At 36.4% G+C, this 142,928-nt stretch overlaps 12 protein-coding genes and 2 long non-coding RNA genes across 31 annotated transcripts in view; 8 read left to right on the top strand and 6 right to left on the bottom strand.

The window, feature by feature from the left end:
- The window catches only part of LOC110782699 (50S ribosomal protein L13, chloroplastic-like), a 5,381-nt gene extending 2,020 nt beyond the window's left edge, over positions 1–3,361 (bottom strand). Inside the window, exons 1-2 of the mRNA NM_001426350.1 lie at positions 2,893–3,361; positions 654–839 (exon numbers count right to left, since the gene is read on the bottom strand). Coding sequence (NP_001413279.1) covers positions 654–839; positions 2,893–3,171 — 465 coding nt within the window. The 5' untranslated portion in view covers positions 3,172–3,361. The remainder of the gene's footprint in view (positions 1–653; positions 840–2,892) is intronic.
- Positions 3,362–6,953: 3,592 nt separating this feature from the next.
- LOC110782695 (protein VTE6, chloroplastic) lies at positions 6,954–32,573 on the top strand. 2 transcript variants are annotated; one of them, XM_021986909.2, is made up of 7 exons: positions 6,954–7,531; positions 21,140–21,393; positions 25,386–25,509; positions 31,212–31,316; positions 31,660–31,751; positions 32,077–32,139; positions 32,247–32,573. In XM_021986909.2, coding segments are annotated over exons 1-6 (1,038 nt in total). In that variant the 5' UTR covers positions 6,954–7,069; the 3' UTR covers positions 32,078–32,139; positions 32,247–32,573. The 2 variants fall into 2 exon arrangements, with proteins under 2 accessions (XP_021842601.2, XP_021842602.2); XM_021986910.2 differs by having other exon boundaries at positions 32,034–32,139.
- A 277-nt stretch (positions 32,574–32,850) lies between these two features.
- LOC110782697 (B-box zinc finger protein 22) lies at positions 32,851–38,752 on the bottom strand. The gene is made up of 3 exons (XM_021986911.2): positions 38,357–38,752; positions 35,394–35,906; positions 32,851–33,395 (listed from the first exon to the last, which is right to left on the bottom strand). Exons 1-3 carry the CDS (start codon positions 38,537–38,539, stop codon positions 33,159–33,161), a joined length of 933 nt encoding a protein of 310 aa, XP_021842603.2. The 5' UTR covers positions 38,540–38,752; the 3' UTR covers positions 32,851–33,158.
- A 6,249-nt stretch (positions 38,753–45,001) lies between these two features.
- LOC110782694 (uncharacterized) lies at positions 45,002–48,253 on the top strand. Its single transcript, XR_008932671.1, has 2 exons — positions 45,002–45,484; positions 46,063–48,253. It is a non-coding gene; the product is annotated as an uncharacterized lncRNA (long non-coding RNA).
- Positions 48,254–52,300: 4,047 nt separating this feature from the next.
- Positions 52,301–59,259, top strand: LOC130472431 (uncharacterized). The gene is made up of 13 exons (XM_056843358.1): positions 52,301–52,340; positions 52,953–53,038; positions 53,314–54,070; positions 54,163–54,345; positions 54,449–54,529; positions 54,614–54,709; positions 55,336–55,563; positions 56,137–56,349; positions 56,440–56,780; positions 56,861–57,053; positions 57,742–57,981; positions 58,059–58,268; positions 58,739–59,259. Exons 2-13 carry the CDS (start codon positions 52,965–52,967, stop codon positions 58,853–58,855), a joined length of 2,733 nt encoding a protein of 910 aa, XP_056699336.1. The 5' UTR covers positions 52,301–52,340; positions 52,953–52,964; the 3' UTR covers positions 58,856–59,259.
- A 767-nt stretch (positions 59,260–60,026) lies between these two features.
- On the bottom strand, positions 60,027–69,662 carry LOC110782693 (protein FAR1-RELATED SEQUENCE 5). Of its 7 annotated transcripts, XR_008932670.1 has the most exons (7): positions 69,114–69,662; positions 67,042–67,115; positions 66,697–66,812; positions 63,298–64,744; positions 61,368–62,318; positions 60,378–60,494; positions 60,027–60,269 (listed from the first exon to the last, which is right to left on the bottom strand). XR_008932670.1 is itself a non-coding variant. In XM_056843359.1 (4 exons), the coding sequence occupies exons 2-3, from the start codon at positions 64,647–64,649 to the stop codon at positions 61,373–61,375; spliced, it is 2,298 nt and encodes a 765-aa protein (XP_056699337.1). In that variant the 5' UTR covers positions 64,650–64,744; positions 66,697–69,107; the 3' UTR covers positions 60,027–60,269; positions 61,368–61,372. The 7 variants fall into 7 exon arrangements, 3 of the variants coding, with proteins under 3 accessions (XP_056699337.1, XP_056699338.1, XP_056699339.1); XR_008932668.1 differs by having other exon boundaries at positions 66,697–67,471; positions 69,114–69,453; XR_008932667.1 differs by lacking the exon at positions 67,042–67,115 and having other exon boundaries at positions 69,114–69,451.
- A 134-nt stretch (positions 69,663–69,796) lies between these two features.
- LOC110782692 (T-complex protein 1 subunit eta) lies at positions 69,797–79,139 on the top strand. Its single transcript, XM_056843362.1, has 13 exons — positions 69,797–70,204; positions 71,556–71,681; positions 71,794–71,997; positions 73,869–74,038; positions 74,116–74,251; positions 76,600–76,716; positions 76,796–76,915; positions 76,997–77,095; positions 77,179–77,268; positions 77,854–77,941; positions 78,052–78,140; positions 78,220–78,294; positions 78,637–79,139. Exons 1-13 carry the CDS (start codon positions 69,929–69,931, stop codon positions 78,721–78,723), a joined length of 1,677 nt encoding a protein of 558 aa, XP_056699340.1. The 5' UTR covers positions 69,797–69,928; the 3' UTR covers positions 78,724–79,139.
- Positions 79,140–81,861: 2,722 nt separating this feature from the next.
- LOC110782691 (NADH kinase) lies at positions 81,862–94,450 on the top strand. Its single transcript, XM_021986905.2, has 5 exons — positions 81,862–82,192; positions 83,927–84,172; positions 84,345–84,425; positions 93,697–93,848; positions 93,913–94,450. The coding sequence occupies exons 1-5, from the start codon at positions 82,100–82,102 to the stop codon at positions 94,322–94,324; spliced, it is 984 nt and encodes a 327-aa protein (XP_021842597.2). The 5' UTR covers positions 81,862–82,099; the 3' UTR covers positions 94,325–94,450.
- Positions 94,451–94,901: 451 nt separating this feature from the next.
- On the bottom strand, positions 94,902–99,627 carry LOC110782610 (E3 ubiquitin-protein ligase CCNB1IP1 homolog). 8 transcript variants are annotated; one of them, XM_021986772.2, is made up of 10 exons: positions 99,400–99,627; positions 98,922–98,962; positions 97,515–97,637; positions 97,216–97,288; positions 96,864–96,909; positions 96,659–96,689; positions 96,189–96,444; positions 95,912–96,075; positions 95,371–95,644; positions 94,902–95,274 (listed from the first exon to the last, which is right to left on the bottom strand). In XM_021986772.2, the coding sequence occupies exons 3-10, from the start codon at positions 97,582–97,584 to the stop codon at positions 95,268–95,270; spliced, it is 921 nt and encodes a 306-aa protein (XP_021842464.1). In that variant the 5' UTR covers positions 97,585–97,637; positions 98,922–98,962; positions 99,400–99,627; the 3' UTR covers positions 94,902–95,267. The 8 variants fall into 8 exon arrangements, with proteins under 8 accessions (XP_021842464.1, XP_021842468.1, XP_021842465.1 ...); XM_021986776.2 differs by having other exon boundaries at positions 95,371–95,614; positions 99,400–99,604; XM_021986773.2 differs by having other exon boundaries at positions 97,515–97,590; positions 99,400–99,602.
- A 4,641-nt stretch (positions 99,628–104,268) lies between these two features.
- LOC110782690 (zinc finger BED domain-containing protein RICESLEEPER 1) lies at positions 104,269–112,388 on the top strand. Its single transcript, XM_021986903.2, has 4 exons — positions 104,269–104,543; positions 109,862–111,854; positions 111,933–112,005; positions 112,157–112,388. Exons 2-3 carry the CDS (start codon positions 109,892–109,894, stop codon positions 111,980–111,982), a joined length of 2,013 nt encoding a protein of 670 aa, XP_021842595.2. The 5' UTR covers positions 104,269–104,543; positions 109,862–109,891; the 3' UTR covers positions 111,983–112,005; positions 112,157–112,388.
- Positions 112,389–121,068: 8,680 nt separating this feature from the next.
- LOC110782689 (serine acetyltransferase 5) lies at positions 121,069–123,892 on the top strand. 4 transcript variants are annotated; one of them, XM_021986901.2, is made up of 3 exons: positions 121,069–121,273; positions 121,851–121,999; positions 122,851–123,892. In XM_021986901.2, exons 2-3 carry the CDS (start codon positions 121,865–121,867, stop codon positions 123,757–123,759), a joined length of 1,044 nt encoding a protein of 347 aa, XP_021842593.1. In that variant the 5' UTR covers positions 121,069–121,273; positions 121,851–121,864; the 3' UTR covers positions 123,760–123,892. The 4 variants fall into 4 exon arrangements, with proteins under 4 accessions (XP_021842593.1, XP_056699332.1, XP_021842594.1 ...); XM_021986900.2 differs by having other exon boundaries at positions 121,072–121,273; positions 122,848–123,892; XM_056843354.1 differs by lacking the exon at positions 121,851–121,999.
- Positions 123,893–126,389: 2,497 nt separating this feature from the next.
- LOC110782687 (uncharacterized) lies at positions 126,390–136,067 on the top strand. Its single transcript, XR_008932666.1, has 4 exons — positions 126,390–126,544; positions 127,338–127,583; positions 133,622–133,701; positions 133,802–136,067. It is a non-coding gene; the product is annotated as an uncharacterized lncRNA (long non-coding RNA).
- On the bottom strand, positions 128,516–132,874 carry LOC110782686 (uncharacterized). Its single transcript, XM_021986899.2, has one exon. The coding sequence runs from the start codon at positions 131,648–131,650 to the stop codon at positions 128,735–128,737; it is 2,916 nt and encodes a 971-aa protein (XP_021842591.2). The 5' UTR covers positions 131,651–132,874; the 3' UTR covers positions 128,516–128,734.
- Positions 136,068–140,834: 4,767 nt separating the features above from the next.
- On the bottom strand, positions 140,835–142,259 carry LOC110782574 (uncharacterized). The gene has a single exon (XM_021986740.1). It carries the CDS (start codon positions 142,257–142,259, stop codon positions 140,835–140,837), a length of 1,425 nt encoding a protein of 474 aa, XP_021842432.1.
- Positions 142,260–142,928: the final 669 nt, after the last annotated feature.

The following is a 142,928-nucleotide window of genomic DNA, read 5'->3' as shown; positions in this document are numbered from 1 at the left end:
AAAAAATCATAGTAACAATTTTGAAGCTACCACGAGTAGCACGATCCAAGATCCACTAAATTACCCCCACACGACCACACTTTTCTATTTCTCCCTATATTCTGATAATGAAAAGGTAACCCTTCTCCAAGAACTAAGCAAAAGTGAAAGGATAAGTTATTGACCATAGATGAAAATACCGCCAACTTTCAAGGATTGGAGAAAGTTTACCATCATAAACAAATTTCAATATCTATGAACTCTAATCTTTAGTTCCTATCTCTAATGAAAACAAGCTATTTGTTGTAATCACAAGCTTACTGCTCCCACGGGTAATACACAAGCACTGTTAGGTGCGTTGAATCCGCTTGGCTGCCTCTAAATCCGTCTTTTTTGGTTCATTTTAGACTCCAGTGCTGGTATTGAATAAGGCCGGGCCAAAGTTAGGAATTTTAGGCACCAAGGTAATAGTTGTACAACTAATTTGAGGCAGCATAAAAATAGTCAAAAAGACAAAAACTGTAACATTTGACGAGGTTATGCCCTATCTCCTATTCCAAGGGTTGCAATTTGCACGGGTATGAGAACTGGTTAAGATACTTAACATAGCCATGTAAAGGAGAATGCAGGGGAAAAGGTTTAAAAGCCTAAACTTATGATTAAAAATAACATACCACGATTACAAAGGCTCCCATGTCAACACTTGGAGTATAGGAGGCCAAGTTCTTCCCGCGAATATGTATTGCTATAGTTGAAGCCATCCTCCCAAGAATCAGATCCGTGGCATCAACAACATACCACTTCTTGTCAGTAGGAACATGGTCAGCAGATTTAGGATACCATGTTGTGTTCCAAATATCCTGGGAGCGGAAAGAAAAACTTAAGCCCGAGGCAAACACATTGATTCACAACAACAAAAACAAAAAAGAAAAAAATTTCAAACGAATTGTAACCAACACAAAAATAGCAAAGGCATGCTTGGTTTTTAAGACAAGGAAAAATCTAGACATTTATCCAGGCTAGGTTATTGCAGATTGACCATCCCAAAATAGATAACAGAGAATTTATTTTTGTAGGCAGTATGAAATTTTAGTAAAACTGTGGTTAAATGATGTATTAAGCATAGCTCTTTGAATCAGATAACTGAATTAAATCATTAATCAAGACTAAAATTTCCGAAAAGAAACACTGAATAGTGAGAATCCTCCTGATTAAATATGTAGTAGTAGGTATCTGTAGCAGGAGTCACTTTCTAGCTCAAAATCATTTTTTACCTTGTAAATAGTGATTAAGTTCTAAATGAGGTGAATATAAGAAAGTATCAAAGATTGGTGCACGAATATGGCGTAGAAAGCTCATTGGTTAACTATCTAGAACACGAAAGTGGTTTAGACAGAGGCAAAAAGAAAGAGAAGAGGCAAAACAAGGGGTATGCACATTTATCCTCTGCTAAAAAGGCTTCCTTGCAAATTCAATCCTTAAACAGAGAAGAATCGTTAGAGACGAGCTAAAAGAAGAGAACAGGAATGAGGTCCATCGCGGTATTTCCCATTAGTAACAAAATGGTGATGATTGGAAGCCACATCAAGCACTTGTATCATTAGCACAATCATTCAAAAGCTAAACAAGATGAAAATACAACTAACCAACTTCATTAACAATGCGAGCAAAAATCAGGAACCAAAATTTGGGTCCAGCATTCTCTAACCAAACTTCTGACCTCAACGGTCTAGCTCAAAATCAATTCTATAATACAACATTTCTTTTTTAAGCGATTTTCTTATATGACAGTTAAGAGACAGTTCTTGCCTAGTTTGGCAGGCAGCGATTCCAATTCAAGGCCTGATTGTTCACAACTTTCTTCTTTAGTCCCGTATATCACCGGAAGATAATGGCAATCGGGACTTTTAGGAATAGGTTCTATAAACAAACCTACTTTGTGATCCTGTCAGGCTTGCTGTAATTTCGTGTTGTTACTTTGATTCAACTCATTTTTGTCATGCATTATTTTCGAACAATCTAAGTTATCCAAACATAAATAATCACCCTTCAATCCGAAGTTCCAGACAAATCCAATAACTTCTTCCCTTTTGTAGAAACTACCAACAATCCTCTAGAATAAGAATTTGTTCAACGGCTTCACCTCTTTCCCGTACTAAACAAACACTGCTGCAAATACTAATGGAACATCCCACCAAATGCCACCTAAACGGAGGCATTAAATTATGAAGCAATAGAAATCATATATAATAATGATAATAATAAATAAAAAAGAACAGTCTAAAGCTTCCTAACCAATCGAATGCCATAATTATACGACTAATTCTCTCCAATGACAACATCCAATGAAGCTACATACAAATTCATCAATCAAAATAGTGCTATTGTAATTAAACCAAGTCAAACCACTCAACCTTTTTCAAAATAATACAACAAAACAAAATGCCAACACTAAACATAAACCCAAGAGGCCAAAAACCCTGTGCCAAATAACAACATTGTAGGCTTGTAGCACAAATTCAGGCCCTAACATCTCCAAAAAAAGCCTGAATTACAATCTGATTTCAATTTCAACCAATAACTATCATCATTGTTCCAAAACCCACATCTAAATCCCCTAATGACTCCCACAACACCAGAAACAAACATAAGTTGGTTTTCTAAACCACAAACACATAAGTATCATTAACCAAACATAATAACACAAATCGACCCGTTACTTTGTCATGAAACCCGAGACCAATACCATTTTACGGAATACATTTATCCCTTCGGATTGCATACATCAAAACTGATAATTCAAACATTAAAAAACAACCACCCTAAAATTAACCCCAGCAGAAAGGGAATTTTGTTCAATTTTATAATTTTCAAATGCTTAATTTCTAAGATAAGAGAGAAAGAGAGTTTTACAGGGCCAGTAGCTTCTTCAAGAGTAAACATCCAGCGCTGGTCTAAGGGAACATGAGGAATGGCAAACTCTTTCTTCACGGCCTCTTTGAGTTGACGCCATTCCTCGGTACATTTGGTAGATGCTGATGTTGATTTTCTGGCGCTCACTGCTACTGCTGCCGCCACTGTTGGGCGAGGAAAGCTCAAAACAGGAGTTTGTTTTACATTGGTGCCGAAGAAGGATTTCTGGGTCTGCGCTGAAGGAAACGTTAGGGAAGAAGCGCAGGCCATTGTCGCCATTGTTGTATGTTGTAGCTCTGTAGAGAGAGAGAAAGAGAGATAGAAGAGGGAAGAATGTTGGTAGCCAAGAATTGGATAAGATGACACTGAAGAGTGCACACTCTCAAAAGGCTAGAGAAACCCGGGATTTTGAAGATAGCAAAATGCAAGAAAACCCCAATTCAATTTGAGGGATAGCTGGCAATTCGGCCTATCCGGGTCAATGGATCGTGTTCGGGATTGATTTCGAATCGAGGTCGTGTTCGGAATTGATTTTGGTCCGAGTGAGGGTGTACCCATAAAATTTGAGTGAAAACTACAAGTTTGACATAATCTCAACAAAAGTTTTAAAGTTCAATAATAGTCGTCATGATATTTTTGTTGATAAGGTCAGGTTTAGATAACTCTCAGTAGTTTGAAGTCAGATTAACGGATTTGGTCAGAGATTGTAAGAAGTATGCCACACATGACGTCGTATCAATCAATCTTGTGTGGACCACGACTAAAATATTGTGGGTTTATTTTTTATTTTCTGTTTTGAAGTTACTAGTTTTAAATTATTAAGTGGAGTTGTCTAGTGACGTGTTTACTCCTTCCTCTGTTTTCTAATAGATGCATAGCTTTGACTTTTACACTAAGCGCGCGGTCTCCAAGATAGGTAAACTAATTTGGGAAACATACTTGGAGTTGATTATATTATTAAAAGTGTTGAAAAACTGCATTAATAAACAAGCAAATGGGACATGAATAGATGCAAACACTTAATGACCATATATAATACAATAGAAGTACATGCTAATCGAATATATCCTGTTTCAAAAAAGGAGCAATGGCGAAGAGTGTTGGCTAAGGACATGATTCATGAAGCATGGATGTCTTCATGTTCCTTGCAAAAGCTCTGAGATCATACGTTGACCTGGGCAATGTTAAACAACATTGTAACATTACATGTTACCTAGAGTGATTATTAACATATCTTGATGACAGTCACTCGAGAGTTGTTGCCTCCAGAAGAGTAGCAATGGTGGCATCCAGAACAACAACAGCAGTGATGTCCTCTTGGAAAATCATCATTGGCCTCCTCTAGAACGACTTGTTCTATGTTTAGTGGAGGTTAAGTCAAATTTATTGGTTCTATATATGAGATACATATCTCTCTATTATTGAATATGATATTCAATATCTAAATGGTTAGATTTGAAGGTACTTGTCAATATTAGGACCATGGCGAAACTTAGAACATATTGGGTTAAAGATCTATTGGATAGGATCTAAAGCATTGTTTGGATTCTGTAATAGTAATTACTAAATCAAACAAAAATGAGAGACTCAAAAGAGACTCCTAACCCATATGAGTAAATCTAAGTAATGGATGTTTTAACTAAGTGTAAAGTTAGGATGTTATTACTGAAGTTAAACATGAAGGACTTGAAGAGGAACCTTCACCTTATAAATTCATTTCGTACTTGGCCTTATAAATTCACATGAAGGACATGAAGGATCAAGAGTTCTCCTTGGCCTTATGTCTCAGATGCTCGGGTTTCATTCATTTCGTACTTTTGTTAACCCCAAAGACAAACCATAAATTTTAAAAACTCTGTATAAACCCTAAATCGAATCCTTAAACCTAAACCTAATTTGAAGAAAACAGTAATGAAACTAATAGGAATTGACATAAAATAATTTATGGAGACGAGACAATAAAATAGAACTCGCTATTGTTGTTGCGAGGAAGCCCAGAGAGAAGAGAGAGAAAGCTGCGAGGTAGGAGGAGAAGTGAGGACTGGAAGGAAGTAGCGAGCCGAAAGCAATAGGGAGGAGAGAGAAAACATTTAGTTGTAGAGAAAAGGGACACATGGCAACCTCAAATAAAAGGGCCAAATGGTAAATACACTTTTTATTAGGAAAATGGAAAAAAAAGATGAAGGAAAACGGGGGTAAAATGGTCATCTAACTATCGTGGGAATAGTAAATACAACTCCTTGCTTTTATAAGTGTTAGGATACGAGTTTTCCAAAACATGCGTTAAAAAATTACTATGTACAAAGTAATTTTTCTATATTTTTTTTTCTACTATACCATATTTTCTAGGGCTGTGCAAAAAATCCGGAAAACCGAACCCGAACCCGAAAATCGAAAAAACCGAACCGAAAAAGCGGGTAACCGAACCGAAATAATAGGGTTAGGGTCGGATTTTTTTATTTAAAAAAACCCCGAACCGAACATGCGGGTAACCGACCCGAAAAGCGGGTACCCGAACCACCCGAAATTATAAAACTTAATTAAAAAAATAAAATAAAAACACTTTTATCCATTTATTCAAATCAATTTTTGTTTACAGTATTGAAAATTTTTGATTTTCCCCCTCAATTTCCCCCCTCAATTTTCATATACTACATTACTACTCCAGCCCAATAGGCCCAACCGACTCCAATACTCCAATTACAAAGTAAAATTAGGGTTTTACACTTTCAGTTATCACTTTTCACATTCAACATTTCAACTTCCTCAAACACAAAGAGAGAGAAAGAGAAACCCTAGGCGAGTAACTCTGTATCTGTATAACTGAGTAAGCGCCGTTCTCCACGGCTCCACCTTCAGGCTTCAGCGATTTCATCCATCTTGGTAAGTTATTTGATTGTTTGAATTTTGTTTCATTTTCACTTATATCTCAATTGTTTCTGAGTTTTATAAATTTTAAGATAGAAATATTGTAGACTATAAACCATTAAACCGAGATGAATCACGAGCTTTCCTTCAATTTTAGTTGTAACAAAAAATTCAAACGCACAATACTAACAAATCACCCAATGATCTCATCAAATCAGGTTTGAATTGAATTCTCTCCTAATCCATTTGACCTTTTCAATTTTCATTCATTTGATTTGTTAAGAGACAAAAGTTAGGAAGGTTGTGTGGTAGAAATTTCGGTTTAGGTCTCTGTTTAAGTATAGCTTCAACTTTCAAGTGTTTTTATCTCTTTATGTCATTATGCAATTTAATTAATAAAGTAATTATTCTGTTTGTTTCAGATTTGGTAGAGACATCTCTCAATGAAATTGAAATCTTGAACAAGTATGATGTTTATGGCCGGAGATCGTTGCCCTTTTGCTGCTAAAGTTATCAGTTTGTTGTTGTTGTAGTTGTTTTAGTTGATGTTGAATTTAATGCTTTAGTTAATGTATTAATGTTGGATACTATTTTCTAAATTTCTACTCTTCATCTTCTTAGATCAGTTGGTACTTGGTACGCTGCTCATCTGATATTCTGATGTAGTGATGTAATCAGAGATTTTAAAACATATTTACGTACCCAGGTGGTTTTTTTCCTTCAACTAAATACGATTACAGTATTAAATATGTACAAATTAATGTGAACTATTACCCGACCGAACCGACCGGAAAAAACCCGATATCCGAAAAAGCGGGTACCGGTAGTTGCGGGTACGGTTTGGGGTCGACATTCTTACAACCCGAAACTAACGATTACCCGAAATAAATTACTAACGGGTAACCGAACCCGCATTTGCACACCCCTAATATTTTCTTCTTTCACCGCTTACTTAAAATTTGTTTTTCTTATACAGAAGTACTCCGTATAAACCACCAATTACCGTAAAAGTAACTAATGGTTGACCATGTGCACAATTAGAAGGAAAGTCTTCGGGAAATCGAACACAATACTCCAAACAAAAACAAAAAAAAACACAAAAAAAGGAATAAGTGTAAAATATGTCGAAATCTATCCAAGCATAACCGTTCCGATTTCCGATTCTTGAATTTATCAAAAGTCCAGGTCTCCGGTCCAAAACCAACAAAACATTCCCGGACCGGACTGATTTTTATGCAAGGTCTTTGGTTGAAGAATAGCATAACCATTCTTGTAGTTGAAGAGAAGTCAACAGCAACTCCCTGCAATCATGGCTTTAACACTAGCATTGCTCACACCATCCTCATTCTCATTCTCAACCTCCATTTCAAATTCTCTAACCCAACAACAACAACACAATCCCAAAAAACTTGCCTTCTTCTCCGCCTTCGATCCAAACCCGAATCAAAATTTCAACAAAAACAGTCAAATTCACCATAATTTATCACATTTTTACAACAAACCCACAAAAATGCCCCAATTTCTCACTGCAAAATCATCTCCAACTGACCTAGTTGCTCCACTCTCAGGCGCAATTAACCTCGTCCAATCAAATCCCGCTACTTGGCAATCTGCTATCTTCTCCAATGTCGTGATCTTCGTTCTGGGTTCTCCGATTTTGGTGTCGGGACTTTCTCTCTCCGGCATTGTTGCTGCCTTCTTGTTGGGTACTCTTACTTGGCGCTCTTTCGGCTCTCCTGGTTTCCTTCTTGTTGCCACGTATTTTGTTATCGTAAGTTTTGATTTCTCTTCTGTTTTTGTATTTTTTTTCGAATTAATTGCTCAATTTGTGGATTCTGGAATAATGGGCAGGTTTTTGAATTTTGGATTGTGATTTAAATTTTAGATTTTGGATTTTGCTGCAAATTTTGTGATTGGATAATGATATTGCTATGTGCCATAGTTGCTTTTTTTTTTTTTTTTTTTTTTTTACTGTGATCCGGTTGATGGCTGGTGATTTTACTGCATAAATTTTGCTAACATCTTTGCTGTAGGTTGTCGAGGCGTGTATTGAACTCGGGTTGCTCTTGTTGATCTTCCTTAGGGTTTGATATGTTTGAGGGTATTTATTCTGATATTTTGTTATGATATTGGCATCTATTCCTGTTTCTTGTGTGGGGGAGTACATTAAGTTTTTGATTGCTTTTTTTATGATTGGTTCTTTGTTTTTATTTTTCACCTGAGTGGCTGAATGTGCTACAATTTACACCATTACTCATTTGTGATTAAACAGCGTCTAAATCAAAATTGTGGTGAAAACATTCAAATTTGGCCAACATATCAAGCTAGTTGATTTAAAAGGTGAAAAATTTTCAAATTTGGTAAACATATCAAGATAGATAATTTTAAAGGACAACTTTTGTTCTTCTGCATGTTAGCTTGTAGATCATGAGAATTCAATGATCCTTCAGGCGAAGAAGGTTGACATGTTTTCAACATATTAGGAAAGTGATTGTCTCTTAAATGGAGAAATTTCTTACTCGACCAATAGGGTTCTTTAACTTCTTTTGAACCAGAAGTCTGCATGGAGGATTTATGATCTTTGTACATACCTATATCTGTATTGGATTCTAGTATTTGAAGCTATCAATTCATGAACCCATCACTTGATACTTGAAGTAATTTGAATTCTAAGATTTCTAGAATCGTACTGAACATGTTCTGAGAGAATTACAGAGACCAGGGTAGGTTGTTCGTATAATTCTCTTCATGGCTCAAACAACATGACCCATGAATTTTAAGAAGCCAAGTAGCATCAGTTAATATTAAATCCTCAAGTGAACAAACGGATGAGAGAAGATGTTGAGAATGAATTCAGTGTATTTCCCTGTCAAGAGACTCAAGACTTCATAGTAGGTTTTCCCTGTCAAAACGTTATTGTATTTTACTTTCCAATAAGCTTTCTGGCAGTGTTTCTTGTGGCTGCTTTACATCAGGAGTCAGGACCACAGCCTTCTTTTTACATCTGACAGGCATATTGGGTCTGATATATATGTCTTTTAATCCTTATCAGCTAGCATGAGACAACTATGCAATCTTTCTCATTTTGTGAGACTTTGTGATCTCCCTTCTATGCAATTTTAAAGTGACCTGTTCTGGAGACTGGATTACTAAGCATAGAGTCATAGACAAACCCAAGTGAGTTACTTATCTAAACTTATTGCCAATGAATGGATTAGTTTGTTTGGTCTGTATGAAGTGATGTTTAATCAAAGTTTGCGTTACTATACTTGGTGTAGACAATTTCTACGAGATCTTTCATGTTCTTGTTCTCTACCCTTCAGTGCAAGGCAATGATGGGCATATCAACATTCAATGGGGGTGATGTCCAACTTTTCTGCTTATGGTAGATTAGAGATACAAACGTGTCAATGTCATTGTGCTGCCCCTCCATCTCACCAAAAAGCTAATGAAGATGAACCACTGCACAATACCTTTAAACTCACTGCAGGGCATGAAAATTGAGATATTAATATGCTCATCCTGACCTTCACTGAAGGGCAGACAATAAGAAGTTGAAAGATATTGTAGAAATGTTTTCGCCAACTCGCAAAATGTAGGATCTTACACTGATTGGTGGACATTAACTTCAGTTTCATTCTATCTAATTGCTCCCAATGTTCCTCCTCCCTTCCAAATTAGCATTATTCTCTTCATTTTTCGGTTGACATGATACAGATAAAATATCAAGCATCATATAGAGTGTGTAATATTTCAATAGTTGCGTAACTTGCGTTCATTCTAGTCCACAGTTCCACCAACTTCGACTCTTGATATCCAAACTTGATTGTTTATTAAAAAAAAGGTAAAAGGTCCCTAGAGACTGCCATTTTTCTATAATTTTTCTATAATAACCCGAGGGAAATAATGTTTTTCCTCAAATGTGGGGTGTGTCCCACATCCTTTAAGGTTATTATTGTTCTATCATGCATCTTGACTCGGATAATACCTAATCCGACAGTCTTGCAAGTATGCTCATTTCCCATCAAAATGGTGTCACCGTCCAAACTTTGATATTTCCACCGACCCAATTTAATCGTCGCAATTTCCTTTTTCGTCCGACCCAATTCAGTTGTCATATTTCGTTTTATGGCATGAACCTAGTGGTGGAACTAGAGTGTGTCATCCTTTGTCAAGTTACACAACATAAAAAAAAATCGTTTTATCTTTTTTAATTCATCTCGTAGTAGTTAATACTTCGTATGATATAAGTTATATTTCGTGCAACAATCTAACTCAAAGAGGCTGGTGTCCTAATGGTTTTGGCAGTTATAATAAGAGCCCTTGATAATTAGCGGGTCTGCAGTTTGTAACAGCCCAAACATCCCAGAAGGCCCATGAGAAGGGAAGGCCACCTGTCATTCATTCACCGGTACAACAAAAAGCAACAAAAGAAGGAGCAACAAGTGAAGGCAGCAAGGTGCATTAACAAAGGGGCAATACGGTTACAACAGAAATGCAGGCCAGTTTTGGTTTTGTCTTTTAGTGTCTTACACTCTTACTATTGAATCTTTTTGTGAAATTGTGCTTAGCACTGGAGAGTTATAGCCTCAAGCTATTATTGAGAGTGGTTCCCTAAAGGCACCAGAATCCTTGTAACCGTTTCTATCAATCAAAATCTACCATTTCCCTTATTTTCTGCAATCTTCTTCACTTATTTTTTGTTCAATCAGATGGCCTCTTACAACTTGGTATCACGATCATGGTGACATCGGTGCAACAAAGGTGTGACCAGATAGAGCAACATTACACTGGGCTTGAGTTCACCGAGTTGGAAGGGAGACTGGCCGGTGTGAAAGGTGGCGTGACAGAGGTGTGCACATAACTCCAAGATCACAACTCTAATATTGCCCACATTGTGTTCACGGCGGTGCCTCAAGGTGTGGAGGCGGCGCAACGTTCACTTGCGGGGCTGTTATTTGCGTCCTTGGAGGTCGCAACCAAGAAGCAAGAAGAGAGGGCTTTGGCCTTGGCTGAGAAAATGGAGGGAAGGGTGGACCGTTTCAGAGAGGAGATACAAGAACTGGTGACCAAGTATCAACACCAGGAAACACCATCCCACAACTCTGGTCACGACCAACCGATCGGGGAGAATATTCAGGGCGAGAAGAATGGAGGTAAGGAGAGCTTCGGCGGTAATCATTGAAAGTACCGACGTTTGGACATGCAGGTGTTCGATGGCACGAACCCTGATGACTGGATAATGAGATGCGAGCAGTTCTTCGAATTTTACCACTTAGACGAGACGGAGAAGATGAAGGCAACCCTTGTGTCAATGGAAGGAGAGGCGTTGAGGTGGTACAAATGGAAGCATCGCCGCCGTCCCATAGAGGGGAGGACCGACTTCAAACAACGTCTTCTTCGACAATTCCGACCAACCGAAGCTGGTAATTTACATGAGCAATGGATGGTGACCTACCAGGAAGGAAAACACGGTAGAGGAGTATTGCCGGAATTTTATTGGGTTGGCCGCCCACCTTGACGACATCCCAGACACAGTGATGATGGCAAAGTTTATTAGTTGGCTGAAGGAAGAGGTTAAAGTAGAGATCTGGATTCTAGAACCCTTCACCCAGGAACAAGCCATGGATCTGGCTGTACGGGTCGACAATCGAAATCGGGGCGGGTCACTTAAAGGCAAATCTGGAGCCTCCGAACCCGGTATGTTTTCTTACTTCAATAAAAGCCCATTAATTAGATTTGTGTACACCCCACCCAAAACCACGAATTACAATAATCCCAGTTACTCCCATAACTCCAAGACTGGAACTAAGTTCACCGGCGAATCCCAAGCCTCGGTCAACATGGCGAAGTCACCATCAACCTCATACCGGAGCTCCGGTGAGAAGAGGAGGCTGACTGAAAAGAGGTGCAAGAAAAGAGAGAAAAGGGGTTGTGTTTTCGGTGTGATGAACCAGGGGAGTGGGTCACCGTTGTAAAAGGAAGGAGATGAGTGTTCTACTAGTAATTGAAGAAGAGACGGCGAGTGAGGAAGGAGGTGAGGACGACAAACCGGCGACCGAAGAGCCGGTGGTGACGCCGGCGGAGGTGTCGTTGTGCTCGGTGGTGGGGATTTCAAACCCTAAAACTATGAAGTTGGGACGGCGTGTCGGAGAAGTGACGGTGCTGGTCATGATTGACCCAGGAGCCACCCTTAACTTTGTGTCTCGAGAGGTGGTGGAGAAGGCTCGTTTACGCATCACTAATTCAGGGGATTTTGGAGTCTCTTTGGTAATGGGGACACTGTGAGGGGGAAGGGAGTTTGCAGGAATGTTCGAGTAAGCTTGACAGGAGGGGTGGAGATAGTGGAACAGTGTTTGCCGTTAGAGTTGGGCAACGTTGATATCATCTTAGGGGTGCAATGGTTGGAGAAACATGGGGTTGTCACCACGAATTGGAAAACCCATGTTATCAGGTTTCAGATTGGGGGCATGCCAATGACATTAGTGGGAGATCCCTCACTAGATAAAACACAAATCTCACTCAAAGCTATGATAAGAATCTTGAATAAGGAGCGTAATGGAGTATTGGTGGAGTTGAATTTTTTAGAAGGGGAAGCAGAGATCACATCTCACATGCCCAGGAACCGAATGCCCAAAGTTTTTGGAGGATGTTGTGAGCAGATTTTAGGCAGTGTTTTAAGTCCCCCGAAGGCCTTCCCCCGACTCTCGGTCACGAACACTCCATCCATTTGAAGGAAGGGAGCAACCCAGTGGGCGTAAGGCCGTATCGATATCCTTGATACCAAAAGGATGAGATAGATAAGCTAATTCGGGAGATGCTCGAGGTTGGCATTATCCGACCTTCTACTAGCCCCTTCTCTAACCTGGTGCTCCTTGTGAAGAAAAAAGATGGACCGTGGCGGTTTTGTGTGGATTATAGAGCCCTCAACAAGGAAACAATTCCTAACAAACACCCAATTTCGGTGATCGATAGTTACTTGATGAACTGCATGGAGCCACAATGTTTTCAAAGTTGGACCTCAAATCAGGTACCATCAAGTTCTGGTCAGACCCGAGGATGTTCACAAAATGGCCTTTCAGACTCACGAAGGCCACTATGAGTTTCTAGTAATGCCATTCGGGTTAACCAATGCCACGACAACCTTCCAATCCTTGATGAATCAGGTATTTAGACCCTACTTGCGCAAATTTGTTCTTGTTTTTTTTTTATGACATCTTGATTTATAGTAAGAATGAGGAAGAGCATGTAGAACACATGAACTTGGTGCAGTCCAAACTGGCCGAACATAGCCTGTATGCGAATTAAAAAAAATGTGAGTTGGGAAGGCAGTAAGTGGCTTATTTAGGCCATATCATATCTCACAAAGGGGTGGCAGTGGATATGGAGAAGGTAAAAGCCATGGTGGGTTGGCCAATTCCAAAGAACCTTAGAGAGCTACGAGGCTTTCTTGGATTAACGGGCTACTATCGCGAGTTTGTGGCCCACTATGCAAGCATAGCACACCCCTTGACCGAGCAGTTAAAAAAGATAACTTTGGCTGTTCTGGTGAGGCAACTAAGGGTTTTGAGGCCCTCAAAACAGCAATGAGTACTGCACCAATGTTATCTATGCCCAACTTCAGTTTGGTGTTTGTGGTGGAAACTGACGCATCCAGATACGGGCTTGGCGCCGTACTTATGCAGGAGAGTCGCCCACTCGCTTATTTCAGCAAACTTCTTGGTGTTCGCGCGAGAGAAAAGTCCATTTATGAGAAGGAACTATGGCAATTTGTTTCGCCATATTGAGGTGGAAGCATTATCTGATGGGAAGACACTTTGTGGTTAGAACGGACCAACAAAGCCTCCGTTTCATCACTCAACGAAGGGAAATTGGTGCCGAGTATCAAAAATGGGTGAGGAAGCTGATTGGCTTCGACTTTGAAATACAATACAAACTCGGGAGCTCGAATCGGGTAGCTGATGCCCTTTCACGAAAAGGAGGGGTGCTAGAACTTGGTGCCATGATCACGACTCATGGTAATGAATGGCCTCAGATAGAAGCAGAAGTGGAGAAGGACGAGTTCCTGGCAGGAATAAAATGGTGGGAGTAAGCAACCTGCAGGTTTCTCCTTGGATCAAGGAGTACTCAAACACAAGGCGCGAGTGGTGATGTCCAAAAAGTCTACCCTCATTTCTTCGCTACTGGAAGAGTACCATGGCAGCCAGTTGGAGCCATATGGGTGAAGTAAAGACTTAATTGAGGATGGAAGCAGATGGTTTTGGCACGGGATGCGGAAACAAGTAGGCTAGTACGTAAGGAAGTGTGTAGTATGTCAACAAAACAAATTCTCCCAGCTCAGTCCGGCCGGGTTGTTGCAACCATTGCCAATTCCAGTTGCGATTTGGGAAGATATTTCCACTAATTCATCGGAGGGTTTCCCTTGTCTAAAGGGTTGGATACAATCTTTGTTGTGGTAGAGAGGTTGTCCAAATACGCTCATTTCATTGGGCTAAGGCACCCGTTCAATACTAAAACAGTGGCTGACATGTTCATCAAAGAAGTGGTCAAGCTCCATGGATTTCCCAATTCTATCGTGTCAGATCGAGATAGAGTCTTCATGAGCATATTCTGGAAGGAGTTGTTTAAACTCCAAGGAACACAATTGAAACGTGGCACAACTTACCACCCTCAAACTGACGGTCAAATGGAGAATGTCAACAAGAGGCTAGAAACTTACTTGAGATGTTTTGCTTCGTCCTAACCCAAGTCTTGGGCCAAATGGCTGTCTTGGGCTGAATATTCTTACAACACTGCCCCACACACTTCCACCCAACTATCTCCTTTTAAGGTAGTGTATGGAAGGGATCCATCCAAGCTCATTAGGGTGGGGAGTGGCCACACCCTGTGGATAGCATGGAAGAATGGATACAAGAGCGGGAATGGGTGCTAACAGAGCTTAGCTTCAATTGAACTTGGTGAAAGCCCAACAACGCATGAAGATTAATGCAGACAAGAAAGGAGGGAGGAATCCTTTGAGGTGGGAGAGGAAGTTTATTTGAATCTATAGCCATACCGATAACAGTCATTGGCAAGGAGACCTTGTGAAAAGCTTTCACCCAGATTTTATGGCCCATTTTAGATAGTGCAGAAGGTGGGAACAGTCGCCTACAAGCTGTCTCTTCCAGCCACGTGCAAAATACACCCCGTATTCCATGTGTCAACTGAAAAGGGCAATTGGTGAGCAGCCAACCTTACCCATCATTCCCACACAAATGACAGCTGACTTGGAAATGGTAGTTGAACCAGAAACCGTGTTGAATTCGAGGCAAAGGAAGGAAGGCAGTGAGGTGATGACATGATGACAGAGATTTTGGTAAAGTGGAAAGAGCTGCCAGCATTTGAGGCGACTTGGTAGGAGGTTACAGCCATACAGACCAGATTTCCTACCTTCCACCTTGAGGACAAGGTGTATCTTCAGGGGGAGGGTAATGTAACAGCCGAAACATCCCAAAAGGCCCATGAGAAGGGAAGGCCACCTGTCATTCACCAGTACAGCAGAAAGCCAGAAAGCAACAAAAGAGGAGCAACAAGTGAAGGCAGCAAGGTGCAACAACAAAGGGGCAATACGGTTACAACAGAACTGCAGGCCAATTATGGTTTTTGTCTGTTAGTGTCTTACTATTTAATCTTTTTGTGAAATTGTGCTTAGAACTGGAGAGTTATAGCCTCAAGCTATTATTGAGAGTGGTTCCCTAAAGGCACCAGAATCCTTGTAACCGTTTCTATCAATCAAAATCTGTCATTTCTCTTATTTTCTGCAATCTTCTTCACTTATTTTCTGTTCAATCAGCTGGTTTGTTACACAGTTTGACTCCTAGTAAATTCAATTTGCTTCTTTTTTTTACATTTTCATTTATCTTTCCCCATTTTTTTCATTATATTATCATTTTCACATAGCTACTTTCTTGATTCATTTCTTCTAGTTCCTTCTTTGAAAATCCAAAATATTGAATCAAATACTAATATTTTGCTACAAATATAGAACATACCTCCGCTTTTTTTTCTTTCTTTATCTTTTTTGTTATAATTAAACCATTTACAATTTCGCAATATTCACACATTCTCTTTTATCAGTTTTTTGTGATTTATAATGAATTATATAGTCACGTGAGTTCTTGTTAGATTCGTTTCGATATATATTTTCAAAATATCAACTTCTATAATTTAATTTATGTATAATTTGAGATATTATGGCAAAATTTTTGCATTGGCAAGCGTGAAACATCAAATGGTGCAATTATAAAATAACAATTTTTTTAAAACAAAATTATTGATTTTTTTTTTTCTCTTATAGGTTCGTTGTTATTTATATATTTTATCTAAGGAAATGTTCGAGCACTTAATTTTATGATTTTCCCCATAACTACATATTGTTTGGTTAATTTTGAAGAGTAATTTCTTTTTTGAAAAGCGGATTGGTTATTTGGTTGTAATATTTCTTTGAAATACTAATATTTTCTTTTCAAACGTTATTTATTGATTGATATTATGTTTGTGATGGTGGTAAAGCCGGTGACACACCATCCGTAAAATCCTTGATCTGCCACTGTATGGACCCACAAATAATTTTTTAGCTCTTTCTTTCCACTTCCAAAAGTTATGGCCCCACATTCTCTCACAATCAGGAAAAAAAGTCTTCCACTATCTCCCACCATACCTACTTTTCTATTAAATTATAATAGATAAGCTTGCATAAAACTCCTTGAAAAGTCTATGACGACGATTAAATTGGGACGGAGGGAGTAAGATGTATACCACTTTCTGTTTTGGCACATATGGTGTGATGCTCCCGAATCAAGCATCCGCTTACCACATATTTCATTGCATTGTTCAGAAACGGAGTAACAATAATCATCTTTGTCATTTGAGACGTAACTTGCCTCTTGTTTTTCTTGTTGTTTTCCTCTAGAGTTGTCGTGTTCTTCTTGTATATTACTCTCTTATTTGGGAAATTCGCTTTAAAACTAGGATGCTCGGACTCGGGTACGGGTGTCCGACTTGGGTACGGGTCCAAGGGCCGGATCCTTAAATTTCTAAAATGAAGGACTCGTGGACTCGTTTTTGAAGGGTCCAAAATATGGATATGGACTCGGGGACACGGGACATTATTTTAATTTATGTACATCTTTAATAAAATATGAAGTGGAGTACAATTACATAAATGTTTACGGCTACCAAAATTAGTTAATTGCAGTTTAAAAAAAGACTTACAGTAAAAGGAAAAAAAAAGTAAAAGTAAAATCGGAAAAAAAAGTAAAAGTAAAATCGGTCCATAAATACAGAGTAGTTAAATACATTTAACCTAGGCAGGTAGGTTGTAGCTATAGAAAACATAAATAGAAAAGTAAAAGAAAAATCAGTCAAGTAGTCAACAAATAATTAAATACATTTAATACAATTGTTGATAGGCTGAATGGAGAACAACTGTCAAAAACCGGTCAACACATCCTTTTAATGAAGAATAAAATTAGGTTTGACCCAAAAAAGTTGAAAAAAGGCCCAACAAATTAGATCTACGACTTATCTTCTTCCCTTTTCGAGCTCTTCCAAGACCCATCAATGGAGTCTCTTCCAATCTGCAGCAAAGGACGACGACGTCACCAGATAAAGTGATAACGGAGGTGTCATGCTGAAGGAGTCGTAGTGTGGGAGTAGTCGTACAGTTTAAGGGTTGGATCTTTAAGGGCGAGTCCGTTTTCTGTTGCAAGCGTCCGGTCCGGATTCCGCACCGGCACCCGCGTCGTGTCGTGTCGACATCGGTACGGCGGGTGCCGGTGGCGAGTCCGAGCATCCTAGCTTTAAAATGTCCAAGCTCACCACATTTGAAACATGACATTTCTGCAAGAGGTTTAGATTTCGATCTAGATTTTGCCCCCTTTCCTCTTCTTCTAGTTGTAAACAATAAAATACAGTTCGTGAGCTTGTTCCTTGTATTTTCTTCCATTGCTAGATAACAACCCACTTATAGCAACCTTTCGAAGATCATCCACTAAAAGTGATGTTCTAGTCTCATCCATGGTTAGAGTATCACCCACAAGCATCAATGTTTGAACCAGATTTTCGTAGGACTTAGGCAATTAAAGTAGTAGCATGAGTGTTTGGTCTTCCTCATCTACCGTCACATATATATCCTTTAAGTCTAATATAATCTTTTTGAACTTATTGATATATTCTCGGATTGAGGTTTCCTCTTCCATCTTGCATGTATACAACTTGGATTTCAAGTAGATCATATTTTTTAGTCTTTGTCATAAAGTTGGTCTCTAACTTTTCCCACATGCCAGCAGCCCTTAACTTCTTCATTAACCAAGAATGCAACATCTCTCTGAAGGCATAAGATTAAGCTCGCCCGTGCTTCAAGATCTAGTTCTTCCCAATCCACATCCATATCAACGAGCTCTTTTCCCACCAGCGCTTTATGCAAATTTTGTGAAATTAGCAAATTTTTCATATGCATCCTCCAATAGAAAAATCATTTATCCTATTGAATTTTTCATTTTCATATTTCACAACTTTCACCGTTCCACTAATAAAAGCCATTATACGAATTTTTAAATCAAAAAAATTTACCACTATGGATTGTGACGTTGGCTTTGATACCAACTAATCTTATATGCACGCGATGCTTGCGAAATTATCGTAGCGGAAATTTGGCTTTTACAAGATAATATGAAATGGATATCTCACAATTGTGCGTAAATAATATATAATAATGAAATTGAAAATATGATTTTTATACAACTTTTTTGTGATACATTTCTAATTTTTTACAATGCTTATACTTTCTTCATTCTAATATTATGGCACCATTTACCTTTTAATGAAGTTTCACAAATATTCCACCAATTCCATCTTGAACATAAAATAGTTTCTTACTACCCAATACACCTTTACATCTTAACACTTGTTGATTTATTTAATTCTTGTAGTCACATGAACAAGTTTGTATTTTTGCCTTTCTATCTGTTCCTTTTACCATTTCCAAAATTCTTGTGCAAGAACTATATGGTGCAATAATATTGTAACGGGGGAAGTATAACAATTTTAATTTCATAAACACCTTAAATAGATTACTTAAGTTTGAATGATTGTTAAAACAAAATCAATAGTAATATAGAGAATAAAGGAGACTCTTCCATTTCTCAACACTCCTCCTTCTAGAGCTTCCTTTGAATGCCAAGTTTTCCCCTTAATCGGTCGAAGCTTGCTTTCGGAAGTGCTTTGTAAATATGTCGTTCTTTAGAAGTACAATGAACAATGTTGATCTTTCCTTCGCTTTCAGCTTCTTGGAGAAAGTGATTTTGTTTTGATATGTTTTGTTTTTCGGTGTAGAAGTGGATTCTTAGCAATAGCAATGGAAGATTACTATCACACAATATCTTTGTGGATTATTTTTGAACTTCTCCCATTTTTGCTAAACTTCTTCTCAACTGTGATTTTTGTCTGATTTGCGGCTGCATTATATACAACGATATATTCAATTGCACAAGATTGAGCCACATTATCTTGCTTTTGGCTAAGCCAAGAAAATACGCCATTTCCAAGTGAAAACACGTATCCCAGTGTACTTTCATCGATAGGTCCAACACAATCACGATCCAAATATCCAATTAGCTCTTTATTTTTAATAGGCGTGTACCATATTCCATAATATGAGGTTTCTTTTCGATAACGAAGAACTCTCTTAATTGCTTGTAGATGTGTTTGGTTCGGTCCTGCATAAACTTTGCTAACATGCTTATAGCGTATATCATATCTGGTCTTGTAGTAGTTACATCAACATCTTCTGAATATTTTATTTGCTCAACTTTTCATTTTGAGCTAAAACCTCTCACAAATTCCCCTCTTAATTTGCACCGTTCAAACATAGTTTTAGAATTTTTCGAACTTTTATGTCGTTATTTCTTTGGTAAGCGTATGTGCTAGATTCTTTGTTGACTAAGTCACATATGTCAGTGAGAACAATATGTTGAAAATTTGCTATGGCGAAGAATCCAGTATTTCATGCTAGAAGTAACTGTGATTCATCACTTCATACGCGACTTAGTCAACGAAGAATCCAACAGATACGCTTACCGAAGCAATAACCAAATAAAATTCGAAAGTTCAAGACTATGTTGAACAATGCAAATTAAGAGGGGAATTTATGAGAGGTTTTAGCACAAAATGAAAAGTTGAGCGAAGAAGTATTCAGAAGATGTTGATGTTAAACATAAATAATGCTGAAGCATGCTTATTATATCTAACAGCTGTAAGACCAAATATGATGTACACTATAAGCATGTTAGGATTATGGCATATGGTACACACCTATTATAAAATCGGAGATAATTGGATATGATATTCGTACAGTGATTTTGTTGGATCTATCGATGAAAAGTACATCGGGATACATGTTTTCACTTGGAAATGACGTATTTTCTTGGCTTAGGCAAAAGCAAGATATTGTGGCTCAAATCTACCGCAGAAGCTGAATAAATCGCAGTATGTGTGGCCGCAAATCAGGCAGTGTGGCTGAGATGAATTTTAGTTAAATGGGAGAAGTTCAAAAACAACCCACAAATATACAGTAAATCTGCTATTGCTAAAAATCCAGTTTTACACCGAAAATAAAAATATCACTTTGCCCAAGAACCTGAAAGCGAATGAAAGATCAACCTTGTTCATTGTACTTTTGAAGAATGACATATTAACAAAACCACTTTCGAAAGCAAGCTTCCCCCAGCAAAACTTAGCGTTTAAAGGAAGCTCTTCAAGGAGGATTGTTGAAAAAATGAAAAAGCCTCCTTCATTATCTCTAAATAAACATGTTATTGTTAGTTATTATTATTGATTTTGTTTTAATAATCATTCAAATTTAAGTAAATTGTTTACGGTGTTTATGTAATTTAATTTTGTATACTTCCTTGTAAAATATAAGAAATACATCACAACAAAATATATTAAAATCATATTTTCAATTTCTTTATTATATTATTATTCATGCACAATTTCCTAACGGAGAGTGACTCATTCTAAATTTAACTTTGGGAGTTCTGTTTTGCATTCTTCAAGGTTTTGGAAAAATGTTGGACCTAAGATAGTCATGCACTTTTGTCTTCTTTGGAGCAAACTGACAGTTTCAACTTCCCAGTAGAGTATATTTTGGTGGTCTTTTTTTTCCCTGTTCATTTCTTTGTTGGGTGGTGTGTGTGTGTGTGTGTGTTGGGGGGGGGGGGGGGGGGGTAGAGATTGGAGAGCTGTGCCACATAAATTCATTTATGGACAGAATTTATTTTCTTTCTATATATCTGCCTCCTGCGTCGCATTTTGGGATTGATGATTCAACTTATGTCAGGGAACTGCAGCAACCAAGGTCAAGATGGCACAAAAAGAGGCCCAAGGGGTTGCGGAAAAGAGGAAAGGAAGAAGAGGGCCAGGTAGTGTCATTGGTTCTAGCGCAGCTGGGTGTGTGTGTGCACTTCTTTCGATATATGGAATAGGTGGGAAGGCACTTTCTCAGCTTTGGCAACTTGGCTTTGTTGCCAGCTTCTGCACTAAGCTGAGTGATACTGTTTCAAGTGAGATAGGGAAGGCATATGGAAGAACAACGTAAGTGTTTCATTTTGTATTCATCAATACTTTTTTTTTCACTCGGTTAGTATACACCACTTTATGTGTGCAATAGGTTTGCTTCGGTCTGCTGGAAGGCCATTTCTGTTTTATTCGCTGTTTTGTGGTAGCTTCAGATTAATATTCTAAAAAGTCCCTGAAATTTTGAAGATACCATTGTACCTTAGTGTAATTGCTCAGATTTTTGTAGGTGAAAGCTAAGACAAGAAGGATGGAAATTCTTATAAAATAAACTGGAAATTGATAGCTTATTCCTCTAACTTATCTCCTCTGTAGGTATGGATATTATGTTTCCCTTTTCCTTCCTAGCTATCTATTCTAACTACTTCTCAACTTATTTCCCAAGTTATCCATAAAGATATACTCTCACTCCCCATAGCGGCCCTGGCCCTAGATCAGTCTATTATGTTTAGTGCGTTTGTCAATAAGATAGGTCATGTGTGCCGAAATTAAGAAACAGTAACAGTTATAGCTGTAGAAAGATAATGCACATCGACATGCTTTGGGGGGAAAAAAAGCAATTGTAACAATCAGTATGCCAGGTCAGGATTGTGGGTTTGGGTAGGGCAAAGGATAAGAAGTTGTTCCAGCGAGATGCAGTAATGGCAATTTGGTTTATTTGGCTTAGAAAAGGCTCAACAACAACAACAAAGCCTTAGTCCCAAAATGATTTGGGGTCGGCTAGCATGAATCGTCGTAGGAGATCGTCATTGTCACCAATCAAACCAGAAAGGAGCAGGAAGTAAAAAGAAAAAACAAGGAAGAGAAAGTGAAATTAATGAAAGTAAGATGAGAGAAAAATGTATATATATATTATAGAAGAAATATTGTAAGAGATACTAAAAAATAAATAAAATTTAAAATAAATGAATAAGATAAATAAGTACATTTCAAAATAGCATGTGAAATTAAAAAAATTTGAAAGGATTTTAAAAATAAAATAAAAAATAGAGAGAATCAGAAACATTGAAGCTGTATAAGTCAAATGAAGTCATCAATGTATATTCTCTCCCTCCACTCTGTCCTATCCAACGCCATATTTTCCTCAATCCCAAGAAAGCTCATATCGTGCTCAATCACCTTCCTCCAAGTTTTCTTAGGTCTTCCCCTACCCCTTGCAATTCTATCACTTTGCCACCTTTCTATCCTCCTAACTGGGGCATCACTTGATCTTCTGCTTATATGTCCAAACCATCTTAAAATCAATCGGTGCAACCCCTACTTTCTTCCTAATAATCTCATTCCTCAAACGATCCTTTCTTGTATTCCCACACATCCAACGTAACATGCGCATCTCCGCCACATTCATCTTGTGCACGTGACAATGTTTCACTGCCCAGCATTCCGTGCCATATAACAAAGCCGGTCGAATTGCCGTGCGGTAAAATTTTCCCTTCAATCTTTGGGGCATGCCTGAATCACATTGGAACCCCGTGGCACCTTTCCACTTCAACCAACCTGCTTTGATTCTATGGGCCACATCGCCATCCAATCCTCCATCCTTTTGGATAATAGATCCTAAATAACGTAACATTTCAGAGCCTTGGACAATTTTGCCATCTAAGGTAATCGCCCCTGTCTCTCTATCTTGGACTCCACTAAACTTACACTCCCATATATTCCGTCTTGTTTCTACTCAGCCTAAAACCCCGAGATTCCAAAGTTTGTCTCCATAACTCCAACTTATTTTCCACTCCTTTTGTTTCATCAATCAACACAATATTATCTGTAAACATCATGCACCAGGGTATACCATCTTGGATTAACCTCGTCAATTCGTCCATGACTATAGCAAAAAGAAACGGACTAAGTGCGGAACCTTGATGCACTCCAATTGTAATGGGGAATTCTTTGGTCTTACCAACACTAGTTCTCATACTCGTGCTAACTCCCTCATACATGTCCTTGATGATATCAATATACTTCCTCGGAATTCCTTTCCTACTTAATGCCCACCAAAGAATTTCTCTTGGTACCTTATCATACGCCTTCTCCAAATCAATGAAAACCATATGTAAATCCTTCTTCTTATCCCGATAATTCTCCATAAGTTGCCTTATAAGATGAATGGCCTCCATAGTCGATCTCCCAGGTATAAATCCAAACTGGTTCTCCGAAATTTTCAGCTCAATAATCCGCTCCCAAAGTTTCATAGTATGACTCATTAGTTTGATTCCTCGATAGTTGGCACAATCCTGGACATCACCCTTATTCTTGTACAAGGGGATGATAGTACTTTTCCTCCACTCTAATGGCATCCTATTACTTCCCCAAATCTTGTTGAAAAGAGTTGTTAACCATACAACCCCTCTCTCTCCCAAGCATCTCCAGTTTTCGATACGTATACCATCGGGCCCCACTGCCCTCTTGCGTCCCATCTTTTTCAGTGCCATTTGGCTTAGAAAAGGCTCAGATTTTTTAAAAATGTTACTACCCTTATGTGATTTGTTTTGGGATAAAGTGACCTTGTTAGCTTCTTTATGGAGGTGGATGGGGGTTTCCTGAATTAATCTCCAGGGAGAGGAATTGGGATAATCTGTAATTTTGATAGAGTTTCTTTATGAGGACGCTTTTCCTCTTTCTGGATTACCCTTTTTAAGTTTAATAAAATGCTTTTTCGTATGAAACGAAAGTATGCCTGGTCAGGCTAGCATGGTTTCTTGTTAAAGATAGTTAAATATTTCAAGTCAGGATTCAGGCATATGAAGTGTAGAACATGTCCCAAAGAATTGAGCATCCCTGGATCATACAGCAAGATTGCCATCAACACCACCACTCAAAATATTACCTTTCTTCAGAAAACAGGACATCTGGTGGAAATATATACTTGAACTAAAGGTTGAAGGAGTATTAAATACTTGCGTGCCGTAGTGCAATCAACTCCTCACTGTATCACCTTTGAGCCACTAAGCTAATTTGATACCTACTACTGTATAATCGACATTATGATATGTGACATGGCCATTTGACCATCCATATACAAATATGGAAGAGATAGTAGATTAAAGTTGTTCCTTCACTATGTCGTTTGGCTGACCTATACTAATTTAAATTAGTAATTTAAGAAATCTCAAATCAAGTAGTATAATTAACTTCAGAATATAGGCAAGTCACCAGTAATTTCAGAAAAGATCTGAAATGTAATATCAAGTGCTATACCCATTAAATTTTGTTTGAATCAACAAATGGTTTGTGTTCTCTCCTGCCGTAAGGCCCATAAGTCAAAGATGGGAGAACAGGAAAAGGAATATACTTCCTCCGTTATTCTTTTAGTTGTACCATATTGACTGTGTGCACTATTCACATACTTATCTTTGACCCTTGTTATTTATATGTAAGGTAAATTATATTCATGTGGGATCTTGTTAGATTTGTCTCAACATGAATTTTCAAACTATCAACTTTTTATAATTTCCCTCAAAGATAATTAGAGATATTAGTGGTCAAAGTTTTGCATTGGCAAACATGCCAAGTCAATATGGTACAACTAAAGAAACCCAGAGGAAGTAGATGATTTATAGTTTCAGAGATTTGCCATTTACACAGGATACTGTTTGCGTCTAAGTGATCAAGTTATTAGAAATAGATAGCTATGTTTGGATGGCCAAGTATGAAAATAAATAAGGGACACATTCTTTAGTAGGTATTTCTTTCTCTGCAATCTATAGATCCTCTCTATTATTTCCCCTTGTTTTGTCCAGAAAAACAGTTATTGGGTCCTCTTTTCTTTTGTGCTCACTATTGGTGCTTAGGATATTAGATGCAAGCGCTTGTTCTTTTCAACCTTTTTTGTTTATGAATAAGTTCTGGTTAAGTTTAGTAAATACAGTAAAAATAACTTAATAGAGAATTGTAATACTGATCACCTAATAATATCCCCACCATTTGGAAATAGTATTTTACAACTTTTTATTTTTGTAATTTGATGTAATCACAATGCATGAGTTAAAAGGTTTTCAATACGTGAGCAGGTACCTGGTTACAACATTCAAAATTGTTCCAAGAGGGACCGAAGGTGCTGTAAGTGTTGAGGGAACCATTGCTGGGCTTCTAGCTTCAATTCTGCTTGCCTTTGTTGGTTATCTTATTCGCCAGGTTCTCTATTCTACTTGCAGCTGAATTCTGTACAATTGTGTTTTCTTTCTTAAAGTTTGTTGCATGGAAATTTTGCTTTTTTTTCACTGGCTTGCTGGATAATACGACAATGGGCCTACTAAGGATTGTTATCTTTATAGCGTGTTTGGTTACTGGGTAGCGAGTCGCCCGAAGTGCTAGATTAGCTAATCTAACTTGTAACGTAATTATGTAAGCACCATATAAGACCCAAGTTTTTACATCCAGTGGAGCCTTCGATGATTCTATCTCCTTCCCAGTAAATAGGACTTGACTAAAGTAAATTAAGTCCATGATAGCATCATGCTCCACAAATTCCCGTGGCGAGGGGATTGTGGAGACTTCTTTTTAATCTTTATGTCTGCTAAGAATTTGGCTTCCTAACACTTGACACTGTCACCACAAGTCCACAACACAACACAGGTGTTGCTAAGGGTTGATTAACACAGCCTACCTTCAGAAGGTGAATGGTTTTTGGAAGCTGTGTCAATTTATTTTTATGCAGTAGTTCAAACGTAAAATTTTACCAGTAATTAACCAAAACTTCACTCATATACAGTTTTCTTTACTCAATTAATTGGGACGATCATTCTCTGGGAGTTAGTGCCAGAGGCCAGAGTATTGATATTAAAGTGACTGATCAGGTTCGAAAATGTGTCGCTAGAGGTATAGGGGTTTCGCAGCGAATTGGTTAATGTGTTTAAATGTTTCTGGTATCCACAGCTTCGTTTGGAAGTGAAGCTTCTTAGGGAGAGCACTATACAGTGGAATAAACGCTTTTGGTTGTTTGGGTAGGAGGCTAAAGTTTTTGGTGGAGAAAATGGATGAGAAGGAACAAACGCTATCCTGGACCTTGGTGTATAGGAGTAATAGTTTGAAGGAAAAAGGTACTGTCTTAGTTAAAGGGAAATATTGCTACGTTTTTGGAGTCAAAAAGCAACGTGGCAGTGTACTGGTGAATGGTGATGGTGAAAAGGATTTTGCATCATGTCGTTAACAAAGGGGGAAAGTTGGACTTTTATCTAGGCACCTGTGATGAGAAAGATCCGTACGGATGATGTTTTGAAGGGAAGTTATTTCAGGTTAGCAAGTAGCTGCCGTTACTTCCTATGTGTTCTCTGGTACCCATGCTGGATGCTCGATGCTTCAACATATGGACTCTTGCACTTCATTTTGGACCAAAACACAAACTTTTTTTGAGTGGTCGAGAATGGCACTTTGATACGTACTTGTGTTTTAGTCTGAGTATCATGGTACGACCTCTTATCTGATCTCTTAATGGAATCTGAACTTTTCTTTAGTTGATGCCTTTTGGGTTCAAGCAGGCTAGGTCAAAGATGGTTTGTCAACTTAAAGAGAAGGCGAGAGAATTAGTAGAAAATAATGAAAGTTGATTCCTTTTGAAACTTGGTGGGGCACATGGAAGAAGGGATATCGGCTGATTTGTTGGGGCATAGTGTGTTAATCTGTGAAGCTTTCAAGTTATCTCCTTTTGACTCTCTTGTATAGCTGGAGCCAGTATCCAAGTACTTCTTTTGTAGGAATGCCTGTTATTTCTCATCTCTGTAGATAAGATCATATCAGTTCTTTATCTTGAGATTTTGCTGTTCTCTATGGTTAATGCCTACTTGAGGTGAATTGTTTTCTGTTTTTATGCCTAGGTCTCCTCAAGCATTGTTGCACCTGTTTTGGGTCTGTCAAATATATTTCGGGGGACACCTTTGCATTCTCTTTTTAAACATTCTCATTAGTGCTTTCAAAAACAAACAAAAAAAACATTTCTCATTAGTTATTAAGTACTTCCTCCGACTTTTAATACTCGCAACGTTTGTGTATTTTACACTATTCACATATTCTATTTTGACTATTGTTTGGTTATTTATATGTAAGATAAAACATAATCATGTAGGATCTTGTTAGATTCGTCTCAATTTGTATTTTCAAAATATTAACTTTTTATAATTTTTGCTTAAAATAATTAAAGATATGAATGATCAAAGTTTTGCATAGGCATGCGTGAAAGTTAACAACGTTGCAAGTATTAAAAATCGGAGGAAGTATCACTTATAAAAAATGATATACAACCAATTTTTTACTTCATGTACAATTTTTGACTGAATCATGAAGAGAAAGCTCTTCACTATTTGTTGGACATATGATTTGTTCATACTACTTCAATTGCGTCTTATTGGCTGTCAAGTACTTCAAGTTGGAATAGCTTGATAAATGTCAAACTTTTCATTTGGGACGACATGCAAATATCCAAATATGAGGAGTAACCGAGCAAGGCTATAAGTTTGGAGAAGTTATCCAAGCATATTTTGGGAGCCAAAATTTAGCTAGATTTGTAACACGACTGTTCCACAACCGTTCATGTTTACTTCCTTACTAATAGGGCATTATATTCTTAATATTTAGGCTCTAAACTGTTTTCCTTTTCTGAAGTTGTCAGAATACTAACCTTTTTGAATCAGGATTATAATGATGGTCATGTTATTTTAACATAATCTTTGCTCTAGTCCTTCACTTTTTTCTGTTATTGACATTGAATGGACATTTGTACTAGAATTCAAGTAGATTACTATCTTGGATCATGTCAAAAAAGCAAAGTTTAACCAAGGTGTTTGCCAAGGGACCCCATAGTGAAATGCTTCAATGCGTCAGCTTGTGAAATTGCTAGTTCTGGTGTACCTAGCATGAAAATTCAAGAAAAAAGCATGTTGCGATGATGTCTCAACTTTCAGTCACATTAACCCACCATCGTAGCTTCTGTTGTGAGTAGTCTCTCATTATATATACTGCTTTAGGGTGTGAGTAGTCTCTCATTATATATACTGCTTTAGGGAATATTTGAACGATAATAGTAGGTGGGTGATAAGGGAAAAGGGATGCACAATAGGTGGGTGATAAGGGAAAAGGTATGCATAATAGGTGGGTGATAAGGGAAAAGGTATGCACAAGGTTCATGTGCTGCATCCTCCATGAAAAAAAATTGTGGGTTTTGGTGCTCGTTTATAAATCGTAGTCATAGTTGGATCGTTAAATGGAAGGATATCTGAGGAACAATAGATAGTGTCAAGTAAGAAATCTAAATCTAGTTCATTGTGATGGCACCAAAGTTATATATAGCAAACTAACTTCTTGATTGCATTTTAAAAGTTCATGAGTTGTATGATTGGATGAACATCTAGTGAGGCTTTTCCGCTAAGTATATAAGCTCTAGTGCTAGCCTTCATTTGTGAGTATTGTGGACTCTTACATTCAGGACATTATGAACAACAGCAATAGCTTATGAGAAATTGCAACCAAATCTGACAAAACTTGTAGCAGGAACCTACTTTCCGCCTTCAAGGAAGGGTGAAAGCAACCCCTCATCTACATCTTACTACATAAAAAAATGCTTATCCTGTTCATTAATTCTACAAGACAATTTAAGAATTCTCTCTCCAACTGATGGATCAGCTGTCAACTGATCTTTACCAAACATCTTGCCATTTCTCTGCCACCAGATAATAAACAGTCTCAGCGAGCGCCACGAGATACAACCTACTCCCAACTGACGTCCTCTTAGTCATTTTAATGGCATTAGCAATTTCTACTGTAAAATCACACACTGCTCTATCATAATGAAGCAACTTCAGAATGTTACCCCAAATTTCAGCAGAGAATTTGTATTTGAAGAATAAATGTTGGACTGACTCATCGTGTTGTTGATAGAAAACACACCTTGAATCAACCTGTAACAATTAGCCATTCTGTCCTTGGTGCTCAACCTATTCTGAATAGCCAACCAAAGGACAAAAATGCTTTTTGGAAGTAGCTTTGTTACCATAAACTACCCTTCTCCAAGTTACTTTCTCAAAATCCCTGCGCAACTGCAAGTACATTCATTTAATCGAGAAACAGCCTTGATATATAAAAGCTCCCATTTACTAGCTGCATGAACATAATCTCTACAAGCCAAGATTTTCTACACCAACCATGTTGCAGAATGAGGAATATTCATAGTTAAGGTAACCCACAGCAATTTTGACAGAGCTGTTTTGTTCCAAGTGTAAATCCTTGATATTCCACCCTCCAGGTACCTTGGGTTTACACACAGTGTCCCAAGCAATAGGAGCCCTTCTTGAAGCAATAGAGTCATATGTCCATGTCCATGTCCAATCCATGTCCATAGATAGGTTCTGCAAATCCTCTCTATAGATTGTATGACTTTTTTAGGCAACAAGAAAAATCTGACTCCAGAGTTTGAAGGCTAAAAAGCACAACCTTGACCTACTGCAATCTCCCAGCATAAGAAAACTTCTTGATTACCCAAGACTTCACTCTATTAACATATTTATCAATCAATGGTTTACATTGATTAATAGTCAGCTTGCAACTCGAAAGAGGAATGCCAAGGTATCTAAAAGGTAAAGAGCCTTTAGCAATACCAAGAGAAGAAATCAACTGATTCTGAATCTCCAGACTCATACTGGAAAAATATATTTCATTTTTATCCATGTTTGCTTGCAATCCAGAAGCCTTGGAGAACTTCGAGAATGCATCAAACAGACGCTGAACAAAAAGCACATCACCTCTGGAAAATAATAATAGATCATCTGCAAACATAAGATGCGTGATCTTAAGCATTTCACATCTGGGATGGCTGTTAAAATCCGGATTATCACTCGGAGGGGCCACTTACTATTCCATTCCGATTGCAAATAAGAAAGGAGACGGGGTCTCCCTGGCTAAGTCCTTTCTTAGCATCAAAAGGAAGAGAGGGCTTTCCATTTATCAACACAGAGAAAGAAACAGAGGTAACACAAACCATGATCCACCTAATAATAAACTGAGTAGGGAACCCAAGTTCTTGCATCACCATTTCAAGAAAGCTCCATTCTATGAAGTCGTAAGCTTTCTTCAAATCAACCTTGATCATGCATCTAGGAGATAAATGCTTCCTAGAATAAGCTTTGACTAACTCAGTGGCAACAATGACATTATCTCCAATATGCCTCCCTTGAAATTCACTAACAACACTGCCTACCACCTTCTGGAGCCGAGCAGTTAAAACTTTGGAGATGATTTTGTAAAGAGTGAATAAATTCTTAATTATACCAGGTGCACAATAAATATTGTAAGGCGGATGTAAAGTACCCAAAATGCTTAAAAGTTAACCCTGTATAGTTATTTACTTTTTAGTGATAAAATTTTCTTTTTAATAAAAAGTATCCCTTCAAAATCACTCGTAATATATAAGGTAACCATGTAACCGTTTAAAAAGTTTATTCATAAAAAATTAAAAGTTACCAAAAATTGAGTAAAAGTTACCCCTAGATACAATAAATTTATTATACAGGGTGCGCGCAAGACCTATTGCACTTATTAATTGCGTAGTTTGTTATTACATTTTTTTAAATCCTTGTTTTCTTCAAAGTTCAAACTTGCATTGTACTATTTATGATGTTACTTTTTTCAGTTTACACATTCTCTAATAATTTATGTGTTTAGCTATCATTTTTGCGGTTGTGGGTGTAGTCTAGAATATGTGAAGGAATACTGAGAACTGATAGTCTTTCCCTTGAGTGAGTTATTTTTCACCTTAGTCTCTTTCAGTATGGGCATCTTTTGTAACTGTAAAATGTATTTGACTGTATTATTAAATGAGTTTATTGATGGTCTTGTTTTCTTTGGAGCAGATAAATTTAACTGAAGCTGTAATCTGTATATTAGCCTCTCAGATTGCTAATCTTGGTGAAAGTGTAATTGGTGCTTTATTTCAAGACAAGGAAGGATTTCAATGGGTAAGCATCCAACTGATACTATCTATGTTATTTGTGCTATCCCTGGGTTCTTATGTCTCAGAAACTTGTTACTCTTTTGTGGCTGTGGATTTAGTTTTTTTTACCCGAGTTTGCTTTCCTCATAGTGGGACTTTATCACTGCATTTTAGTTGGTTTTTCATGGACCTGATCATGAATTCTCTTGTAACGTTACCGGGACTGGTTTTTCCCTACTGTTTTTTTTTTTAATATACTTCGTAAAATTTTGGAGAGATCTGTGGCAGAGGGGGACGATCGCAGGTGTTGTTTCGAGTACAGTTAAGCCCTGATTATCTCATACCTGTTGGTTCTGATGTGTCTGCAGCTTAACAACGATGTTGTCAATGTCATTAATATATCCATGGGTAGCATCTTGGCCGTCCTGTTGCAACAAGTTCTGCTTCGTAGCGGGCTCTGGTAAATTTACAAAACCCTCAATAATGTTTATGTTTTCATTGCTAATTTGACAGTGGTTTTATCTGTGCCGTCATAGGATGAACTCGTATGACTCACTTGACCATTTTCATTCTGTCCCGTAATAATAGCAGTATTCTCATTTGTCTAAAGAGTTGATTATTTATTTTTGGTGAAGTCATTTTTAGATAGATAATACATTAGTGTTTTTGTCCTTGGATAAATATTCAAACTTTGATCACTGTTTATTTCTTCTTTTTTTTAAATGATTGTATGTTTCTCCAGAAAAATAGTTCCATTAACGGAATACAAAATAATGTCTAAGCAGAATGGTATGAAAGAGAAAGAGGAGTTGTAGATTGAACATTTCCAAGGAATCAAGGACATCCAGGTACAGTTTGAAAAATCCTCTTTACGCTTGAAATAATTAAGGAAGAATAAAGTTGAAAGTATTCTTAAAAATGGTAATGATGTCGTCGTTGATTGTTTTTGCCTCAGGTAATCAGGTTCCATTTCCAGTAGACATTCAAAAAATGGAGCAAACTCATGAAGCCTCAATCTCAACGGTGTTCAAATGGAAGCGAGCAAATCTCAGAAGTCGTGCTGAATATAAGAAAGAGAACTGATTTGTTAATAATAATAATATTGTCATCTATAGTGCGTTTTCCATCTAAAATAACGACCAGGTGTATATATATTCAGGTTCAGGTTCAGGTTCTTTCATTTGATAGTTTCATGTAATGCATTTTGTAGTTCTGTACAATGGTTTCCTTTTTTGTTGCTGAGGGAAATGGTATAAATACAAGCAGCGCTACATTTTGGGTCTTTGGTCAGGTTAGTTTTTCGCAAATTTCGTTAGGGTATAACAAAAATGATACCGAGTTGTAAGGAGAAGAATGAGGAAGTCATTTCGGCATGCTGTGATGTGTTTTGAAACACATCACAGGGGCATTTCTGTAAATAAATTGAATTTCAATGGTACATGTTTTAATCGTAATGGTACATGTTTTTTCATAATGGTACTCCGTTTAACGATATGGTACTTTTTTTTTTTAATGAATGGTACACAAAATGCACTGTAATCATCACAGCAATGCCGAAATTCCGCTCCTGGAGAAGAATAACACTGTTGTTATCTCACACTCCAAATACAGGTCTTTTCAGTCTTGGCCTATTTACTATGTGGTTTCACACTCCAAATACAGTATTTTTGTCATGAATTGTGATACAGATTACAGATACATCAATCATCTGGTGAAGTCCTAACCGCAGCAAGACATTCTTTAAAAATAAACAAAACCCTAATAATACATTTTGAGTACAACCACAGGAAAATACAACAACTAAACTATGCTGGTACCTAAACCACTAGAGTGTACCTGTTTAATATGAATAGTATAATTATTGTGTTTACTGGTAGTAGTTTGGCTCTTGGGGCCAACATATGTCAGGCACAAACACAGCATTATCAACCAAGTGATTGGACGTTTTCGGCCAGTACAACCCTGAAGCAGTAGGAGGTGATGGCACCTGCGGCACTGTCCAAGAAACATCTGGAACCTGGCCCAACCGATCATCACTATCCAAATCATCTTCTATGGACCTCAGGTATGAAGACTCACAATCTCCAAGCTTGCCATTATCAGCCTGTCAAAATTAGACAAACAAGTTGATGAATGATGAATGATGAATGATGAATGATGAATGATGAATGAACAAGGGAGTCGAGAGTAAAATAATACACCAACTTCATAGTACAAGTTAGTCGGGACACCAAAAAGTCCAAGAAAATTACCAAAATATATGCAGAAACGGTAAAACAAACCTAAAACAACACGAGTTACATGGACGAGACAGTCACATAAAATGTACAAAGTTAAGAAGGGATTAGCCTGGAAGAAATTTACTAGAAATGTAGTACTTGTTCCAAGTGCATGGTTGATCTAGGTCAAGAAGCTTGCTATAAAAGCCAGAGATGTGCTAAATGCAACCTACTCTTTGTGGTTTAGATCCGGAATCAAAGAAGTGATTACTTTTTGCTTACTGCAGGACTTGAAGAGGATCCTGTATAGCTTCAGTTTAACAGAGTTGAACGGAATGTTGTTGATGAAGTGAGAATAATTTAGTAGATTGAAAACAACTCAAACAAATGCACGAGATTGATGGTCTGTGCAGCTGAAAGACACTTATGTTGTGTTGCATGAAAGAAAAGAAAGTATTTTTGGAGAAACAGAACACAGAATATTTCCTCGTCCAAAGGATTGTGCATCTAATTATGGATAAAGTTTGTAGCGGCAAATCTTCGTCTAGTCTATCTCATTGTGATGACTAGTTCTTGGCTACCATAATTTATGTTGGCTGCAGGTTAGCATGTGATGAATCCTTGCCCTGAAAACGGGATGCAAGACAGAGACCACAACGCCAGATAGTGGCCTCCGCTTGGTGGTTCGTTGCTGATTTACTGACCAGTTTGCACTGTAATGCTTTTCTTATTTAAAAAATTTATTTCTATCGGTGAACAAACTACCTATTACTTGACATGTATATAAAAACAACTGCATTATATGTACTTTAATCAATTACTCCAGCTTATAATCAACCTAAACCCTTAATTTAAAAACCTTTGCTGAATTTAAACAAATCGCCCCTGATTGAACCCTCTTTTTAGAAAATTGAAAAATTAACCCCAATTTGTAGATAACCCTAATAGTTGGATTACCTAACACGAAATATTGATGAGTATTGACAATTAAGAAAGGTATAATTGTCTATTGTTGACCTAACAAATTAGAGATTCGAGCCCCCTCCACAATCAACTTGTAGATTGGATATTTAATCATAATGGACTCTGATTAGGAGAAGCGTCGGAATTTTTAGAGTATGAGAAAGTTTGAAAAAAGAAGAATCTAGATAACGGAAGGGAAAGTAGTTAAAGGCAGGGGAAACGTGGGTAATCTTGGCAGACATTTGTAACAGAAAAACTAAGAATAACTTGATATTAGGTATCTGCTATACTTGACAATAGGTAGTTGTTTCAAGGCCATGTAGCTAAAATATTGAGGGGCTTTCCAAGGGATCTAAGGATGAATCCATGGAAGAGCAGCTCTCTCAATTCCAAAGCATCTTTCTTGTGGAGGATAGCACAAGAATTCTACATTTTTACCATTTAATAGTCTTTGTTTGCGGAAAATAGAGGAGACATGGTGAAGGAGAGAGAAGGGAAATCTCCTGATTTGGGGTCCATCATTGTTTAAACCCCCTAAGCATTGTCAGAACACCCTCAAATAACAGGACCATAAGTGTACCACATTGTCTACTCGTAAGTTTGTTATTGATTCAATCACTAACACAACCTATGCCCTATAGCACCTGAATGGCAGCTAGTGCTACCACAACAGAATCAATGCTTATTACTCACTCAGAATGATGGAAACTAGACTTATGATCAAACATGACACCAAGCATCAACAAACCCGGAACAGCCAACCATATTATAATGTGATCATTCCCTCTTGCCCTTCCCGGAAGAAGACATTTTTAGCCTATTGGGTCAATGGAAAGTTGGAGACCCTGCATTACAAAGCGGAAGAGGGGACAAAACCTGAGGTTGAACATCATATTTAATATAAGTAACTAAAAGCATACCTTTGATGATACGTTGTCGTGAAAACCATAATTTAACTGGAAATCATTCAGTCCGAGATATTCATCCATGGGCCACTGATGAAGGGTTCCTGCTGCAGAACCACCAGCAACAGTCATTCTAGATTGAGTTATGTCCTCAAGAGCACCACTTTGGACAGGTTGGATTTTGGGAAATTCATTAGCCACCAGCTTTGTTATGCTTCTCTTAGATGGCATAACTGTCTCGACTCCTCTTTGAACAGGGTCAGCTCTGGCATATTCACTGGTTGTTGACGTAGGAGCACTCCTCTTTAGTGTAGCCCGGTTTTCAGCATCCGAGGCTTTCTCTACAGAATAACTAGTTCCTCCAGATGAAGAAGAACCAGGTGCTGCAGGCTCAAGTCCCACTTTCACTCCAGTTAACAGAAATCTTTGATGGGTCGAGACAAAGGAATTTACAGTGTGGATGGAAATATCACACTTCCTACAAAGTAATGCTCGATCTTCAAGGCAAAAGAAGTAGCCAACTGTCTCCTGCAAAATGTTTGAGATCATGTTATAATTTAAGCACAAAGATAACAGCATTCATAGAATTTGATCTCCAAGGCCATGTGACTAATACTGATGCAACCAGTTATTTGCAAATCACATATACTACTCAAATACCCAAAATGTAGACATCAATGTTATTTCACTGCACAGGAGAAATCATCTATTTGTATATTGATATACCCCTGTAAATACTAATCCCACTGTCAATAAGATATTTCATGCCATATATCGTTTTCTTTCTCATAATCCCCATAAACATCAATGCTAAAATTGAAGTTTACAATTCTATCAGTGTTGAATAATTTTGATTGAAGTGTAAATTATTTCGAATTGAGAATCAATATCACGTTGATACAGGAACCCAAAATGTGATCAACATTGAGGGTTTTCAATTACAACATGGTCAGTTATCTTAATACCTCATCCCTACCTTTTCATTACAACTTCACAAGTACTACAGTAGAATTTAGCCAAAACCTGAAAATTACAAATACAAGTTTGAAGAGACATGGGCGCTATATACCTGTGTTAACTGGATATCACATATTGCACTTCTCGAAGTTGCATTTAAAAAATTTGCAAAAATATTACAACAGGTCTTGCGCACAACCAATGTATAATAAATTTATTGTTACTTAACCCGTTTGGTAACTTACTTCTTATATTGTACATTAGGAGTGATTTTGAAGGAATTTTATTAAAGGGTGATGATAAAGGTCGCAAGTTGCGAAAAAATTTAGTTGTCACAATCTTACGTGTCGCAGTTTAATTGGTACATATAGGCGCCACGTAGGCTATGTGTCATCAGGATATTTTTACTATCAATTCAATATTTTTACTATGAAAATATGTAAATAGATTAATCGATATAAAAAAAGAAACAAATTAGAATATTAAAATTTTCTTACCTTTTTTGAAATATGTATAATAGATTATATAAGTTAAATATTTTAATTTCCAATTTAAATCATGACACATAAACATGCCATGTCATCATTGTGACACGGCTTAAAGGTCGCGTGTTGCGACATTTATCATTTTCGTTTATTAAAAAGCAAAATATCATCACTATAAAATAAATAACTTTTACATTATACTCCCTCCATTTCTTTTTGATGTATCCATTTGGAATCTGGTGTGGTTTTTAAGAAAAATGGAATATTGGTTTGTATGGGTATAAGTGTAATGATTGGGTGTAAGAGATTATAATAAATAAAGGAGTGAGAAAATAATAAAGAAATAAGGTAAGAGAGAGGAGTGATAATGATGGGTAATAAAGGAGGTGGGAGAGTGGGTATATGGGGAAGGGAAAAGAATTATATATTATGGGTGGGGAAAATTAGGTGGGAATATGGGTAGAATCTTTAGGTATTTTGGTAATTAGATAGAAATGTAAAGGTATTTTAGGATAAAATGTATGTCCAAAAATAGAATAGATTCTAAATGGATACAACAATATGAAACGCTTAAAATGGAAACGGATACAACAAAAAGAAACGGAGGGAGTATCTGATAACTTTAACTATTTTGGATAACTTCACCTCCGTCTTACAATATTTACCGGTGCCAAGTCGATAATTGTTATTGATAAATAGTACAAATCACATTGCATGATTGTAAATAATTAAACTTTCAAGATATACATTTAAACTCAATTTTTATCATTTAAGCTCAAATTTGATTTATTTAATCTCAAATTTTATTCATTTTTTGGTTTTTCTTATTCCCACATTTTTTATTTTTTTCCGCTTTAATTACAAAAATGATATCTTCTCTGTACTATTCACAAATTATAGTTATTAATTTTTAATTTTCCATATTTGTTGTACACCGGCATAATTAAGAGTTTGTGAAAATATTAATCCCGCCGTCCCTACACAATAAGCCACATTTCTATTCTGGAATGCCCGAAAATAATTATCCACTTTTAAATTTGTTTGGAAAAATTACAGCTTGTCCATATTACCCTTAATGACAGCCTTCAACTCTTCAAGGAAAGACCGAAAGAGCAAAAAGACTATTGTGGCATAGAATTAGTTAAAGTTGCAATTCAATCAGATGTGGCTTGTTATTTAGACACGCAAGCAGTATCTAATTCAGCCATCAATTATTACCAAACAACTCGACATTGACTACTTAATGGCAATCATCGTCGTCATTTCACCCGTAATTAACAAAACAGTGATATTATTGAGTGTTAATTCAAGTCATTTGCAGATTAAACCATGATCCATTTCCTTAATTTGAAGGACAAAATTATGGCGAAGTAGCACAACATAAACAGAAGATAATTTGCAGAAAACGTTAATAAAAACACCACAGAATTTTCCCACTCTTTTACATGAAAAAGAAAAAAACTGCAACCAAAATCAACAATCAAAGCATCAACTAAATAAGCACAAATTATCAATAAAAAAAATTCAAGAAAAAACCTGGCAAATATCGCAATTAGGCATGTGAGAGGAAGAGTTAGAGAGAGAAACACGCTGGTGCTTGCTAGCAAGCTTATTAGCAGCATGAACCTTCTCATCGCAATCATGGCACAACGCCGCCTCATCAGCGCAGCAAAGCACCACCGCCTCTGCCGTCTCACAGACGTTACACTGAATCTTCATCTCCTTCGTTGAAGAAAACAAAACCAGCTTGATGAATCCACCGTCACAGACAAAACCCTAGGAGAGAGAAAATTGTGAAATACAGAGAGAGATACTGGATTGAGGATTTTGGATAAAAGAGTGACGAAGAAGGTTTCCCTTTTTTTTAATTTGTGTTGGTTGGGTTCAGTGAATGCACCGAAACTTGTAGAAAAATGGAAATGATTTTATTTCTCTTTGGGGAAGATATTTAAATAAAAAATTTAAAAAAAGGAGAGATATTTTGGGGGTAAAATGAGGATGGTATTGCATTTGAATGTTTATTTATTTAAATAAAATAAAATTACAGTAGGAATATCATGATTTTATTTGAAGTTTTTAATGTGCTGGAAAATAAGGAGGAATGGAGAAGCACGTGGTGGTTAAGTGGTTAGTGTTAGTGGACATGGGAGAGGTTTTATAAGAAAATATATTTCCTCCGTCTTTTAATACTCGTCTTAATTGGACTGTCACAAAATTTTAGGCAATTTAATTGACTTATTAGAGCAATTTCAATGATAAGTTACAAGGTGTTGTAGTTAAGGGGTAGTTTGGTTGACCGTGGGAAGTAGAATTTCTTAGGAAGAAGTTTTTCCTATGTATTAGCATTTCCTAGGAACTAGATGATATTGTTTGGTTAAACTTGGGAAGTTCCACTTACCTGGAGGAACCTAGGTAAGCAACTTCCTCCATTTTTTAGGAAGTGTGACTTCCCATATTTTTGTCAAACAAACAACCCTAAAATCTTTCACTTCCCAGGAAGTCATAATTCTCATTGTATTTCATGCCAACCAAACATCACCTAAGTAATGCCACATCAATTTATAGCTATAATTGATTTAAGCTACAAATTATCACATTTGTGAGTTACCATACCTTGTAGCTCCCTATAGTATTTAATTTAAATAATTTATTTATTTGAGCTATCTTTTTTTGAGCTACCTGCCCAAAATAGTTATAAGTATTAACAGTTTGTTATGTCATTGATGTAACAACGGTGAGAAACCTGCTCACATGTACTTTTTTTTTGTGAGTATGTCTCTTTTTTAACTATTGAAGTTGCTCTTTATTTATTAGATGGTACTCTCTCCGCTCCTAAATATGTATCTTATATGGAGGTTTGCACGGTGTTTAATAAAATTGAGAAGTGTGTAAGGTAATGATTGAGAATGTTTTTTTTGGGAAAAGGATAAAGTAGATTATTGTTTAAGGATAAAATACAAAAGGTAAAGAGAGAAAAGAGGAGGCAAATCACAAAAGTAAGTCCACTGCCACGTCACCAATTTACTAATTCAAAAAAGAACCAATCAAATTACAACAACATAATCCATCAACCAATAGAGTTGCAGGAAAAAAAATACACGGATCACACAAACAAGTGGGGACACTTCACTTTTAGAGGTAATTTTTTTTTTTTTGGCAAAAGGGGGCTTTTCCCTCCCTTTTATCATATACATTAGGAGAGAGAAAAAATTTAGAGAATTGAGGACCAAAAACCAAAGGGAAACAGATAGAAAAAAATAAAAACAACTTGATGTGAGATACTTTATTCATGGTCATTATATTTTTTTATTTTTTTGATAATTTTTTTTATTTTACTAAATCTATTTTGGTCTCGGCAGCTCTTCATCCGTTGTGCCGAGAGTAGGCACTACCGCTTTGATATGCATAAAGAGATGCTCAAGCATAAGGACCAGATTGAGAATCATGTGAAGTATGCTGGGAGGACAGCCAGATTGATCAATGTGGAAGCGGACAAGAAGATTAAGTCTGAGACAGACGCTCTGAAGAAGGCTGAGGAGGACGCCCAGAACTATGAAAAGAAATTGCTGGAGCATGAGGAGAGGTTGGTCGTGCTGAGAAAGGAGTATTCCTCCGTCTCGGAGCGGGTGACCAATTTCTCCTCCAAAGTGGACGCCTTAGAGGGGTTGCTTAAGGCTACCCAAGACGAGATTGACGCCGTGCGCTGAGAGGTCGCTAGCTCTTTCAAGCTTGGCGAAGAATCCATTTTGGAGAATGCTCGGCGGGCGTGGGATCAGTCTATGGACGGGAAGGACTTTTCCTGGTTTAAACGTCGCATCTCCTACCAGATGGTCGTCTCGACAGCTAGACGCCTTGGCCTGGATCCCCCTGAGTTTTTTAGCGAGCAGGAAGATGAGGACGTGGATGAGGAAGAAGTGAATTCCCCCGAAGGCCAAGACGTTCAGGAAGGGAGTTTCACTGCCCCTCATCCCTAAGTGGCCTTTTAATTAGTTTGGATGGCGCCGTGGGAGCTTGTAATAACTTTGGTGCCTTTTGGCATTTATTTGTTTTGGTTTGTTTGTGCCTTGAGCGCATGTATAAATATTTTGTGCCTCCTGTGCACTTATTTTTTTATTCCATTTCAGTTTATTACTGACTTTTTAGGAACTCTCTTATTGGTCCATTTGATGGACGGGTACCCCAGTGTTTTAGGTGATCAGCCTAATTTGAGGCGCTAATCTAGGCCACTTCTTAGGCCGTCAACCGATTAGTATTTTTGAGACGCCTTCCAAGGAGAAGGCGTCATATTGAGTGTCTGCTCTTGTTGAGTCTTACTTTTGCGTTGTTGTTAGTACATGGTACTTTTGGGGTCGTCGTTCATTTGGTAAATATTGACGCCACCGTTTGGGGCTTGTTTATTGTGGAGTTCTCCACCCCTTAGCGTCTTAAGGGGTTTTATTGAGCCTTGTATTCGTCAGATAAGAAAACATTCATTATTTTACTAAGTAGCAAAACTAAATTCACTGCTTCGTAGGCGGGCATTTACAGGCCGTTTTGTAGGCTCTAGTACGATAGTTAGGCCGCTTTGTAGGCTCTAGTACGATAGTTAGTCCGTTTTGTAGGCTTAAGTTACATGAGTTATCCTAATGACATTCTATTTTCAGCCACTTTTCTCTATCTTGACTGGTTCTGTTTTGGCTGCTTTACTCTCATTGGCGGCTGACAGTTCGTCTTCATGCTTTCTTTTTCTTCTGGCTTCGGCCGAATCTTTCTTCCATGCTGACGGGTTGAGGGTGGTGAGGTAACAGTTTCTTTCTTGTTGTTGGTCTCCATGTATGGTTCCTATCTCCCCGTCATCACATACAAGCTTCAAAAGCATCAGATGGGTGACGACTACTGCTTTAATCTTGTTCAGGGTGGGTCGTCCCAAGATGACGTTGTATGCTGTCAAGTCCTTAACAATTAGGAAGTTCACTTCCATCTTCCGTCCATTTTTTCTATCCCCAATTCGAACCGGCAAAGTGATGACGCCTACAGGGTGTATAATGCTTCCTCCAAAACCAATGATGGGATAGTGTATGCTATCCATGGTTTTGGGTCATGTGCTAGACGATTGAGGCATTCCACACTCATTATGTCACACGAGCTCCCCGTGTCTATTAGGATGCGCTTCACCCTCATATTGGATATTTTGAACTCGACCACAAGAGGATCATCATGCAGAGTGGCTATTCGTCCACCATCCTACTCACATATCTCGATCCGTGGGAATGGGTCCAGAGGTGACTTTCCTGACAGCATTACCTGCCCCAAGCGGCGAACATACTCTTTCTGCCCCCTCATGGTGGGTCCTCCAGCGGCTGGTCCCCCAGATATGACGGCTACAAACCCCCCTTCGTTGTGTTGTCCCTCCGCAGGTGAGACGGGTGACTTGTTCTTTTTGTACTGTTTTTTTCCAAAGCCGTGAGCATTCTTCTGTAAGTAGTTATTGAGGTGTCCTTTGGAGGCTAGGCCGTCTAGAGCCCTCTTCAAGCTTCTACAGTTCTTGGTTTCATGCCCTATGTCTTCATGGAACTGGCAATACAACTTAGGGTCTCGACTTTCAGCAGGAGACTTCATGGGGAAAGGTCGTTCAAGGTCAAACCTATTTCCGACGTCTTTCATCATCGTGAGGAGATTTGTGTTATACTCGAAATATTCCCTTTCTTGTGGACGTTCTCTCTTGTGCCCAGGAGAATTGGTATCATGTTCTTTTGAGAGAGCCCAAGTGCCATTTACTCGTGGGGCTTTTCGGTCTATTTTGTCTTTCTTCCCTGAGGAATCTGTTGCTTCTCCAATCCTTCCATCTTTTGACGCGCTGCATATTTCTGTTGCATGGATAAATGCTTCGACCTCGTCCAAAACTTCGGCCATAGTCCGCACACTTTTCTTGACTAGGTCAAACTTAAAGGATCCCTTCTTCAATCCCCTGATAAAATTATCGAAGGAGACGCCGTCAGGAAAATCTGGGATCTGTCCGGCCTCTAGGTTGAAACGTTTCACATAGCTTCTTAGTGATTCATCTTTCCCCTGTTGAATTCGTCCCAAGTGCATACTTGTTTTCCTTTCTTCCTTGTGTGCCATGAACCTAGTGGAGAACAGAGTTTGTAGTTCGTTGAAAGAGGCAATTGACCCTGGGGGCAATCGCTCAAACCACTTAGACGCTACTCCTTTGAGAGTGGCCGGGAAATATTTGCACCAAGTGGCTTCATTGGTTCCTTGAACATACATATGATGACGGTATGCAACTAAGTGCATATCGGGATCGGTGGTACCGTCATAGGCTTCAATGGTAAGAGTTTTTACCTTGGGCTCTTTCGGGGCGTTCATGATATCCTCGGAGAAGGGAGTACTCATGTGTCTTAGCGTCAGATTATTAAACCCTTGCTGAATGTGGTAAGTTGGTTCACGGCGGCTGGAGAGCAGGCGGGGACACAGGCTTACCCTGTTGGGCGTTATCTGGGTCTGTCCTCGAGTAGAGGGGTAAAATGACAGATCTTCCATCACAGGGGTGGACCCAGTGTCCGATAGTTCAGATTCAGCTTCATAATATTCTTGACGCCTCGAGGCGGGCCGTAAGACAGCTGGTGGGTTTCCCCTAGACGGTGGTCGTATGACTTGGTCCCTTCGAAGTAGAGAAGTTGGGAGGTCGCGGTCAATCCCCGAGCGCTCAGGCACAGGGCTGATTCCACGGCTAGCCTGTGGACGGGAGCTTTCTCCAGCTCTCGATACATTGGATCTAAGTGGCATTCTGTTTATCCGATTGACGCCCAGGCTGAGGGGCCTCTGTGGAGCCGTCCTCTCAGTGCTGCAGATTAGCATATTTTTTCGAATTTCATCTTGCAATGTGGTGCTCATCTGCTGCCAAAAGGTTTGATTCATTTGCTGTTGGAATCCTGCTAAGATATCGCGTAGCGACCCCACCGAGACTGGCAAGTCCAAATTCTCATCCAGCACGGATCTCGGACGCTGGGGCTTAGGTGGCCACCCGGCGGAGACGCTTCCACAATTGGTTCTTCCTCTACGACTACCTCAGCTTGCTGCACCCGACGTGGTGTGCTTCCTGCATTTGCGATTCGATTGGCTTCTTCTATATGACGTTGACTCCTTTCGAGAGGCCGTCTCTCTTCTTCCTCACCAGCATACTCTCTGTCAGAGTGCGGTTCGACCATGATACTATACCTCCCCACAGACGACGCCAAATGTTGTGGGATCTTTTACGGTGATGACGTGTCACGCGTTCCTCGGAGGTATCAAGTATGAGCTGGCACGAACTTCTGGCAACCTGCAAAACAAGAATATTCCTGTCTCCGATGCTTAAGTAAGTATAAGTTAAAGAGAAAAGTAATTTGTAGAGAGAAGGCAGAGCAAAGATATTTTTTGGTTGGTGGGAATGAATTGATTGCCCTTTTACCTAGGGATCTGCACTATTTATAGTGCTAGGGTTTCTTGGGAACTGGTCCTGCATGATTGGATGTTTTGCAAGATCAGAACACGTGTCCTGCTAAGTTTTGGGGACTTGATTTAGACCTGGTGGGCCTCTTAAGCGTTTGGGCTTTTTTGGGAAATAGCGGAATGGGCTCCTCCTGAGCAAGTGGGTCTCATGACCTACTGATGGGTCTTGGCCCTGCGTGTGCATGGGGATTTATGAGACAATTTGAGGTGTGCCTGCTGATGGGCCTTCGGGCCTTCTTTCTGGGCTTTCATGGTACAGCCAGGTGGCGTTCTTTTAGGCCACATCAATTATTTTTGAAATTTAAGGCCTTGTGCCGTCGCTCATCCCGCACACCCCTAGAACTGCATATGATATGGAGTAGAAACTGTTTCCTATAAGGTTAGCCAAAAGGGCCCTTCTTCGAGTAAAACTATCTAGGTAGCATCGACTTTCTAATGCCCGACTTTAGACCCGAAACAGACTATTCGGGCTCATTTCCAATACTCCGTATTTGTTACACTACACTCCTACGGTCCTACCAATTAATCCCGAGAAACGAATAATTCCTAAACAATCTTCCCGATTAACGAGGGACGTTAATCCAATGGCAGAGATGTAATATTGTGCAAAAAATTGGCAAATATGTAAAATAAAGTGGATGTCAAACTTAATGGTCTCTAACGGAAACGAAACTTACGGAAGTTAACAAAAATTACAGTAGCCCGCCAAATGTAATGCATTTCTGAATTCTGAATTCTGAATTCTGATTTCACTCCTCTCTCTCCCCCCTTTATCTCTTTCTCTCTCTCCTCATTTCATTAATCAACAGCGTTTATGGCTCCTTCTCTCTCCTCCTTTCACCGCGTTTCTGGCTCCTTCTCTCTCCTCTTTTCCGGTGAAGATTAACCGGACGACATATCTCCTGTTAGGTTTTTCTCTAATTTGTGGTTCGTTTCCTCTTTTTTTATTGGATTTTATTGGTTTGTTTGTAGCTGAAATGTTTGATTTATTCTTGAAATAGGTCAGATAAAGTTTGGTTAATTGATGAGAAGCAGAATATGGTTAGTTTATGGAAATTAATTGTATTCTTTTGCATAGTTTTGACGAAATATATGATTTTGGTGATTTATGAACCGGGTTGATAACTGATTATTCTGCCGGCTTCGAAGCTCAGGCTCCGCGTTATGCGAATCGATCTTCTGTTTGAGGAGGTAATATTCTATCCATACAAAATTTTCCGACTTATTTTGGTTGTTTTTCCCCAAATTTATTGTTCTTAGGGTTTGAATTCAGTACATCGTTGATTAATGAAATGATTACATGAATTTTTCTATTTGATTTTGTGTAATTAACACAATATTTTTCGAATTTGATTTTTAGGGTTTGATTTGTGCGAAAAATTGTCAGATTAGGGTTTGATTTGTGCGGAAAATTGCCAGATTAGGGTTTGATTTGTGCGAAAAATAGTCTTAGTTGCTTACACCTGCTTTGTTTTCAAAGGGATATGGTATTGTTTTCTGTTTAGGTATGTCACTAGACACTTCATTATTCTCTTACTATGTGCATGTAAAAGAACTTGTGGTTTAGACCTGTAAAATGAAAGGGTATTCATGGCACAATTTAGGTTTGGGAGTTTGGGACCTATACCAATATACATGTAATTTCCTTTTCCCGTTCCAAGGCTGAGGCGATGTTTATATGATACAGGCAGTAACATAATTCCTTCCAATATCGATATTTGTAGTTTAATTTATTCAATTTATTAAAAGTTGATGGATTTATGTGATAGAAATTCTCGAGAGGATTTGATCATGTACCAGCAAAGAACTCATGTACCAGCAAGTCCTACGCCGTTTTGGTCATTTTAATGCTATACAATTGAGTGACCCTGCACCACTGCCTGAGTTAATACTGTTGGCACTCAAAGAGGAAGATATGGATGCAGATGGCAGTGAGAATTATGATCTGAGGAAAAAAATTGCTGAGGTTATTACTTCGCCCTTTGTCATTTCTTCTAAGAGGTTCCTTTACACCTATCCTGCCTGTTTGAGGCCTAGGCTAGGGTTAGTGACCATGTTTAACTGCAAAGTTACTTAACCAAATATATTGAGCTCGCTGTTAAAGTTTCAGGTGGCTTTCGAACAAAATGTCATGTCATTTTATTGATTCCCCTTTTAGTTGCTCTTGAATTTCTCTCAATTATTTCGAGTATTGTTATTTTTGATTTTGATTTTTCAATTTGAATTGATATGTGTTTCTCTTCTTATCTGAATTTTTCTTTCTTAAATTTACAGCAGGTGATATTGTAACATTTGTAAATCATGATCTCCTTGGTTTTTTGCGCTTCTCCAATGGTTAGTTGCCTTAAAATTATTTATTATTGTGATTATTTGGGGTTCAGGTTAACAGTTACAAAGAACAGATAAATTGTGGTAAATTCATGTTATGATTGTTATTCAAGTTGTGCTTTGAGATGTCTTTGGAGGCAGGTTTACTGTAATGGACTAATACGAGTACTTGCTATGTTCTTATATGTTGAAGTTTCTTGTCTGGTGATTAGATTATATCCTAGATAGCATATGTTTAATCAAAGACCCATTGTATTTGGACGTCTAAGGTAGATCCCGATAATGCTTCTGCGTTCATTCTAGACAGCATATTTTTAATCAAAGACCCATTGTATTTTTCATCTCCCATGTTTGACATTACTATCATGGCTTTTCTTCTTCTATGGTGTGTTGTGAATGATAGTTTGGAACACAGTAGTTAATTTGTCCACTATTTTCTGTCTAAAATGTGGAATGTGCAGGAAATTGCTTAGTATAGATTTCTCAATTTAAAGCATACATAATTTATCGATTTAAAGCATACATAATTTTTTTAATACCGGGTCAATAATCCTGACGAGTTTTCTCGATTCATTAAGCTGTAACTGGGCTCGTCTTTGATCGGCTTCTAATCAATATTCAAAATCAATATTTGTAGTTTAATTTACTCAATTTATTAAACTTGATGGATTTATGTGATAGGAATTCCCGAGAGGATTTGATCAATCATATTCTTACGAGACATGGTCTAGAAAACCCACTAAACCTCCAAAATTGTACTTTCCAACTCTGTTTTTTCATATTTATTTTATCACTGATTATTGATATCATTATCTCTTTGTCTATCCCTTATTTGTTTCTTTTCTGAACTCCAATCTGTTTTATTAATATACGCTTGTGATGTCACTGTCTGTTAATTCTAGGCTTGTCAAGTCGATTTCAGGTCTAGCAATTTTGGGTTTAGCCGTTTAGGCTATGTTCGTTCTCAGGTCCAGTGTGTTTGAAAGTAATTTCGGGTGGTGTTACTGGGTTCTTCCTCGGAAAAGTTATAGAATTTGTGTTTGATTAATGTGGTTTATGTGGTAAATTTTCTTTAATGAGAGACTAATATATGTAGTTGTTTTGCCAAGGGTTAAGCTGTTTGCTCATAACTAAGTGTGTTTTAATGGAGACCATGTGTTGTAACGTGTTTGATTGTTGCTCACCTTCTTAATTTTGTTGTAAGTGTTATGTATCAGTGTTTGATTGTTGCTCACCTTCTTAATTTGGACACTAAGTACCCTGGGCCTAATGCATCGACAATTGGGAAGATATTTGCACGTTATTTGCCTCGAACAGAGCTAGGTTTGTCTCGTCACCAAGTCGATCAAGCGGTTTGTTAATGATGAGTTCGATATGCTCGATGATCTGAAATTGTTTTGGATCTTATTATGTATTGACGGGTAGCATTTTAGTATATTAGGTATATTAGGTTGGATCCTATTATGTTTTATTGGATGTCATATTTGAAAATTTGGATCTTATATATTTGTATTTTACATAATCGTAGACATATATATATTTTAGTCTACAATTGTTTTCTATTTTGCAGTACTATTGTAAACATATACAGTACAGTCTAACACTTATATATAATTTCAACATTTTTGAACATTTTTAAATGTTTCATATATTATGTTTACCATTCATTTAGTATTAATTGATTATTACTGCTATGTGTGCCAAGCTTTGTAGGGTCTTTATTCATTTGGTATTAATTAATTAATTATACCTGCCATAGGCACCAAGCCGATGAGCTTCCGGCATTTCTTATGCAAACGGTCGTCTCAAAGCCGTTGTATGCCGATTCTAATCTTAGTTCTACTAATTTATGGTCGAGAAAAGGAGATATGAGATATGAACAAATATAATACTCCGTAATGTATATTAGTCCTTACGAGTTGGTAAACTATTTAGTACTATCTTACATTAATTAATAACTACCTGAGAGTAAATTTTACTAACCGCTTGGTTTTGTTATTTAGTACTTCGTACTATCTACATTAAGTAATGTACTATCTGACAACCGACTTTTCTTACAATCTAAAATTTTATTAACCGCTTGGTAATGTATATTAGTCCTTAGGATTTGGTGAGTGTTATCAAATATTCAAATCCAATAAATTCGAATTTATCCAATCATCAAGGTGGGTACATGTTATCCTTATATCCGTTTACCAACACTCACTCTCTATTAGTCAATATTAGTCAATAATCTATGTTTATCTTCGTCGTCATCCCAATCTAAAATTGAAACTCGCCCCACCATCAAGTGTGATGCACGGTTACATATAAAATATTAATTTTGCACAAAATTTTGTATATATAAGTGATATTGCAATCCTTTACATTAACATATAAAAAATATTTTTATTGTTGTAAACATATAAATAATATTTTTGTTATAATATAAGATACTACCCCATGCAATATAAACCGTTATAAGATATAACCGTTATAAAGTCGGCTTATGGAGTTAGAAATTCCGAAATCATCTCCGCTCCACCAACCCAAATATGATATATTAGTTAGTAAACCAAATATGATGTATTATAATGTCCATCCACTTTCGACCAAAGATTCATTTAAAAGTTTCGTGCACGTACCCCCTTAACTCACTTGACTCATTCAAAAAATTTATCTTATTCATTAACATTATCGAACTTAATATAAATTTTAAAATGCAAACTTTAAATTTTTATAAACTATATGTATGCATACGCTCATCTTTAACCCTTGTTATGTCTTTTTCATATTATAAGCTTTTGATTTTTATTACACTATTTTAAAAAAAAAATTATTAGAAAATATATAATCATTCTCATCAATCACTTAAGTATCCTTACCCGTTTGATACCCGTTTTATGTGTATCAGCCCACCACTTATCTTATTGTGATGCTTTTCATAATTAAGTACTAATAATATTCTTTTTATTTTGTTATGAGAATCAACAAAAGATATATAACAGAACTGAAATAAACAAAATGAACTAAGAAACCGTTCATTGCTACAAAGTGGCCGGTAAAGTTTGTAAGCAAAATTCAACACATATACTTTATAAAAGTAGTTGATTTGACAATAAATTTACAAACCATCTACAATAGAATATTATAAACTAGATTAGATCCCGTGCACGCACGGATTTTGATCATTTTTTTCACAAAATATTTAACTGAATATTTCCCCAACTACTGCATAATTATAACATTTTTAACATACTCGCTTAAATTTATTAATCTAATATGCATATTTAAAATGCTAATATGGTAATTTGACCTGAATATTGAGTGACATATTTTCTATTATGAGTAAAGCGATTGAACTAAAATATTACCAATTTAGAATAATTATTATTACGTCGTATCTATTATTGTCATAATTTATAAACTAAATTTTGTTTCCGTACATAAATAGTTTATAAAAAAAGTAGAGAATAAAAATAAAACAGATACACTTTTTTGGGAAAGTGGTTTTTGGCGGGAAAAAATCGCACCAGGAATCGACACGTGTCATTCCTGGTGTCTCTTTTAGTATATAGTAAAGTAATAGATTAATCGATGATGTTGTATACGTAGTATTATACTTTAGTAAACTTATGGTTTTATTATATCCATGTTGTATATAAATAAAATCAATAGTATATTTAGTTAATCGTATATGCATATATAATTTCCTTGCATTTAGAAAATATAATATTATGTAGTCCATAATAGTTTTTTATTTAGAGATAGTTAGAGAAAAATAATATTTTTATTATTTTAAAAGAGAGGCGAATCAATGAGTAACATTTGTCATCACCACATTAATTTCCTCTCTTTTAGTATATTATATAGATTTTCTTATTTCATTTCTTTAGATAAGTTAGGCTACAGTCTTGAGGGAAGACTATCTTAATTTTCGTGTACTTTTCCTTTACAAAAATAAAATAAAATCCACTCCAAACAAAAGAACTAAATCACTACGAGACTGAATTATTTCAACTCACTCCACTATTGATATTATATTTGTTTAATTGTAGATTATAGATAATATAGCATAAATAACATACACATTTATCGTTCAGACTGTACCATATATTGTTCAGACTGTACCATATATTGTACAGATTGTACCACAAATAACACACATTTCTTGTGCAGATTGTACCATACAGTAGAACTATATCATTAACACAATATATCAGTGTCCTGTTGTTCCCGTAGCTCCGCTTCCTTGGCTTTTCTAATCTCCTACATATCCCATGTCGTTAGCCTTTGGAACACACCCCACTGCACTGGTCTTTTGTTTAGTAGATCGAGATAAAATGTCTGCATAAAAAGACCAAACACACATACGCTCATTATCAACAACTAAATCAGATTACACTTATATAAAGAACACAACTGAACTCAAGACTGTTGGCACGTTCATCTCCCTAGATCCTTTGGCCCATCCAAATGTATAGAAGTCCTAGAATGCTTTAACCATTTCCATGAAGAAATCATAAACAAACTTGCACCAGTCATATTCCCGAACCTGCATACCAAGTGTGCACGCATATATCAGCCCCGCACCTTGGACGCGCTACGGTGTGCCTCATTGAAGTGAGGCGCACTGTATAAAGTTTTTAAAAAACTGACTGAAGTGTGCTTTCGGGCGTGCCTAAGATGCACCTCACCTAGAAAAAAAATACGGCTTACCCCCTAACACCTAGACGCGGTTTTATACACTGATTTAAGGTGCACAAATTTTGTTCTGAATGATTCATATTAGCTTGAATGTATCTATTTGTTCTATTAACTCTTCTCTGTATACTAGTCTTTAACGATCTCTACAACACATGGAAGGCATAGTTGTGTCATCTTCAAATTTATGTACATTTCACTAATGATGACCCTAAACTTATTTTAACACTTGAATTCTACTAAAATCATGCAAAAGACATTGCATTCAATGAATTAGTTATTCTAGTAGACATGACATAACCAGTAAATATAATGTTTTAGCAACTAAAATACGACATCAAGAATCTAACTTCCAATCAATGTTCAATCCAAGCCCCAAGATACCTACGACACTCATATATATATATATATATATATATATATATATATATATATATAGAATTGCACTCAAATGAGAAGGGAGCTTAAAATGAGAAGAATGAGAAGGAATCGTGTGCGTTCATCGTGATTAAATCTAACCGCTGAAAACAAATCAATCGCGGTTTACTAATGGCATTTTCGTAAATATGAAAAAAATCAAATGAGCAAACTTCTTTCCTCATTTTCGCGTTTTACTTTTCTCTCTCCTCATTTCCAGAACTCACGTTTTCTCTCTTCATTTTCTCTCTCCTCCATTTTCACTCGCCACCGTGTTCTCCTTCGTCACTTGCTACAACCGTCGCGCCGCCACCATCTCCAAATTTGTGACATTATCAACGCGTTGTCTTCTCTTCTTCAAATTTGTGAGTTTTTTTTGTTTTTTTTGTAAATGTTATGGTTTGCATTGATGATTTATTAATTTCGTTTTTAATTTTTCTCATTTGAAAAGTAGTTAACATCAATTTTATTCTTGTTTTATGTGATTAGGTAGTAATTGAGGAAATTGCGAACAATTTTTGGCGAAATTCACTGCTCCGACAACTCTTCGCCGACGGTCACCACTCCGGCGATTTTTAACTCATCGCCGATCGTCTCAATATCTTCGTCCTCTTCTTTAGTGAGTGATTTTGGTGTTTTCAATTTTTAGGGTTATATAATGTGTAATTGTAGTTGATTTTTGTTGTTTAAAGTGAAATTGTGTAGATCTAATTTGACATAGCATTTAGTTTTTTTGTTTTTCGTGAATTATTTTTTTATTTTTAGTTTTATTTTTTAATAAATTTAGGTCATATTTAAATAAGCAATTACTATTTTGTGAAATTGAGCAAATAATTGAGCAATTACTATTTAAAATTAGCCATTTATATTTATTTTTGCTCATTTTTCTGGTTTTGGAAAATGTGTTCATTTATGAAAATGATCATTTTTCATATTGTTCTGAAAATCATGCTCGTTTATTTTGTTTTATAATTTGCTCATTTAATTTGTCTGGAAAAGTGCTCATTCTTGAAAATCTTGATCATTTTATTAATGTTTGAATTGAAACATTTGCTCATTGTTTGTAAATGAGTAAAAATTATTGTTTCGGATTTTAGAAATTTGTTCATTTATTTAAAATGAGCAAATAAATAACTACTCATTTGCTTCCATTTTGCTCATTTCTGAATCAACAACTATGCCTACTCTAAAATTCCATTTTATTGACTTTTTTTGATATTTTTTTTAACAGTATACATGTAAAATGGCTGATAACACTTCAACACCGAAGTTGCCTAAAGATGAAAATGTCACTGCTTCAAAAGCTGCTAAACCGAGGTACTAAACTTTTCATTCTCTGCATTTTGAGACGATGAGCAACATAACTTATACGAGAAACTTTCTTCTTCTATTAAAATTTGCTCATTTGACCAAATGAGCAAAATTATATTTTCCAGGCAGTTACTGCTTGTTGCAAAATTTGCTCATTTGTCCAAATGAGCAAAATTACATATTCTTGGCAGTTACTGCTTCTGCCAAAGTTTGCTCATTTGACCAAATGAGCAAAATTTAATAATTGATTATGAATGTGTTTTTTTTTAATTTTAATGTAGCTTGCGAACAGTATCGTTCAAACATATTGCAAGGAAACCTACAATACCTATAAAGAAAGAACTACCCAAGTTGTTGACAAGGATGTCCCCGAATAGTATTGCTCAACTGAACAAGACGATTTCTGCTTCTCAACGAAGTGCAATCGAGAATGTAGGCTTTGGGGACCTTTTATCTTTGAAAATCTCCAAACTGCCACTACATCTAGGTTTGTTTCTTGTGGAGAGTTTTGATGCTAATACGTGTTGTTTAAGAATTCACGGAAATGAATTCTTCATCACTGAGAAGGACGTGCACGAGGTGTTGGGGCTTCCTCTAGGTGTTGAAGAGATCAACTTGGATAATGATTGTAAGGACGTAGAAATCTTGGATTGTTGGAAGAAACAATTCAAGAAGTTCATGAAGGAGAAAGCAGCGAAAAAAGCAAAAAAAGTTAAGGCAGTTAAAGGTGAAAATGTGAAGGTGAAGGAGACTTTCACTCAACTGATTCCTGTTGGGGTTCTTACTGATCATTTGAAGTCAAGTAAAGCATCTTCGGATATGTGGTTGAGGAATTACGTAGTTCTTGTTACTTCGACTCTTATTCATGGAGGACAGAACCAATTTGTTAACTGCTGGATTCTGCGTTATTTGAAGGAAATGAGTCAAATCAAAAATTTGAATTGGTGTAATTTTGTGCTTCAATGCTTGGTTAACAGTAAGATGTACTGGGAAGAGGTAGAGGGAAGATGGTTTGCTGGATCTTTGGTATTTCTTATGGTAATTACTGTTTTTTTCTTCTTTTTTTTTTTTTATAAATTTCATTCACATTCTCTTATTTATCATCTAATCTTTTTTTTTTTTTTTTGTAGCTGTTCTATGTGGATAAAGTTGCCTTAGAGGAAGTGCGTATTGAAAGATCACTGCCTATAATAAAAGGATGGAATTGTAATATGCTATCCACACGAGAAAAACTTGAGATCGAATTGGGTAGGATTGCATTCCACGGGATGAATGATGCAGTAGATAAGGGTGAAACATCTGGAACTCAAAAGGTATTCAATTCAATACCTTTTTAACTGCTTTTCCTTTTTTTTTTTTTTTTTTTTTTTATTATTTTGAGTTTGAATAGTATTAACTTTTTATCACTTTATTTAGCAACAAGAAGAGGTTATTGAAAATGAGAATCCCGAACAAAATGTACCGACTGAACAAGAAGTTCCTGAATATCAATCAAAGGTTAATTTTTGTATATTTTTATTTCATATTGTTTAAGCACTTTATACCCCTATATTAACACGGATTGTTTTTTTTTTCTTGAAGGAAAACGCTTCTGCTTGTCCTGAAGAGAATGAAGCCCCTCAAATTGTAGAAAATGTCAACCCTCCTGTTGAGAAGAACAAGTTTCAGTTGAAACAAGTAAGTAACATTTGTTAAAATGAGCATTCTGAAACTTGCTCATTTGTTAAAATGAGCAAAATGTAACTTGCTCATTTTGACAAATGAGCAAAATTTGAATTGTTCAATTGTCCAAATGAGCAAAATATAACTTGCTCATTTGTCCAAATGCGCAATTCAAATGTAAGTTGTTCATTTGTCCAAATGAGCAAAATGTAACTTGCTCATTTTAACAAATCACCAAAATTTGGATTGCTCATTTGTCCAAATGAGCAAAATATAACTTGCTCATTTGCACAAATGAGCAAAATTTGAATGTAATTTACTCATTTATGCATCCCTGATTAAATTCGTATTTATCCTCTCGGGACTCGTGTACCCAATTTCCCACTCCCTCGATTTATGCTGATCTCATGTATACGTGCTTATTGATTTCTCAATCGTTCAAACGAGCAATGAAAAAATACAGAGGTTTGAGTCAAAAATAAGAAATCAACAATCCTCAAACTTCCTCAATTCTATCACATTGATTTCACCACCATCATAGGATTTGAGTTGAATTCCCTAAGCCTGTTTTAGTTCCTCGATCAGAATATTCTCATTTAAAGTTCGAGTTTAAAGTTTTGCTTATTGTGTCATGTTTGTAGGATTGTATTTTGGAGTTGGCTGTTGCTGCTAATGAACTTGCAATGGCAATGGAGAAGTTTCAGCTAAAGGCGCAACAAGCATATTCTGATTTCCCAGATGATCAAAGAATTCAGTCCTTGAGAGATTCAGCTTCAGTTGTGTGGGACAACTGTTCTTCTACAAACAACGTCAACCAAACAGAGAATGTTGTTACTCCCAATCCAAATATAACAGAGAATCAATCTGGGGTATGATTACGACTTTGTATAATTTTTATCGATCACCTTAATTACTTTTGCTGTTGCAAATGGTTTTGATCAGTTGAAGACATATTTTACTAAACCAGGAAAATGAGTGTTCAATATATAGTCTTCCCAGTTAATAGCTTTTTGATCAAAGTAGAATATATCTGTTTCCAACCCTCTTTCTTTCGCTGCCATCCTTAACTTGTCGGTGAATATATCTTTGTGAATATTAGAAATGAGCTAGTAATTTTTAATTGAGTTATTACATTTTTTGTGTGGAATTTGGGATTGATTAAATTGAGGATTTTTGGTAGAGTTTCTGGGTGGTCTGGGAGGAGGAGGAAGAAGAAGATATTAGAAAAATTACTCATATTTCATGTAAATGAAAAAAAAAATTTACTCATTCTTTTCAAATGAGCAAAAAAAAAAATTAAAATGAGCAAAAAAATCTGCTTATTTAAAACAATCTGCTCATTTGTTCAAATGAGCAAAAACATCTGCTCATTTGTTCAAATGAGCAAAGATAAGGACTGATTCATAGAGCTGCTTAGATTTCTGATTCTTTTTTTTGTGCAGATTCCTCGTGAAGAGCGTGCTGAAATTCCTCGTGAAGAGCGTGCTGAAATTCCTCGTGAAGAGCGTGCTGAAATTCCTCGTGAAGAGTCTGTTCTAAGATTTAGCCAAGATGAAGATGATGAGTTTTGGAGGAATCCGATTGTGATTAAAGCTTGGGATGATATTGTTGAAAAAGGGATACGAAACAAAAATGCAAGATGTGCACAGGAGCTGGTACCCCCGTCCTTTAGCCTTGGTCTTGACTCACCGCTTAATGAAACTGTTTCTGAAATTGCTGCTGATGTTTTACACAAAATTTTGAAGGATAACGAGGTTGAGGTGGATGATACTCTGCCAGGGATAGACACTGTTATTAAATTCCATGAAAATGCAATTTTTGAAGAAGCCGTGTTTTTAGAGAAAGAAGTGGCTGAAAGAGAACTGAGGTTGGATAGAAGGAGGAATCAGAAAAAGAGGGATTCACCAACAAAAGGAAAAGGACCCTGTGAGGTAAACAAAAGGCAGAAGGTGGAGAATAGGGAAGTTACTCTGTCGAAGTCTTTGTGCTCACCATATAAGGATCGAATGGTGAATATAAAAAGTGCGCTAACACCTGCACAAAAAGCCATTGTGGATTATGTGATAAACCCTCAAGAACCTGCTGAGTATGTTTCTTATCATTTTTTTTTTAAAAAAAAAGTCATTTAACTTACATTCTGATTTATTACTTGATTTTTTTTTTCAGTGAAAAACTTTTTGTGTGGAAAGTTGGTGAACGTGATGAATTTTCTTTGACAAGGCTTCATTTTCAGTCATTCAAACAAGGCAATGGAATGTTCTCTCCCATAATTGACGCTTGGTCGTTGATTCTAAATTCCAAAGAACAGTACAAATCTGATTCCTCACCAGCTCGTTTCTTTTTCAGTTGTCTACCAGCAGTAAGTTTTTATTTCTTGTTAAAAAATCTTCAATGATTTTGGTTGCATTTAAGTTTCTCATTTAGGGCATTGGCTATATCATCTCCTGAATTATCAGAATGCTTAGTCCCCCTCCCCTGTCTTAAGGCCAAGGGATGGACATTCAGCTATTTGAACAAAACATTGGCACATTGCTACAAATATTCTAAACGAATTAGTTTCTGCCTCTCTGGTGAGAAACTGTTTGAGTACGCTACTCCTGTAGTCTCCCAACCCCCTATTTCACTCAGAGTTTTCATTTTTCACTAAGTAGCCATGTCAGTTAGTGCTTGTGCCAGAAAGTTACTTCTTCTATTTTACTCATTTGACCAAATGAGCAAAATTATATTTTCCAGGCAGTTAGTGCTTGTTGCAAAATTTGCTCATTTGACTAAATGAGCAAATTTTCATATTCTAGGCAGTTACTGCTTGTGCCAAAATTTGCTCATTTGCCCAAATGAGCAAAATTACATATTCCAGGTAGTTACTTCTTGTGCCAAAGTTTGCTCATTTGACCAAATGAGCAAACTTTGCAGAATCGATGTTGGCTTTGCTTCGGCACCCCTATTATTGCATATCATCTTATTCATTTGCTCAATATTCTCATTGTTTAAACATAAACACATATCGTCTTTTATTTATTTCTTACATCTATTTTTTATCATTTTAGGAAATGATTTTGGAATTTAGCAAGGAATCTGTTAAACTTAGGAATGCAAAGTTTTTAGAAGCAGCAGACAAAGAATTGAAGAGAAGTCGGTTTGAAATCAAGGATATTGCGTTGTATTTCTTCCCTGTTTGTCGGGCTGCCCATTATTTTCTTGTCTGCTTCAACACTCTCCTAAATTCAATGGATTTGATTGATTGGGTTGAAGGTTTTCCAAGTTATTGTAACCTTATGAAGAACCTGGTATACAATTATAATCTCTTACATTTGTTTATCTTAGCTATTGATATTTACTAATACACGTGTTATATTTTATACAGAGGTATGCATTTGCCCACGTGATGGGAAATCAGGGCTCGGTACAAGGTAACTTGTTGAAGAAAGATATCATGAATATGACTTCTTGTCTGCTGCCTTTTGATTGGCAATCCACTGATGCTGCGCACGAATACTGTGGAATTTCTCTTATGCGGCACATGGAGGCCTATATGGGAGTGAAAAAGTGGGATTGTGGTTTGAAGAAAAACGATGTAAGTATTTTAATATTGATAGTATTTTTAGTAGAAAATAGTTGCTTTCTACTGTTTTCTTCCAGTGATATATTTCTTGTTCAAAATTTTTCTTAAATCAATCTCTACTCTTCTACTGTAAGGCATGCACCATAATTTTACCAACCATATTAAATGAAAGCAGTAACAATCAAATTCAAGCAAAACAAAATTAATTTGCTCATTTGATCAAATGAGCAAAATTAATGAAAAATCTGCAGTTTTGCTTCCAAATAATCTGCAGTTTTATAAAGTAATCTGCAGTTTTTGTAGATTACTTTATAAACCTTTCCTCCAAATAATCTGCAGTTTTTGGATCAGAATTCTGGAATTTTTTTATAAAGTAATTCCTTTTGTTTCAAGTACTCAAGTTCATCGCAACATGGAAGGGTGTTTGCTGTTTACTAGGTCAACGCCACTAAATTTTGATTAACGGATGTTTTTTTTTGCAGCTATTGACAATGGACAAACTTGCTTCCAAATATTGCGTGGATATAATCAAAAGTGATATCAATGAAGCATCAGTCATCATAGACAAGAAAATCAAAGGCAAAACCAGAGTTAGCTAAAGATGATCTCATATTCTTCTAATTTCTGCAAAGAAGGAAATGATGGGTTGTTCTGCACTGCTGATTCCATTAGCGTCCTTGACTTCCGTCAGCCATCTGGTATTGGTCTTAAGATACCTAAGATTGGTGTAACTGTTCAGTCAGTATCTTCTCGAGGGGATTCTGTATATCTTGGTTGTAGTAGTGTTGTTTCAGCAGTAAAGAAATAGGTGCAATTTTGAAAGTTAAACATTCGGTCATTCTTTGTAAATGATCAATTTTGAAAGTTCGGAATTCAAACATTTGCTCATTATTACTAAATGAGCAAATATTAAAGTTTCATTCATTGTTACTAAATGAGCAAATAGGAGTCTAAACATTTGCTCATTATTTATAAATGAGCAAATATCAAAGATCTAATTTATATTTGGTGTTTGATAGCTCATTTGGTTTTATATGAGCAATTTTTTAATTTCGGAATTTAAACATTTGCTCATTATTTTACTAAATGAGCAATTTTAAATTTTAAATTTCGATATTTGAGCAAATTTTAAATTTCGAAGTTCGATATTTGCTCATTGATTGTAAATGATCAATATTTGAAGTTCGGTTTTTTTCTTTTGCTCATTGTTCCTAAATGAGCAAATATTAAAGTTCGGAATTTAAACATTTGCTCATTATTACTAAATGAGCAATTTTTAAAGTTTGGAATTTAAACATTTGCTCATTAATACTACATGAGCAAATGTTAAAGTTTCTAAATGAGCAAATACTAAATGAGCAAATAGGAGTCTAAACATTTGCTCATTTGTCTCTAAATGAGCAAATTTTAAATTTCGAACTTCGATATTTGCTCATTGATTGGAAATGAGCAAAATTTGGAAGTTAAAAGTTAAACATTAGTTCATTGTTTTTAAATAAGAAAATTTTGAATTTCAATTTAATATTTGCTCATTGTATTTAAATGAACAAAAAATATAGATTAGATTCTAAATATTTGCTCATTATTCTAAATGAGCAAATATTTAAGTTTCGAATCCAAATATTTGCTCATTTGTTTATAAATGAGCAAATTTTAATATTCCTTATGTTTTGCACTCCTCTACTGAACAATGCAGTTCAGATCATCAATGCAGTTCACAAGAAATAAATAGAACACTGAACTAAGCAGTGCAAGATGTAACACAAGAAATAAACACAGCAAAAATATTTTCTCATTTGTTTCCAGTGCCAATTGTATTCCACAATAATTAGTTGTTACACTTAAATACGTTCCAAAATGTACAAAATTGTACTCAAAAAGAATAACTAAGCAGGAAATGTTTATGTTGCTTTTGCTCATTCTTCCCAAAGCTTCCCTTGCTAAGCATTCAGCAGCTTCTTGACGATCATCTACGTGCCTAAATATGTCCACTGCTTCTAGATTCCTAGTTACCTGAGAGAGCCAAAGAGAATGTTTCTAGTAAATAATGTCCACTGATCCGGAAAGAGCATTACACAACTATGAATGAATACTGATCGAGTGAGTACATTAATTACTAACCTGTGATGTTGATGTTGATGTTGATGTTGTGGCATCAGATTAAACCAGACAGGAGATTTGAGAGGGGTTTGTAAGTTGGGGCATTGTGAAAACAAGGTTACCCTATCATCTAGTAGGCTGTAACCAAACAGAATTACACTTCCAGTCAGAGGTTTACAATAACCAAACAGAATTACACACAACAACTATAACAGAATAGAGATGGGTGGGTGATCAAGAGATCACGAACGTAACATTAATAGAGTAACCATTCTGTTATCTTTGCCACGTGAAATAAATAATTCTAGGTTAAAACACTTATTACTAGTCACACTTTCTGATCCGCAAAAGAGACAATATCTTCCCCTCTAGCCCTTACAGTAATATCGAGTTACAGAACCGACAACAATAAATGGTTACTCCATCTTGCAGAGTGGATTAAGATTTTGAGGTTTTTACTCGTGATCATTACCCCCAATCAGCACATAAAATTCAAAACCGCACCCAGTAATCCAGGAATCTATCATAGCTTACTTTATACTTTACCCGACCCCGACCCCCCTCCTCCTGACACACCTCTCCTTCAACCCTCTGTAAATTAATTCTAATCCCTCTCCAAAAGGAAAATGCAATATGTTGAGCTAACAACAATAAACAACTAGGCAAGAGTATATATTGACCATCAACATTTAGGGAAAACTTGCCCACCAGCAGAAAATCAGGAGGAGACTTACAGTAAGAAGGTATTAAAAGAATAATTGTGTTGATGTTGATGGTCAATATATACTCTTGCCTATCATCTAGTAGGCTGTAAGAAGATACAAATTTGAGATCATCATCATTAACAAAGTAGACACAATTCCCTTGGACTCCATGAAAACACCACACATCAAAACTTAATCTTAAGCTAGAATTCATGTAAACCCCATACATCAAAACTTAACTGGTGAAAAGGTGCCAAAAACACAGATTGACAGAAAGTAAATAAGCTGAATTTAATTTGGCAGTTACCTTGCTTAGGTTGTAGTTTTGTTCGGGCAGTTACGACTGTCGTGATAATCATATGCCCCACAAGCTTTACATTTTCTTTTGGGTTTCTGACTTTGCTCAATTGCTGCCTCCTTTTCTCCTACTATTCTATGTCTCTTGCCTTTATTCTTTGATGGTATTGGATTTTGGATATTGAGGTTAGAAGACGCACTAGGACCAACAAAAAGCTCCATCTCTTGAGTTTTTGTCATTGGCACACACTTTCCTTTTTCTACCAAATTCTTACTAAAATCTCTAAGATTATCGAGAAATTGTTGCAAATTTTCCTCATTTCCCTCTGCAAGGCCTACACAGTTAAAAATCTCCGACCAGACTTCCCCTAACATTTTAGTTGTTGTGTTCATCTTCCTACATTCTTCAAGGAAGTTACCATGCATATCAAAAATTGGCCTTTTGGTTGCCTCTTTTGTCCATCGATCAAGAATGTAGTACTCTGGAATCTTTGTAACTTGTCTTGCATTTAAAACACATATTGCATGTTTACATAAAATCCCCAATCTCTCAAACAATTTGCAAGAACATGATGTCATGAGATTTCCAGAATTAAATGTTACCTTACTTGTTTTCTGTCGAGAATGGTCCATGACTTGTGCGATTTCAATATTTTCTTCCATTCTAATAGATCTAATCCCACATCTGAAACAAGCCTTGTACACCTCATCCTGGAACATGTAGAACATTTTTCTGGTATACACCTCAGCTGCATGTTTCTCCAAAGGCAATGGAGTTATAAATTGAGGAACAGAGTGAATGGATTCTGTATTTAGCTTATCTTGCTTGTGCCTTTGTGCATCCATTGCACTTTCAAAACGCATGTAGAATTCTACAAGTGTCACATGCGGATTGGTGAAATTATTGAAAAAACTATTCTCACTTTCTGATCTAGAGGTAGTTCTTAAAATGCCTCCTAACCTGCATTCAATAGCTTAACATATGAAATTTATGACATTTAAAACAAAAAAGTAATCAAAAAATTTTCTGCTCATTTGCACAAATGAGTAATATTTTTGCTCATTTAGACAAATGAGTAAATTTTCTACACAAGTAACTATTATGGTTTGGACAGATTTCTGCTCATTTCCAAAAATGAGTACCTTTTTTGCTCATTTAGCCAAATGAGTAAATTTGTTTTGCTCATTTGTCTAAATGAGTAAATTTATTTTACTCATTTAGACAAATGAGTAAATGAATTTTGCTCATTTGCAGAAATTAAAGTTTCTGATTTTAAATGAGTAAATTTATTTTGCTCATTTGTCTAAATGAGTAAATTTATTTTGCTCATTTGTCTAAATGAGTAAATTTATTTTACTCATTTAAACAAATGAGTAAATGAATTTTGCTCATTTGCAGAAATTAAAGTTTCTGATTATGAATGAGTAAATATATTTTGCTCATTTGTTTAAATGAGTAAATTTATTGAGATGAATGCAATTCCAAAACCCCAAATCAAACCAAATTTGAATTACACAAAATGCAAACATCATCTGAACAATAAAAAAACAACACCCCAATTATAGAAAAGGAGCAAGAATAATTAATAAAAAAAACAAAAGTTGTACCTAATTAATCAAAAAAGGCACAGAAAAAATCAGAAACCCACAAATCTAATAAGGCAGGATTCAAGAAGACAGGATACAAGAAGACTTCAAAAAAGTGAATGCAGGACGTAACTGGTCTGGAAAGAGCATTCTCAGCAACTTAATCTTAAGCTAGACTTCAAGTAAACACCATACATCACAACTTAACTGGTGAAAGGTGCCAAAAAAAACAGATTGACAGAAAGTAAATAAGCAGAAATGATATCAAATTTTTGATGAGATTAAATTAGATTAACAAAATAACAAAATTTGACATCAATGCATATTAATAAAGAGAGAAAATGCTGCCATACCTGAGATCTCTAAAGTAGCATGGTATCCAATGTTCTCTTATTGAAAACATATGTTGGAACCAACCATTCTCCACAAGGTTATATTGAACCATAAGCGAGTTCCAAGTAGCTTCAAATTCCTCGGATTCTTGTTCCATGTCCCACACACACTCATTTAACAACTTAAGAAAATCTTCATCTTGTTTGAGCTCAGGGCCTACTTTTTCAGGAACTTTTTTCATTATATGCCACAAACAAAGTCGGTGGCGAGTGTTAACAAACACCTCATTTATGGCAACTTTCATTGCCGGATCTTGATCGGTTATCAAATATCTAGGCTCACAATTTCCCATAGCATTAAGGAAAGTCCTAAAAAGCCATTCAAATGATTGAGCATCTTCTTTAGAAAGTAAACCAACCCCAAATGTTATGCAAGACTTGTGATGGTCTACTCCGGTGAAAGGAGCTAAAACCATTGAGTATGTGTTGGAGTCGTAGGTGCAATCAAAGGATATCATCTCTCCAAACAATGAATAATTTTTACGGCTAGTTGCATCCGCCCAAAACAGATGGGAAACATGATCATGTTCATCTAGGGCATAATCAAAGTAGAACCCATTGAAAACATCTCTTTTTCGTATAAAATTCTCAATTAACATCTTAGCATCATCACCCTTGATGTGCTCCTTCAAATCTCTATGAAAGTTCATAAAGTCTTTCATTGTGGCTCCAACATTGTCGTAACTACCTACATTTTCCTTAAATAGCCGAAAAGATTTCGTTGGTCCAATGTTCATTCTTGTATTATTATTCACAAAATTCTTGTGAACCATCGTCATTTTCCTTGAACTTCTCAAATATGGCATGGATGTAGGAGAGGCTAGGCAATGGTTATGAGGCTCAAAAAATTTGGTAACTTTGTATTCTCCATCTTCATTGATAAGATTCCAAATGATTCTAGCCTTGCAACCAACTCGCTTTGAGTTTCTTTTACGGCGTCGCTTCCCTTTTTCATCATAATTACCTTCGGATTCTAAGATACCTTCTCTACTACAAAGATAATACTTTTGAATGATACCTTTGCTATTCTTGTATACCGTAGCTGAACGAACGTCAAAACCACATATTACAGCATACTCCTTATAAAATTCGATAGCCTTTTCTAAAGTTTTGAATACCATTCCTTCACGTGGTTTCTTATCTTCAACACAATATGGAATCCATTCCCTAGTTCCATCTTGAGTCAGATATGTTTCTGCTCTAGGACTTCGAATATATTCGATTGGTGTAGGTTGTTCTGTAGGCACTGTAGAGACTGGTGTAGGCGCCGTAGGTACTGTTCTATGCTCCATAGGTTCTGTTGTAGACTCCATAGGGACTGTCGTAGGCACTGTAGATACTCTTGTAGGATTTGCAGGCCCCTCCTTTGCAGGCTCTGTAGGCTCTGTTGTAGGAACTGCAGTAGGAACTGAAATAGGCAATGCACAAGCCAAAAATAATTACATATATTAAATGAAAGCAGTAACAATCAGATTCAAGCAAAACAAAATTAATTTGCTCATTTGACCAAATGAGCAAAATTTAATATTCCAGGCAGTTACTGCTTGTGCAAAAATTTGCTCATTTGACCAAATGAGCAAAATCAAAATGAGCAAAATTAAAATTAAAATTAAAATGACCAAATGAGCAAAATTAAAATTTGCTCATTTGACCAAATGAGCAAAATTAATTTGCTCATTTGACCAAATGAGCAAATTTACATATTTCAGGCTTTTACTGCTTGTGGTAAAGTTTGCTCATTTGACCAAATGAGCAAAATTTAATATTCCAGGCAGTTACTGCCTGTGCTAAAATTTGCTCATTTGACCAAATGAGCAAAATAATTTCTTCCACACATTTACTGATTTTGTCCATATTTGCTCATTTGAACAAATGAACAAATAATTTCCAAAAAATCAGTTTTGCTTCCGTAATTAGCATAAATGAGCAAAATTAGCATAAATGAGCAAAATTGATTCACCCTAAATAGTTGTAACAACTTTGCTCATTTGCTCAATTGGGGGTTTACACTCTAAACAGTTGCAACAATTTTGCTCATTTGGTCAATTGGTTCACATCCTAAATACTTGCAACAATTTTGCTCATTTGCTCAATTGGTTCACACCCTAAATACTTGCAACAATTTTGCTCATTTGCTCAATTGGTTCACACCTTAAACAGTTGAAACAATTTTGCTCATTTGCTCAATTGGTTCACACCCTAAACAGTTGAAACAATTTTGCTCTTTTGCTCAATTGATTATCAGTTGCACTCTCTTTTTTGTTTCTTCAAAAACCAAACAGCAGGGACTTTAAACCCTTCCTAAAACTCAACATGAGTAATTAAAAATTTATGCAATTTACATACCTAATTTTCGCAATTTTCATTCAAAATTACTAATCAACTCTATTCACTATAAATTAATTATTGTTTCATTTATTTTAATATTTTCGCAATTAAAAACAGGGGTTTACTCTCCCTTTCAATTTCTCATGAACAACCAAAGACACAATCAAAATTTATGCAAAATTCATTCAAAATTAACGCAATTTTAATCAATTCATGTTCACAATTAATTTGTAATTTGTTCAATAATTTCGAAAGTTTAGTTTTAAAATTAAAGCTAATTAATTTCAACTAAAAATTAAAAAAAGTACCTTCCATTATGGACGAATTTGAATAGCTTAGCAAGAAGGATGATAAAAACGAGTTGGAAGAATTAATTCTTGGTTTCAGCCATGGACGAATTGCTCATGATTTCTTTAATTCTTGTTTCTTGGATTTCCTAGGTTTTCGCCATTGAAGAGTTTTCGAAAGAAGAAAGAGAATTGTCGGGGTTTGGGGGGAAATTATGTGGCGTTATTTCTTGGTTTGGGGGTTTGTCGCGTTTTTTTCACGCGCCAGATCTACGGCTCAGAATTTCGCGAGATCTACGGCTACGATGGCTTCCTATTCTTCCCATTTTAATGTCCTTCTCATTGGAGGGGGACCCTATATATATATATATATATATATATATATATATATATCAATGTTGGTTTCCATAATATACTACATAGTAACAAGAACAGAAATGAAGTCTTTATCATGTCTTGTGAAGATATAACAGGACTCTCAATTAGAAATAGATCAGTTTTCTGAATCATGAGATGACCCAAGTGCACCAATATTATTACAGAACTCAAGTTTGACATAGAGGCCTGAAGACTATATGAAAATCCTTTGATTGAAAGTTATCTGTTGAGAGAAATAGTAGCTCACTTTAAACTCAAAGCTGAAATGATGATGATGAAGAAACTATGTAACATGTGAAATCATAGAAAATTGGCAGACATTGAGCACCAAAAATGCTCGTTATAATCATCTGGCACATTAAATTACCTTCTGGATGGTAAAGCCTCCTTCGCCAAGCTTGTTTGAAGGGTCAAAATCTCCAGTAGCTAACCTCAATTCAGCATAACTGAAAGTGTATGGTTTGGCATCGTTGCCTAAAAGCTCTGGAAAACGAAAGACATCAAGTATCACTAACAAGAGTAGTACGCTTGAAGATGGTTGATGCAAATCAAATAAGATTAGACAAGGGATGGTACACATTCGGACTCTTGAACTTGAAAACATATTACTCCAGAAATTTCCCGTTACTTCTTTTATGTTGAAATGTATGACTGCATTAGTAACTGGAAGAGATATCGCATTTGTATAAATTTCATGTTCTATTAGGCATACCATCTTCTCCTGAACGCGATCTCTTTCTTCTTTGAAAAAACCAACATGCACCAAAAGAAAGAAGGGAAATGACCCTAACAGGAACAACAATTACAGCAATGTTACAAGTGTTTGTTGTTGGGCTTGAGAACCTTGGTTGAAACACTGAGTAACAGGTAGTCGGTTACTAAATAAACAGAAATATGACCTAATAATAAAAGTATTATTGAATTATGTGAACATTAGATTACATAGAGTAACACTGAGAGTTGAAATTAATGGCCTATATGTTCCCTGGTTTGGTATGCAGTAGGTTCCCTTTCCAGCCCAGAAAAGATGTATTTCAAGGTAGTTTTCTGTCACAGTAGTAGTATAATTTCTTTGAACATGACTAAAATGATCGGCCTCCTGCCTCCCTACGTATATCGAAATTTCGTTCCACTCCGTTTCCCTTGTAAAATATATTGAAAATTTTATAAAATAAGATATAACTACAAACAATTAATAACCAGATTTTTGTATGTGATCAATCTAAAATAATATTCAGCCAAGCAAATTGAATACTTTAAAATTAGTTGTAAACATCGTCCCTACCCGAGCCAAGATAATTTATAAGTTCATAACATTCAGCCAAGCAAGCCCTAATATATACCAATGAAGCTCCAAGAAATCTTTTGTAGAACATCATCACTGACACTCAAACTAGCAATACACTGTGCCATATGACCATGTAATACGTCCATACAGATGTATAAATAAAGGATCTAACTCATTTCAAGCAAGGCTCACTGATAAAATCAGGTTCATCATACCTAAAGTTACGTTCCCCCTTCAGACGAGAACTTCAGTCCAGGAAATGATCACCAAAACACAACAATAAATACTGACAAGCAGCTATGAACACTTAGACAACCATAGCAAAGTCAGTGTAATTTATGTTACAGAGCAATAAACATGGACACAGTAGAAATCAAAGAACAGAAAATCAGATGCACAGAAAAAAAGTAAAAAATGGAGGATAGGTGTTAAACAGTACACCCACACCCTTTTATCACAGGGAAAAAACCCATGAATACTGAACTCTTTCATCATATCCACTGAACCCCAGGAAATTCTAACAGCATGTAAAAATGAACCTCTTTCTGGCCACACCATTTCCAACTAATTGCTTTCATAACATCAAGAAGGATTCACAGGGGAGTGCAGCACAACTCAAAAAGTGAAACATATTAACCAACGGTCAAGAAATCTCATATCCTGGTATTTAATACACCCCTAAACCAGAAAGTGATCGGTCAAATAGATAATATTTCATTTAAGAGAAACAATGATCTATCCAAGTGATTATTAGAAGGCAAATAATAAGAGTATAAGTTCCTTAAAACAAAATTATATACATAGGGTTGAAATTCTAAGTCTACATAACACCATGTGATCAGCAAAAATGAATATTGAGCTTCCTCTTAACCCCAAAAATGCTTACGGCTCCCCAAATCAGCAAAAGAACCAATGTCAGTGTGGCATTGACTATCCCAAAGTGCATGTCGCTCACAAAATCAAACCACCATTACAACTAATTTTAAGCTTTTCAAGAAACCACACATATAAGCTTAAGCAACAGGGCAAGGCAGGGGTTCAAACAGTTTCATCTTTTCAAAGTAACTATACCTCCAATGCCACAAAGAAATAGAAAAATTCATTTTTCATTCGAACATTTCAAAGTAACAAGAGAAAACATCTATGCAAAATCCTATACTGGCATGATAACATCTATGCAAAATCCTATACTGGCTCAACAGTCAACACTCAACACATTGAAAATCACTTGGGGTTAGGCTCATGACTCGAAACAACTTCAGAACTACAGATAGCTATGCCTCTAGGTCGGTCATAAAAATATAATTTCAACATCTTCAATTTACTGTTCATCATTTCAACACTCAGCAATACACACTAACCACCATCACCAACCCAATTACACAAGAACACAATTCATCATCAACATCTACTACACCATTCAAATACTAGAAATAATCAAACACAACTTCATCATAATATCATATCATCCACAACTACTACAACAATATATTTACCTCATAAGGTACGGAATCTCGCCTTTTACTCGTTGTCTGCAACTTCAATCAACATCGACCAATATGTTGGTAATTGGGGAAGATGAACAATGTCGGCTGCAAATTTTTTAGTTTTCCCTAAATTTTAGGTTTTTGCTACATGAGATTCGCTTCTCTCCTTGAGCGCGCAACTTCACTCAAAATTTTGGAATGAATTATTGAAATCATTTCCATTGATTTGAAATTCAAATGAGACGTGCTCAAACGGCTGTTAACTCTTTGGTTTCTCCGTCGATAAACATTAAACAACAGTTTCCATCCAATTTCCTTTCTCCTTTTATTTTCTCTTGAATTTGCATTTTCCTTTTTATTTTCCCCTAACTGTTGCATTCCTTCCTTTTTTGCCCCCCGATTAACGAGGAAGTCTTTGTCACAAGTGACTTGTGTCCATATTGGACACAAGTGAGTACCAATATAGAATTTGGAGTACCAATACAGAATATGTTAATACCAATACAAATTATGTGAATACCAATAATAACACATATGACTTATATTGGTGGTATTTCTAAGCAATTTTGCATTTTGGTACTGACATATTATATGTTGGTACTCAAGATAATTGTATTTGGATCACTTGTGTCCAAGTCACTTGAGGTTTAGAAACCCTCCCGATTAACGCCCTTTGTTAATCGGGAAGATTAATTGGGGGGCCTCCCGAGAAACCTCTCTTCCAAACAAAAAAACCTCCGTTCCTCCGTACTCTCTTCTTCTTCTTACTCTCGCACTCTCTGCTAAAACCTAGTCCCCTCATTTTCTCTCTCTCCTCTACACCAATGGCGGCGATGATGCAGCCACAGATCATACTCCTCAAGGAAGGCACAGACACATCGCAGGGCAAGGCGCAGCTAATCAGCAACATCAATGCTTGCACTGGTATCGCCGATGTTGTTCGCACTACTCTAGGCCCCAGAGGTATGGACAAGCTTATCCATGACGATAAAGGTAACACCACCATTTCTAATGACGGCGCGACTATTATGAAGCTCCTTGATATTATTCATCCTGCTTCTAAGATCCTCGTCGATATCGCTCGCTCCCAAGATTCTGAGGTATTCCATTTAATTTGGGTAGTTTTGCTTGTTTGTTTGGTAGCTTCTTCGCTTTTTTCGACGGTTTTCTTTATGCCCTTGTTTGAAATGTGTCGCATTTTAAGTTGAATTGAGCTAGATTTGATATTTGGGTTTTAATTCTAGGTCTGTTTGATTGATAGAATTGGATAGAATGCAATATGCAACATTTTACTGGATTTAGTTTGATGAATTATTGTGTAGTTTTTTATTAATGTTTGAAGGTTAGGGTTTTGGTGGGATAATTTTTTTTTTTTTTTTTTTTTTTTGCTTTTTCTATATTGCTTCTGCGTATATTTGATTTTTTTTTTTATAATGTTAGAATGTTAGGCTATTGTTGGCAATTTCTTTGATTTTTTGGGACGGTTTTTGAAATGCCCTTGTTGAAATATGCCACATTTTTACTAATTCAACTTGAACCGAGTTGTATTTAGTGGCTGGGTTGTACTCCTAGGTTTCTTTAACTCGTAGTACTTGATGGAAAGGACTTTGCAAACAAGATTTAAGTTTGATGAATACGGAGTTTATATTTTGAATGTTAGGGGATGGCTAGAATATTTAATATTTTTGGTTTTTATGTATTTTTTTCTTGGTGAATGGGATTTACATTGTTATAGATATTGCATTTTGTTTCTGTAGTTGCATGAGGGATAGGGTTTGATTTGGAATTTTCCCCCCTTCTGCCGTGGTGTTGTATTCACTTGAGTTGGGTATTGGTTTGAACCATCCAATTGCACAGATGTAACAACTTTAAGTGGAATTTTATTTATCATACACGTCTCTTTATATTACTTGTAGTGCATGTTTGGTATAAATTTAAGAAATGGAATTGAATAGAAACAAATAAGAAGGGGAAATGATAATGTCAAGTGCTGAAATTATTAGTCCTTTGGTATAACCAAGGAAATAAACCACTTGTATCAAGGGTAATGATTTTGTTACCATAGGGTTGGAAAAGGTAAGAAGTTAGAATTAGGTCCTAATGGTTACCCTTAGGAAATAGAGTATATTACCTACCTATCATACCAAACAATAGGTAATGAAACGGTTCATTGATTCCATTTCCAACACCTAAAAAACACTATGCCAAACAGGCTCATAGTTCACTTCCATGTGTGAGCGAAACTATGTGAAATACTTAGTGCATTTGAAGTATATATTTCCATTGTTTTGGTCATCGCAATATCTTTTATAGAAGAAGTATTTGATACTTGCTGTTACCAAACACTTAGAATGTGTTAGTTGTTTTGATAAATCAACCAAATGATTGGATTGCTCCTTAAGTTTTTGAATTTGGTTGGATGTATTTACATATGTAATGTGTTATATGCAGGTTGGAGATGGTACCACAACAGTTGTACTACTAGCTGGTGAATTTTTGAAGGAGGCAAAGCCATTTATTGAAGATGGAGTCCATCCGCAAAATTTGATTCGAAGTTACCGAAATGCATCCCAATTGGTATTGCTGCGTAGTTTGTCGTTATTGTTATTTTTAGTTAGTCTTCTTTGTATTGTTACAGGATAACTCTTATTCTTATCAATGTTGTTCCGGAAATTAAATTTTTGTGCAGGCTATTCAGAAGGTTAAAGACTTGGCTATCAGTATTGAGGGAAAGAGTTTGGAAGAGAAGAAAAGCTTACTAGGTAAGTGCGCAGCGACGACACTCAGCTCGAAGCTTATTGGGGGAGAAAAAGAATTCTTCGCACAGATGGTTGTTGATGCGGTTCTTGCTGTTGGAGTTGATGACAGACTGAGCATGATTGGAATTAAAAAGGTAGCTGTCTCTATTGGTGGAGCTTTAGATTATATTAACACGAGCCATCTGATTTTACGCAACTCTTGACCCGTGCACATCCTATAATATATATCTGCTGAGTTATTCAGGAAAATATTCAATTTCACTGTTCCTACCCCTTTCATTGGTTGTTTTTTTGATGGCCCGTCCTAGAACGCTAGCCGTTATATTTGTGAAAGGATTTAGTCGAATTGGGTCATAGAATTTACATCCAAAAATTGCTGGTACTGACCATTAATTCCTTTACCGAAATTGTATGATGTTCTTATTGCACTAGGCTGCCAGTTTAATCGGTGTCTTTGTTGGAGGATTGTTGGCAAGAAGGGCTAAGGTCTGGCAGACTAGAATTCTACAAGATATCTAGAGGCACTTTATGTGAAGTTGATAGATTTTTCTGGTATGAGGATGAATTTTAGCTACAGGTGGGCTCGTGCCTTGAAACATGCTCTAAATTATTTTATGTCATGTTTTATTCTATTAACGATTCCAAGAGTTTTTAAACTATCAACATGCTTTTCTTTTACATAGTCATGAAATGATAATGAATTTATGGTAAGTCGCACAAGCAATGGTAGTTGGAATGAAGTCATGCAACTAAGTATATTATTAAGTTTGAATGTGTAAACTGAGTTATATGTATTTGAGGTTTAAACTGTTCTAAGCATTTTCAGAGAATTCATCAGCAGGGCATTGGTAAATCAGGTTTAGGATTTTCCATCTTCAGCTATGTTTCTGTTGAGTTGTCTTTAATTCTTTATACACCATCCTATCTATACTAATCTCTTTCCTTAACCAGTAATTAGTCAAGGTTTATGCAAATAAGCTAAATCTTTTTTGGTTATGGAAATTCTTTACCTACGAGTTTGTATGGAAACACTAGATACAATTAGTTCTAGAAATGGCCATTATGCATGTGATTCTGTCTTAATTCTACTGATGAATCCTAGAGCACAAGGCCATCTTTAGTCAGTTGGCAGTCTTGGCACTACTGTGGAAGCAGGTTCTAACTTTTTGTCACTCTCAGCAGCTGGCTATATTATGGGATTTTTTTTTGGGTGAAGTAAAGTAGTGTACCAATCATCAGTCTGCTTCTTGTGGCAAACTTGGCAATCTTTTATATTATGGTCTATGGAGTTCTTTAAGAGTAAATGACTGTAAATGCTGACTACTTTTCAATCTAGATCTTGCTGATCTGGGGTCTGGTCCCGCTTTAAATAGAAATGGTCCTCTTTGTTTGAGATTGGTAACTGTCTCTTTCAAAAGAGACACAAAGAAATTATAGAGGAAAGAGATATGAATGGTAGTAATTGATCTGGTCTAGGAGTGCCTACTATGCTATCTTGCAGATCCTGCATATTTCTGGGAACCCTACAGGTTTCTTCTTGCCTTAGCAGCCTTAAGGAAGAAATTTCTAGGGCATAAGTAGTTGCTCCCCCCCTTAACTCATCCAGTTTCCACTGACTCGTTAATATAAGGCTAGGAATGAATGCAATCAGTGGTGTGGAAAAGGGGGTGAAAAATAAGGGTTTTCAGGACCATGTTGTAGGAATACAGCAAGATGTCCCCGCGATTGTAGAAGGGGTTTCAATTACAGGATACTCAGAAAGAGGTGAGCAACTTCAGACCTTCAGTTGATGTTTTACTCTCCCTATCCTATCCTATCTCTTGAAGAACCCGCGCTAACTTCAGCAATCACTTGTTAGGGTGCTACTTAGGGTCGTATGTTCTTTTTTTCATAGATCAAACCCAAATGCTTTTGTAAACATGTATATGCTCAAAAGATTTTCTTTTGATATTTTATGGAATCCTTGATAGTGAGACAGGAATAATATAGTTGGCGTTTCATGTAGGTACCAGGAGGCAACATGCGGGATTCATTTCTTGTCAACGGTGTAGCGTTTAAGAAGACATTTTCTTATGCTGGTTTTGAACAGCAGCCTAAGAAATTTCTGTCACCTAAGATACTCCTGTTGAACATTGAGTTGGAACTGAAATCTGAGAAAGAAAATGCAGAGATAAGGTAAACTTAGTTGATGATTTGTTTACTGACATATTGTATGCATTTGGTTTTCTTACGTTAACTCCTCTCTGCTGCAGGCTTTCAGATCCATCCCAATATCAGTCAATTGTTGATGCTGAATGGAATATCATTTATGACAAATTAGACAAATGTGTGCAGACTGGTGCTAAAATTGTTCTTTCGCGGTTGGCAATTGGAGACCTGGCAACACAGGTAATGACTTTTGAACCTTCCTGTGATTGACCTTTGTGTGCTTTATGTTTATACTTATATTTTGCTTGTATTGCATTTACCTTGTCTGATGAAGATCACTGAAGTGGTTCAATTGGGTGAGACGGTGGTATGGGCAATTTTGTTTAAATCAACTCTAGAAGAACAGAACTTCGCATTTCCTCTCTTGCAGAGGGATGCTACTCATGCTAGTTTGTTTTTTTTTCATAATTAAGATAGTTCGTTATTAAAAAATATAGATTCTCTTTATTGATATATTCGATATATGTTAAGATGAGCTATGGGTTTATTTACATACTTCATCTGTAGGTTAAATAAGAGGGACTCAAAATTAGTGATGTTCGTAATGGAACTGCTCAACAGTTGTGACTGTGCAGTGTCTTCTTCTTTGATGGTTTTATCTTGATGAGATCAGATCTTCTTTTATTTCTTTTTGTTCTTGTTAAATGGACGATACGCTATTCTGTAAACATGTGTTGGTTCCTAAAAATTATATAACACAAAATGATAGACATGCGATATGTCATTTTTTAGGCCATGTTTGCATTCTGAATTCATAAATATTCAATTCGCATGTCTCAGGGAAGGAAGGTTATTGTTGATTGTCAACCTTAATGTTTTTTCCTCTAGTTGAATGTGTCTTATCTAGTCATCCTTTACATTGCTGTGTATTTTGTTCTGTACTTGTTTGAGTGAGTTAGTCAACCTTAATGTTTTTAGCTCTAGTTGAATGTGTCTTGTCTAAGGATTTCTTTGTCGTAAGAAAATATTTTATAAATTTTAGAGTATATTTTGTAGTGTAGCTATCAAATTATCTATTATTTATGGGGTAGATAGAGTCTTAGACAGCCGAGAGAGCTAAATCTAGAAGCTTATGCTGGCGAGGATGTGATTGTTTCTTAGATTGCAACTATACAGTTCCGTAACTTTCGCTTTTCTCGCCTTGGGCTGGGTCCTCATAATAAATACCATTTGGGCTGAGCACAAACATTAAGAAAGGAAGTAAATATCAAGAATGCCCATGTGATAACAAACAAATTAAGTAGAAAATGTTAGGTATTAATGATAAATACTTCCTCCGATTTTCAATACTCGCAGCGTTTGGATTTTTTACACTAATCACATATTCTACTTCGACTCTTGTTAGTGATTTATATGTAACATAAAACATAGACATGTGAGATCTTGTTAGCTTAGTCTCAATGTGTATTTTCAAACTATCAACTTTTATAATTTTTGCTTAAAGAGAATTAAAGATATTAATGATCAAAGTTATGCATTGGCATGCGTGAAGTGAATAACGTTGCGAGTAAAAACGAACAGAGGAAGTATAAAATATGTATAAGAGTAAAATGGGTATTTGGTGTGTGAACACACAAAAAGGCATGTGAATGCATACATACCATTAGAGAAAATGATACAAGTAATATGCAACTTTCAAAAAAAGAAAAAAAACGGAGGAAATATTGTTTTTGAATCTCTTACCGAGTTACCTCCATACTTTGTGGCCCCACTTGCTATCACCTCCCCCCAAAAAACATTAGAAAAATATCCACTTATGTGTTTTAACCCACCACAATTTCTCTCCTTTATACTTCTGCCCAACTCAATTTGGAAGTTCAATTGGGGACGAAGGGAGTAGGGTAGATAATATAAAAAATGAAATGAGAAGAAATAAGTTGGGAGGCAACGTATGTTAACACTTAACAGTGACGTGTGAGTCAAAACTTATATGAAGTAGGCACTTAGTTGCCGAGTAGAGGCAGGCCTAAGAATATTTGATGATGTGGTTGTGGCAAGACTTGTCCCGCTAAGAGTTAATGGAAGATATGGCTTTTTGAGTGGGTTGTAGTGTTGTGCTAGGTTTTATGTGGTGGATCATAAGGTGTCTTCCTTTTAAGATAGGTTTGTGGGCAATATGATTTTCCCCCTATCTTACCTTTCCTCAACTCATTTGTCTATGTTGTGATTGCTACTGCACTGATATCTTGTATACCTTAAAATTTAGGAATTTAATGCTTTAGTTTTGTAAGTTTCCGTATTATATTTTGCTATTGCTGTGTGTGTTATCTTTTCACTTCCAACCATTATTTACTAATCTACTTGTTTCATCAATTGCTTATTATAGTTCGATAATTCAATATTTAATCACTTTCAAATTTGTTTATCCTTTTAAAACATACATTTTTTATTTTGTAAAATGTTCGTAATAATTGTATGCGGGTGATGGTTTATGGTCAATTGTTCCTTTTGGTAATCTTGTAGTCTTATGATTTACAGATTAATTCTGATATTAGTTCACAGCCATGATGAATTCTCCTTATCTGCAGTATTTTGCTGATAGAGATATTTTCTGTGCTGGCCGTGTTGCTGAAGAAGATCTACAGCGTGTTGCTGCTGCAACTGGTGGGACTGTCCAAACATCAGTCAACAACATAATTGATGAGGTATGGTTAGTTTGATTGCTGCTGATATGAGATGGGATTTAATATATTTTTTTATTCTGAGTAATCTTGGATTTGGAAGGTTCTTGGAACATGTGAGATATTTGAGGAGAAGCAAGTTGGAAATGAGAGGTTCAATATTTTCAGTGGATGTCCTTCTGGTCATACAGCCACCATTGTTCTTCGTGGTGGAGCTGATCAGGTGAGTGATTGACTTCCTAGTATGTTAACTATGCTTTGTTATTTATATTTTTCTTGATATGCATTTCTTGTATCATTTCAGTTCATTGAAGAAGCAGAGCGCAGCCTGCACGACGCTATTATGATAGTTAGAAGAGCTGTTAAGAACTCTACCGTTGTTGCTGGTGGTGGGGCCATAGATGTATGTGATATAATAACAAAATTAACTCTGCCGTGGTCACTTTATAATGGTATTTTCTGTGCTGATGTGGTTATGTTTTTCAGATGGAAATAAGCCGACACCTAAGACAGCATGCCAGAACAATAGCTGGAAAATCTCAGCTGTTTATAAACTCTTATGCCAAAGCTTTGGAGGTTGGTCCTGATTTATGCCTTTGTTATCATTGCTTTCAAATTCTCTTTCCAAGAAATATGTTCTTTCCATGGAGGCCATGACCTGGTGTGGAGATGTTACAGCCCCATTTGTGCCTTGGTCTTCAGCCTTCCGTTATAGTTCTGTTATTGCTTGACATCAAGTTCTGCAACGTGCAATTAATTTAAGCCTTTATCTATGTAGTACTTTTTCCGTTGCACTGAAATTGACACTTGTAAACGACACAATATATTGGGCAAGAGGAGAGAGGCAACAAGTGGGTTGCTAACCCATGTAATCATACAATAAGTAAAAAGCATATCTTAATGAATATATAGAGAAGGGGGGAGAGAAAGGGTGGGCCAGGTATTAAAAAAGTGAATGAGAAAGTTGCCAGAAAGCTAAGTGTTGCAATTTTTTTGAAACACCCCAAAATAGCAAGTTTGCAACGGAGAGAGTAAAAGATATGAAGTTGCGATTTTTTACCATCTAACGCTGTAGCTGACTATCCTTCGTTTTTTCAATTGGTTGCACATATCTTTGATAATACTTCTCCGCTTGCTTAAAAATACTCCGTCGTATATCAGGTAATCCCAAGACAGCTTTGTGACAATGCTGGATTTGATGCGACGGATGTGCTGAACAAATTGAGACAGAAGCATGCGCTTCCCTCTGGTACTGTTGCTTCTATTCATGTGTCCAATGATTTGACCCGACCCTGTTATATGTTAAAGATTAGGGGCTGGAAAAGACGTTTAATGGTAGCTTAACATTTTTATTTGTAGGTGAGGGTGCTAATTATGGGGTGGACATCAACACTGGAGGAATAACTGATTCCTTTGCCAATTTTGTTTGGGAGCCAGCAGTTGTCAAAGTATGTATTATTTCTGTTTGTGCTAGATTGTTGTAGCATATGGCATTTATTTCACCGGGCAACTATTATATTGTTCCAGATAAATGCAATAAATGCAGCTTCAGAAGCAGCCTGTCTTGTCTTGAGCGTTGATGAAACAGTGAAGAATCCCAAGGTAAAAAAAAATACGAAGTATATGATATTGTTGATTGTCTACTGGTTAGCTGTTTGATATTTTGAATGATTATTGATTACTCGTTGAGTTAAAAAAAGTAGTGTTGTATTGTCATAACTTGTTCAATAAAAAAAAAGTATTCCACTTGAGTTTATCCTGTACTGCCAAGAAGAAACTAGAGTGATTTTTTGTCATAAAGTTAGGTACAAATGATTGTATAAAATAATGGGTGGAGATTAAATTTCACATTAAAATGGGCTGTCTGTTAATAGAGGGAAATGTGCAACTCCAGTAAGCAGAGAACTTGGAGAGATATTTAAATGAACTTGTGGTGTACTGCAGTCAGAGAGTGCTCAAGGAGATGCTGCTGCTATGGGAGGTAGAGGACGAGGAGCAGGTGGCCGCGGGCGGGGAATGAGAAGGCGATGAACGCAATCCCCTGAATTATTAGCTGAAGTTTTGACCTGTTTGTGCTATGTCGAGGAAAAGGCAATGTTTCAAGCGTAATCCTGCTGAATGGAAGACCAATCGCATGTAGGCTCAACAAATTGGTGCTCTAGACAAAACTGTTTTAATCAAGCTGTGTATTGTGCTTCCCAATTACATTTTGATTATAATGTTGAAAGCGGTTGTGCTGTGTTGGGGAAGCTGTTTGTCAAGTGTTGGAGGGTTTTGTCGCGTAGTTGTTTTGAAAATTTTGGTTTGTGTAGGGATTAGTTGATATTTTATCCATTATTAACACTCTTTAAGTTTTTTTGGGTCTATGTTTTATGTACTTTAACTATTGCAACATAATAGTAATTAGTAATCAAGAATCCAGAAAACACACATTATTCAAGGAGTAATTAGTGTATAATAGTATGTGTGCATTTCATAAAATTTCTTGTAGAATCGAGGATTTCATTCTGTACATGTACATGCCAGATGGTGAACTATCAACTGCATCTAATCTCCAAAAATTACCAGTTAGTATTTCTGTTTTTGAAATGGAATATTATAGAATCTCCATGAACAACACGGTATTTACATAAGATCTCTCTTTTTTTTTTTTTTTTTTTTTTCCTCTTAAACGAGTTCCCAGAAGGGCTTGGTTGACCCATTTGTTTTGAGAAAGAAGAAATATATCGATCAATTTCAAATCTTTCTTTTTCAATTGATCATTTTGCAAGAATTCAGTCGGTTAATTTTTAGCGTCATATCGACTCATGTGATATTTGATTATACAACCTACTTCCTTTTGTTCTCTAAGTGGTTGTTTGGTTGACACACGAGAATTTTATTTCCTAAAAAGTAGATGTATGTTCCATTGTTGGGTTCACAATAGCGAATCTCTTAATCCTACTCAACGAGGCGGAGGAATTAGCTTACCTCTCTAGCTCTCCCCCTACAATCTGAGTGAAAAGTTTGATGAGCATTAGAAATTCTTGTATGTCCAACTTTTTTTTTGATGGGTTGTATGTTCTAGTAACAAACTTGATATTCATAAATAAAAAAAATTAGATATTTATGGGCATTAAAATTTTATAGAAAATTATACCATTTTTTTACATGCAACGAAACAAGCACTAATACATTGAATACTTAGTAGCAGTCAGACTCATGTCATTTATAGCACTAGGGCAATATTTGAGGACCTACCACAATGAAAAATGAGTCAAACAAAAAGGGATAGAGTTAATTTCGTTTTTTTTAAATAACGGGAGGAGTGAGTAATGTTATGTTGAATTATTACAATAAATTGCTAAATTTACTAATTTACATTTTTATTCTTTTCCTTTTCTGGGTAAGGAATAGAAAATTTTGTGAATTACTACCTAGGTTTTTTAAAGTACAATTACTCACATAGTTTTTTAGCTATTGTTGTCAATTGCTACTTTTTCCTCTCTTCGGCCAATTAGTCACTAATGACATCGTAACTATTTGTTAATCATAACTAACTTTTGAGCCCGTTCATAGAACGGGCGGTTGTATAATGGTTGTTCAGTTGTCTTTTAAAGTTTTAATTAGTGAGGACTTGTGATTTTTGGTAATATATGAATTAAATAGAGGTGTAATTTGAAGTAAGGGTGGCAATGGATCGGAGGTAGATCGGGCCGATGGAGATTCATCCGCCTCCATCCGTCAACTTTTCATCCATCATCCAACCCATCCGTCACTCCATTTACCCTCCATCCACATCCGACTCATCCATCATGCATCCGGGGATGAATCAGGTGGATCGGATGATTAGCCGGTGTAATTAAAATTATCGTCAACTTTATTTATAATATCAATCAATATAAAGTAATATGTGTTAATATAGTGGACAAATGAATTATAATTTTGATACATTTACATTATAAAATAACCAAAAATACTAATAATAAAAAAATAAATAAGTAATACATACAGGATTATATTAATAATTAAGTAATTGTAGTAAACAAAATTAATAATTTTAACGGATGGATTGATGGATCAGATGATGGATCGGGTGACGGGTTGGATGAAGCTCCATCCGAATCCGACCCGACCCATCACCCAATCCACGCGCCACTGTTTAACAACAATGTTTAATCGGGTTTCAACCATAAATTCGGTTCGGGTTGTTCGAATATCCGTCGGGCTTTGATGAAATTGTCACCCCTTTGAAGGTTGAAAAAATATATAAATTATATGTTGAATTAATTGAATGTTAAAGGGGTGAAGTGGAAGAGGTTAATGTGTATATTAGACTATTAATAATTGATGTTGAATAAGGAAGATAAAGTGGAAGGGAGTTAAAGTTGTAAAACATAGAAACAATAAATAAATAAATAAAAACTAATAATGAATTGATGAATGAAATGAGAGATGACACATGGCTTCCAATAATCTATGGTGACACATAGCTTACAATAATTTATGGTTATCCTTTTTAAATACTACTAGGTATAGATTTAATTATGTTAATTAAGTAATTAAAAAAATCTTTAAAAAATCCCACGAAAATACCAAAATATCAAAAAAAAAATCGTGGAATATTTTTTGTTTAATAAATTTTGGAGATTGTTTTATAAATTTTAATTTTAATTTTAATTTGAATAATCAATAAATTAAAATAATTAAATTATGATTAACGATATGTTATTAGTGACTAATCGGAATATGAGTTAAAATACTCCATTCGTCCCAAAATGGTATTCACGAGTATTCACGAGTATTCACATTCATCATAATTCATACTCCCTCCGTCCCGGAATACTTGACCTGTTTTCCTTATCGGGCCGTCCCTTAATACTTGACCTGTTTTCCTTATCGGGCCGTCCCTTAATACTTGACCTGTTTCTAAAAATGAAAATATTCTAACAATATTATATTGTTTCTCACTCCACCCCTATTAACCCACCTACCCCCTACTCCATACAAAAAATAATTAAAAATTCAACCCCTACTCTCACCCAACCCCACCTCTTAACCCACCTCCCACTAACTACATTAAAATAATACCCCACTATCAACTACTACCTATTAAAATAAATAAGTCAATTCAAGTCCCTTAAACTCTGTGCCGGTCAAACCGGGTCGAGTATTCCGGGACGGAGGGAGTACATGTAATCAAATTCCATTTCTTTCCCTCAAAAAAAAATCAAATTCCATTTCTACGAATCTACCATCAGCTTGTTTCAGCACCGCCGGTGAGTTTGGCGGCCCCACTGATGCCACAGTGTGATGCGTGTCACATTAACAACCTCAGCACTCAGCAGTGAGTTTCAGTTTGGCACCCAGAATTGAACCGCAGAACCTGGAAAATCGATTGCTTCTACATGGACAAGGAGAACAAACAATGGCCAGGAGAAAGATTTTGTTGTTCTTGAAACCCTTTGATGTTCACCATCTTCGCCTTTCTGAATCATTTTCTGGATTTTCCAATTCTAAGGTTCTTTTTCGTTATCCCCACCTTTTTTTTTAGCCAATTTTTTAGGTTAATTCAAACACTAAGAATTCAAATGTTTATGTTAGTTTCAATTAATTTATAGTTAGAAAGAAATTTGTAGTTCAAATTTCCTAGCTTTGCGTAATTAAAGGCTAATCAAATATCTCTTATAAACCTTTACTGTTTTTTTTGGTAGTGGAGTTAATGTTAGATTTTAGTCCAATAAAAAATCCTGTTAACTATGTATAATATCATTGCAATGTTGAAACTGCACATTTGAACTGTTCCCCCTTTACTCAAATCTCTTGCTTTAGATAACTGGGCTATTAATTAGAAGATACATGTATCCTGTCTATTAGGATACTCCCCTAAATGATTACAAACTTTTCTATAAGGCGGTCTTACACAAAGGAGCACCTTGGTGTCATATAAGTTAAGCAATGAAACTAATTAGTTAAGCACTGGAACTAATTAGTTAAGCAAAGGAACTAATTAGTTAAGCAATTGAACCAATTAGTTAAGCAATTGAACCAATTAGTTAAGCAATGTAACCAATTAGTTAAGAAATGGAACCAATTAGTTAAGCAACCAAAGTGGTCTTTCCGATAAGGCGGTCTTACACAAAAGTTGCCGAAATGATAATAACAAGCAAGAATCTTACTTTTTTCTATCTAGTCAAAGTGCACTTTTGGCTTATCCGTGGCTATATCTACTAATTTGGTAGACAATGCTATGGAGTTGAACTCAGCAGAAATGATGGTAGTATGGTGGGTTTGCAATAAAAGTGAAAAATGTTTTGCAACTATAAGAACATCTATGGTCCCATGTTTGGACTTATGGAGATTCGAGTAACTCTTAGATTGGAGACTTTATTTTTTTAGATCCTTTTTGTTGAGTCTTTCGTGCATATCTGCTGAAATCCATCTTGATTTTGTCAGAACGATAATAATTTTTGACCTAGGCACCTAGCAGAACATTTTAGGGACTTCACTTTTTTATTTTAGTCATGGTAATACTCAAAATCTCAGAGTTCTAGATGCTAGTTTAGCATAATGGACTGAGTAATCGTAAGTTTGGGTAATTCCAAGGACAAAAAGTTGTAGATTTAGCCTCTAGCCTTTTGCAAAACATGCTTGTTATAAACTTATAATGAATGTCTATTTCAGCTGCCTACTTCCCTGTCTATACTCTAGTAAATAAAAGTGTCTGTTGAATGACTGCTATCAAGAAGTAGCACATTTCGAGTTGGGTGCAGGGAAAGGAATTGTCCAATTCCTTGAAAGATTTCATGTTTCACACTAACATGAAAATTCTGATACTTGGCATGGACAGCCTATCTCGATAGTTCACTCATGTCCATTAATCTACTTCATGCTGTCTGTGTCTTGCCATCTTCTTGATGTATAAGGTCACAGAAAAATCGAGTGAATGTGGAAACTGCATATTTGAAAAGTTTATCTGTCTGGATTATTCACTTGTTGGGCCCTCATGGTTTCATTTTTTAACTCTTAATGGTGAACTTGGATTTTGTTTTGTTTTCTATCTTATGAACAGTACATTACATGTATGCTAATGTTACGATTTCTTGAATAATTAAAAGCTGTTGTCATGCTACTAGAGTAATCGTTGTTGTCTGAAGCCATGTAACTATGTAAAGCTATATCAGATGCGGTACTATGACCATTTTTTTTTGGGTAATTGTCACCCGGGTACAATAAATTCTGTACAAAACTGCAGACACTTCGCCATTTGGACAACAGAATTCAAGTTCACAGGGATGCTATAAGCTTTTGTCAGGAAGTTCTAAAACGAAAGTCGGTTGAGTGGGAAACTCTATTTCACACTGATTTATCTCGCCCAATCCGAGACGTGGATTTGGTCGTAACTGTTGGAGGTGATGGCACTCTTTTACAAGCTAGTCACTTTATGGATGATAGTGTTCCAGTTGTAGGAGTAAATTCGGATCCCACACAGGTTGAAGAGGTACACTTTTTTTTTATCATCACTCGCTGATTTTCCTCTTTTTCAAAGATTAGGATTTTAACTATTTTCTCCCCTACAACCAACCCACCTCCCCCAATAAAAAAATTAAAAAACAAAAGATTTCAGCACATGAAATTGTGTTGGTTGAGCTAACTTGTTTTATCTGGCACAGGTGGAACGGTTCAAAGACGAGTTTGATGCTACTAGAAGTGCAGGCTACCTTTGTGCAGCTACTGTCAACAACTTTGAACAGGTGAGACTGCAGCAATAACTATTATGTTATCAACATTCTTATTCTAGAGTCTAGCCAGCCGACTGTTATGCTTGTTTGCGAATAATGTGTGATGAGCCACATTCTTGACCTTTGAGGACTGTAGTTTTAGTTGGAGGTTCTATCTTGGATTATATTTGTTGAAGGCCTGGATGGCTGGACCTTATGGGGTTTGAATAAGACTGCAACATGTTCAGGATTATATCCCTCTACTGAGATGTTATGACCATTATATTTCAGGACGATTTCAATGGGAAGGCCATTTAAAGGATGAAATGGGATGTTAAAGTTCGTGTACCTTGAGAAGGAAACTAGTAAAAGACGATGAAATAAATTAGACAACTTAAGGTAGGAAAAGTGAATCAAGTGTTACTGTGTCAGAGGCAAACATGATCTGCAGAGAACCATCATAAACCCCTATAATTCTCACTTATTCTAGAAGGAATACCAAATTACCAAGGGAAAAGATGTGAATGCACAATAGAGTTTGTTGGATCTGGTGGGAAGAGTAGCAATGCTATCTTGCAGTAAAGTAGTTAGATTCTTAAGTATTTGTGCAAGGCAGTTAAGTGATGGTTTAATTAAAGGGGATGAGAGGCATAATGCAGACTTGCAGAGTCATTCAGTTAGAGGGAGAAAACATCATTGGGGAGAACACCGACCTCACGAAAATTGGTTAACCTTGTAATTGATGATTATTCGCCCTGGTTTTCATCAATTCAATCATATCTTACTTGCTTTTCCCTAATTTTTTCTTCATTTAGGTTTAAATTTCTTCTTCGGATATTTTTCAAAACCACCAATTAATTGCTCACTTTTGGAAATGAAAAGGTCTTGCGCGCACAAGGTGTACAATAAATTTATTGTACACCAAGATAACTTTTATGCACTTTTTTATAACTTTAACCTATTTTTCTGTAACTTTTATATTATAAAAATAAAAAGTTGATAAATAAACATTTTAAAGGGTTAAATGATTAATTTATACATTATTAGTGATTTTGAAAAAATAATTTTTATTCAAATGAAAAAACTTATCATTAAAAAATAGATAACTTTTATATATATAAAAGTAACTTTAAGCATTTTTGAGTCAACTTTTACTCCGGTGTACAATATTTATTGTACACCCATTATAAATAAGAATTTGTGTTTGGAAATAACTACCTTTTAAATGTTTTATTTTAGAAAAAAAAATACTTAAAAAACACCGACTTTAACTAGCACTACCTTTTAACGTATTTCGACATAATTTACCGTTAATGGGGCCTACTTTAAACTTGTCGCTACTTAATTTTCATTCCGTTACAAATTCTATGTATATTTAACTCTTCTTACCTCTAATTAGTTCAAATGTCAACCCCATTGATAATCTAAGCTAAGAAGTATACTTTCCTAGAAACAACATTCTACATTATATGGGTAGAACAAAAGAAAGAATTAAGTAATTGATGTGCAATTGGGAATTAGGGTTATAATTGATTGTGTAATAAGGGGCAAAAATAACATTTCAAGTGGTAATAATGGAGGGAAGTTGACGGTGAATGTTAACGGAAGGTAGTGCCACTCAAACTTTTGTGTTTTTAAGGTAGTTTTTGTAAATGAAAAACTTTAACGGCCCGTTTGGTAGCCGGTATTAAATGGTGGGAATGGGAATAAATTTAAGTGTTATTCGACAAGAAAAGAACTTCATGATGTCCATGGTAATGAAATTTTGTCTCAAACTTGGTGTTTTTCTTCATAAATTTGCATTCCCATCTAATACCACTTCTCAAATGGTAATGGATGGTAATGGAAAATTTATAAAGAAAAATAGATTATTTTGAGTGAACTAGCATTACCATGGGAATGCAAATTGATTTACTTTACAAATTTACATACAAATTCATTCCCATGGACACCATTTATGTCCGGCTACCAAACGGGCCGTAAAGGTACTTGTTTCCACAAGTGAACATTTGATTGGCACTTTCTCACAAAAAACCATTTTTCTTTATCAATTTTCTACATTTTCTTAGTGTGAGTTTACCAAAGGTTTTACTGGATTCTTAGTAAGATCACTGTCTCTCTGCTGCACTTCAAATATTGCATTTGACGCAGAAAGATAGCTTTCAAATTTAAGCTTACAGAAGTCGATGACATTTCTCAAAGTAAATACTAGAAGCAATGTCTATTTACTTCAGAGTGATAAATGTCAAAACTCAAACTTACACGAGGCATTAATATTTCCCCCTCCAAGATCAGTTAATCTTTTTAGTCAATGTTAAAAAAAAATTGAAAATCATAAAAAGAATATGATTACTAGAAAAGCTTAAGATGTAATTTGAATTGCACAATTAGGGGAATATAAGATGTTCTGCTATCCATTTTCAATAGGGGAAAACTTAATTATTTCATAAGTACTGTATACCGTATCGTTTTTATGTCCAAGATAAAGGATGTGAAATCCACCAAAGGAACCAACTGAATTCAGGTTTCCCCTTTTTGTTGCATTCCAGAGAGTGACACGGTACTCAGATTTCTTAAAACTCTTCTGCATGTTCACATGTTTGGTAAACCCTGATCCTAGATATGGTACTGTGGTTGGAAGTCCTTGGAACTTATATGAGAATTTATCATTATCCCTGACAAAAAGCAAATGGTAGAGCTGAAAACGCAAATTGTCACGTTCTTCCGCTCATCAACCAAACAAAGTATATTTCTCCCTGGAAAAGAGCAAAGGAGATGGTTAGACACGGTGCATGTCCATTTAGAGTGCACTGAGAGCGTGTGTGGGCTCCACTGCTCATTGAGTTGCTTCTATTTGGAATCATTGTGAGAGTGAATTCTTTTACATTAAGGCTCCGTTTGGTAGGGCGTAAAACGTTTTCATGGAAAACGGTTTTTCCCTTTTTAATCATTTTACGTTGTTTGGTTGGGTAAGGGAAGGAAAACAATTTTCCATTACTCTCTCAAAGGTGGAAAACCTTTTTCCATTTGAAAGGGAGGGAAACCACTTTTCCTTATTTCCTCCTTACCTCCCTCTCCTTTCTTCCCCTCAATCTTCACCATCTTCTCCCATTTTCCTTTAAGTTACCAAACAAAGGAAAACTAGTTTGAAATTGTGTTTTCCCTTGAAAAATGTTTTCCATGGAAAATCATTTTACAATGAAAACGTTTTACGCCTTACCAAACGGAGCCTAAGGGCCAATGGAAACTTTGGACTTCCTAGTCATATTGGAGAAAGGGAAAGGCTTGTCACGAGGAATACAGATGAACCTGGTGGTAGATGCCTAACAAACCCTTTTGCAATCATTAAGACTGTAGTAAAAAGTATCCAAAGTATTTTGCAAGGAACTCAGTGCCAATAATGTGCTGTCATGAGGATTTCATCAAAAGAGAAACTCTAAATGAAAGACTAAAAAATAATACGGGTAATATTGAGTCATGAAAGATGGGACTTGGAATAGTGGGAATGGTATCGGCAAAGGGTATATGTGCACCCTTTGGGGCATTTTCCGAATTGTGCATCCATAATCTTTCCATCATACTTGAATAAGCGGATAAAAGTTGCAGAAACATGAGAGCTAATTCTAAGCATCTGCATGAAATAGTGTGCCTAGTCTTGGCGAGTTCGTGTCCTGACCTTAACTTAGAATCTGAGAGAAAATCCCATAACCATTTCTGTATGTCTGATACTTCTGGAGTTTTGTACTTTTGTTTATTCGTTTCTTCTTTGGATGCTGCCTTGCCTGCCTTACTTTCTCCCTTATCACTTATTGAAACTGGACACCCTGTTTGTGCTTTTCCTCTATTATTTTTTCTCCTTTTGCGGCCCTTCTTCCGTACTTTCATCGTTGCTATTCATTTGTGGCACTTCAGGATGGTTTGTTTAGCTTTGTGTAGTAACTTTTTGCAAGACTATTGAGACTAGACTGGTGGATATCCAAAGGTGCTGTTTCCTTGCAGTTTGGGATGCTTTATGTTCCAGACTTCCAGCTAAGAGTGCTTTGCTATTGCGAGGAATAGAACCCAAGTACATAGCCCACAAGATGATTCTATCATTGGAACTAGGTTGTACATTTGTACCACCAACATTAAAAGAGGAAAAAAAACCAATGTGCCTAAACAATCCCAACAACCTATTGTCCTATAGTGTCTTACTTTGGTGCAATAAGCTCAAGCTGTACTAAGGCCATCCATGTTGGGAGAAACAGTTGAAAGAGAAAAAGCTCCAGAGCAGAGATTACAGTAAGGTTTCATCCCAGAGGTAATTTGTAATAGGAGTAGCTCACTATGTTGAAGTTAGAATAGAGATGAGAGAGGGGGATAAGTGTAGCAAAATCATACTACTATTTCATTCAATCTAATTAATTAAGTAACATCAAAAGACCTTTTATAGGCTCATCAAACATACGACATTGCTAGAATGAATAGCACACTAACCCATTACCGCCCACTAATAATATTTATAACTAATCATGTTCCTAGAATTAAGGACTACTAAAACACTAATTTTCAGCACAATGTTCAACACACTATACTTTATACTAAAGTACGTCACCGCAATTCGAATTTGATGACTATACATGTACCAACAGTTATATATTGAACTGAACTGTAAAGTCTTACTATCTTACTATTCAGTAAAGAATCGATGTGTCTTAGAGAAATAAAATGAAAGCTCATATTTAGACTTTTGGAGGGCACTGGTGGTGCATTCTCTAAGAACTTGGGGAAGATAAGGTGAACAGGTGATTATGAGAATCTTAAAGCATGCTTACACAGACCAAAAGCCCAGAGATTGCATAAAAATCTGATCAATTTTGATGTCTCTCATAATGAGCAACATTGATTTTGACTAGTAGCAATTAGTTAATAGAATCTGATTGATATATTCCTAATAGTAATTTTTGAAGAATTCAGCTTTCTCTTGCAATGAACAAAATTGTATGTCTGCTAAACTTCGGTTGCTTTTACTTCTAGGAATTAGGAGCAAGGATATTATAATCTGTTTGCTATTTAAGGGGTAATATGTACACTTTACTTAAGGGAGAGTCTTATGTAAAATAGAACAAAGTAGGATTTCTCTTAAACTATTAGTAGAAGCCTGTGAGTGTCGCGTATGCGGCATTCACTGCCGGTCCCAACCCCGGATAAAGGAGGAGGGTTGCGGTAGGTTGGTGGCGGCCAGCGTAAAACTAAGTCAAATATCATAACATGAATTGACAATGGAATATCGTTGGGGCTTCCCCTTCTTAGAGGCGCGCTACACCTTTTAAGCCCGGGTGTAGTGAAAAATATGTGAGGGTTGCTAGGTCGTCACCCAGAAGCGGCGCGCCACCTCTACACCTGGGGGTGGTGTCAAATATGCAAGGGTGCGCTATACTTTCTAGGCCCGGGTGTAGTGGATAATATGCAAGGGTTGCTAGGTTGTCGCCCGGAAGCGGCGCGCCACCCGTGGGTGGTGTTAACTATCCAAGGTTTCATGGTAAGGGTAGGGGTAAGGGTAAGGGTAGTAGGATGCGTTTTGGGACTTGGAACATTGGCTCTTTAACAGGGAGACCAGTTGAATTAGTAGAGGTTGTGAGAAGGAGGAGACTTAACATATTATGTTTGCAGGAGACCAAGTGGGTTGGAAACAAGGCAAGAGAAATAGCTCCATGAGGTTATAAGTTTTGGTATTCGGGAAAAACTAGGGGTAGGCATCCTTATTGACCGAGAATATATTGATGATGTAGTGGACGTGTCTCGAAAGAGTGATCGAATTATGAGTATTAAGCTTGTGATAGAGGATGACGTTGTAACTATTGTGAGTTCCTATGCACCACAAGCAGAACTAGAGGCTTCAACTAGACAAGAATTTTGGGAGGATTTGGAAGAAGTGGTGCAACGCGTCCCTAGAAGTGAGAAACTGATCATTGGTGGGGATCTCAACGGACATTTAGGCTCGAGTCGTGATGGATTTGAAAGCATTCATGGTGGTTTTGGGTATGGGGATTGGAATGAAGCGGGAAATGATATTCTGGATTTTGCATTGGCATATGACTTAGGTATAATGAACACTTGGTTTGAGAAAAGACACTCTCACCTAGTAACCTATAGGAGTGGAGGTAATACGAGTCAGATCGACTTCTTTTTAGTAAGGATTGCTTTGAGACAGTGCTACACCAATTGTAAGGTGATTCCTGGTGAGAGTACATCAACTCAACATAGACTTGTGGTACTTGATTTTCGAGGTAGAAGTTGTATAAGGAGGAGAATACCACTAGTATTGCCTAGGATCAAGTGGTGGAAATTTCAAGGGGAGCAACAACTAAAATTCGTAGAAAAGTTGCCAAGTGAATGTATTTTGCCGATGATATGGATTTTGATATAGACTCATTATGGACAAGAATGGAGCACACCATAAAGGGAGTGGCGAAAGAGTTCCTAGGGAAATCTAAAGGAATCATGCCACCAAGTAATGGCACATCTTGGTGGAACGAAATTGTGCAACGAGTTATAAAGAGCAAACGAAAATGCTATAAAGAGTTGGGAAAACGTAGAAGTGATGAGAACTACGAGAAGAACAAGGAGGCTAAAAGGAGGCTAAAAGGGAAACAAAGAAAATCGTGAGAGAGGCTAGAGCAAAGGTGAATCAGGATCTCTACGCAAGATTGGATACAAAAGAAGGGGAAAATGACATCTATAGACTTGCTCGAATGAGAGATAGAAAGACGCGAGACATCTGGAGGATTAAATGTGTGAAAAATGTTGATAAAAAAGTTTTGGTGGGAGATAAGGAAATCACAGATAGATGGAGGTTCTACTTTGATAACTTGTTCAACGGGGATCAACGGCGCGATATTGGAGATACAAATATCCCTCGTGATATGGTTAACCTAGACTTTATGCGAAGAATTCAAAAGAGAGAAGTCGAAATGACATTGAAAAAGATGGGACGCAAGAGGGCAGGGGGCCCGATGACATACCTATCGAAGTCTGGAGATGCTTGGTAGAGAGGGGTTGTATGGTTAATAACTCTTTTCAACAAGATTTGGGGAAGTAATATGATGCTAGTAGAGTGGAGGAAAAGTACTATCATCCTCTTCTACAAGAATAAGGGTGATGCCAGGATTGTGCCAACTATCGAGGAATCAAATTAATGAGTCATACTATGAAACTTTGGGAGCGGTTGTTGAGCAAAGATTAAGGAGAACCATGAAGATTTCAGAGAACCAGTTTGGATTTATGCCTGGGAGATCGACTATGGAGGTCATCCATCTTGTAAGACAATTAATGGAGAATTATCGATATAAGAAGAAAGATTTACATATGATTTTTCATTGATGTGGAGAAGGCGTATGGTAAGGTGCCGAGGGAAATTCTTTGGTGGGCATTAAGTAGGAAAGGAATTCCAAGAAGTATATTAATATCATCAATTTTTGTGCCTCTACATTAGTAATATAATTATATGTGGAAGTAAGTCATTTTGACTTTCTGAGTTGTAATTAGTAGCAAAGTAGATAGAAAAGGATAGACGTTATTTTAATGATGTGAAATTTGATGTTAACTCCAATTATTTGTTACCAGGAATATATCCTGAAGGAGCATTTGTTTTGTCACTTTGTGAGAATTGAGGTGGGAATGGGAATTTAAGCGTGGAATCTTTGTCTTCCATAGGGCACGCTTAGATTGGGTATAATGGATTATGAGGGTAATAAAAGTCAAACCACCATAATAAAATGACAATGAAGGTGAATTGAGGTGGTTGCAAGGAGGGTGGTGTGGTGGCATTGTGATGAGAAGTTGTGGTAGTGGTGGTGTTGTGAGGAGAAGGGAGGAAGGGGAGAAGTAATTACCCCCCAAATGAGGGTAATAATCATCCTAGTGGGATGGTGGGTAACTATTCCCCCCATGATGAGGGTACTTGTTCCCCCTTCCCTTTTATTTTCTTCTTGCCAACACTAGCTTGTTCCCTTTGCCACCACTTCATACCCTCATCATCGCCTTCAATTACCTTAGTTTGACTTTTATTACCCCTTTAATACATTACCCTCAATTCAAGCATGCCCATAGTGGGAATGGGAATTTATGCGTGGGTAAGTGGTGAGAGATGTTGGTGTAATAGAAGTACGATGTTGATGTTATTGTTTACTAGAAAAGTAATCCTCGAGTATGGGCAGGGCCGGCCCTAGGCATAGGCAAGGAGTGCGCCCGCCTAGGGCCCAAGGCCGAAAGGGGGCCCAATCTTCCAACTGAACCACTATAATTCTGTACATATAGCAAAACACGCATGTTTGTACTTGATACGGTAATGTGGCGTAGTGGTTGTTGCTTTATAGTTGCATGCATGCATCGCGGGTTCGAGCATCAATCGCAGAATTTTAGCTTTTAGCCTTTTAATTTCTCTGTGTTTTTTTTAAAATGTACTTTTTTTTTTTACTTTTTATTCTTTTAGCTTTTAATTTCTTTGTGTTTTTTTTTTAAATTGAAATTTCTTTGTGTCTCTTGCCAAGAAGATAAATGTGTCTCGTTTTTTATTTCTTTGTATTTTTTCTTTTCATGGAAATTTGTTTGGGTTTCTTATCTAGAAGATAAGTCTGTCTCATTTTTTATCTGGATATCTTCTATTGATCTATATTCTTTTTTTAGTGAGTTATTTTCAATATTATAAAACTAACAAAAATATCAAAATATATACTAGTAGTAAATATTTGTTTTGAATAAAATATTGTGATTACATTAGTTGTTGATTCAAGCTTAATAAGACAGTGTTAATAAAACAGACTCAAATAGTATATGATTAAATTGATTGTAGAAGTAAAATACGAAGTATAAATATTTAGCATACCTTTTTTTTTTTGTACGGAGTAATTAGTACTTCGTACTTCTTCTTCTTCTTTATTTATTTTTTTCAGAATCTTAGTTCCTATTATTTGGTTGATTAACGTAATTATACATAGTATTGGAAAATAAATTAAAATTTAACGAAATTCACTTTGGTAGCAATGAATTCTAGCTAATTCTTAATAGTAGATTTTTTTTTAAAGAAGGGGGTCTTTTCTTCTTGTTTCGCCTAGGGCCCATAAAATGTCAGGACCGGCCCTGAGTATGGGGATTGAAGATCTTGAATGACTAGTTAATGAGTTATCTCACTTCACTGTATCTCACTTCACTGGACAAGGCACTTGTATGGATCATCTTATTTCAATGCTTTGTTGTATAATACTTCGGATAATAATAGTGTTTGTGATTTTTGCTTTATAATTTATAAACCTTGAGTTGGCAGGTGTTGGATGAAATTATCAACAGACGTGCTAGAGCTTGTGAAATATCAAGAATATCCATACGAGTCAACTCCCACTTATTGCAGACACATGCTCTGAATGATGTTTTGATTGCTCATCCATGTCCTGCGTCATTGTCTCGGTTTTCATTCAGGTAAAAACTGCAAATCTTATCTTTTGAATATAATATAATATTATAACAATCTGTTTGGTGGCAGACTCAACAATGGCGAGTTAGTAAATTGCCGGTCAAGTGGATTAAGAGTTTCAACAGCAGCGGGATCAACTGCTGCTATGCTTTCTGCTGGTGGGTTTGTGATGCCCATATTGTCTAAGGATCTCCAGTATATGGTCAGAGAGCCCATACCCACACCCACACCCACGCCCACGCCCACGCGCATAATAACAACGGGTTCAAATTCTAGCGTCGTGCATGGTTGGGTCAAATCTCATCAGACCATGGAAATTACTTGGTCCACTGAACAAGGTTTTGCATACATTGATGGTAGCTATATTGCTCATCCTATTAACAAAGGGGATATCATCCAATTATCAGCAATGGCACCTGCTCTCAACATTTTCCTGCCACCCCACTTATTATCTTCTTCTAATAAGCATGCAAATTTATGATTTTTTTTTTAAATCTTTAGAGACTAAAGTAACACAAGGAATATACTTGTATGTTTTTCACTTGTTTCTTTTTGGGTGCTCTGAAAATGGCTACATAACAAATACAGACTAGTTCTGGTTTGAACCTACCAGTGCCACCCTTTTGCATAATTTTCCTAATACTAACGCACGATCCCCAAGGTATACAAAATTATTTTTGTAAAAATGTTACTTAAAAGCTAGGAACTTACAATTTGTGGTAAATGCTAGAAATGAATGTTAAAATTAGATGTTGGATTTACATGTAACTGGAAATAGAAACCATATGCGTTTTAATTGATAGTTCGAAGGTACAATATATAAGAAATTATACCCAAATAAAACAATACATTTTGTATAGCAATGGAAGGGTGAAACCATAAATGCTCTATTGTTAAGAATAAGACAAAATAAAACAAAGAAGGAAATAAAGGGCATGCACGTCAATGCACTATTGGGTGAATAATAATCAAACTATGAAGCTTTATAAGTGTTAGGATATAAAATTTTTGCAACAAAAAATTAAACACGAGCCCATGCAAACAAATGAACAATCAACTATTACAAAACAGGTCAACTTCTTTTTTGATGATTAAAGACAAAATATATCAACGACATTATAATGTTTGACACCCAAAAGAAAAACAAGAACATAACCTTTTACTATGTAGCTAGCTATGGATGGAAGTTTTTCTACCACAAGTCACAACTATCTTGTCTGCTCATTATGTACAAACTGACTTCTAATATGTCAATAGTTCGCATTAAGATGTAATAGAGCTTGAACCAGCTCAGTCTTCTGTAACGTAACTTCTTCAAAAGCCAGAGGATAAAATCAACTTATAAACAAAAATATACTCCTAAACGTAGTTCAAGACTCCTGTGGGCATGTTTAGCAATAGCAAGATAATGAAATTTCTTCTAATCACATCCTGAAAATCCAAAATCATGCAGTGATTTAGGCAGGCAGGCAGGCAGGCAGGCAGATAGATAAGATGGCGTCTTCTTGTATCTCAGAGATTACTTACGTGAAAAGCTGAGGGCGGTTTCGTGATAACTGAGGCCGCTTGATAGGAGACAGAACCAGATTCCTCAAAGTCATGGAAGGGTTAGAATTTCCCGATCCAAAGGGAGGATGGCCAGTGGGCGGCCTTCTGTTTCCAGCATCAGTCGGGACTGGTGCTCGTCTTGATTCTCTTGACGGTGAGCAAACAGAGATATCAAAGGCGTTGGAACTAGTTTGCCTTGCTGGCCAGACATCCTCCCTTGGCCCTGGAGTATCAGGAGTAAAAACCAATCCATCTGCAATATATAAGTCTACTGATTTTCCTCGGGTGATATAACAAGAAAATCAAAACAGGCTAATATATTATAAAAGTTTATGAGATAATAATGCAAACTCTTAGCCAAAGACCCCAAAATAATAATAATAATAATAATAAAAAAAGTAACTCTACTCTGTAAAAATGTTCCCATAATTGAAAAATGCTACTGTAAAAAGTCTGGTTTAACAAAAGCAGCAAGTTTCTGGCAGCTAAAATTGGATTGTAAAGAAGGGGATGATAGTACCTTTTCTTAGTGTATCTTGGTTATCCATCAAGTTGGACGGGTGAGAAAAAGGATCAGGCTCAGGTCTGGAATAGAAATTGTTTACAGGTTGTATGGATGAACGTTTCACTGAATCAAACTCGCTCCTCAACTGATCATACATTTCATCAAGCTTTCTCTTCTGTCTGGCATCAGCAGACAATTGAAATGAAACATTAGAAACAATGAAAGGTTTTCAAATAAATAAGGTCAGCCTTATAACACATAGAAGGTAACTAGGCCACCAGACAATACTCACCTTGATTTCTCAGCAAACTTTTCTTGCAGTTCTTGCTTATCTTTGGACAAGTTCTCAATCTCTTGTTCCATCATTTGACACCTCTTGCCCATTTTCTGGTACGCAGTATGCACCTGCTCCAGTTTCTCACTGAACTTTTCTTGCATCGCCTCACATTTTTGTCGGCACTGCGTCATTAGCCTGTTCATCTTGCATTGCATCTCTAGTTCCTTTTGCCCAATATAGAACATCACACTTCTATATGCACTTTTCATCACTGGGCTTGTTAAGGAAGAACAGAGCATATTGCAACGACACAGTACAGAAGAAATTTACCCATACTGATAAGATTTTTTGATTCTGGGAGAGGCTCGTTAATTTATGGCATTTTAATTACTGTAGTCAACTTTTTATTCCAAACAGTATATAGATATCTCTCATAAAGAATATGCGAAAAGAGTCTTGGTCGGAATTCAAATTATGAAGGATACGAATCTGAGGCGAGATTCCTGCCATTACCATCTGCAAGTACAAGGAAAAATACGAAAACATTCATAAATCATAACTCAAATGCAAAAAGAACCAAACAGAAAATGATCCCAAATACAAGTGAATTAATGCCAATGATCAGGACACATGTTAAAGTCAAACAGATACGTTGTTAACAAGAAGAGAATCGGAAAAGAGCCAACTTACATTAGTCCATTCATCATTTGGATTAATATCCACAGGTCTCATAAGACTGCATGAAATATAAGAGAGAAATCAAAAGATCATTTAGAATTACAGCAGTCATAAATGCCTACATATTGTATCGCTTCCAGAAATGGAGCAGCTAAGAATTGCAGCTGTGCTCTGAATTTTCCAGAGAAACCCCCCAGAGCAAATCAAGTTGTCAAAACAGTTCACGTGAGAGAAAAAGAACATTCCAGAATCGCTAAATATTTTCTAAGCAAACCAGCATATCTATTTCCTTCATAATACAGAAACAGATACTAACAATACAACATGTCTTTAAGTTTCAGCAATTTCTACCAAAAGAGCTCACCTCTTAGACAGCACCTGATCACAAATGGGACACGCTCCATCACCGTTGAGTATCTTGCTTGCATCTGATGTGCCTTATCACATGTTAAGTGAAACTTGTGACATCTTAAATTCAAAATGATGAATAAAGGGGACCACAATAACAACCCCTGCAATTGTCATGCTAACAACGGATTCCGGGAAGGTCAATATAGGAATTGGTTTATCCATGAAAAGTAGAGAGGATATTTCCAAATATTAAACATGAAAACCTAAAGAATGTAAGGAACACTATTTGGAACAACACAAGCATCAGGATACACAAAAGGTGACCACAAGTGGTTGAAACAGCTTGACCTTCCAACTCTCTCCAGCACGCATTGCATCTCATTTTAACCTTCAGCAAAAGAATTCAATCGATGGCATTATTAGGACCCAGGAAACCTGTCAACAATTATAAAAAACAAATGGCATCTTATCATAAGCTTCTAAAAATGATTTGGTACATATTTTACCAAATATTTCCCAAGACAGCATCAAAAGATGCTCTACTAAGAACTGACATATATTACATACTGAGTACAAAGTTAATACTGGAATGAACTAACTATGTAGCACAGCCCAGGGTTGTTTTGTTGTTTTGGTGTTTCTGTAATTTTATACTTGGTAAATAATACAAAACTTATTTGCCAAAAAAAAAGATAGAAGGAATTTTATCTAGTAAGACCTAGGGGAAGAAAGCTTATCAGTGCTGTCAGGCTGTCACCATCCAAATGTTATGTTTAACAGCTAATAGGATATGCTTTAATAGATATACCTTAGTCCTGTAAGATACACAGATAAGACTTAGTTCCCATTGCCAAAGATGGTCTTTCATTTTATTCCGGATAGACTTGACTCTTGTCTTTACCTTATTTTGCATGAGCAAGTGTCTAATCTAACTCAGGTGAGGGTCAGAGAATGGGGATAAGATGGGTGGTTTGGTAGGAAAAGAGCTAAAGGGGGAAAGGTTACAAAACTCTTCCTTTTAGCCAAGGCTAATCGTGGTGTGTCTCTTTATCACGGAACGCCTAAAATTCTACAAGTGGTGTGTTCCTTGGTCCTATGTACTACTGAAATTTGTCAACTTTTCCCCCCTTCTAATCAACCTCTAAAGTAGATTATAACAGAGAGATATTTCAAATGCCAGTATCAATTATGGTTGTGGTCTACAGTAAAGGCAACGAGCACATGTAGCTGAACTTGTCATACATATACTTTAACACCTTCTAAAGTAGAATCACTCACACAACATAGAGGATATTACATTCTCGTAATGAATTCTCATACCATGCAGCATGCTCAAAACAAAGGCTTGGAAAACATACAGACTAATACATCGACACACCTGCTAAGTATAATAGGGCACAATCAGTATGGAATAGGACCCTAAAATACTATGAGTCTATGATAGCTTCATCAATTTATCCACAGTGGAAAACGCAAACCAGTTAATCAACAAATGAAGAAACCTACATAGCGCGATTCGTTTCAAAATTCCCTAAACAGTATTTGGGGCTGCTTATATGAAGAAGATATTTTGTGACATAGTTTGGGTTAGAACGGTAAATATCACTAACATTCCAGTTACACCAAGCTAACAAACATAATTTTCACAAATACCAACACATTTACAATATCAAATATATAAGGTATTTTAGGCACAAAAAGCTACTAATAGATTTTCACCTGATTAAAATCTCAGCAGTTTTTGATTTTTGCACATTTTTCTGTCATCAACGAAGAAAAGTGGGCATAAATAGATGAAGCAATCAGCAAATCTAACAATATCAATCAGAAATTCTACGAAAGAGAGAAATCAACTAGTGTGAATCGCACAAATTCACTTAATAACAGCATATTAAGGACTATTCGAAGAAGCGGAATCAAAAAATTTGAATCCGTAGATACTAATAAAACCCTAGAACAAAAGAATTTGATAAATCGCACAAAATCGAAGTTTTTTCAACAATATCAAGCTTGTTGCTGAACTTATCAAACAAAATATTCCGTAAGATGCAAGTCGCGTTATACGAAATCAAAATTACGCAAATTCCTCACTAATATCAGAGAAAGTTACATGAAAACGAAACTAATGCTTCGATGATAAACAGCTTCAACCAAGATTCACCTAATAATTGCAGAAAACAGTGAGACAGAGACTTACCAGACGACGATCAGCAGCAGAGAGGAGAGAGAAAAGGAGAGAAGAAGTTATGGAGGAATTGGCGGTGGTAAGAGAGAGAAAATGAATGTATTGGGAATTCTCCGATTGCCTGACGAACGTTTAAAATTAGCCGGAGTTCCGAACTCTGAATTGCGCGGAAGCTTTTACGAAGTGCTCAACGTCCTATTTATTGACGAAAAGGGGAACCGCGCGGACATTTGTAATGCTCCTTTATTTCAAATATTATCTATACTAATATATTTAAAGGCGTTTGTAAGAAAGTATATAAGAGCAAGATCAAGGGGTATTGTCTTAAGATTTTCTTCATTTTCCATGTCAGCATTTCATTAATATTAAATAATTAAATTATTTTTAAGACTCCTTAAGATTCAATCAAATTTAGCTCTATGTCTGATCTTAAGATTGATGAATCATATGCCATGTCAGCACAACTCATGTCTTAAGACTTGGGGTTGATCATGCTCTAATGCCACATGACACCCTCCTCTTTTAATTTGATACATGTCATTACGTGTCATCCAATATTATTCAAAAATTACAAACACAAGATTCGAACCCATGACTTGGTGATTGGAACCACTAATGACTTATCCACTTGGCTATGCAAATTCACGTGTTATGTTTTACAAACGATATATAATAAGGAAAATTATTTTAATAAAAATAGGAGTTAATTATGATTTGTTTTTAATTTTTTACATAAAAATAGGCATATTTACAATTATTCAAGTGATGACTCGGCCTTCGGGGCATCACCCGAGCCCAAAATCTAGTTTCTATTTCAAATATTGTAGACCAAAAGATAATCCGATCGGACGTGACTAGCCTTATACGAAGTAATTTGTATACTGGATCCGTTTTACAATGTTGTGGAAATAATAATGCAAATCCTAAAAAATGGATATTGTTGGTCGAATATTTGATGTATATGTAGTTGTAACGTGTTGAAGAATACCATCTTAAAATAAAAAAATTAGTCTCAATTATGGTGCAAACGAAAATTGGTGTCACCCCAAATTTCTACACAATGATCTACCTTAATGTGCATACAAATAAGTTGATATAAACTTATAATTAGCTCAGAACCATAGTTTTCAGAATAAAGGAAGAGAGAGGAAGGAGAATATTTACTCCGTATGTGTATTTTTTAACAACCCAAAACTTCCCTTTTAAAAGCGTACTCAACTCGAAACTGAAGAGAAAATAAATAAAAAAATCATTTTAATTGCGACAGTCAAGGGATGGTTACAAAACGTATGGTATGGACTTTTATAACCTACGAGTTTCACTGAATGGACACTCGGTTATAAACCTAACTCAAAAGGAAGGCGCACATATCACGAACACGACCCAAACTGGCCAGTGGCGGCATGGGGATGCTCTCTAGCTTCCAATCCAAACCACTAAGGGAAGTACTTCATACTATATTTTTCTCCAACCCATAGTTAAACAAGTAAAAAGTTGCTTCACTTTTCATTGTATGACAAATTTATCCCCACCAAATAGTTAATAAAAACATGGATTCTCTCCAATTTCCAACCTATTTTTACTCTCCATTTCTCAAAAATACATTAAACTACACTTATTTCTTAGGAAAGTCTAACACCAATCACTTAATTAACTATTAAACCTCATTTGTAACCTTCCTTTCTCCTCTCATTCAACCTACCCACCCTCACACTAAACCCACCCACTCCTCAACTCCATCACCACATTCACCTTGCAATTGTCACTAACCATAACCAGCCACCGACTGGGATTCTCCGGCCTCCTTTTACACATCATATGCGTTTTTCCTGCTATGCAACTCCTCCTCATACTTGTTGCTCCGTCATCATCAATTAATCTCCCTCGTCAATTGTAGATGCCTACATTTGTCCCTAGGTCCGACACGGTGTGTTCGATGATGAAACCAAACACCACTTGACTAAGCTTTCCTAAATATGCCGCGAACGATCTATGACTGACTGATATCCCGTAAACCATATTTCCCTTTTTAGCTATTTATAATAACTGCTATGCCTGAACGCTGCCCAGAATAGTAACCGTATAAGATAAAATATCTAAGTGTTTAAATTGCATTACGATTTATCATTGGATAAGGGCTAAGAGTTGCATCCCAACTCATATTCCTAAGGATAGAAAACGTGAGTAAGATTCGGTAAAGAACCGATAAACTATCTTGAAGGAGATCTAAGCCATCAATCTCAAGACGGGTCTGAACGTGACGGTGAACCAAGTAGAGGAACGACATTTGGAGTTCTTGTCCGTGTTCATGTTCGTTGAACTAAGGGAAAACACGCTACAAACGTAAGTAATGCTTAATATGTACTTTATACATGCTTCCTGGGTTGTTTGGGTTATTCCGCTATCATGTTATGTATTTAATTGTAAACCCTTACACACAATTGGTTAGCTAAAGAAGTAGTGCAATAATTAATTTATTTACGTATGATGTGAGTAATTAAGTAAGATTAAGTAAAAACAAAATTATAATAGATTATTATTCAAATATATGTTAGGCATTAAAGTTTTAATATTTATAAGAATGACTTTGGTATTTCTTCATTACTTTAGAGTCATATGTTATATCATTGTAGAGATAGTTAAAACTTTACATTATATTATGAATGAGAAGTCATGGGTTTGAACATTGATACTAACATTTTTGTGATAATAAAATTGAGTACTGCATGTGTGCACATGACATGGCACATCGTCATTTCACTTGCCAAATCACAGTGACACATGTCAACGTGGCAATCCTTGCCTTGGAAATTTAATAATACTCAAATTAGAGATTTAATTAGTATATAGATTTTGAATATAATAATTCATGTGTCATTTAGATTGTGTTTAGAATGGGGTCAATTTGAGATCAGCTTTTTCATGAAATGTCCCCGGGGTTTAACTAAATGCACCAAGTACCTCTAAACTTTCCTGAATGCACCAAATACCCCGTAGGTTTAAAACAATATCATCAAATACCCTTATTGACCATTTCCATCCATTCTGTTAACTTTTCCGTTAACTTAACTCTATTTTTTTTCCTTTTCTTTTCTATTTTCCTTTTCTTTCTTCTCTTCCTTTCTTTTTCATTATTCTTTCCTCTTCCCGAAAAATTATTGTTTTGCAAAAACAACCTATTTATAGAAGTTGAATTGTTGAGCGAAAACGGGATTGGACTAGGGAAGCTATTGCTGGAGAGGTCGAGTCGAGTTAAGCGAGTCAGCTGAGTCAGACTCGCCGGAAAATCACCGGAGTATCGATTCCTTCCGACGTAAAGCAGGAAGAAAGGTAAGGTTGGAGAAGTTGGAGGGGAGATTTCCGGTGAGACGGTTATTATGCATACTAAGAACACGAAGCTCGGAGAGTCGTCCGATGGTATTTTCCAGAATTGGGCCCACTAATTCGGCATCCGGGAGAAGGAGGCTGTGGACATGGGTTCGGGCAGGGTTACACTATATGCCAACCCAGTTACAAGCCGAATCAGACGAGTTCCAATCAACCCGTGACGTGTGGGGGACCTGTGAGATGAATGATTGGAGAGCTTGTTTGTCTTGAGTCGGCTCAGAAGTGGATCATTGACTTAGTATCAACACTGCCAGTACGGACACTAACACTAGCGCGACCACCCTCATTTTGGGTGGTTTTATAGAGAGGGAATACTTTATTTGAAAACAAACATAGAGTATAACTAATCAAATTAAATGGGTGGGTTCCTGGGTTTCTTTTGAGGAAGAAGAAAACCCATTTAGTAGTCCAGATTGGAGGAGGGGAGGTGGGGATTTGGGTGGCGTTCCGATTCAGGTTCAAATTTGGTTCCGATTTTCGTGATTCGGGTTCAGCAAGGAACAAAGTTGGGCTTGCGTTTATGGCGTTCAATGATGATGTCTTCAGGGGTGGAGAAAGAGAAGAGGTGGACGGAGATGGAACAAGGTGGTGGGGCACGGTGGTGATATGGGTGGTAGGAGAAAGACCCATGGGAAGGAGAAATAAAGAAAAGAATAAGGAAAAAAAAGAAAATAAATAAATTAAATTAGCGTTAAAGTTAACAGAAAAGTTAACGGAATGGACGGAAAATGCTCATTAAGGGCATTTTGTGTATTTTTACAAAATCTTGGGGTATTTGGTGCGTTCTGGAAAGTTTAGGGGTATTTGGTGCATTTAGTTAACCTCAGAGGCATTTGAGGGCAGAGAGGCCAATATCTGATATGTATTTCAAGATACATATCACCCCACTAAACGACAAAATAGGGATAAGACAAACATTAAAACATATGCCATTTTTAAAAACAGATGCCATTTTGGAAAAATGGATGCCATTTTTCAAAACCGGGTGCCATTTTAAAAAAAAATTGATTTTGTTCTTTAGCGTTTGTCTTTAGCCTATTTTATCGTTTAGTTGGGTGATATGTATCTTGAAATACATATCAGATATTGATTTATACTTCCTCGAGGCATTTTATGAAAAACCGATTTGAGATTTGAAAATTTTCACCATTTAAACACTTGAATTACTCAATTGCATAATTCCAAATAAAATTCAAGTTACCAAATACATACACGGATACACCATACATAAAATCAAATTTTATACACAATGTGAGTTGAATGAGTCATGTCTCGTTTAAATTAAAGGAAAGGTTGAGACTGATAAGATAAAAAATGAGATACTCCTTGATATAATTTCATTTTAAAGAAGTTGGAAAATAATTATTCAGGCAGGTTCGCACGTGATTATAGATTAATGTCAGTATGTCACAATAATCGATGTTTAACAAAACTTATGATCAAGTTTGTGAAAGTTGTTTTACCCACCAACTAGAAAAATTCTTAAATATTTTGGCGTGGTCATTCCTTAATTTTTGGATCACAAATTTTCTCAAATCCACATTTAATATCCATACCCATATCCATTTAGATCGAACTTGGGTAACCCACAAAAAAATTGAATCGCACCTCCCCACTTTCACTGACTACACCCCCTCTTCTCTTTCTCTCTCCTCCTCCTGTTGCTCCGCCGTCTACTCAGCCTTCTCCGTCGACCGTCTTCAACAATTTCGCTGGCCTCCATTGCTCCCGCTGTCAATAATTCCGTCGAGATCCTTCCGCTGGCGGAGGTTTGCCCTCTCTCCAATCTTCGTTTCTCCCTAATTCTTAATTAAAGGTTTTCTAGGTTTTATAAATCTGAATGATGACAGTTTTTAGGTTAATTAATAGCAATGTTTAGGGTTTGAATTGTATGGAATTATTCAATTAGTGTAATTTTGGTGGGGGTATGTAGGGGTTTGGAGGTCGAGGATGAGTAATTTTGATGTAGAACATTTGATTGATGAGCTTTTCTGAAAAAAAAGTGCAGTCATTTGGAATTAGTATTAGATTCCCTATGAATTCAGCCTGAAGTTACTAGATGAATCAATAAATCCCTCTCCCAACAACTGATAGAAATTCATCCGCAAGAAAAGAATAAGACTTTCTCATTGGTTCCACATGAGAAACCTGTACAAATATAACCTACATGTCTGATATCTGTGAACCAAGGAGTTTCTTCATCATTTTTCTCGTTGTCGAGGTAAAAAGTTCCTCAAGCCTTCTGTTTTGTTGGGGTATGGGCAGAGCTGGGATGGGAAGTATTTCGGGATGGAGAGGCTAATGTTAAGATTTAAATGTTGTGAGGAGGAGAGAGATTTTCTTGCATAGACAACCTCTCGAGTCTAAGCTAGTTATTGTAACCTTGTAGGCTCTATACGTCTTGATGTACCCTGCTAGTGGCTCTTCTTTATATTTACATACTCTTGTTCTTTGGATAAAGGCTTTGTTGTAGATTATCTAGTTAACTACTTTGGTTAGTGCATACCTTCTTTGGTAAAGATGACATAAAAAGGCTCTCAATTGTACTTAATGGTGGTAAATATTGACGTTAATCTAAATGCTTCTTTCATAAAGGTGTGTGTTGATCTATACCCTCCTTGAGAAACACTCCTTATTTTGAATATGGTTGTGCCGTTCGGATAGCTTATCCTTGTGTTGGTAACTTGGTATGGTTGCATGCTTGTTTTAACTAGAAAACAGTGCGTGGCACGGGTGATGCCCCGGTTTTTATTTAGAATAATTAAAGTTCAAGATTTTACTTCAGCTCAATATTTGACCAAAATACACGTAGTCCATAAAAGTGAATTTTTTTATTAAATTCATCGACTACACCTTTACACTACGTCATTTTTTATGCCAAGTAATTTTTTAATTAGATCATCTTACAATTATTTTAACTTATTTTCTAATGGAACTACGTGCTTCATATTAATAAACACCAAATTAGATTATGAAGGGTATTTCTATCGGTCATGCTCATGAGATTTATGATATCATGTTTAATTCATGGTTTCCTTAGTGCTTTAATTGTTATTTTTATCCCAATATGGTCCATATGAAATAAAATGTAACATAAAGATTTAGTTGTTTTAGACTTCATGTTAACATGTATTTATAAATTAATGTGCATGGATAAACAACAATTAGTGGTTGGTTAAGATGGTAATGAGAGTTATTCTCCAAACTTGAGGTCTTGTGTTCGAATCTTATTGTATTGATTTTTGGTTATCAATAACATCACATAACCTTGGTGAGTGGATGACGTGGTTTAACACGAGAGTTCTACGTGGCACATAAACTTTCTCCGCAACGCCTTATAAATTATAATATATTAGTATAGATAGGATAATTGGTATCTTTCTAAATGTCCGTTGGAGTGAGGCAGGTACTCAGGTAGCAAGAGTTTTAGACATGCGTTTTGACTTTTGAGATGTACAATTGTAAACATGTCCTTCAGCCTTCACATTATTTCATCAAGGAGTGTGTGGTTTATGGTTGGTTTTATCATTTGCAATTTACCTTATTTTTTCACTCCTGACCATTCTTCATGTCATCTTGTCTGGAAGGTGAATCGTATGTTCTTATGTAGAGGTACAAGGTTAATTCCATCAATTATTTTAAGTATTAATTTCTAGAATACCAGTTAAACTGTGACGTAAACATTTTCGCATCTCCGTTACAGGGGTTTTCCTTTCGCTGCAGAAAATGAGTTTGACGATGTTAGATGTTTCACATGATGGTTATCAATGGTGTCTGAGATTACATTCTTGTTTGACTATGTTGGTGAATTAATGACTTGTTTTATTTGATTTCTTCTATTTTTTGCCTTGATGAGTGTGATGATAATTATTTTGTACAAAATATGGGGCTAGTATGAAAATAGTTTCTTTGCAGTTGTCGGGTAAGTCTGAAAAAGGCTCTCTGTAGTTCTTTGAGTAAGGAATTCTACATCTGACCTCGCCCCTAGGCGTGAGCCTTGGCATATTGATATGATGTTAGTTTATATAGGCACCTAGTTTTGAAGCCCGGTCGTTGCCCGGGTTGTACAATAATATTTTATGCATTGGAAACATGAGAAATATAACCCAGCTATTGAGCCTATGTTTTTTCTTCCTCGATATTCTATCATCTTAGGATAAATACGCTATCTTCAATAAAAGGGGCTCAAGGTCCTATCCCAATAAACTCTCCAACCTGTCTAAAGCCCAAATTGAAAACGTGAAGGAAATTAGGGAATAATTATCTTATAGTTTTTCTGAGGCATTAAACCTTTGTTCTTTTTTTAATATTATTCAAAGGAGAATTACACTTACATCCTGCAAACAGAAAGGCAGAGGGATTAAACCTTTGTTCTTTTTTAATATTATTCAAAGGAGAATTACACTTACATCCTGCAAACAGAAAGGCAGAGGGATTAAACATGTGACCTTAGTAAAGAATTTTGTTTTACCACTATGTCTAGAAAAGATAGATATGAAGTGTTGGCGATTCATCATTCTTTACAGATTCAGCTTCTCTGTTAGACTGTTAGTTCTTCTGTTGTAGGAATAACAATGTAGGGAGTATTATTGAAGTTTGTTGACATTTATATAAGTAGTTTTGATGAATTTTAAGTCATTTTCTTTTTGTGTAATCTGGCTTTGCATAGTCAATTAAAGTGATTAATAATGCAATGTGAGATTGTTTTGGTCGATTTATAGCTCTATAGGTCCTTGTTTTTCTATATTAGTAATTCTTGTACATTACCTATGACTATTGTCTCTAAGCTAAAATCACAACTCCCTTGCAGAATGACTCGTTATAGTCGCATAGTCACGTAAACAAAACTTGTATAAGATCCTACACTTTATACTTCATACATTGGAGAAACCTTTAATCTGGTGTTTGGGAAATCTTTTGTTCACACCAATGTCAGTCAGTTACAAAGTCTGAAGTAACTAATCTTGTTTCGGAGGGTGGAACTGCAAAAGGGTGTAGAATGTCTAATTTTCTTACGACAAGTCCTAGCATTAGTATGAGTTCGCTGACCGCTTAAGGGCAATCCATCTTGATGAAGAATTCCACGCGCTCTACTGAAATAGATTTCGCGGAAAACCAGCTATATACGTTCTTGGTTGGCCTTTCACCCCTAGCCACAAGTCATCCCCGTATTTTGCCACATACGTGGGTTTGGTCCTCCAAGGCCTGTTAGAGCTCTCTTCAACCTGCTCATGGCTAGATCGATCGGTTTCGGGTCAAATAGGAAGAACTAGAAGATTCACCTCTGGAAAGCGCCTACACCTAATGGCTTATAGCTTTAGCGACTTCTCCAAAAACTTCGCTTTAGCGACTTCTCCTCCTTTTTACCATGTTGAGACAGTTAAATAGTAGTTGCGTGAATGACTCTTGGATCATTATGGTTTCATGCTGTTCTTTTTGTTTAGTTTGAACATTATTAATTTCTATTTCAGTAGTCTGATACTCTGATGCATAAAAGATTAAGAATCCTTATTAAGATAGAGAAGCACCTGTCCAAAAGATCATAATTCAAGTCACAATCACAACTCACAAGTACACAACATATCATAAGACCATAACACCATAACCAAAATCAGATCCATAAAATACATACAATAAGCTGAGATAATCCAATGATTAATTAACTTGACTTTTTCAAAAACTCTATGACCTTAGTATCATAAGCTGATCATGCCACTCTAAACCCTTCAAATCCGGATCCTTTAGCCAAGGCCTCAAACTCTTGTTCTGTCCTTTCTTTACCACTCGGGTTGTGAGCCAACATGATAGCATCCATGTGGAAGACGGTCCTTGCAGTGAGTGTAGTTGTTCACCAATGAGCTTAGATTTAGTGGAAGATGAGTATAAATGATTTTTTGATACTGAGAGAATATGACACATCTCCCTATGCTGAATTGAATAGGTGATGAAGTAATTGCATAACAAATGGAGATTTTTGTATATTTTTTTAAGAAGAAAATTGAGTTTATTTAAATTGATAAATCAGTATTTTATTTTTCTCAAAACTATATCTATTTACTTTTTTATCTTAAATTATTATGAAGTGAATTTTATCTTTTTATCATAATTATCTATTTATTATTTTTTAAATAATTAATATTCGATTTTATGACTGGACTTTCCTACATGTACGCTCCCAATGCTCTTGAGAAAACTCCCCTTTATATATATATATTAGATTCTACAGGGTGAGTAGGAAAAGTAACTTTATATAGGCATTGGCATATTGATATGATGTGGCATGTGAAGACATGGGACTTGTTACAAATGCAGGGTGTTGCTAGAATACCTTTACCTTGCTTATAGACTCCCTAATTCCAAGCCCTTTGCCACCCCTTAAACTCACAATGGTTAACTTGCTTTTGCAAATTATATTGAAATATTTGCTTCACACTTAATAATCAATTGAAAGCATTAGTTCTTCCCTACACTATAACTCGTTATTAGTGCATTTAAAAAATAAATAGAATTTCCAAACACATTTCTTACTTTTTTCTGGTAAGATGGCATTTTACTTCCGGTTGATACCTGATTGTTTTGTGCTGGTTTTGTAGCAAATGCTGTATCATTATGTGTGTGCTTGTTGGAGGGGGGGGGGGGGGGGGGGGGAGCGGAACTGAGGGAGCAGCGAGGGAGGATATGTGGCACAACTAGTTGTATACTCAATGCTTCTAAGATTAGAGAAGATAGGAAAAAAATGAGCAAAAAGATATTGTACAATCAGTTGAACAATAGAAATTGCCCGGGCCAAGTTATTCTATTGAATTATGAGTATAATATGAAATTGTACTTTGGTGAAATTCATTAGTTATTTCCTGGGCTTTTACTGGTTTCGGGCGTTGCGAGATTATTTTATTCTTGTTCTTTCTCCAGGTGATAAGCACTATACTAGATAATTTAAGCTCTAGGGAAGAAAGGAAACAGAATCGTATTTCCTTGTGTATTTATAATAACATCTAGGGCCTTATATAGTTCTACATGTATTTTTCTTATCACTAGGCCGTATCAGTCTATTGGAATCATATTCGTTTTGAATTTTGTTCTGCAGATATTAGTACCAAGCCCTTCTGCCCATGCGATGGAAATAACAAGTGAGACAGTGCTTAAGAAACCGAAACGGTTGACATCGGTTGTCTGGAATCACTTTGAAAGAATAAAGAAGGCTGATATATGTTATGCTGTTTGTGTACATTGTAATAAGAGGCTAAGTGGATCAAGTAATAGTGGAACAACACATTTGAGAAATCATTTGATGCGATGTTTGAAGAGATCCAACTATGATGTATCTCAGCTGCTTGCTAAGAGAAGGAAGAAGGATAACACCGTTACTCTTACAAGCTACAACTTCGATGAAGGGCAGCCAAAGAATGAACATGTTCCAGTTGCAGCTATTAAGTTTGAGCCAGGGCCTAAAAGGGAAGAGGCTATTTCTGTTGGGAGTACAAAATTTGACCAAGAGCGAAGTAGGATGGATCTTGCTCGGATGATCATATTACATGGTTATCCTTTGGCCATGGTTGACCATATTGGCTTCAAAGTTTTTGTGAAAAATTTGCAGCCAATGTTTGATATTGCAACAAACAGTTCACTTGAGTTGGACTGCATTACCATATATGAAAAGGAGAAGAAGAAAGTCTGTGGGACCATAGGCAGACTAAGTGGCAGGATAAGTGTTGCTGTTGATTTGTGGAATTCACCTGAGAATGCTAGATACTTGTGTCTTACGGCCCACTATATTGATGAAGAATGGACATTGCAGAAGAAGATACTAAATTTCATTATGATTGATGCTGCTCATACTGAAGACATACACTCAGAAGTGGTTATCAAATGTCTGGCAGATTGGGGCATAGAGAGGCGCCTTTTTTCCATGACATTTGGCGACCTTTTCACCAGTGATGATATTGTTTCCAGAATTAAAAACCATTTATCTCAAAATAGGCCTCTTCTGAGTGATGGTAAATTGTTCGATGTGCGTTGTGCAGCACATGCTTTGAAGTTGCTGGTTGGAGATGCTATGGATGTACTAAGTGAGGTGATACATAAGATTAGAGAAAGTATTCGCTATGTGAAAAGTACTCAAACAATGCAGGGGAAGTTCAACGAATTAGCTCAACAAGCTGGAATAGATAATCAGAAGAATCTATTAGCTGACTGTCCAATGCGATGGAACTCGACATCTGTGATGCTTGAAACAGCGTTAGCATACAAAACTGCTTTCTCTTTACTGCAGGAACATGATTCTGCATATACAGGTGGTTTATCTGAAGAAGAGTGGGAATGGATGAGTTCTGTTACTGCCTTCTTGAAGCTTTTTGTTGAGATAACCAATTCAATTACCAGCAATAAATCTCCTACATCAAATATATATTTCCCTGAAATTTGTGATGCTCATTTACAACTTATTGAGTGGTGTAAGAGCTCAGATGAGTTTGTCAAATCTATGGCTCTGAAAATGAAAGCTAAGTTTGAAATTTATTGGAATAAATGCAGTTTGTCATTAGCCATAGCAGCAATCTTGGATCCCAGATTCAAGATGCCATTGGTGCAATATTATTACCAGGAAATCTATGGAAGTAGTGCAGAACATCATATCAAACAAGTCTCTGATGGGGTCAGACAGCTTTTCAACGAATATATGATTGGGTCAACATCAGTTTCAGTTGATCACGGTGTTGGAAGCAGTTCCAGCGGTATTGGGAGTGACTCTAGGGATCGATTAAAAGGGTTTGACAAATTCCTCCATGAAACTTCACAGGGTAAAAATTCAGTTTCAGACTTGGATAAATATTTGGAGGAACCCGTGTTTCCCCGTAACTATGATTTCAATATTTTTACATGGTGGAAAGTTCATACACCAAGATATCCTATCCTTTCAATGATGGCCCAAGATGTTCTTGGCGTTCCCATGTCAACTGTCACATCTGAGTTGGCTTTCAGGAATGGAGGCAGGGTTCTAGACCAGTATCGTAGTTCTCTACATTCAGATACTGTTCAGGCTCTGATATGCACACAAGATTGGTTGCGAACAGAAGTAGAAGGTACTATACAAGAATTTTTCAATTTTTTTTTTTTTTAAAAAGAACACTGTTGTTTACTGACTGCTAATTTTGATCCAGGATCCAGTCCAAGTGTTAGTCCTGTGCCTTTGTGCATCGACGCCACTTAGTACCCATGCAATGCTATGCTTTGGTAATATTCCTTTTCTACGCGGTTTCCTTGCATGCCTCAGTTTCCCCTGGGTGGCTGTTGCTAATCTCTTGATCTTGAATGATTGGATTAAAATTGTGCTTTAAAAGTTGTTAATGCAATGCTCTAAGAGTTTTACTTTCAATATTTGTAGGGCTGATGACAAAATGCGTACAAATCTTTATCTATCCGGCTATGGGTGAACAATTCAGATTTGCTCGTCTGGGTTAAACTTGGGATGTTATTAGAATTTAGGTTTAGGTAATTGCTTTCTGTTGGTGGGAAGCAATTTGTACAAATTGCTCCTTTTCACTAACCATTGCGGAGGATGAAAATTGAATCAACATTCTTAAAAAATTATCTAATTTTTATTTTATCTTTCTTTTTTTCTCATGTGCAAATTACTACTCCCCCCGTCCCTTAATACTCGCACCGCTTTCCTTTTCGGGCCGTCCCTTAATACTTGCACCGCTTTTATAAATGAAAATTTATACCAATATTATATTATTTCTGACACTTACTTACTAACCCCACCTACACCCCTATTCCCTACAAAAAATCATTTAAAAATTCACACCTCCACTCACTACTCTCCACCTCTTACACATTTCCCACTAACTATACTAAAAAATACCCCACTATCAACTAATACTCATTAAATTAATAAGTCAATTTAAATGTCTTAAACTCCGCACCGGTCAAACCGGTGCGAGTATTAAGGGACGGAGGGAGTAGTAGCTTATTATTAAATATTAAACGCAGTATATTAGAGTACTTCCTGCATATTTGCCATCTCCCAATTACATTTACCCAAATTCTCCTTCCATCTATAGTCTCGTCAACCTGTCCTCCATATATAACATGGATCATTCTACTATGTTATAATAAAAATGACCATTGCTTAGAATTAACGGTTTTTTCATGAAATGCCCATGAGGTTTGCAAAAATGCACCAAATACCCTCGCGTGTTTCGAATCACATAATATACCCCTATTTTTTCCCAAGTTTGCACCAAATACCCCTAAACCGGCCTCCGTTAGTCCTCCGTTAAGTTGTGTTTATAATTCACCAAATACACCTAATTATAAAACTATTGAACAATATACACCTATTATTAAACTTATTTGCACCATATACCCAAACTGCTTTTAAGTTGCAGAATTTAATTCTAACGGCTAGTTTGCATTTCTAATTTTCCTAGCAATGAAGTAGAGCAGTTTGTAACAAATTTCCAGCAATAAATCGGGATTATATTCCATAAAAAGCCGATTAATTTGCATAGTAGTTTTACAAAAACTTGAAAACCTTGCAGTTCTCGTACTCCACAGTCATTTTCTCAGCATCAGTAACAAAATAAGGTGAAATATAACCACGATCAAACTGCATCCTTTCAACAACATAGAGACTGTTCTCAGCACTTTTTCCAACACTGTCTTCTACCTGCAAATGAAGAGGATTAAACGAAATAGGTTTAAGGACTGTACATTTAGTGCAAGTCTGTTGAATTTAGAAATTCCAAGCCCATCTTTGTAAAGAAAAATCGTAATTAGGGATTGTGTGCATGTCCTTTGAGTATTCGAGACACTTTTTAACCTTCTATAATACAATTTTGGTTCTTCCAGAACTATTATGATTCATGGAATTGTTCTATCTCATAAAAAGTTGGAAATTTAGCAGTATTTCCCTTTTAGAATACACTGCAAATAACATTTACTCACGGTCAGCAATAATAGAAGAACTGAAAAGAGAAGCTGGAGAGTTGGGGCGTATAGAAAGGGGTGTACGTGCACAAACAGGTCAACCAATTACTAGATGATGGGAAAGGAGATTCATGAACAAGTTACACAGTGGTTAGAAGAAGCCCATGTATCAGTATCAGTAATTCAGTATCTTAGTTCTTGATTGGTCAAAGCCCCAAATTTTAATGGGCACAGTTTAACCTGCAACACTAATATACAAATCCAATCAAAAACCCTTTCTTTGTTAATTACTACCCAAATCGACAATGATATCCCAAAATTACCAACACTCAATTGCCGAAAAAGCCCCAGTCGAGAACCCTAGTTTCCGAAAAACCCCCAATAAAACAACCCTAGTTTAACCAATCCTCCAATCGAAGAACCCTAATTTTTGAAACCCCCAATAAAAGAACCCTAATTTATAAAGAATCCCCAATTTCACAACACAACAACATCACAAAGAGAACACAGTGAAAAAGAATCGAGGGAGGAGTTGAGGAGAGAGATTACCTGTCATCACGGTTAAAGCTTCCAACCTTGGTCAATAATGGTAGAGAGCACAATTAAGAATTGAGGGAGGAGTGAATTCAAGAACAATCCATTTAAATTTGGTGGCGCGCGAAGGATCTCCATCTACACCGAAGAACATTGCGGTGGCGCGCGAAGGAGATCGACCACCGCCGACCAGAGAGCAAGAGGAAGAACAGGGGAGAGGAGAGAACAGGGGAGAGGAGAGAGGAAGAGGAAGAACAGAGGAGATGAGAGAGAAAGAGAAGAAGTTTGAGATTTTTTTTGGAATTTATGTCGAAAAACATCATTAAGGGTAAAATGGTAAATTGTAACTAACGGTAGACTAACGTCCGTTAACTCCAAGTGCATCTCATGAACAGTACGAAAAAATAGGGGTATATTATGTGATTCGAAACACGCGAGGGTATTTGGTGCATTTTTGCAAACCTCGAGGGCATTTCATGAAAAAACCGTAGAATTAATATGGGTCACACTAAATTCTTTTCTTTTATCATTAAATTTAATAAAAATAATATATTTTAATGAATTTAATTGTTTTATCTTTAAATTTAAATACACAATTTGTTTTATGAAAATAGTTTTTGTAATTTCTAAATTTCCCAAAATTAATCATTTATATATTATGAATTAATAAATAAAATAACTAGAAAATTAACTTTATTTCCTCTCTCCTCTTGCTTAAGTTAATCTAATGTTATCAGTTTATCACACATTCTAGCCGGAGTTTCGATGGTCGGCAAATCGACCCTGTCGTTCTTCGCCGTTCATCGTTTATGAGTGTCGCCAGAGTTGTTTAGTCATCATAATGGTTTTGTTGTTCCTTACCACGAAATTCTGGGTTTTTGTTTTTGGGTTTGTTAGATATGGAAATCAATGGGATGAAGAAGAGGGAGGTGTTGTGAAGCAAAGAGCAATGAATTTCGGTGCATGTTCCATAGAATTTCCAACGATTATTGGTTGCAACGGCCGTAGAAATGAGAAACGACAGACTTTGGTGGCCGTCGGAAAAAATTGAGTCACGACGGAAGTTTGGAAATTCGCCGGGAGTGTTAATCTGTTGAAGAATAATAATATTTTAGTGTTAAATCTAGAATTGCCGTCGATTGAATGGTTGTCATGGCTAGAATTTGTTTGGCAAAAGTTGCAGGTCTGCCGCTGCCATGGGAGAGGGAAGAAACCGAAGTTTTCTACTGAATATCCTCATGTTCTTATGGACATTATCAACATCATGTATGGATAGTATCCAAACGCTTTGGTGGTCGTTACCATCCTTATGTCCTTATGAAATTACTAACATCTGCAGGGGTAGTATCCAAACACATTGTTGGTAGCTACCTTCCTTAAGTTATTATGGATACTACCAACATCATTCATGGATGGTATCCAAACACAATTAAAAATGATGATTTAGTGCAACGTGTACGTAATTTTCCCCTTTTCTCTCCCGACAGTGAAACCCTTCTATTCTGTTTCCCGCTTTCTCCCCACTTTCTTGTTTAACCCACTCCCAGAATTGTGCATTCAAACCCTAAATTCTATTCTTCTAAAACCTATTTTCGCTCTCTTTAACCCACTCCCAGAATTGTACATTCAAACCCTAAATTCTATTCTCCTGACCCTAATTTCGCTCTCTTTAATTTCAATTTAAGCCCCTTCTGATATATGCATTATTTAAAGTGTTTTTACCCTCGTCCTTTAGTGCTTTTCTGTGTTCAATGAGCTCTTATGATCCATTTGAGTACTAATATGCATTGTGTAGCGTGTCTTAAGATTTCAGGTCGTTTGAAGAGAAATTGCTATTTTTAGGCTCGTTTCGTGATATCACGGGCCACTACGCGATCCCGAGTAGGTTCGGTACGGTCATTGTCAACTCTTAGGAGCCTAGTTGTTCATGTTTGAGCCCCAAGAGTTAGACTTGGTGTTATTAGTGAAGAATGAGGCGTCGAGCCGGTCTCCCTACGACTGGTTGGCGAAGGGAGACCAGCCGGGCGAGCAAAAGGAGAATTATCCCCTTCAGCACGCGCCCAATCGGGGGCCCGTCGCCCGGTGCCCATTAGAATCCTACTCTGCAGCAGCTATGAAAGGATTTCAATCCTCCCGATCGGGCAGATGCCTGCCCGATCGGGCAGGTTACGAGCAGTTCGCCCGATTGGGCGACGACAACATGGACGCATGTTTTACTTTGTTTGTTTCCGGTTTTTCTTCTAATTTTGGGCAAGACTATATATATTAAGCCCTTAGTTCATTGTAAGACATCTTATAAATCTAATTTTCAGCACTTAGTTTTATTTGGCACCTAGTTTATTCTCTCAAACTTGTTCAAAATACATTTTCTTATTTTAATTAAAGTTCGAAGCTTTCGTTTAATTCGTCGTTAACATTTTCGGTATTGATTCATTCCTTGTCTAATTATTCTAGATTAATTATGTTTTCATTATTATTAATTGTTTTATTTAATTTTAGCATGTGTGAGTAGTTTTAATCTAGGGTTTTGAGAATCCATGAACTAGTATGAAGGGATGAACTATTATTGTTAATTGCTGGTATTGTTTGTTGATTTCCTATTGATTGATTTCTTTTACTATGCGATTAGATTTGTGCAGGTTTAATTGTATTATTTCAGCAATATCAAGTTAAGATTCGAGAGATGCAACTTGGTATTTAGGCTTGTTTCAATAGGTAGAATTGGGGTTAATACATAGCGAGAGCTTGTTAATTCCAAGTCTATGATTAGTATCAATTCGAGAGAGCATGCTAGTCTGATTAATCGCTTTATTGATTATTAGTGATTGTTTATCATCCCAGATTATTGTTCATTGGTGAACCTATACCCTAGGCCTTTTATTATTGAATTTCTCAATGTTTAATTATTGTCGTAGTTTAATTACCCAAACTCAATCATTTTCTTGTTTCAAATAGTCTAGACCTTGTTTTTAATAGTAGAAAGAACGTCTGTTTCCTTGTGGATACGATCCCTACTTCCCTTACTATATTTTAGTTGGTGAACGTTAGGTTTATCTTTGATAGGAGTGCGATTTATCCTGTCAAATTTTGGTGCCGTTGCCGGGGAAACAATTTTATTTTTTGTTATTAATTGTTTGTTCTAGATTATTGTTACATCTCAAGGGAGTCCCATTCCTTGAGATCGGATCTCACAATTGTTTGTAGTTTCGTTGTCTATGCCTAGTACCGAAGGTACTAGTAATCTTACTCCGTTCGATCTTGAACTTGAAAGGACCTTTCGTAGACGAAGAAACTTTATCACACAGTTGGGAGATCATTCTGACCCTGAATCTGAACATCTTGTTGGTGATCTTTTTCATACAGATTCAGAGATGGGTGACGAAGCACCAGAGCCGAGGCTTACGGACTACTCTAAGCCAAGTCTATCTGTGCTGCCTAAGTCAATCATGCCTACTATTGCTGCTGAAAGTTTCAAGATCGAGCCTGCATTGATAAATATGATCGAAACATAATACAACCTAGTCCGAATACATAAAACCTTAAGTAAAATACTAGTTGGTTGAACCTAAGGCGGATCCGAACGTGCTGTGAACTTTCTACGGAGGGGCAACGTTTTGGGCTCTAAATACTTGTTCTTGTTCGGTTCGGGAGCAGGTAGGGAAGGCACGCATCACATTGTATGTCACCTAAATTATGCTAATTGACTATGTGGCAATTAATTTGGATTCTGGCTTTATGGTTTTTCCGCATGAATTATATTATTGTATTATTCATAACCTAACAGTGAACTGCTGGTTGAGAAAATGGTGGCCAAAATTAAGATCTGGAGCACTAGACATCTCTCCTTTGCAGGGAGGGTGCAATTAGTTAACTCAGTTCTCATGAGTATCTGTGTATACCGGGGGCAGATATTTCTTCTCCCTAAAAAAGTCATACAAAAAATTGCTGCTATCTATAGATCTTACCTATGGTATGGAGCTTACGATGACAGTAGACCTGGTAGTGTTGGTTGGGATCATCTTTGTAGTCACAAAGACCAAGGTGGTCTGGGTTTCAGAAACATCTCCCTTTGGAATCAAGCTTCTGTAGGGAAACTGGCTTGGGCAATCAGTCATAAACAGGATAACTTGTGGGTTAAGTGGGTGCATACTCTCTATGTGAAAGACCATAACTGGCAGCAGTACACTTGTAAAGAGTTGTGAAGGCTCAAAGCCTGAGCATATTATTATTCTCAAAGAGTATTTATACAAGAAATATCCTAGGCAACCACGAACTAACATACGCATTACATTGATTTAGGAAATAAATTAAATGTTAAGTTCCTAATACCTCATCAATACTTCAATATCCTATCATCAATACTTCAACAGTTACGGCAATACCTCAACATTCCTAATTACTATCATGAATACTTTGACCGTTACGGATATACTTCAACCTCCATCATGAATATCGATTGTTAAGGAAATACTTCAACTTCCCTAATTACTATCTCAACACCCCCCCCCCCCCCTCAAATTGGAGCATGAGGTTCAAAAATGCCCAACTTGGAAACTAGTAGATCAAACTGTGTCTTCCCAAGTGTCTTTGTGAAAATATCTGCCAACTGTGTCGATGTAGGAACATATGACGGTGCAATCAAACCTTCTATTATAACATCTCGTATAAAATGACAATCAACTTCAATGTGCTTGGTGCGTTCATGAAAAAAAACTGGATTTTTAGCCAAGCGGATTGACTTCACAAAACAACTTAATAGCTTTAGGGTGATGCACATCTAAGTTTAACAACAAACCCTTGAGCCATTTCAGCTCACAACAAACCCACAATATTCTATCATCTAGGATAACTACGTTATACTCAATCTACGTTATCCTCAATACCCTCCCGCAATCGGAACGACAGTTTCACTAACGTTGCGATTGGAGAAATAAAAAAAATACTTCATATGCCTGTCTTGTCGTGTCAAGGAGTCCTGTCGTTACTGTTGTTTCAAGGAGTCATGTCGTTTCGTACAAGAGAAAAAAAACACCAATGTGAACCTTGTCTCACAGTACAAGGAGAACCAAATTTACCCTGTCTCATGGCACAAGGAGAACCAAACGTACCCTATCTCACGGCACAAGGAGAACCGTCCATGTCTTACGACACATGGAAAACCGTCCATGTCTTATGACACATGGAAAACTGTAAAAATCATGACAACTTTAGTGGAACAAATACTCTTAATTTCTTGAATATCGAATTCAACCACATAGCCATGAACATCGCACAAATCCGCAAATCATTAACACATCAAAGTACAACTAATATAATACTACCAAATTTCCCCAACACACGGACCAAATAGCTAGAAATCCCCCCTTTTTTAATAGAAAAAATAGAGATAAAACTTATCACTAATATGTATTGCACAACGGAAGTGATTGAAAAACTCTTAAAAAAAATCTTAGTTTTGGATAAAGACTAATTCTATCGGTGGGTCTAATTTTCCAACCCACCGATACGGAAAAACTTTTGTAGAAAATCCCAAGATCTCAACTTGCTCTTGATGCATGTAAAGATTTGTGAAGGCTCAAAGCCTGAGCATATTATTATTCTCAAAGAGTATTTATACAAGAAATATCATAGGCAACCAAGAACTAACATACGCATCACATCGATTTAGGAAATAAATGTTAAGTTCCTAATACCTCATCAATACTTCAATATCCTATCATCAATACTTCAACAGTTACGGCAATACCTCAACATTCCTAATTACTATCATGAATACTTTGACCGTCACGGAAATACTTCAACCTCCATCATGAATATCAACCGTTACGGAAATACTTCAACTTCCTTAATTACTATCTCAACAGCACTCCATCTCTAGCTGCCAGTTGGGCCATCAGGTACATATGTAAGGTGAAAGCAAGCATTTCAAGTGCTCTTAACTCAACTCAGTGGCTTCTTTCACCTAAATACTCCATCAAGGAAACTTATGGGGGTCTGTGTGCTCAAAAGCCAAAAGTTCACTGACACGGGTTTGTTTGGAATAGATACACAGTTCCAAAGCACATGTTCACTCTTTGGTTGGCTCTCCTTGACAGATTGAAAAATAGGGCCAGGTTATTTAAGATTGGAGTGGGGGATAATGACACTTGTACCATTTGTGGCACAACTGTGGAAACTAGCTCCCATCTGTTCTTTGAATGCTAATTCAGCACTGACTGTCTGCTTTCAGTTTTGGCTTGGCTTGGTTTTAACCAATTCAGGAGTAGTCTTACTCAGTTGCTTCAGTGGTTGAGAGGATATTGTAAGAAATTGTTCAAAAGGAAGGTCATTCTGACTGCTCTGGCGGGGCTTGTTTATCAGATATGGAAGGCAAGAAATGCAGCTGTTTGGGACCTCCAAGTTCCAACTAAGCAACTCATACTGAAGACTGTCCAGTTTGATACTAGGCACAAGGTTTAGAACCTAATTAGCAAGAATGTTAATAGGTTAGACCATGATTGGTTTAGGGCACTGCAGTGCTTCTTGTTGTTTTAAGCTCAGGTTGTTGAGCTGTAGTTGTTGCAGGTTTGGTTATGTGGTTCCTTCCACGAGTTCCTTCCTGATTAGGGTGTAATATTCCTTTATGTTGATTAATATATAAAATAGCTTGCTTACTTGCCAAAAAAAAAAAAAAAAGTTCAAACAACTTAAATTATTAATCATGTAATTTTTCAAATGTTTAATTCCCGTAAAAAAATCAAACAATCACTGTGTTACGAGAGGAAAGGTGTAACAATAACTAGCTTAGTTGATTAAAAATCCAACAAACATCGTTCATTCAATTGTGGTGGTCATTTTCTAAAATTTGAGGCCGTGCACTTGGAATTTTCTTCATTATACGCCACCTTAGTCCTTACCCACACTGTGTAGTTCATACACACCAATTTTCCTTTTACAAGAAACACATAATACGCCACCTTCTTCGTCCTCTTTCGTCGCACGGCTGCCGGTTATTTTGGCACATTGATTCCCATTCTCTGTATCAGCTTTTCAAAAGGTTAGTTCTTTTCATTTTATGATGTTGGATTTTGTTGGGGGGAAATGAGGGGTTTGGATTATTAGTTGTTGTAAATTATTTCAATCGATTGGTCTTTTTGCTTTGGTTCTTCAATTTGCATGTTTTGATTTGATGATTATGGTTTAATTTCTGTGAATATTGAATGAATTTTGAGTTAATTTGGCCTCCATGGATTGACTTTTGTACTTTTGTGGCTTGGGAACAATCACCCATTTCAGGGTTTCGCTTATGTAGAATTGTAGATGAGATATAGAATTTCATTATAATTTTTACAAATACGGAATTAAAGATATTGATTGTTAAAGTTGGGCGTTGGAGACCAGGAAAAGGAAGATGTTAGCCATTGTTGTGAAATAGAGGAAATATATGAAGTATTTCATACTTGGTATTAGTTAGGGTCAGATAACCCAGTTGAACTTTTATCCACTTTATCTCAACACCAGTTGTTATTTAGGCTGCTTGGAAATTGGAAATTGGAAATTGGAATTTGGAGAGGCATCACCTTAATGAGAAGCTTAGGAACTTCTAAGAATTTTCTCTTTTCACCATTTCGCAGTGTCGTCCAGACGGATGTTGGCGGTTTCATATGCCATTCCGTCTTGCTGCATTAACAGATTTTATATCCGAGAATTTTCAAGTTCTCTTCAACCGGCCCTCCACCACCCCTGGTACAAGAAGAGATTCGGGTGCTGCTCCACCAATCAGGTTTTTGTTTCTTGTAATCACTCTTTTAATTAGGAGTTTAGGACATTAGGTTAGGGTTTTCCTCTTCTTATTACATTTGTTCGTTATGTGCTGATATTCCGCTCATACTTTAATTAGCTGAAACCCATAGATTCAGTCATTTTACTAAATTAATGCTTGTGGTTTATCTGTTAGAAAGTTGTGTCTCTAACATTGTATGTCGTATCACACCCCAACATCCATGAAAAGATTGAAAACTTGTGCTTATTATTTCTGAGTATCATTCTAGTGATAGGATGCAGGAAAAAGTACATTTTGATTAAGACAGCAATTAGTATTCTGTTTCACACTCTTTGTTAATTATGAGGTTTTCATTGATATTTGGATTAGTGAATTTACTTTTAAGTGTTTTATTAAAGTCACATTAGCAACAAATTACATTATGTTAACTCTATTTAGTTGAGGCTCTAACATTCTGTTAACTCTATTTTAGTCGAGGTTAATTTTGGTTCCTCCAACAACGAGTATATGTGTTTCACTTATGGTGTTTCTTGTTCGTCTCACTACATGTTCAATACCAATACAGAAGGAAATTATGTGAAATAGTTAAGAGGATAGACCGTAAGTAGAACTATGGACAATTACTATGTTTGTTGAGTCTAAGATAGTTTTGGATTGGTTAAGCCATGATAAGATCCCATAGTTTTGACACCTTCGGAATGACCTTTAAGTTATTTTCAGGATGGACATTATGGATTTACTGTCCTTATCGCGTTCTTAAATTGATACCATACTGGATAGAGGTATGATCAAATTGATAAGCTGGTGTATCTGTTACTTATATAAGTTTATTGTTGAAAACCTTTCAGCAGGAAAATTGCAGTTTAGGTTCTCCCACACATCTCCCTAGAATGCCAGGAGGGGATTTGAGTGTTGCACCATCAGTGGGTCATTTAACAGCAAATAACGAGGCGTGGTTGTGGGATCAGATAAAGGGTGAAGCCCGTCGTGATGCTGATTCAGAGCCTGCACTTGCCTCTTATCTATACTCCACAATCCTTTCACACTCCTCTCTAGAACGGTCACTCTCCTTCCACCTAGGAAACAAGCTGTGTTCCTCCACTTTGCTGTCAACTCTTCTTTATGATCTCTTCCTTAACATCTTATCATCTGATTCTTCTCTGCTTGATGCTGTTGTTGCTGATTTACGTGCTGCCAGAGTACGTGACCCAGCTTGTGTATCCTTTTCTCACTGCCTTCTAAACTACAAGGGGTTCTTAGCATGTCAATCACACCGTGTGGCCCACAAACTATGGAATCAAGATAGACGGCCTCTTGCACTTGCACTTCACTCCAGAATATCTGATGTATTTGCTGTTGATATCCACCCTGCTGCTAGAATTGGGAAGGGGATACTCTTTGATCATGCTACTGGTGTTGTTATTGGAGAGACAGCAATAATTGGTGACAACTGTTCGATATTACATCACGTGACACTTGGTGGAACAGGAAAAGCTGGAGGTGACCGTCACCCAAAAGTCGGTGATGGAGTTTTAATAGGTGCTGGGGCAACAATCCTGGGTAATGTTAGGATTGGTGATGGAGCAAAGATAGGTGCAGGATCAGTAGTGCTCATTGATGTTCCTCCTAGAACAACAGCTGTGGGTAATCCAGCTAGATTAATCGGTGGCAAAGAGAAACCGTCACAGAATTCAGATGTTCCTGGAGAGTCTATGGATCACACTTCATTTATTTCAGAGTGGTCCGATTATATCATTTAATAATATCATAGATACAATCAATATATGTATAAATTATTAATTATTTGCTGAGAATTTGGACTGTTACTTTGGATCAATCCTTGGATTTCTGTCTTCTGCATCAATCTATGTATGCCAAAACTTTGCTTGGCCATATCTAATATCTTAGCTGCTGTTCATAAACATGCAGGGTACAAGCCATAACTTTGAGGAATCCTTCGTTGGAATCCACTGGTTACATCTTTGATCATTCCATTTTTGTAATATACTCCCTCCGTCCCGGAATACTCGATCCGGTTTGACCGGCACAGAGTTTAAGGGACTTGAATTGACTTATTTAATTTAATAGGTAGTAGTTGATAGTGGGGTATTATTTTAATGTAGTTAGTGGGAGGTGGGTTAAGAGGTGGGGTTGGGGGAGAGTAGGAGTTGAATTTTTAATTATTTTTTGTATGAAGTAGGGGGTAGGTGGGTTAATAGGGGTGGAGTGAGAAATAATATAATATTGTTAGAATATTTTCATTTTTAGAAATAGGTCAAGTATTAAGGGACGGCCCGATAAAAAAAACAGGTCAAGTATTCCGGGACGGAGGGAGTAGACATGTGTTCTGATTTGAAATCCAATCCATAATCCCTGCCTTCAACTATACATGTCTGTGTTGTAAAATATGGTGTTAAATATTTTTGATTAAAGTGAGCCATGTTATCATCAACGAACATAAATAGTCAACTTTACGTTGCCCGATAAGAGAATAGCCTAGTTTAGGGTGCTAGTTCGATCAATAATTGTATGTAGGACTACAAAGCCCATGAGTTTCCTCTAATGACATAACTAATTGAGGGAGTCTCACCCCATTAGGGATTGCAATGGGTCGGATTTGGACCAGGTCTGGCAATAGACCCGTTTTTTTAGAGATTGATCCAGATCCGACCCAGATCTGCTGTGTCTAAAAAAATCAAATCCAGACCCAGATCCATTGGGTCTAATGGGTCTAGGGTTAGATTTACGTCCTAAATGGGTCTAAGCATATTTTTTTCCATAAAAAATTGTCTCTCATTTTTTTTATCTGACGTAATTTTTTCACCCATTTTTTTTTATGTAAGCGTAATGTTATTTTAATAAAACCACTAAATATAAAATATTCGTTACTTTTGTTTTTTTTTAAAAAAATCATATTAGCCTTGTAATACAATAAATACTTAAAGTTTCTAATATTATATTTATATGTCACGTCAAACAATTTTTAAATAGTTTAGTATAATAGATATGAATAAAATTAAGCACGTAAAGATTGTATTATATTTACATTTCATATATTTTTTTAAAAAATTATATATATGGGTCGGATCTGGATTAGATCTGGGTCTGTAATTCTTGGACCCGGATCCAGACCCGCCCCATTGAACAAAGATCCAGATTCGTCTCAAATCCATAGGGTCTAATTTTTTTGGACCCAGACCCTTAAAAATGGACTGGTCCAACCAGATCTGGATCGGGTCTTAGACCCATTGTCATTCCTACGCCCATAATGGCTTGTGTCAAAAATGACAGAGTGGCAATATAATACGGAGTAATACAAAGTGATGAAATAAAAAAGAGAAGTAAAAATAAAAACCCATAAAGGTGTATAAAAAAAGGGAAAAATATAGGAAGAAAGTGACATGAAGAGATACTCTAGTAGAAAAAGTAGCTAAATGAAAGTGATGGCAAGAAAAAGAAAGGGAGAGATGCATAGGAGAGAGAAATGAGAATATATAATGAATGGTATTTTTTTTGTACCATTATAGGGGCATTTGTTACCAATTGAACTTCGTTAGTATACCTGCACTTTGTTGGTACTACCAATTACATTCAGTACTTTATAATACTCACTCCGTCTCGGAATACTCGAAAATGTTTGACTTTTTGCACTATTTACATAATTCACTTTGACCCTATTTTATTTCAATTATATGAAAACAAATGTTATTATATAATATATTGTTGACTTCATCTTAATATATATTTCCTGAGTAATATTTATAAGTTTTTATAATATGTAGTTAAAGATATTGGTGGACAAATATGTGCATTGGCGAGCGTGTCCAATCAAAACGTTGCGAGTATTCCGGGACAGAGGGAGTAGCAATTACACACTCGCTAGTACGCTGGTTAGTATTGTAGGTTATATACTTGGTACTTTATAATACCAAATGAACTTCGTTGGTATAATAATTCCCTGTTGCACCACTTCTCTCTTTTCTGCCCACTTTTCCAGTTTTCTGCCACTTCAGCCATTTTTTTATTTTTTCTTCCGTCTTTTTCTCTCTCTCCTTTGTAGTTTACCCATTCTATTGAAATTACTATGAAATACTCCCTCTATATTTATTTAAGGGATGCATTTGTTTTTTCCGATTGTATTTATTTAAGAGATACACTTGCCATTTTTAGTAACTTATCAACCCCACTATCTAATTAAATAATATATCTAATATATTTATGTCCCATCACCCTATTAAATAAATAATTTCATAACTACAACCTAATCTCACTTATTTTATTACTTTATTTCAATCAACTCTTCTTTTTAATACCCGTATCAGTGTATCTCTTAACTAAATAAATACGGAGGGAGTTCTATATTTCATTTTTGGACAAGCCATTATGGTCAATGAGTTCTTCTAACTAATCACGCCTTATCGACCAATCTCCATATTCATCCCCACAAAACTCCAATTCTCTACCCTCGTCGGAAACCCACTTTTGTACAAGAAGATTCCGGTAATCGACCTTCTGCCTTCAAAGCGCAATCTACATCAATCGCAGGTTATCTCGTCAATTTCTTTCCCAAGTTGTTTAATTTTTCGAGAATTTGTGATTTTATATGCAATTGATTGAGGGCTTTTGTTGTTGTTGGTTTGTTGGGTGATCAATTGATGGAATCTCATTTTTTCGATTGAGATTAGTTGGTTGATTTTGAGTTTTTTAAATTATGCCCCACTAATTTGTTTCACTTAAAATTAAAATCAGCCCCATAAAGTTTATTACAATAAATAAATAAAAAACAACCATCATGCTAGTTTAACAAAAAAGTATTAGTTGCAGTTCAAGATTTGAAGCGAGTTACCAATTTGCAATTGAGTGATTCTCTTTGGGTTGCAAGATTTGCGGGAGATGATACACATAACCCAGGGTATGTAGGACCCACATACACTGGTCTTTTATTGGTCCAAATTAGCTTAAAGAAATTTCATTTTGGGAGGAAAAGGGTTTTATTTAGGGGTAGGACCAATAATAAACCAATCAAAGAATAGGGTATGTAAGGGCCCACATACCCCGGCCCCGGGGTATGTGTAGCATTTGCGAAGATTTGCAACCACCTGTTTCTTTATCTAGCCTATTAGCTCAATATGGGAGAGCAATGTGTGACAACACACAACGATGTAGGTTCAACTCCTGCATAGGCTACAGAATTTGAAGATGGCATTCATAAAGGAAGATTGGGTATTACATCAACCACAAGCATCTTTTTAATCATATAAGAAGTTGAAAATTTATGCTTATGTGGTTCATTCTCTCATTGACTATGCATAATTTGTGGAATCCCTTTGAACTGCAGTGCATCATGGAGGCGTGCAGAATGCAGGGCAGCAAGAGTTTTGGTTAAATTTTTTCGATAGTAGAGTTGACATGAACAGCCCTGAATATAATCTAGTAAACATAAATCAATATGAAACCAATAACGTTTTCAGCCTTGACGAACATCTGCCGATGAAGCATTTTAAGACGGCTTCATCATAACTACCAGATAGATCAGTTGTAGGAGAAAGATAACCAGAAAAAGAACTTTGAGCCACTGGTAAAAGTAAAACTCCTTCCCTCTTTCTTCGAAATTTTCTTTCTTAATTAGTCGTGGATGATCGATTGTCAAGAGTCCTCCTGGAACTGGTTTGAATTAATTTATAGCACCGTTTTTTTTCTTGGTCCCCAGCTGGTTACCTGTTGAATTGTAGACTTGTAGTCATTGTGATAATATTTTCATACTCCTTGTATTATATTATAGGGAAAGACTTCTTGAAGGTTTTCATATGGCCATGGTCGCCCCTTGATTGTAGTGTCGAAGTATTTGTTAAGCATTTATAGTAAGAGCATGTTGATTAGTGAAAGGATCTCCATTTAGAATAACAAAGGTTCAACTTAAGAAACATAAAATGTTCATGCTCGACAAAATATATTACTGGAAATAATTTCGTCAGTATCAAAATTAAGTTTTACAAGATCAAATTGGTAGCGGTCATACAACAGAAATTTGGTGTATCTAACTTAGGGGTGTTACTCTACAAGTGTTTTATACATTACCTGATAAAAGGTCACATAGATGCCAATTAGGCTGACCACAGAAGATAATTGGTGATAATAAGAGCAGTTGTCAACAGCAGGATGGTGGTGATTATATGGAACTGACATTGACAATTGTACCTGGTTTTATTTTAATCAAATTCATTTTAAGGTATTGACAAATATAGAATAGAAACAATACTTGAAATTATTATAGGATGTTCAGAAATACAGAAAATAAATAAGTGCAGGAACTGAAAAGGCAAAATACCCCCCAAAAGAGTGAAGGGTGGAATATTGGTTTGGTTGTGTGAAGGGAGAAAATAGGAAAATATGAGGGGGTGATGAAAATAAGCAATTTTCATTTTTGAGATTTGTTTTTCTTTTTTACATTCAGCATCTATATTCTAACAGTGAATCAAGACCAACTTTAAAAGAGTAACTTCTGTAAAATGAAGCTGTCAAAGGACCAACTAAACCAAAAAACTTAAGCTTAAAAGCCCCAAGATTAGTTTAATAGAAGCTACATAATGAACCAGAACAATAATAGAGAATTTTTACATGTGATCTGATCAAGAATGCATGAACTAGGAAAAAGCATAGAAATGAAAAGGGATTTAATAATAAGATAATACAAATCAGTAAATCATAGGATCAGGGACAATTGCAATATCAGCTTCAAGTTTGGTACAAGGATCTTTTATGTTGTCTGCTTGAGTTACCCCTTGGAGCTACTTTTTGGAGTCTGATTTGCTGCTTAAACTTGGCAATGAACTCGTCAGCCTTCCTATCAATTTCACTATCATTTACCTCCTCCTTAACATCATCATTAACGACAGCGGAAGCCTTATCATTTGAGTTCTGTTTTGAGCTCAATCCCACAACTACAGAGGTTCCACCAATTCCTTTAAGCTTTTCCCCTTTTGGACGATTTGAATTTTCACTAATTCCAATGTGTATGACCACCGTCTCTGGCTTCTCTCCTTTTCTGTCTCCTCCGTTTGTTACTGACAATGCTTGATTATATTCTTCTAGTTTAAGTTCAATGAGATCAGTCTTTTGCAGGTGTTTCGGCCTAACTGTTCGTACAGATTTCCCCTTCAAAGAAGCCTTATTCATAGTTGGTTTAACATTTAAGCAATCCCAACCACACTTGCCTCCTCTAGCAAACTGATGTTCTGCTGCCTTAGTTTTCCTGTTTACTTCCTTTCCCTCACCCTTGAAGCTCTTCCGTAGATCTCTATCAAAGAAGGAGCCACAACTAAACCTTGGAGAATGGGATGCCGTGGACAAAGCTTTCCTTCTCTCGGGTGATCTTTGATCATCATCATCGTCGCTAAGGAATGATTGATTTCCTAGGGCGGCCCTAGAGCTTGATTCAACAGATGATGATACTACAAGATCTTTGCTTTGTGTTTGAATTTGAAGTGGGGGTGAAGGTATGGAAGGCTTGTAAGAAATGTTCTCTCCTAGAATATCTTCTGGAACACTTTCTATCTCCAAGTTGTTCATTGGGACAATTTCTTCCACTTCATTCCGTGGTGATCCTTGCTGATGACAGGAAATTCTACTGCCAGATCCTGGTGCTTCTGGAGAATCAGGAAGTGTAGGGTGCAAAATGTCTCCACTATCATTATTTTCTGATAATGGTATCTCAAAACAATTTATGTCCCATCTCTCTGGAATCGGTCTTTGCTCATTCTTCTTTGGAGAAACATCAACCTTTGAAGTTGAGGAAGAAAATGAATCAACAAAAACAGTATCCCCTTCTGGTCTTTCTTCATCCTTGTTAGCAGAAGCCTCATGGTTGAATATGGAACTCGTTGAAGCAAGCTCGTTAACAGGATCCAGGACTTCATCTGTCTTCATGAAAAAATTGGGTTTGTCGTGACTACCCAAATTTGCAGTCTCTAGCTTCGGTGATTCACCATCTGAAAGTGGAACATCACAATGAGGGATATAAGATTTAGTCCCTTCCTGAAAAGTTCCCGAAGCCACATTACTGTTTTCTGTTCCCATCTCATCCCTTTTCTTGAACTTTGCACTTTTTGATGCTTTCACTGAAGGAGGGAAATCATCTCTAGGATCGGTCATTGAAGGAGAAAACTTAGCTGAAGGCACAAAATTGTTTCTGTTTTCCCCACTCAAAGACATATTGTTGTTTTCTGATCTCATCTCATACATCTTATTGAGAGAAGACCCATGATTGAATTCTGCAATCTTTGATGCTATTACTGATGAAGCAAATGTATCTGCAGAAGCCGGCACTGAAGGCGGAAATGAAGCTGAAGGCCTAAAAATGTTATTGTTTACCCCACTACCCAAAGTTCCATTTGGCAAGATTGGCGATTCACTCCAATTTTCAGTCCCATGATTGTATTGTCTAGACCTTGAAGCTAAATCATTACCAGGAATCGACATTGACATTGGAGAACGAACTTTGGGTGAAGGCATGAAAAAGCCAGAATTATCCACACCCAGATTTCCCTTTCCAAAGTTGGGACTACCCCAATACTCATATCCATAATTGTATGTCCTGGATCCTGATGCAAAATCATTACCAGAAAATGGCACTGAAGAGGGAACAGCAGCTGAAGACATGAAAACATTGGTAGCATTTTCTAAATTTGGTGATACACCCACCAAATTAAAATCACTGACTTGATTAAAATTAGAAAAGGGCGTGTAAAAACTATTCCCCCTCCATGAATTCTCTCTTTCCATATTAGGTGACTCTGGCAACCAAGAACACAACCCAGAAAATTTCTGACAAGATGATGCTTCTGGTGCTGGTGACCTAAAATACTCAGAGTTTAATTGTGTAGCTTGAAGTTTATCACTATCTTCCATGAAAAAATCTGTCCTGGCGGACTGTGATTTACGCATAGCAGTAGGTCTTGAATCAGACAATCTGACAGCTTCCATATTCCCTTCCGAATTCTCCTTTATTCCACTTCTTGACTTACTATTACTAGAGTTATTCCCACTCAGGTCAGAATCAGAGTCACAATCACTAGCACATTCTTCTTCTTCTTCTTCTTCTTCTTCTTCACTATCACTATCCACAACTCTTGATCTTAAACTCCTAACTGGCAAACCTAAAGGCTTCTCATCGAAAACTTTACAATTCTCTCTCCTCAACTCCACAAAGGGCTCTGTCCTATAGTGTGAAAGGTTAAAACTTTGAGTTGGAATCACATTTTTATCAAAAACCCCAGATGGGTTACCTTCCTCATAGTCAAATATAGAAGAATGTTGAAGAACATTAGGTGCAAATGGTTGAGAAATCTGGGTTTTCGGAGGAACTTGCGTCGTTTTTCGACGACAAAACAATCCATAGGACAATGCAATACCAATTATAAGAAGATGAATAAGCTCCCAAGATTTAGCAAAAACAGTGTGGCTAATAAACTCAGGAGGATCAGAAGGAAACAGAGGAAGTAAACAGAGAAACAGAGCTAAGAACAGAAATTTTAGTAAGAAATGTGAGCAAGATTTACCTTTTTCTCTAGGATTAACTTGAAATTTAGCATTGTAACGTTGCTGAAAAAAATGGGTTTTTGTAAAATTTCTTGCATCTTCTTCTTCTTCCATTTAATGTGGATGAAATTAATTTCTTCTCTGTATTTTTACTTTTTATTTTATGAAGATTAGGGTAAGATGATATTGAAATGGGTGAGAAAAAGACAGAAGAAGCAGAAGGGTGTGTTGAAAAATGGTGAATAATTGGAGTAGTAAGGGCCGGATATACAGGAAAAGATACAGAGTGTGTGTGAAAAGGGGTGAAAAAAGGGATTGAATTTGTGGAGTGACATTTTCTTTTACAGTTTATTTATGATTATGTAAACCCACTTTTGGGGATTTCTTAAAATATTTCTTTTTGAATATCCATCCGGGTGTTTATGGAATTATTATTATTATTATGGGATTGGATTTTCTTGTAATAGAAAATAACAAAAACAGAGGGTGTGTTGGGATTTGGGACAAAGGTTTTCACTTTCGGTATATTCTCCATTCCCTGTAATTCTACGGTAAAATTAGTTATTACTCCCTCCGTCCCTTAATACTCGCACCGGTTTGACCGGTGCGGAGTTTAATACATTTGAATTAACTTATTAATTTAATGGGTGTTACTCCCTCCGTCCCGGAATACTCCACCCGGTTTGACCGGCACAGAGTTTAAGGGACTTGAATTGACTTATTTAATTTAATAGGTAGTAGTTGATAGTGGAATATTATTTTAATGTAGTTAGTGGAAAATGTGTAAAGGGGTGGGGTTGGAGAGAGTAGGGGTTGAATTTTTAATTATTTTTTGTATGGAGTAGGGGGTAGGTGGGTTAATAGGGGTGGAGTGAGAAATAATATAATATTGTTAGAATATTTCCATTTTTAGAAACAGGTCAAGTATTAAGGGACGGCCCGATAAGGAAAACAGGTCAAGTATTCCGGGACGGAGGGAGTAGTTAATAGTGGGATATTTTTTTAATATAGTAAGTGGAAAATGTATAAGGGGTGGAGAGTGGTGAGTGGGAGTGTGGATTTTTAAATGATTTTTTTATAGGGAGTAGGGGTGTAAGTGAGGTAGTAGGTAAGTGTGAGAAATAATATAATATTAGCCATGGGTCATCATCATATTCATGGAAGTGATAGAGAGCAGTCTTCTTCGTTGCTACAGTATATATGGTCAATATGGAAAATGAGAAATGGACAAATTTTCAGAAATCACAATTCAAATATTTCCCAAAATTTCGAGCAAATTGATCAGGTGTGTGAAGATCAACAGAAAGTTACCACTTTTAGTATTCAACAACAACAAAATGGAGAAAAATCAGAGTTACCTTTCCCACCGGGCTGTACATTTGGGGAAAATTTGTGACCAACCATACCGGACCATGTAATCGTTCAGACCGATGGCGCTGGTAGATGAAGCTGCTGCAATGGCGTTTGTTGCTCTTTCCCCTTTTGCTGGCAGGTCAAGCTCGAAGGGAAGAGTAGGGGCACAAAACCTAAAAAATACTTCCTCTATTTTTTTTTTTTAAATGACGCAATTATTTAGGCACGTTTGCCAATGCACGATTTCAAAAGTTAATATCTTTTATTATGGATAAGAAAAAATTATAAAAATTGATATTTAAAAAATATTTATTGAGACGAATCTAATAAGATCCCACACGATTATGTTTTTTTTTTTCTTATGTATAAATCACAAAATTAAGTCAAAGGAACATGTGTGAATAGTGTCGAAAGTACAATTGTGTCATGTAAATAAGAATGGAGGAAGTATATATTACGGGAAACCAACAACGGGGGACAGTCTAAAGACATGAAACCAAACTTCAAAACCAAAAGAGGGGACCAATCTTACTTTTGAGACCAAAAAAACAATGGGAATGAAAATGCAGAAGCCATCATCACTCAAATCGAGCACAAATCGAAAGCTTACTCAAACAGTATTCCAATTTTCTCTCACCTCCTTTTATTCATAGTTTCAATTTTTTCCAATTTCTATTCATCATTGTCATTTTTATTTTTGGGTTTAACAAAAATTGGGATAAAAATAATTAGGTACAAACCTGTTGAAGCTCTCAAAACTCAAAAATGCGCTTGAAGGTTCATCTGCCATTACTAAAGATGATTGCTGAAAGGTTAACATTCACATTTATCATTTTTTATTTAATAATTTGATCGTTTTTGAGTTCTAGGGTTTGTACTTTTGGTTTCTAATTGGGGAAAAATTGTGTGTAGTTGGCGAATGGATAGCGGTTCATCGGGCGACAATGGCAATTAAAGACGTTGATGGGATGCTAGCTTCTTTGGATTCCCGAGTATTATGATATTTTCATCAAGTATGTAACCTTCATTTTTTTTTTTTTTTTTTTTTGGCTAATAAAAGGAAATTTTATTACCAAAAGGCTAAAACACGGAAACCAATAACAACCAAGAAGGAAAATTTGGTAATATTAATCCAACCTTTGGCCGATTTTCTTTTATTAATCCCACCTACGACATATTTTTTAATAATCTCACCTTTACTACCCAATAACTTTTATTGGGCTCAAGTGATCGAAAATCGGTGAAAAAGTCAACGAGATGGTGATGAATTGATGATAATGACTGAATATATCGAGAGAGGGTACTTCCACGTAGAGACATATTACCGTCTACAACAAGTTTATTACCTGTTAGGCCCAATAAAAGTCGTTGGGTAGTAAAGGTGGGATTATTAAAAAATATGTCGTAGGTGGACTTAATAAAAGAAAATCGGCCAAAGGTTGGATTAATATTACCAAATTTTCCCAACCAAGAATTACAAAACTTGAAAAACAACCAAGAAGCACAAAGCATCAGGGTGAAATTGGGGTGAATTTGGAATTGTTGCTCATATGATGCAGTTTTGTTGGCTATATACCATAATGTAGGTTCAGAAAGCAGACAAAATGGGCTTATAAGCACTATAACTCTAGAACATTTAGTCCTAGACTGAGGGAAATTATGCATTCCTCATTCCACAACCCCTTTTCCTACCTGGCAGTATATGTAACCGCCTTCAATCATGTATAGAAGAACTCGATGGCAAATTTGGACATTGTATTAGGATATGCACTAGGTGGATAGAAATAGTGAAACATAACTGTGTACTTATTCTTGATAGAGTCTATTTATTTTGAATGTTCTCTTAGAATTGCCAAAATATATCTCGAACTTTGAAAGATGGCTGGTATAGTGTTTGAGTTAGGTAAAATAGTTATAGATTTGATCGGGTTGTTGTAACTTTCTTTGCAACGGGTTGGCAGTTCTATACCCATATTACAGCATAGATGCGCCCATGATTGAAAAGAGATTATATGGTTCAGTACTTTTGGAGGTGATTCCATTTACTGTTTGTGACAGAAGCATGCTGCAATATTGAATTGCACTCCTCTTTTCTGCATGTTGGTATTGTCTAACTTGAAACCAAATGCCAAGTGGATAACAGTAAATCGATCTGAAGCATGAATTGTCTGATATTGAAGAAAAAAAAGAATAACATCCTGTTGCCTGCAATTATTAATGATAAGGTTTGAAGGAGGACGGAAGAGGAGGTCTAAATATATCAAATGATTGCATGCTAGCAAAGGTAGTAACCTGGTTGTGGCCCTTGGGAGATCGTTGATATTCCTCAAAGTTTATTGGAACATGGTAGGAATAGTGCATTTTCCAATTAATGTTTATCATGTTGGTTTAGTTTGATGTGCATACTGGTAATTGGCTTCAGCTTTCTGGGTGCTGATCAAATGGGCTGTGCCAGCATTTGTAGGATAGTGTGTTGAAACCGTTTTTTGGTCATTTTATCATGCAACTTGATATCATATGCCAGAGATAGTTTCCTATGAAATAGAAGCATGAACTTGTAATATTGTAGTATGCATAGCTAGGGGAAATACTATTATAGGAAATATGTGACAGGAAAGGCATTGAAAATTGTGATAATGGGACTAAATGATTCAATTTCTACTTCAACAATGTCTTTGAATAGCTACGGTGGGAAAGGGGGGAGAGCCGAAGGGATTATTGGTCTTGTGTTTCCTCTTCTATTCCCCCAATCTATATCCATATCAAGGGAATGGATCCATCACTCTACCTTTCCACCAACTCAATTCAAATCATCTCTTCCAAACACTCTGTCAATACCTAGATAGTCAAGAAAGAGAAATAACTTTCAGGCTTTGCTTTAGTCTTCTCCTACAAATTTTGTTTGCTAATTCCTCCCTTCTTTTCGACCTTTGGTACTCCGTATTGGATATAGATAATGGTTTTTTTATTCTTTTACAGGATGATTCAGTGAAATGGATGGGTACTGACTACTGAGTACTGACAAAATTGGAAATGGAAGACTCTAAAACCTGTAACCCCCATTTTCACTTTGTCCCATGTAAGACGAGACATTTGATAGATGTCATATTAACCGGAGATTGTACGGCTTGGAATGTGAAACCAATCAAATTAAATGTATGAGAAAAGATATTAAGGAGCTCGAGGAAGAGGAAAAGATAGAAGAAAAAAAATGAATATTGTAAGAGAAAATGAGTGGAAAGTTGTAAATGCTATTGGATAAAAGGGGTAAGATAGTAAATTTTCATGTCAAAAATAGAATAAAGCAAAGTGTAAAGAATATTGTGAAACAAACTAAAACGGAAAAGTGTAAAGATCATTTTGAAAAGGATGTAGTAATTGTTTGTCCTGAAAGAGTATGAACTATTGATTAATTAAGTAGGAGTAGTACCCATTTAGGGAATAATCAAGTAATCATGAAGAAGAGGATTCGTCTTTGTTTTAATTTCCAGAAGTGGGGCTTCAAATTAGAACGTTGATCTTGTGTCACCACCGCAATCTGATGACGATACCATTCATATATATATATATATATATGCACATATTTACAAAAATGAACTCTACTAAAAGTACTACGGGGCAACGCTCGGGCCACACTCTAGTGTTGTTGAAATAAGGTGTGACCGCTAGACATTTGGATTTTATATGATTTCAAGAGCGAACTTTTATGTTTACATCAATATTAATCTTGTCCACTAGTCATGAATCTTGACCCAAAAACTTCGAAGTTTGCCTTATTGGAATTGAAATATGGAATGAAGGATTTCAAGCATTGGAGACAAAGTTGAGTCAACTCGTTTGATCCTATTCATCTCCAAATAATGTTCAAACACGACCTTATAAAGCTATAAACAACATTTCAAAAAAAATTCACAAAAAGAATTTATTAAGTAATTTACCATTTTTTTTGGATGAAATTTACCTTACTATTTAAAAACCCACTTATGTCATTTCCTAATTAAAAAAACATAAATCTTCCGTACTCATTAACTTGGATAATTTTAAACACTCGTATGAAAAAAATTACTTCCTTCGATCATTTTTACTCGCAACGTTTGTCACTTTCACGCATGTCACATATTGGATATTCACATATTGTTGTTGTAAATCTATGTAGTTTTTGTTGTTGTTGTTAGCAGTCTGGTCAGGTGCAGGGGGCTGCTGCAGGTCTGGCCTGGTGTCTCTGGGCTGGTGGTGGCCTGTTTCAGGTTGCTCGTTCTGGTTGCAGTGTTCTGTTGGCTCTGCTTTTGATGTTGTTTGTGCTGTTGTTTCTTTTGTAGTTTTTCTTTTGTGCTTTTTCCAAGGTTGCGGGTTGTGCACCTTTAAGTGTGGGTGTTGTTTCGTTGTTTGGATAATGCTTGTTTTACTTCATTTTGGTAATAAAATTTCTATTTTACCAAAAAAAAATGTATGTAGTTTTAAGAGCATTTTATATTTAATATATATTGGTAGTATTTTATGAATAAGCTATATTTTGCGACTAAATATGCAACTTTTGCGACGGAAATTTCAGACGGTAGATAAGGTCTCAAAATAGCCGGAATTTTTTGCGACTAAAATTTAAGTTTCTGCAATTGAAAATACTAGACGCTATATTTGGGTCTCTCAAACGACCTTTCAGTCGCAAAAATTACCGACTATAAATTATATTTTGGCGACGGAAATGAGTAGACGCAAAAAAAAAATTCAGTCGCAGAACCGTGGCAAAAAACTGCGACTAAATAGATTTTTTGTCGCAAAAACTTAAAATTCAGTCGCAAAGCCGTCGCAATGCCGTCGCAGTATTTGCGACTATGCAAAATATTGTTGCAAAAATGAAATAGCGACAAGGGTATTTGCGACAACCCAAAATTTGGTCGTTTCAGTCGCCAATTAATTTTTGCTACAAAGGGCCGTCGCAAAAAAACTGATTTTCTTGTAGTGACACAACTTTAATCATTAATATCTTTAATTCTCTTTAAGCAAAAATTATAAAAAATTAATATTTTGAAAATACACATTAAGACGAATCTAGCAAAAATAAAAAAAAATTATGACAGAAAAATAAGTAATTTTTCCATTATATTTTACATCCATCTTAATTACAATATTTATCGACAGTAATTAAGAATGTGTGTGTTTTTTTGAGCGATTTCCGTCAATATTGCACAAAGATGCGTTAATTCCCAAAATACGTTACTTTTCTTGTTAATTCCCACCATACCGTCCACGTCAGCCAGAGTAAGGGAAAACTGATTTTTTTTTCCCGGTTCACCACTGAACCGCTATCTGAGATAGCGGTTTGGTTAAGAACTAAACCGCAATCTCAGATTGCGGTTTATTAACATAAACCGCTGTCTGAGATGGCGGTTTAGTTCTTAACCAAACCGCTATCTCAGATAGCGGTTCAGTATGCAGCCTGCATCAAAAACTTGCAGTTTCCAGTGTTCAACCAGAAAATGGGCTGAGATCTTCCTGCCAAATAGTCCAACTCCAACAACCTGCAAACAACACCAAGATCGCAAACAACCTCTATAATCCAACCCCAACAACCTCCACAAATCATACCAACCAACCAAACCATAATACTTAGGCAACAAAATAGAAGAATGTAAACAAAAAAATTCCAAAATTTTAATCGTTCCAAAAATTTCCAAAAGTTCAATCGTTCCAAAAATCGTTCTAATAATGACACATGAGTTTCTAAAAATTCCAATACTAGCAAAAAGAACAAAAGATTACACAAAAGTTTCTAATGTAGCTCAAATCTAAGTTCTACGTTGTTTCTTTGCATGCTCGGACGATAAAAATGAGGACTCATCCTCCTCGGCAATTGGCTCGGGACGATGACTATCAGTGCAATCCTTTTGTCGACGGTAAGTGAGAAGCTGCAAAGGAGGAGATGAAATAACTTGTGATGCTGGCGGAGATGCAGTACGAACAGGAGGAGTAAGAGATGGAGGGAGTAGAGGAGGAGTCTGGTGATGCTACAATACCAATCCATATACTCCTTCATCCTCTCACGATGACCGGAAAAAGGAGTGCCTTGAACAATCCGACTCTCATGATCACGCCACTCCTCCACATATTTGCGATGCATCTCTTCAAACTTCTTGTTTTTATGTCGTCGATCCACATTATGAAGATCAACATTCGTGTCACACGCAACGGGAACTGACTGTTCCAATCCAAACTGACGCATCACTCGATTTGGGTAGTGGTACTCAACAATGTCAAAGCAAATCAACGGTACAACTGAGCGCCATATATCTCTATCACATCTACAAATCTCGGGTAGTAAACCAAGTACCGTCTCTGAATATGGCTGCCAAGTCATCTACAATAAGTAAAAAGTAAGTATTTAGGGTATTTTAGGTGAAATGAAGCAACTTTTAGGCTATTTTAGGCTATTTTGGACAATTTTAGGTGAATTTAAGCCTTTTTAAGCTATATTCGGTGAATTTAAGCTATTTTAGGTGAACTTAAGCATTTTTAGGCTATATTAGGTGAATTGAAACTATTTAAGGCTATTTTAAGTGAATTTAGGCCATTTTAGGCTATTTTAGGTGAAATTAAGCAATTTTAGGCTATTTTGGACAATTTTAGGTGAATTTAAGCATTTTTAAGCTATATTCGGTGAATTTAAGCTATTTTAGGCTATTTTAAGTGAATTTAGGCCATTATATGCCATTTTAGGTGAAATTAGGCAATTTTTGGTGAATTAAGGCAATTTAAGCCATTTTAGGTGAATTTAAGCTATTTTAGCCTATTTTAGGTGAATTCAAGGTATTCTAGACTATGTTAGGTGAATTTAAGCTATTTTAGGTGTATGTATGCTATTTTTGGTGGATTTAGGCTAATTAAGGTGAAATGAAGCATTTAAGGCGATTTTGGGTGGATTTTGACGATTTTTTGTGAAATTAGGCAATTTTTGGTGAATTAAGGCAATTTAAGCCATTTTAGGTGAATTTAAGCTAATTTAGCCTATTTTAGGTGAATTCAAGGTATTCTGACTATGTTAGGTGAATTTAAGCTATTTTAGGTGTATTTAGGCTATATTTGGTGGATTTAGGCTAATTAAGGTGAATTGAAGCATTTAAGGCGCTTTTGGGTGGATTTTGACGATTTTTGGTGAATTTAGGCAATTTTTGGTGAATTAAGGCAATTTAAGCCATTTTAGGTGAATTTAAGCTATTTTAGCCTATTTTAGGTGAATTCAAGCTATTCTAGACTATGTTAGGTGAATTTAAGCTATTTTAGGTGTATTTAGGCTATATTTGGTGAGCACCAGATTTTGCCATGTTCATTTCAATTGTTGTTGTGGCATTCTCAACGAAATCGTGGCCTTCTTCAATTCTCCTTTTACCCCAACCTCGTCTTGTAACAAAGTAGGAGTTCACTCGGTAAAACATCATCTGAACAAGGGCGGTTATCGGCAAACTACAAGCACCTTTCATCACCCCATTAAAAGCTTCGGACATGTTTGTGGTTTTCACGCCATATCTAAAACCACCATCATGGTGGATCAACCACCAATGAGAAGAAATATCCATCAAGTACTGATGAGCTTCAACATTCAATTCACCAATTCTTCCCACGTAGTAATCAAACTTCTTTCTTTGACGAGCATCTGCGGCTTTTCCGAAAAGGTTCTTCACATAAGCATTCTTGAACTGAGTGCTGACATTAGAGGCAAGGTGACGAGTACAAAATCGATGGTGGGCACGCGGCTCCTCCCACCCACTATTGACCTCATTCATTGTTTGCAAAATCCCTGCATGTCTATCAGAAATGACACACAAACCTTCCCTTCGAGTAACTAAATGCCGAATGCATTTCATGAACCATTTCCAACTCTCACCATTTTCACTTTCAACAATAGCAAAAGCACGAGGGAACAATTGAGAATTCGCATCTGTACCCATGGCTATGTGCCCTTGTACTTACCATACAAATGAGTTCCATCTATGGTGATTAGGGGTCGACAGTGCGTAAAACCATCGATGGAAGGCTTGAATGCCCAAAACACTCTCAAAAAAATGTGAACGGAAGGATCTTCATTAGAAGCCAAGGTACACCATTCCATGACGGTTCCTGGATTAGACTCTTTCAATGCTTGCATGTACCTAGGCAACTCTTCGTAAGATTGCTCCCAATCACCAAAAATGTTTGCAATATCCTTTTGTTTCGCTGACCAAGCTCTCTTGTAATTGATGGTATACTTAAACTTGTCTTTCACCGCTTGCACAATAACACGGATTTTCAAAGAAGGATCGGCACGAATAAGAGCTTTTATCTCATTGCATACAAAATCAAGGGAGAGAAGAGGATGATCGATTGATTTTATGTCACCCAAACAATTACTTGCATGGGGGCCATTATACCTCACAATTTTGAATGACGCAAGACAAGGATCCTTGATTGCACGTAACCTCCATAAGCAATTGCATGAACTCTTTCTTTTACACTCCACTGCGTATTTTGTGGGCTCACTCTCCAACACCTTAAATGAATGATTTTTAGCTATGGAATAAGTTTTGACTATGTCTTTCAATTGCGCCAACGAATCAAACTCTTGCCCAATAGCAAATTCACCATCAAAAGAGTGGTTGTTGGACCAAGTTCGCCAAGAATCAAGCAAAATCGGATCCAACTCTGCTACATCGTTGAAATTTTGAGATGGAGCGCTTTCTCTTATAGCTTTGTAATTAGCATCATGTATATCTTCATCTTCATCAACATCACTATCCACCCCAACCGCTTCATCTCCAAAAAAATCAACACATATTTGATCTAGAGAATCGAAAACCATCATAGATGGATCACCATTTGTAGCTTCTACATGTGGTGTTTGAGTTGGAGAAGTGAGCTCTGAAATGTGTTCACTAACATATTGTTCATCAGTAAGCATTCTTGTGAATGAACCCGTTAACCCACTTTGATTGGTCAAGGGCAAGTAGGGAAATTGACTTGCCCATGAATCCATTTCATGAACGGATTCTAAGTGAGATAGAGTTTCAGGTTGCTTTGGAAGTTGCTCGATGAACAATTGCATTGTGGTTGATTGTGTTTGACACATAGCGATCAACATTGCTTTTAAAGAATTGTCATCATCCAACGGAATGGCTTCATATGAACCGGACATCATTGGATACCTCATTAGTAGCTTCAACTCCACATATCTCGAGTCACATCTCATAAGATCATAAACCTTACTCAAAACCTCATCATAACTCATTTGAGAATTGACAAACCCAAATTTTCGCTCTCCTCCTTTATATGTAACATCACCGCTACTTTGCAAAATTTCCCCTCCCCAATGACAATAAATAGGATAGTTCGGCAACTCCATATTCTAAACAAAAAAATAATATGATTAATAATATAAATCCCTAATTTGGGGCATCATAATCTAATTTCAATTCAATTGAACTTGAGAAATGAAGACTAAAATTCCAAATTGAAAAAATCAAGAGCTTAAAACGAATTAATTCAATTGACTTGCTAGACAAAGAATGAAGGGGGAGGTCCCATTAATTCAATTATTTAAAGATAAACATATTCATGGATATAATGAAAAAAAGATTCCCATTCAATGTTTTTGGGGAAGTTATTTGGTCATTCGTTCCTTGACAATGTACAAATTTACCAACAATTCTCATTTACCAACAATTCTCATTTACCAATATCTCATCATAAATATCAGACTTTTAAGAGCACTTTTAAGCGATAAACAATTCAAAAAAATAAAAATCATAGGATAATCGTTTTAGAATAATATGATTCATAACATCGCTATCTCAATTAGCGGTTAGGAATACATTAACAATAAAAAAAATATAATTCATGGTAATCATGATCATAAACCCATCAAACAAACCTAAGCATGATCTTCCTAATAACATTATCAAACAAACCTAAACATAGCAACGATTATTACTGAAATAATAATTAGCTTCTAATATATTAATTCAAAAAAAATAAAATTAGGACTTACCTGAGGTAGAACCACCGACGGCCG

Source organism: Spinacia oleracea, chromosome 4, assembly GCF_020520425.1.
Source record: "Spinacia oleracea cultivar Varoflay chromosome 4, BTI_SOV_V1, whole genome shotgun sequence".
Lineage (NCBI taxonomy): Eukaryota > Viridiplantae > Streptophyta > Magnoliopsida > Caryophyllales > Amaranthaceae > Spinacia > Spinacia oleracea.
The sequence above is the reverse complement of the archived record's forward strand: the minus strand, read 5'-3'. Positions and strand labels throughout refer to the sequence as shown.

Bases quoted from the DNA above. Each gene is read 5' to 3' on its own strand.
- LOC110782695 (XM_021986909.2), top strand. From the start codon at position 7,070: ATGGCTTTAACACTAGCATTGCTCACACCATCCTCATTCTCATTCTCA. The intron at 25,510-31,211 runs GTTCTCTATTCT...TCTTTGGAGCAG, and splicing joins TTGGTTATCTTATTCGCCAG to ATAAATTTAACTGAAGCTGT. The intron at 31,317-31,659 runs GTAAGCATCCAA...ATGTGTCTGCAG, and splicing joins ACAAGGAAGGATTTCAATGG to CTTAACAACGATGTTGTCAA.
- LOC130472431 (XM_056843358.1), top strand. From the start codon at position 52,965: ATGGCTGATAACACTTCAACACCGAAGTTGCCTAAAGATGAAAATGTC. The intron at 53,039-53,313 runs GTACTAAACTTT...ATTTTAATGTAG, and splicing joins TCAAAAGCTGCTAAACCGAG to CTTGCGAACAGTATCGTTCA. The intron at 55,564-56,136 runs GTATGATTACGA...TTTTTTGTGCAG, and splicing joins TAACAGAGAATCAATCTGGG to ATTCCTCGTGAAGAGCGTGC.
- LOC110782690 (XM_021986903.2), top strand. From the start codon at position 109,892: ATGGAAATAACAAGTGAGACAGTGCTTAAGAAACCGAAACGGTTGACA. The intron at 111,855-111,932 runs GTACTATACAAG...ATTTTGATCCAG, and splicing joins GTTGCGAACAGAAGTAGAAG to GATCCAGTCCAAGTGTTAGT.
- LOC110782610 (XM_021986772.2), bottom strand. From the start codon at position 97,584: ATGAGATGCAATGCGTGCTGGAGAGAGTTGGAAGGTCAAGCTGTTTCA. The intron at 96,910-97,215 runs GTGAGCTCTTTT...TATTTCATGCAG, and splicing joins GATCAGGTGCTGTCTAAGAG to TCTTATGAGACCTGTGGATA. The intron at 96,690-96,863 runs GTAAGTTGGCTC...TTGTACTTGCAG, and splicing joins CAAATGATGAATGGACTAAT to ATGGTAATGGCAGGAATCTC.
- LOC110782689 (XM_021986900.2), top strand. From the start codon at position 121,865: ATGTTGGCGGTTTCATATGCCATTCCGTCTTGCTGCATTAACAGATTT. The intron at 122,000-122,847 runs GTTTTTGTTTCT...AAAACCTTTCAG, and splicing joins GGTGCTGCTCCACCAATCAG to CAGGAAAATTGCAGTTTAGG.
- LOC110782697 (XM_021986911.2), bottom strand. From the start codon at position 38,539: ATGAAGATTCAGTGTAACGTCTGTGAGACGGCAGAGGCGGTGGTGCTT. The intron at 35,907-38,356 runs GTTTTTTCTTGA...AACATTTTGCAG, and splicing joins CTAATTGCGATATTTGCCAG to GAGACAGTTGGCTACTTCTT. The intron at 33,396-35,393 runs GTATGCTTTTAG...TAATTTTGACAG, and splicing joins ACGACAACGTATCATCAAAG to GCTGATAATGGCAAGCTTGG.
- LOC110782686 (XM_021986899.2), bottom strand. From the start codon at position 131,650: ATGGAAGAAGAAGAAGATGCAAGAAATTTTACAAAAACCCATTTTTTT.
- LOC110782693 (XM_056843359.1), bottom strand. From the start codon at position 64,649: ATGGAGTCTACAACAGAACCTATGGAGCATAGAACAGTACCTACGGCG. The intron at 62,319-63,297 runs GTATGGCAGCAT...TATTGAATGCAG, and splicing joins TGCTACTTTAGAGATCTCAG to GTTAGGAGGCATTTTAAGAA.
- LOC110782574 (XM_021986740.1), bottom strand. From the start codon at position 142,259: ATGGAGTTGCCGAACTATCCTATTTATTGTCATTGGGGAGGGGAAATT.
- LOC110782692 (XM_056843362.1), top strand. From the start codon at position 69,929: ATGGCGGCGATGATGCAGCCACAGATCATACTCCTCAAGGAAGGCACA. The intron at 76,717-76,795 runs GTATGGTTAGTT...TGGATTTGGAAG, and splicing joins TCAACAACATAATTGATGAG to GTTCTTGGAACATGTGAGAT. The intron at 76,916-76,996 runs GTGAGTGATTGA...GTATCATTTCAG, and splicing joins TTCGTGGTGGAGCTGATCAG to TTCATTGAAGAAGCAGAGCG.
- LOC110782691 (XM_021986905.2), top strand. From the start codon at position 82,100: ATGGCCAGGAGAAAGATTTTGTTGTTCTTGAAACCCTTTGATGTTCAC. The intron at 84,426-93,696 runs GTGAGACTGCAG...TTGAGTTGGCAG, and splicing joins CTGTCAACAACTTTGAACAG to GTGTTGGATGAAATTATCAA. The intron at 93,849-93,912 runs GTAAAAACTGCA...GTTTGGTGGCAG, and splicing joins TTGTCTCGGTTTTCATTCAG to ACTCAACAATGGCGAGTTAG.